The sequence below is a fragment of the Macaca nemestrina genome, chromosome X (assembly GCF_043159975.1).
Source record: "Macaca nemestrina isolate mMacNem1 chromosome X, mMacNem.hap1, whole genome shotgun sequence".
Taxonomy (NCBI): domain Eukaryota; kingdom Metazoa; phylum Chordata; class Mammalia; order Primates; family Cercopithecidae; genus Macaca; species Macaca nemestrina.
The window spans coordinates 36,216,827-36,361,005 of NC_092145.1; the positions used below are offsets into that span (position 1 = coordinate 36,216,827).

Sequence of the window (144,179 nt, forward strand, 5' to 3'; positions counted from 1 at the left end):
TCTACTGCATTCTATTCCAGAGCTCATTGTTTTGTCAGTTTTTTTCTCTCCACAAAAAAAGGTGATCAAATAATTACATAGAATTTTTCCCTTCTCAGTCTTTGGGTAACTAAGTGTGGTTTTATTGACGATGAAATACAAGATGGGTCATTTAAAAGCAACTTCATGCCATCACTTGGTATTTTGCTAAATCCACAGTGAGCTGGAGCTCCCCTAGTCGCCTATCACCGTGTATATTTTAAGGAGTCAGATATTCTCGAAACTGTTAAGGCCATGAAAGACAAAGAGAGTAAGGAACTGTCATAGATTAAAGGAGACTAAAGAGACTTGACAACTGAATGTAATATATGACACTCAACTGGCTCCTGGACCAGAAAAAGGACATTGGTTATATTGGTGAGGTTCGAATATCTGTAGATTACCAATACTATTCTTGGTTATGGTGGTTATGTAAGATTTAGAGAAGTTGAATAAATGATATAAGGACATTTTTGTACTGTTTTTGCAGCATTTTAAAAAGTCTGAAAGTTTAAAAACTTTTTAAAGAAAAAAGAAGGAAAAAGAAACAAGGAGCAAGCATCCAGGAAAATAGAGAATAGAGTCTCATTCTGTCACCCAGGCTGGAGTGCAGCGGCACGGTCATAGCTTACTGCAGCCTCGAACTCCTCGGCTCAAGTGATCCTCCTGCCTTGGCCTTCCAAATTGCTGGGATTACAGGTATGAGCCACTGCACCCAGCCGAGAAGAATATTCATGATGATGATAATGATGATGTTGATAATGATATATGGCTGGTCAGTTAATCAAAACTAATTCCTCCATTGAGACATAGTGCTGTGTTAGAATTATTGTGTTTCTGGGAGGTATGTAAAATATAAGTCTAATAAAGAGGAACTAAAGCTAAGGCAATGCCTAGTAATTCTCAAGGAAAAACAAGGAAGAGAGTCAGAGATGACACTTTTAAGACCTCAGATATCTATGTACCAACACCCAGAATATGGGTAATAAAGGTAATGGAAAATTTTTTTTTTTTTTTGAGACAGAATTTTTCTCTTGTCGCCCAGGCTGGAGTGCAATGGTGCGATCTCCGCTCGCTGCAACCTCTACCTCCTGGGTTCAAGCGATTCTCCAGCCTCAGCCTCCCAAGTAGCTGGGATTACAGGCATGCCAACCACCACACCTGGCTAATTTTTGTATTTTTAGTAGATACGGGGTTTCACCATGTTGGCCAGGCTACTCTCAAACTCCTGACCTCAGGTGATCTGCCTGCCTCAGCCTCCCAAAGTGCTGGGATTACAGGCGTGAGCCACAGTGCCCGGCCGGGAATGTAAAATTTTAATACACTCAGGCCGGGCGCGGTGGCTCAAGCCTGTAATCCCAGCACTTTGGGAGGCTGAGACGGGCGGATCACAAGGTCAGGAGATCGAGACCATCCTGGCTAACATGGTGAAACCCCGTCTCTACTAAAAATACAAAAAACTAGCCGGGCGAGGTGGCGGGCGCCTGTAGTCCCAGCTACTCGGGAGGCTGAGGCAGGAGAATGGCGTGAACCCGGGAGGCGGAGCTTGCAGTGAGCTGAGACCCGGCCACTGCACTCCAGCCTGGGCGACAGAGCGAGACTCCGTCTCAAAAAAAAAAAAAAAAAAAAAAAAAAAAAAAAAAAAAAAAAAATTTTAATACACTCAGGAAAATGCAGTTTTATAGGTATTGTTTAGATTTGATAGGGTGGAACTTCTGGCTAGCATCTGGAAAACTTGGTTCAGAGATACCATACAGAAGAAGAGGAGAGCAGTAATAAATCAAGAAGGTATAACTAGTAATTCTGGAGGGTGAAAAGCATTCAATGAGAATGAAACAGATAAATGAAAGTGATTATAGTTGTAGAAGTATACAAGAGACTGCTCAGATTAAAAGTATGAATGGGGCCGGGCGCAGTGACTCACGCCTGTAATCCCAGCACTTTGGGAGGCTGAGGCAGGTGGATCACCTGAGGTCAGGAGTTTGAGATCAGCCTGGTCAACATGGTAAAACCCCGTCTCTACTAAAAATACGAAAATCAGCCACGTGTGGTGACTCACACCTGTAATCCTAGCTACTCAGGAGGCTGAGGCAGGAGAATCGTTTGAACCCGGGAGGCGGAGGTTGCAGTGAGCCCAGATCACACCACTGCACTCCAGCCTGGGTGACAGAGTGAGACTCTGTCTCAAAATAAAAATAAAAAATAAAATAAATAAAAGTATGAATGGCACTTCATAAAACTGTCACACAGACGAACAAGAAAGGGTGATGAGAGACATAGAACATCTGAATATCTGCTGGAAGTTATTCTGATAGCAACATATCTGATACATTCTTTTTTCTTATTTTTAAGACCATCTTAAAGTTAAGAAAACATCTGACAGATTCTTGGCTCTCTTGCTGATACAGTGTCATTACAGTTCTCAAAAGAATGAAGAAGCAATGAGGTAAATTGCTAAGCTGGGCTTAATCCTGATAATAAATAAGGAAGATTTGGTTAGCGAAGTGAAAGTGACAAGAATCTTGGGGAAAGTGATCCTGTCATCTGGATATCTGTTAAGCAAAAAAAACTAAAAAAAAAAAAAAAAAAAATTGCTGGGCATGGTCACATAGGTTAATTAACGTGTGTGTGTGTGTGTGTGTGTGTGTGTGTGTGTGTGCGTGTGCGCGTGTGGTGTATGTATGTGTATGGGTAAGGTAGACTTCAAAAGGATCAGAGAAAAGATAAGTATGATCTCCTGGCCTAACACCAAAAAAGAAAGATAGCTCAAGAGGGAGAGGGATCCAGTTGAAAATTCAGAACTGTAGAATTTGGAAAAGTTCCAATGATAAATTAAAAAGGAAGAGATTTCTAATAAACTACAGTGTCCTTATAGATTATTCTCTGATGAGCTCAGATCTTAAAAGTACATGTATATATGACAGAAGGAGGACTATGCTTCCAAGGACAAAGCCCAAAGAATGTCACAAACCTCTAGGAACTGAGTCATAAGGGCTAAAGTCCAGAATAAACCCAGGCTTATAAAATGGGACGCACCGCAATAAAGGGTTTTAATGCCCTATTTAATGCAAGACATTTAAGGATGAGGAGATAGAGCTTAATGGTAGCATGTGTGAAGAAGAGAAGTAGGTCCTAGTTCACTGTGGGTTGGCAATGCCAAAAAATACCAATGAGTCTTGAGTTGCACTAAGAGAATGGTAGTGACCAGATCAGAGGGACTTTCCGTTCCATTTGGGTTTCTGTTGGTCAGCCCATAGAGTTTTACATTTAATTCTGGATGCTACATTTAAGAGGACATTAACAAACTGGAGCATATTCAAACAAGGCAATCAGGAAAGTGAAGTGTCTATAAGTCATGTATTATGAGAAATGGCTGAATGAATGAGAGATATTTAACTGGGAAAGAGATTTGGGTGAAAGAAGGACATCATAACTGTCTTCATAAATTAAACATTCTATGTGGAATTAACACCCACTGGTAGAAGTTTCATGAAGGTAGACTTCAGCTCAAAAAGACATTACTTTGTAAAATGTGAGCTACTTAAAGGTAGAATGGGTTGCCGTATGATGGGGTGAACTTTTTGTTACTGGGAAGGCTAAAGGTTGAGGCAGAATAGCCGCTTGTTAGGGATGCTATGGAGGAGATCACTGGGTTGGTCTGGAAAACAGTTCTACACCCTTTCCAATTCTAAGATTCTATGGCTCTATCCTTTTGTGTCTATAAGATTGAGTGGATTTGAGCATCTGGGTCTGGGAATCTGGGGCAAATAAGAAGAGAAAGGTAATTTAGCCCAGTGGTTAAGAGGGTGGGCCCTGCAACCAGGTTGCTTAAGTTTAAATTCTGGCTCTGCCACTTGCTAGCTGTCAGGTCTTGGGTAAATTGCTTTACCTCTCCAAACTGCAATTTCTTCAGGTGTAAAATGAGAATGATAGTAGTACCTATACCTCAGAGGACTGTAGGCACATGCAAATGAGATAATATATGCATAGAACATCACTTAATATGTGTTAGATTTTATTAATTTTAAGAAAAATACAGCTGGGCATAGTGGCTCACATCTGTAATCCCAGCACTTTGGGAGGCTAAAGCGAGAGGATCGCTTGAGCCCAGGAGTTTGAGACCAGCCAGGGCAACACGGTGAAACCCCATCTCTATGAAAAAATTAAACAGTTAACTGGGCGTGGTGGCACATGCCTATAGTCGCAGCTACTCGGGAGTCTGAGGCAGGAGGGTCACCTGAGCCAGGGAGGTGGAGGTTGCAATGGGCCATGATTGCACCGCTGCACTACAGCGTGGGTGGCAGAGTGAGACTCTGTCTCAAACAAAACAAAACAAAACAAAACAAAACAACAGTCGGTGGATTCCAGCCCATGGGTGACTGCTTAAAACAACAGTCTTATTGAGATGTAATCGTCAGACAATAAGACTGTACATATTTATAGAGCACAATTTGCCAAGTTTTTTCACATGTATACACGTGTTAAGCCATCACCACAAGATCACGAACATATCCATTACCACATAAAATTTTATTGTGCCCCTTTGTAATCTCTCCATCCCCAAGCAACCTTTGATATGCTTTCTGTCACTATAGATTAGTTTCCTAGAATTTTGCATTTCCTAGAATTTTGTATAAATGAGATCATATATTATGTACTCTTCTTTCTGGGGTCTAGCTTCTCTCACTTTGCATGTTACTTTTTGAGATTCATTCATGTTGTGTGTATCAATAGTTATTTACTTTCTGTTGCTAAGTAGTATTCCATTGTGCAGATATGCCACTTTTTTTTTTTTTTTTTTTTGAGATGGAGTTTCACTCTTGTTGCCCAGGCTGGAGTGCAATGGCATGATCTTGGCTCACTGCAAACTCCGCCTCCTGAGCTCAAGCGATTCTCCTGCTTCAGCTGCCCAAGTAGCTGGGATTACAGGCATGCGCCACCACGCCTGGCTAATTTTTGTATTTTTAGTAGAGACAGGTTTTCACAATGTTGGTCAGGCTGGTCTTGAACTCCTGGACCTCAGGTGATCCACCCGCCTTGGCCTCCCAAAGTGCTGGGATTACAGGCATGAGCCACTATGCCTGGCCCACGTTTTGTTTATTCATCATTTGATGGACATTGGCTAATTTCCACTTTTTGCCTATTATGAATGACACTGCTATAAACTTTCCTATACAAGTTTCTGTGTGGACATATGGTTTTATTTCTGGAGTTGTCACCTAGAAGTGGAATGGCTGGGTCACGTGGTAACTCTATGTTGAACGATTTGAGGACCTGCCCAAGTTTTTTCCAGAGTGATTGTACCATTTTACATTCTCAACAGCAGGGTACGAGAGTTCCAGTTCCTCCACATCAGTCACTGCAACCTTGACCTCCTGGGCTCAAGTGACCCTCCCACCTCAGCCTCTCAATTAGCTGGGACCACAGGCGCCTACCACCACCCCTGGCTAATTTTTAAATTTTTTGTAGAGACAGGGTCTCCCTATATTGCCCAATGGGGGTGGTTAGTTACCATTTAAATGCAATTGTATATAAATAATTTTTTTTTAGACAGTCTTGCTCTGTTGCCCAAGCTGGAGTGCAGTGGCGTGATCTTGGCTCACTGCAACCTCTGCTTCCCGGGTTCAAGCAATTCTCCTGCCTCAGCCTCCCAAGTAGCTGGGATTATAGGCGTGCACCACCACACCTGGCTAATTTTTGTATTTTTAGTAGAGATGGGGTTTCACCATCTTGGCCGTGCTGGTCTTGAACTCCTGACCTCAAGTGATCCACCAGCCTCGGCCTCCCAAAGTGCTGGGATTACAGGCGTGAGCCACTGCACGTGGCCCAATTGCATAGAAATAATTTAACTCAGAAAAATTTAACTTAGAAATATTTATATATTTTAATAAATTTTATAAGCTGTGACTATCTTCTAAACCTGTGCAGGGTAAAATGTACATTATTCAGGTGATGGTTACACGAAGACGAGACCTCTCCACTAAGCATTATATTCATATAACAAAATTGTACGCATACCCCTAAATTTACACAAAACACCCCCTGCACATATACATTTTGCTTTATGGATCTCCAACTTTAGTCTGAATAAGACTAAATAACTTTATGGGGAAAATTACATATTGCATCTATATAATTAAATGTAATTTGCTATATATAAAATCAGGCACCTTGGCATAACAATCAGGATCCCCAGGTGAGCTTATTGAAAATGGAGCACAGATTCATCTTTGATAAAGATGTATAATTTCTTCTAATTCCAAAGTAAACATAATGAGCACACAAAATTTTATTTCAAGTTTCCTTTTAGAAATGTGAGCAAAAATATTTGTTTCAGGATCTAATATGTGATATTTATCTTCTGATGACTACTCTAGCTGTATGTGCTTTGCTGTATGTCAAACACACCCCCCTCGTTTCCATCATCCTATTGTAATATTTTATTTATTTATTTATATTTATTTTTGAGATAGGGTTTCACTCTGTTGCCCAGGCTGGAGTGCAGTGGCATGATCATGGCTCACTGTCACTGCAACCTTGACCTCCTGGGCTCAAGTGACCCTCCCACCTCAGCCTCTTGATTAGCTGGGACCACAGGCGCCTGCCACCACCCCTGGATAATTTTTAAATTTTTTTGTAGAGACAGGGTCTCCCTGTGTTGCCCAAGCTTGTCTTGAACTCCTTGGGCTCAAGCAGTCCTCCCACCTTGGCCTCCCAAAGTGCTGAGATTACAGGCCTGAGCCACTGTGCCTGGCCCCATTGGAATATTTTAGACAGTTCCTAAGTAACAGCTGTCAAATGGACCTGAATATTATATCAATTAGTTTGGATATTACTTTCATATTTGGCTAGCAGTGACAACAAAAGGGAGAGATGCAAATGACTGAATAATTTATTTTTGCTTTCTGCTAGTACACGACTTTCCCTGTGTCTATCCCTTCTCCAGTCTTCTATTGTTGTTATACTTGTTTTTTTCCTCCTCATTGTCTTTGTGATTAGATTAGGGGCACCTGCATCACAATAGAATGTATTAGGGCTTCAAGTCAGCATGCCCGGTTCAAGTCGCATCTTTTTTTTTTTTTTTTTGAGATAGAGTCTTGCTCTGTTGCCCAGGCTGGGGTGCAGTGGTGTGAGCTCAACTCACGGCAACCTCCGCCTCCCAGGCTGAAGCAATTCTCCTGCCTCAGCCTCCCGAGTATCTGGGATTACACATGCCCGCCACCACACCCAGGTAATTTTTGTATTTTTGTAGAGATGGGGTTTCACCATGTTGGCCAGGCTGGTCTCGAACTCCTGACCTCAAGAGATTCACGCACCTCGGCCTCCCAAAGTGCGGGGATTATAGGCGTGAGCCACCGTGCCTGGCCTCAAGTCACATCTTGAGGCCTTTCTTTAGCCACCATCCTCAGTGTCAGTTTTTGTTGCTTCCCACTCCCCCAGAAGTTTCTTCCCATCCACTCCTTTGCTGCTCTTACTCAGTCCCTTGCCATCTATTTGCTGATGACACCCAAATTCCTATCTCCAGTCATCACTCTTCCCCACACTCTAGACTTGTCCCTATTATCCTGAAATAATTATCAATAATGTTCTGATATACTAGTTTCCTATGGCTGCTATAACAAATTACCACAAATACATTGGCTTGAACAACACAAATTTATTAGCTTGTAGTTCTGTAGTCACAAGTCTGATGTGAGTCTCACTGGGCCAAAATTGAAGTGTCGACAGGCCTGCGTGCCTCTCTGGAGGCTCCAGAGGCAAATCTGTTAGTTTGCGCATTCAGGTTCTTGGCTGAGTTCAGTTCATTGTGACTGTAGGGTTGAAGTCCTTTATTTCCTTGCTGGCTGTCAGCTGAGGGTCATGCTCAGCTTCTAGAGGCCATACCCATTTCTTGGCACCCCGAAACCTTTGTCTTCAAAGCCAGCAATGGCGAGTCCAGTTCTTCTCAGGCCTCATTTCTCCTGCCTCTTCTTCCATCCTTGCATCTCCCTGACCCATTCTTCTGTCTTCCTCTTCCACTTGTGATTTTTTTTTTTTTTTTTTTTTGAGACAAAGTCTCGCTCTGTTGCCCAGGCTGGATTGCAGTGGTGTGATCTTGGCTCACTGCAACCTCCACCTCCCAGGTTCAAGTGATGCTCCTGCCTCAGCCTCCTGAGTAGCTGGGATTACAGGTGTGTGCCACCACATCTGGCTAATTTTTGTATTTTTAGTAGAGGCGGGGTTTCACCATGTTGGCCAGGCTGGTCTCAAACCCCTGACCTCAAATGATCCGCCTGCCTTAGCCGCCCAAAGTGCTGGGATTACAGCCGTGAGCCACCGTGCCTGGCCCCACTTGTGATTTTAAGGATTGTGATTAGATGGGGCCCACCCAACGAATCCAGGAGAATCCCTCCATCGCAATGTCTGTAACAGTAATCACATCTGCAAAGTCTCTTTTGTCATGAAAGGTAACATATTCACAAGTTCTGGGGGTTAAGGTGTGGACATCTTTGGTAGGGGCCATTATTCTGCTTACCATGACTGGTTTGGACAATTACACAGACAGCATGTGGTCCAGCCCACTGTCTACTTGACTTCTCTACTTGCATGTCTCATGGGCATTTTGAATTTAACATGTCCAAAACAGAACTTTTAATTCCTCCCCACCAAAACTCTGTCCCTCCTCAGTCTTCCTCACATCAGCAAATGGCAAGATCATCTACCTGTTCTTAAGTCAAAGGGCAAAAACCAGCCAGGCTCAGTGGCTCACATCTGTAATCCCAGCACTTTGGGAGGCCGAGGCAGGCCTTGATCACTTGAGCTCAGAAGTTCGAGACCAGCCTGGGCAACATGGTGAAATCCCATGTCTACAAAAAATACAAAAATTAGCCAGGCATGGTGGTGCATGCCTATAATCCCAGCTACTCAAGAGGCTGAGGTGGGAGGATTGCTTGAACCTGGGAGGCGGAGGTTGCAGTGAGCCGAGATTGCGCCACTGCACCACTGCACTCCATCCTGGGGGAGCAGAGTGATATCCTGTCTCATGAAAACAAACAAAAACCAAAAACCTAGGTGCCACCCTTGATTCCTTTCTTTAACTCCCTCCATTCAATCCTTCAGCAAATCATGCTGAGTCCACCTCCAAAAGACATCTTGAACTCATTCATTCCTCTCCATCTTTATTGCCACCATTCTAGTCCATGCCATCCTTTCTTGCTTGGACTTCCGAAATTGCTTCTTAACTGGTCTCTCTCACTTACAGCCTTGCTTCCCTCCAATCCATGCTCCACTCCAATCCATGCTCCACACAGCAACTGAGTAATCTTTTAAAAAATCAATTAGATTATGTCGCTTTTCTGCTTAAAAACCTTCAATGCCTCCCCACAGCATTTAGAATAAAATTTGACTTCTTGTTCTGGCCCACGTGGCCACATAAGATCTGGCGCTCTCTCTCCAATCTCATGTCATCCCACTCTCTCACCACACTCTGGCTACCCTTGCCTCCTTTCTGTTCACAAAGGCTTTCCCACTGCCACACTTCTGCACTTGTTCTTCCCTCTGCCAGGAATGCTCTTCTCCCTCGTTCTTTTTTCTTTCTTTCTTTTTTCTTTTCTTTTCTTTCTTTCTTTTTTCTTTTCTTTTCTTTCTTTTTTTTTTTTTTTTTTGAGACAGAGTCTCGCTCTGTCACCCAGGCTGGAGTGCAGTGGTGCGATCTTGGCTCACTGCAACCTCCACCTCCTGGGTTCAAGGGATTCTCCTGCCTCAGCCTCCTGAGTAGCTGGGATTACAAGCGTGTGCTACCACGCCTGGCTAAGTTTTGTGTTTTTAGTAGAGATGGGGTTACACCATGTTGGCCAGGCTGGTGTCAAATTTCTGACCTCAAGGGATCCGCCTGCCTTGGCCTCCCAAAGTGCTGGGATTACAGGCGTGAGTCACCGCGCCGGCCCTTTTTTTTTTTTTTTTTCTTTTTTGTAGGGCAAGTCAAGTGAAGCAGTGGGAGTGGGAAGAACAAAGAAATCTGTAGCTGGTTGTGGTCAATTACTTGTAAACACCACTGCACTTTGACCAGCCCTCCCTAGTTCTTTGCATAGTTGGCTCATTCTCATCCTTCAGGTCTCATCTCAAATGTCACCTGTCAGAGTGGCCTTCTCTGGCTCTGTGATTTAAAATATTCCCCTGTGGCTTCAGCCGGGGAGGCAGAGGTTGCAGTGAGCTGAAATCGTGCCACTCCACTCCAGCCTAGGTGACAGAGCGAGACCCTGTCTCAAACAAAACAAAACAAAAACCAAAAATAAAATATTCCCCTTACCTCCACATAATTCTCTAATAAAGCACCCTGTATATAAGCACCCTCGTAACATTACAGTCCATGATTACCTAAATTATTGATTAGTTTACTTGTTTATTGACTGCCACTCTCACTAGAATATAAGCTCCTTGAGGGCAAGGACCTTATCTGCCTTTTGTGCCACTGTGTCTGTAGTATCTAACAGTTATTGAATAAATGCACAAAGCTACTCTTCTTGCTCTGACCCACTTTTGCTTGCTTCCATCTCTGTGACACTGCATATGCCCTGCCTTTAACCTGCAATGTCTTCCTACTCGTGACCAATACATATCCCTTAACTTCCTTCAAAACTTAGCTCAAGACTCATGGTTGAGTGCGGTAGGCCATGCCTGTAATCCCAGCACTTTGGGAGGCTGAGGCAGGTAGATCACCTGAGGTCGCGAGTTCAAGACCAGCCTGGCCAACATGGTGAAACCCCGTCTCTACCAAGAAAATACAAACATTAGCCGGGCATGGTGGCAGGTGCCTGTAGTCCCAGCCACTCAGGAGGCTGAGGCATTAGAATCACTTGAACTGCGAGGTGGAGGTTGCAGTAAGCCAAGATTGCATCTCTGCACTCCAGGCTGGGTGACAGAACGAGACTCTGTTTAAAAAAAAAAAAAAAAAAAAGACTCACAACCTCCCCAAATCCCTGTTGATCACTAGTCTCTCTCCCATGTGATGATCCCTTTAGTTTTTTATTCACTAAGTTTGTATAGAGCTCCTTGGCAATCTTATGAACAGTTGATACTACATTATCATGCCTTTGCTTGTATTTGCTTTGTAATCAGTCATTTCATATATGTAGGTATGTTTTGTTCTTTAAGACCATAAATTCCTCCTGAGTCAATATTACATCACACATCTTTATAATCCTTCTCAAGTACTTAGTTCAGTGTGGTGCTGTCAGCCACACAGCAGAAAGGCAGAACTCTCTTTTCGTACTCCCAAGAAAATGAAATTAGCTGGTAGTTTATTTTAGAAACAGAACAAAAGTTTTAGAGTTCTTCTGATATTAGAAAAATCAGGAATATTATTTTCTCCACTTAATTTAATGAAGAAAAAATCAAAACTGCAGCTCAGAAAACATTTCTGTGCATGACAACTGCAAGAGCTTAGCTATCTATTTAATAATACTTGTGGAAGGGCGGGGTGCCGTGGCTCACACCTGTAATCCCAGCACTTTGGGAGGCCAACGTGGGCAGATCACCTAAGGTAAGGAGTTCGCGACCAGCCTGGCCAACATGGTGAAACCCCGTTTCTACTAAAAATACAAAAATTAGCCAGGCATGGTGGCGGGTGCCTGTAATCCCAGCTACTCGGGAGGCTGAAGCTGGAGAATTTCTCGAACCCGGGAGGAGGTTGCAGTGAGCTGAGATTATGCCATTGGACTCCAGCCTGGGTGACAATTAAAAAAAAAAAAATTACTTGTGGAAGAATACACAAGATATTATCATGAAATAATGTGAGGTTAGGATTTTATAGTTAAAAAAAAGGAAAAAATATTTTTGCAGCTTTCATAACTGTTTGAAAAGTTGTCTGTTTCAAGGAAAATAAAGAGTAATAAACATGAACTGTTCACTCTGGGTAAAGAATCTGCCACCCTCCAAACTCTAACAGATTGAGCTACAGATGAGATTTCCATGTGTGTGTGTTAACTGCCATTCTCCATAAAACAGAATGCCGCAGCAGTTGGAAAAGTGAATTATTTTGGTATACTTAAATAGGATAAGGCTCTGAGAGTTTACAGATTTGGCCAGTATGTATTTGACCATAGTTTTATAACTCAGACTAGCAATAAATGACCAACACATCGTTTTTTCTTTGGAAAATACATTTAATCAGAAAAAATACTTGCAACATACTGAAAATCTCTGTGTAGGAGTGTATGTCTGTGTATAAATTAACAATTTAATGTTGGATATTAATGCATTTTTAAGTGCATAGATAGGTGCTATTTGAAAAATATTGTTATTTAAACTTTACATAGAATCTCTAAGGTGGAACAATCCTGAAATTTGATTTTTAGGAAGTTTGATACAGATGATTAGGTTAAAGTGTTTATAGTCAGTTACATTTTTTTGGGTATGTGTGTCAAATGTTCCATTTGATCCTTTCTAGGCAACTGGGACATCTTTGAGAATAACTTGACTAAATAATTTATTTTCAGGGTAGGCTTGCAAAGCAAGTTAAAAAGGCAGAGAATTTAGGCCACTGAACTGTACATGACTTCAATCAGAAGTTCTTCGGGGGGATAATTAAGCAGTCATGGTATAAACTGTCTTTGTGAAACACAAGATTTATAAGCCTGGGATGCTTCAAATTTCAAAAAATAAGGATGACTCTACTACAATGGTGATCGCTTTTAAATGTTTGCTATTTCCATTTAGTTTCTGATAAGGCATAATTTACACTGTGGTGTGTGTACTCAGAAGTCAGCAAAAATTTGAGTTCATGGCCGGGCGCGGTGGCTCAAGCCTGTAATCCCAGCACTTTGGGAGGCCGAGGCGGGTGGATCACAAGGTCAGGAGATCGAGACCATCCTGGCTAACATGGTGAAACCCCGTCTCTACTAAAAAATACAAAAAACTAGCCGGGCGAGGTGGCGGGCGCCTGTAGTCCCAGCTACTCGGGAGGCTGAGGCAGGAGAATGGTGTGAACCCGGGAGGCGGAGGCTGCAGTGAGCTGAGATCCGGCCACTGCACTCCAGCCTGGGTGACAGAGCGAGACTCCGTCTCAAAAAAAAAAAAAAAAAAAAAAAAAAAAAAATTTGAGTTCAAGAAAGATTGTACTGGGGCAGGGTGCAGTGGCTCACGCCTGTAATCCTAGGGCTTTGGGAGGCCAAGGCAGGAGGACTGCATGAGCCCAGGAGTTCAAGACCAGTCTGGGCAACATAGCAAGACCCCGCCCACCCCCCCCCACAGAAAAATAAAATTAGCTAGGTGTGGTGGTGTGCACCTATGGTCCCAACTCTCAGGAGGCTGAAGCAGGAGGATGTCTTGAGCCCAGGAGTTCGAGGCTGCAGTGAGCTATGATTGTGTCATTGTACTCCAGCCTGGGTGACAGAGCAAGACCCTATCTCTAAAAACAAAACAACAACAGACTGTATTGGGAAGTCTCTGGTCAAACTGAGTGAAACTAGGCTGACGTTGGTTTGTGCAAGCTTTGCATGGACTACAAGTGACCCAGTGGCTGACCTCACAACGTGGTATCCACTCAGCCACTTCAATTACCTGTTGCTTTGAGATGTCATGGCAATGCCCTTTCTTTGGTGTCACGTTTCTATTCAGAGCATAAATTGTACATTTTATCACTGCTAGACTCTGGTTATAAAATCTCGTGGAATGCTATCATGATACACTCTTGTTGGGAAACCTTCTCATGGTGCAGGTGTTCACAGGGACATCAGTTTGGAGATTTGAGGTGGTGCATGGCCAAACCGTCTCCTTTCCCAGAGCAGCAGATAACAGTAGCTTCTCATCCCTCCTCAGGTGTACAGTTATGAGGCTACATTTATCTGTGATTGCAACACGCTGTCAGTCGGTGCACTTCTAGTTCCATTCCATTTTATAGAGTTGGTTTTTTAGACTTCAGTTTTCTCGTTTTGAAGAACTTCTTTAATTCTCGTAATTCCTGTGGCTGCAAACTCTGATCGACTCCTGGGGTCAATTTATAGCTCAGTGGAGACAGAATGTAACCATTTTGATAAAGACAGATTCTCTTGCAGAACTCAAAGGTGCTAAACATAATTCCAAAATACGGAGCTATCTGTTAAAACCGAAAATGAAGATCAAGTTAAATTCTTAAAAAGAAAACATCCATGTGTCTGCAGTCAACTTGGATCAGAGTAAATTATCTTGTAAAGTGAGATAATGGTGGTGGCAACACAAATGGTAACTCTTTTTGGAATCAGGGAAGATGGCAAAAGGGAAGCTGGTTCAGTGTGGGTTGGGAGAGGAATGACAGTGATTGAAGGACATGACCCGCCTGGGAGGCGCTGGATCTGGGTCATGTGCACGCAGACTATCTGATACTGCCTGTCACTATATGCTGACCTTGACTGGAATCATTTACATGCCAGCTAGTGCAAGGTTAGTCCAGAGTGCTTCACGTTTGTTTCTGGTCATGGAGTTCTTTGGGAATATGATGCACATATGCATATACACATATATTTTTGCATAGAATTTTAGGATGAGGGGTTAGGTTCCCCTTAGGGGCCCATGAACCTCCATATTAGGTATCTCTGCACTAAATGCTCAGCTCCTCTGGAATGGGGTATAAGATACTCCACCACTGCACAGGTTCCCTTCTCAACAGGGCTGACAGACAGTGTGCATTCATGGGCCTTGTGCTACCCATTAGTGCTAGAGGGGGTTTTCCAAGCAAACTGTGGTGGGGGTTGGGGGTGACAAAAGAAGAGGGTAGAATTGGAAGAGGCAGAGGAGCAGCGGAGACTGGTGGCTCTTCTCACCTTCAGTAAATTGGCTGTCAATCCATTCCAGAGCCCCAGGATCCCCTGGGCCTTCACTATCTGCCGGAAGCAGTCCACTGCTCCTGAGAAATGGACATCTACTCCTCCGCTGTGTGGGAGGTAGGGGCTCTGAGCCTGGCAGGGAACAGAAGCTGGGATGAGGTGATTGAAACACTAGGAAATAAATGTCCTAGCAGAAGGAGCCAGGGTCTCAAGTCTACACTCTGGACGCTGGGCTCCTGGCCAAGATGATGGCAAAGAATGGCTGCTCTGGGGTTCTTCTTGTTCTATGGGCTTAGAATGGATATTAACATGCAATACAATCATGATACCCTGTCCATATATTTGTGGTTTATTTTGCCTGGATGGAAGCAGACATTAGGGACAGATTCAATTTCATACTTACATTCCCTCCCAACCTATGCCTTCTGGACATGATAAACATAATCCCATGCCCTTAGCCTTTTTAAAGTCTTCTTCTGTTTCCTTGTCTTTACTGGTCCTTCCCCTGTGGAGCTCCCAAGTGGAGGCTGTTCATTTCTCCACCTCATAGATGTGACAGGGTGGGGAGCAGAGCGATGGTGGCATTCTTCTCGCTCTCTGTTGCTGTTCCCAAACCCTTCCTCCTTCACTCTCATGACAGAAGCACTTAGCTGGGGCTGATATCACTGAACCGTACTCCTTGGCCTGCTATTATCTACTAATCTGGCCACTCTCCCACATTCATTAAAGACTGTGACACCTGGTGGCTCACCCTCTCCTAGCCTCGCCATCATCTTAGGTAACTTTGGCATCTATAAAGATGACCCAGCCCATGACCAGTTTCTGGCCTTTGGCTTCAGTGATCCTCACCTTTATACCATTTTGGCCACCCCTTGGATATCATCACCACCTTCAGAGCCATCCTGACCGAACCCTATTATTACCAAAATGCTCCATCTCTGAAAGGAACATTTTATCCTTTAATAATATTATTTTTTTGAGACAGAATCTCACTCTGTTGCCCAGGCTGATGTGCAGTGGCATGATCTCGGCTCACTGCAGCCTCCACCTCCCAGGTTCAAGTGATTCTCCTGTGGCAGCCTCCACCTCCCAGGTTCAAGTGATTCTCCTGTCACAGCCTCCCGAGTATCTGGGACTACAGGTGCACAACACCACACCTGGCTAATTTTTATATTTTTAGTACAGACAGTGTTTCACGATGTTGACCAGGCTGGTCTGAAACTCCCGGCCTCAAGTGATCCGCCTGCCTAGGCCTCCCAAAGTGCTAGGATTACAGGCATGAGCTACTGCATCCAGCCATCCTCTTAGAAAAATAATTTTACGGCCGGGCGCGGTGGCTCAAGCCTGTAATCCCAGCACTTTGGGAGGCCGAGATGGGCGGATCACGAGGTCAGGAGATCGAGACCATCCTGGCTAACCCGGTGAAACCCCGTCTCTAGTAAAAAATACAAAAAAATAGCCGGGCGAGGTGGCGGGTGCCTGTAGTCCCAGCTACTCGGGAGGCTGAGGCAGGAGAATGGCGTAAACCCGGGAGGCGGAGCTTGCAGTGAGCCGAGATCCGGCCACTGCACTCCAGTCTCGGCGACAGAGCAAGACTCCCTCTCAAAAAAAAAAAAAAAAAAAAAAAAAGAAAAATAATTTTACGATCAGATGAAATGACTTTTCAATATACCATCTACATATAAAACTGGTACTACCTGTCCACTATGAAGGGGATGTCCCCTCATACCTGGCTTTCAGAAATGGTGTTGAGTTTAGATTAAGCTATGCATGTACTTTGGTTTGTTTCTGAAACATTTAGTTGGGGCGGTATGGCATTCTGTGGCAATGGAAAGAAGACTATCAATGTGGGAGAGGAGGTGTGGTACAACACTAAGAAGAGCACAACTCTGGAGTTGAGCAGGTTCATTTCGAGTCCTAGTTTCTTCACTTACTTGGCCCTGTGACCCAAGGCAGCTTATCTAACCTTCAGAGCATTCACTGCCTTTTAATACTTGGAATAATTTACTTATTTATTTCCTTTATTTACCTGCTCCTTCCCTGCAACTAGAATTTCAGCTACATGTAAGGAGGGATTTTTTGGTCTGTTTTATTGACTTCTGTATCCTTAGTATCCTTAACACACAGAAGATATTTAATAAACATTTGAATAAATGAAATGCATTCCATTGTCGACCTCCAGGTTGCCAAATCCAGTGGCTCTTTTTGGCTATATTATTACTGGATTTTTTTTTTTTTTTTTTTTTGAGACGGAGTCTCGCTCTGTTGCCCAGGCTGGAGTGCAGTGGCCGGATCTCAGCTCACTGCAAGCTCCGCCTCCTGGGTTTACACCGTTCTCCTGCCTCAGCCTCCCAAGTAGCTGGGACTACAGGCGCCCGCCACCTCGCCCGGGTAGTTTTTTGTTTTTTTTTTTTTAGTAGAGACGGGGTTTCACCGTGTTAGCCAGGATGGTCTCGATCTCCTGACCTCGTGATCCGCCCGTCTCGGCCTCCCAAAGTGCTGGGATTACAGGCTTGAGCCACCGCACCTGGCCTATTACTGGATTTTTTAGGGGGCAATATTTGGCACTGATATCCAGCAACTCTTTTGGTCCTCCTCAATTTATATACCTTTTCTGGGAAATTCTACCATAGCTTTTGCTTTAAACACCTCCCACAGGCAGATGGCTCCCAAATCTTTATCTTTGGCTCTGACCTCCCACTGACCTCCAAAACCAAGCACCCAACTGCCTACTGGGCAGCTCTACCTGGATAGTACACAAGTACTCAAAACTGGACACACCTAGAACCCATTGTTGCCTTTCTCCTTGACAGTGTCAGATTTATTCTTTCTTCTGTATTTCTTACCTCAGTGATGAACGGCCCAACTGTTTAACAAGCTACCTCAAACCAGAAACCTGAGATTCCTTCATTTTGCCCACCCTTACTGCCCTATCCAAGCAATCATCAAGTCCTATCAATCTCGTCTTCTAAATAGAGCATTTCTCAAATGCAGCTCCTCCTCTCCATCCCCACTGGCACTCCCATAATTCAGGCTACCAAAATCTCATGTGGGCATTACTGCAGCAGTCTGTTACTGGCCTCTTGGACCCACTCTTGTCCTTTTCAATTATTTTCTTTTTTCTTTTCTTTTCTTTCCTTTTCTTTTTCTTTTCTTTTCTTTTTTTTTGAGACAGAGTCTCGCTCTGTTTCCCAGGTTGGAGTGCAATGGTGCAATCACGGCTTACTGCAGCCTCAACCTCCTGGGCTCAGGTGATCCTCCCACCTTAGCCTCCCTGGTAGCTGGGACTACTGGCATGTGCCACCATGCCCTGCTACTTTTTGTATTTTTTGTAGAGACAGGGTTTCCCTATGTTGCCCAGGCTGGTCTCGAATTCCTGGGCTCACATGATCCTCCCACCTTGGCCTCCCAAAGTGCTAGGATTACAGGTGTAAGCCACCACACCCAGCCTCCAATTCATTCTTCTTCCTTTTTTTTTTTTTTTTTTTGAGACGGAGTCTCACTCTGTTGTTCAGGCTGGAGTGCAGTCACATGATCTCAGCTCACTGCAACCTCTGCCTCCTGGGTTCAAGCGATTCTCCTACCTCAGCCTCCTGAGTAGCTGGGATTACAGGTGCATGCCATCACACCTGCCTAATTTTTGTATTTTTAGTAGAGACAGGGTTTCCCTGTGTTGGGCAGGCTGGTCTTGAACTCCTGACCTCAGGCGATCCACCTGCCTCAGCCTCCCAAAGTGCTGGGATTACAGGTGTGAGCCACCATGCCCGGCCTCATTCTTTATACTACAGCCAGAACGCATTTCTAAGATTCCAGTTCAGACCACTGACTCCTTTGCTGACTTTTTACTGCTATAGGATAAAATCTAAGCTCCTTAGAATGACATGCAAGGCCCTTCATGACAACTTTTCCAGCATGAAAAGCATCACTCACCCCAATCATACTGACTGCACTCCTTAGCTCTTTTTTATACTCCCATTATCCCCTCTAAAGACTATTTATTTATTTGCATATTTCTTGATACTTACTATATGCCAGACACTCAGGATACATTAGTGAACCAAACAGACAAAAGTCCCTGTTCCTATAAAGCTGAAATTCTAATTGCAGGGGAAGAGTAGACAAAGAAAGAAAATAAATAAGCAAATTATGCCAAATACTAAGAGGAGGTGAGTGCTCTGGATAAAATAAAAGCAGGGGGAACACTCTGGCCTGAGTGACGGGATAGATGGAAGTGCCATGAACTGAGATGGAGGACGCTATGGGAGAAGCAGGTTGGCTTTTTGTTTTTGTTTGTTTTTTGAGGGTGGGTGAAAACATCAAGAGTTCAACTGTGCAATGCCTGTTAGCCATTCAAATGGAGACGGGGAGTTGGCCATTCAAATGGAGATGGGGAGTCTGGAGTTCAGGGGAGAGGTCAGGGCTGGAGACATAATTAGGGAGTCATCAGTACACAGATGGTATTTAAAGCAAGGAGACCAGATGAGATCAGTTAGGGTTTGAGCCTGGGGATACTTCCACATTTAGAGGTCAAGGGAATAGTAGGCCCAGAAAAGAAGACTGAGAAGGAGCAGTCAGTGAAGAAGGAAAAAGGAAAGTGTGGTGTCCAGGAAGCTGAGTGAAGGTGGTATGTCAAGGAGGAGGGAGTGGTGAGCTGCTGAGGGCCCAGTAAGATGAAGACTGAGAAGTGACCATTGGATCTAAACACATGGAGGTCACCGGTTATCATAGAGAAGTTCTGGCTGGGTGCGGTGGCCCACATGTGCAATCCCAGCACTTTGGGAGGCCGTGGTGGGAGGATTGCTTGAACCCAGGAGTTCAAGACCAGCCTGGGCAACATAGTGGGACCCCTATCTCTGCACAAAATATAAAAATTAGCTGGGTGTGGTGGTGCACACCTGTAGTCCCAGTTACTTGGGGGGCTGAGGTGGGAGGGTTGCTTGAGCCTGTGAGGTTGAGGGTGCAGTGAGCCACGATTGTGCCACTGTACTCCAGCCTGGGTGACAGAGTGAGTCCCTGTCTCAAAAAATAAAAGAGAAGTTTATTGGGTGGTGGAGCAAAAGTCTGACTGGAATGGATTCAAGAGAGAATGGGGCTGGGCACGGTGGCTCACGCCTGTAATTCTAGCACTTTGGGAGGCCAAGGCAAGTGGATCACCTGAGGTCAGGAGTTCGAGACCTGCCTGGCCAATATGGCGAAACCCTGTCTCTGCTAAAAATACAAAAACTAGCGGGGCATGGTGGTGGGCACCTGTAATCCCAGCTACTCAGGAGGCTGAGTCATGAGAATTGCTTGAATCTGGGAGGTGGAGGTTGCAGTGAGCCAAGATCACGCCACTGCACTCCAGCCTAGGCAACCGAATGAGACTCTGTCTCAAAAAAAAAAAAAAAAAAAAAAAAAAAGAATGGGAAGAGAAAGATTGGAGACGATGATTATAGACAACTCTTTCAAAGAGGCCTCTTTCACAATTGTACTGTAATCATGTCCAATTTCCATGTCTGTTTGTCATAGTGTTCTGTGAACTCTATGAGGTCTGGGTCTTTTTAATTTCCGTGTCTCTAGTGCCTTAACCAGCAGTTGATATTTGCAGAAAACAAATATCAAAATTCATTTCATTTCTGTCTTCACAAGACAGATGGTTCTATTTTACTAAGATGTAATGAAATAGTACAGAATATCACACATGTTGTCCATATTACTATTGCCACTACTGATACATAGCTGCTGACATTTATTGACTGCTTATGTGTCTGTTGCAGTTGAGGAAACTGAGGCTCAGGGACAGGTTAAGTGATTTGACCAAGGTCATACAGCAGGTAATGAACACATTTCATTGTTAGTTGTTTCCTGTCTCTTTCCCTCAGGACACTATGAGACCTGTGATGGCTAGGACCACATTTTACTTAGCTTTTCTCTCTTTCACCCTCCTTAAAAATCTGTAGAAGAATGAATTACAATCAGAGAAGCAGTGTGAAAACTCGATTTTACTGATTCAAACCAGGCTTTCTGGACTTCTTTTTTTTTTTTTGAGATGGAGTCCCACTCTGTCACTCAGGCTAGAGAGTAGTGATGTGATCTCAGCTCACTGCAACCTCTGCCTCCCAGATGCAAGCAATTCTCCTGCCTCGGCCTCTCGAGTAGTTGGGACTGCAGGTGCATGCCACCACACCCAGCTAATTTTTGTACTTTTAGTAGAGGTGGGGTTTCGCCATGTTGGCCAGGCTGGCCTCAAACCCCTGACCTCAGGTGATCCTCCTGCCTCGGCCTCCCAAAGTGCTGGGATTACGGGCATGAGCCACCTCTTTGTTGCCCCTGACCATGAAAGCTGGCTTTTTCTTGCTCTCCTTCTGATTACTAGATCTCCAAGGCCTTGATTACTTTAGGCTCTGATAATGCAGATCCCTAAACCAGAGATCCAAATCTGAAAGGGACCCTAAGATCTTCCCTTCCAATTATTCGTTTCACAAACGAAAACCTACAACCTGGAGAAGCAGAGCAACTTAACCAAAGCCCCCAGCTGGTGCGTAGCAGAGGCAGGCCTAGAGGTCAGATGCTCTGCCTACTGGGCCACTGCAATCTGCACTCCAGGATCCTGCCTCCTGGTGACTCTGTGACCTTGGCCTCTAGGCTCCAAGGCTTTGTACTACAACTTATGCCACACCTGATAGTCACCTAACTCATGCCCTTGCAGGACACCCCACCCCACTACTGTTGCTGCACAACCCTGGCAATGCCAGTCATCATCTTGTCCAAGTTAGACTTCAGCTTCTCTCATGATCCCCAACTATACGGACATTCAATACAGCATATAGTAAAAGGCCAATTCCAACTAGTGGGTATGTATAGATGGGGAGTCGGCCTAAATGAGTGAAATCTAAATTATGAAATTTTGGAAAGACACTCCATTTTATTATATATGACTGGAACTAGATTAATGAAGGGCAACCTAGTAGAGACACTTTTCAGGCCTTACTTTCATGCATGGTTGAGTGATCTGTGGAAGCCTAGGTAGAGCACGAATGTTCTGCATGTGGGTTTTAGCATCACACACACCTGGATTGGAACCCTTGTCTCTCTACTCACTAGCTATTTGATCTTAAGCAAGTTCCTTAACTTTTCTTTTTCTTTTTTTTTTTTTTTTTTGGAGACAGGGTCTTACTCTGTCACTCAGGCTGGAGTGCAGTGGCATGATCTTGGCTCACTGCAACCTCTGCCTCCTGGGTTCAAGCGAATCTCCTGCCTCAGCCTCCTGAGTAGCTGGGATTACAGGCACGCACCACCACACCTGGCTAATTTTTGTATTTTTAGTAGAGACAGGGTTTTGCCATGTTGGCCAAGCTGGTCTCGAACTCCTGACCTCAAGTGATCCACCCACTCGGCCTCCCAAGGTGCTGGGATTACAGGCGTGAGCCACTGCACCCAGTGAGTTCCTTAACTTCTCTGAGCTTCAATTTCCTTATTTCAAAAATGGGAGTGATAATACCTAGCTCTTAGAGTTGCTGTAAAAATTAAATAAGACAATGAAGAGTGCCAGCAACATTATAAGTGTCAATAATGTTAGCCATTATTAGTAATAAATAGGTACTTCAGCAGGCTTTAAAAGCAGCTTCTTTCGGTTAACAGTTTAAATATCCCTATAATTATGCTATTTATATGACTAATTTGCTTACTAAGCCCTGGGTTATTAGAATTTTAGGTTGGTGGCATGCAAATCAATGCGATTTCACAATTCTTTATTTTATTTTAATGATTGTTATATCTTTCCTCATTAATCCAGCTCAAAGGATCAATATTCTATGCTTTAAAAATATAGAATGCCTGGGCGTGGTGGCTCATGCCTATAATTCCAGCACTTTGGGAGGCTGAGGCTGGCAGATCGCTTGATCTCAAGAGTTCAAGACCAGCTTGGGCAACATGATGAAACCTCATCTCTACAAAAGAAAAAAAAATTAGCCGGGCATGGTGGCATGTACCTGTAGTCCCAGCTACTCAGGAGGGAGTAGCTCCTGAGGTAGGAGGATAGACTGAGCCCAGGAGGTTGAGGCTGCAGTGAGCCAAGATTGTACCACAGCACTCCAGCCTGGGCAACAGAGCAAGACCCTGTCTGAAAAAAAAAAAAAAAAAAGAATTCTCTATCAAGGTGAGGGGTGAAACTTGAGTTATGCCTTCTCTTTAAGGTGCAGTGACAAGCAAACACAGATGATTGTGAGAAACAGAATATGAAATGGACAAGCTGAATCTCCCAGCCTGGTCATAGTCCCAGCTACTTGGGAGGCTGAGGCAGGAGAATTGCTTGAACCCGGGAGGCAGAGGTTGCAGTAAGCTGAGATTGTGCCACTGCATTCCAGCCTGGGTGACAGAGTGAGACTCTGTCTCAAAAAAAAAAAAAAAAAAAAAAGAGAGAGAGAATGGGAAGAGAAAGAGTAGAGATGGTACATAAATACAGACAACTCTTTCAAAGAGTTCTCTTTCAAAATTGTACTGTAATCATGTCCAATTTACATGTCTGTTTTTCCTAGTGTTCTGTGAACTCTGTGAGGACTGGGTCTTTTTAATTTCCATATCTCTAGTGCCTTAACCAGCAGCTGACACATGACCGGTGCTCAATGAATGGTTTGCTGAATGAGTACATAAAATGCTCAGTATAAGAGTGGGCTGGAATTTTTAAAGCATTTTCACATAATTTTATGCATGAGTTATAAAAATGGTGGATCAAGACTTACACAGTGTAATGTAGAATCTTTGTAGAAGACAAATATCAAAATTCATTTCATTTCTCTCTTCACAAGACACTGTAGATGGTTCTATTTTACAGTAGGCAAAATGGCTAGGGGTCTTCAAAATGGCTGGATGTCTTACTTTAAAGTGTTTCCTTTAGCATTGTTCAGACTCAACCTCCTTTCTTTATTACCCTCTCAGTAAAGAACTGTTACCAAAGGGATACTAAGCCTCCTTTTCCCTTACAAAGAATCTGCCTAATCACAAGCCTTCAAGTTCCTCCTGCTAATGTAAGACTGAAATATTGAAAAGAGGAAATTATGTTCATGCAGGAAAGTAACCTCCTTATTTTGCTACCAAATAAGATGATTGATTTATCATCTGCCAGTTTCTGGTAAGAACTGTAAAAAGCCCCGAGTCATGAGTCAAGGGAATCATTCTATAATCTAGTGCTCCCCACAGCTAAAACAAAAAGACACTAAGTAACACGAATTACATAACAGGTGAATTATAATCAACTTGTGATAAATCAAGGCCCATCTATATCCAGTCTTAGGACCTTAACAATCTTTCAAATTTCTTGACTGAACTCTACCTGCACTGCCAAGGCACCAGTGTGTATGTGGATTGTTGCAGCAGTTTTCCTAGCAATCTTGCCTTCTCCCGCTGAGAGTCCATTCTTGTACAGTGATTAATTAATTTTTTTTTTTTTTTTTGAGATGGAGTCTTGCTCTGTCACCCAGGCTGGAGTGCAGTGGCGCAATCTCAGCTCATTGCAACCTCTGTCTCCCGGGTTCAAGCGATTCTCCTGCCTCAGCCTCCTGAGTTGCTGGGATTACAGGTGTGCACCACCACGCCCGGCTAATTTTTTTGTATTTTAGTAGAGACGGGGTTTTACCATGTTGCCCAGCTGGTCTTGAACTCCTGACTTCATGTGATCCACCTGCCTCGGCCTCCCAAAGTGCTGGGATTACAGGCGTGAGGCACTGCGCCTGGCCACGTACAGTGATTTTTAAAAATCAGATCCTTTTACTCACCTGCTTAAAACGTTTTAATGACTTTACATCACTCTTAGAATAAAATCTAAATTTCTTACTGGAGCCTACAAGCCATAGTACTAATATGGTAGTAAAGTTTAACAACTGGTTCTCTGGGGGAAAATAAAGAAAAAGGGCTGAATTGTAGCATTTACCAATTTCAACAGCGTCAGTACCCCTACTGTGGCTGATTTCAGGCTGCCAAATGTGAAGTCAACCAGCTCCCAAATTTCCTGAAATTTAACAGTCAGTTTTCCTGAGCCAGTAGGAAGTGGTTCCAGCATGCTTGTAGGCTACAAGGTCCTATATGATCTGCTCTGCCCACCTTTTTTTTTTCTTTTTAAATATTTTTTAGGTTGGGTGCGGTGGCTCACACCTGTAATCTCAGCACTTTGGGAAGCCAAGGTGGGCGGATCACTTGAGGTTGGGAGTTTGAGACCAGCCTGGCCAATATAGTGAAACACCATCTCTACTAAAAACACAAAAATTAGCCAGGTGTGGTGGTGCATGCCTGTAGTCCCAGCTACTTGGGAGGCTGAGGCACGAGAATGGCTTGAACCCAGGAAGCAGAGGTTGTAGTGAGCCAAGATCGCACCATTGCACTCCAGCCTGGACGTCACAGCAGACTCTGTCTCAAAAAAAAAAAAAAAAAAAAAAAAAAAAAATTTTTTTTTAGCAGAGATGTGGTGTCACTATGTTGCCCAGGCTGGAGTGGGCAACACAGGCTATTCACAGGTGCAATCCCACCTACTGATCAGCACAGGAGTTTTGATCTGCTGTTTCCAACCTGGGCTGGCTCACCCCTCCTTTGGCAACCCCACTCCCAAGAGGTCACCATAGTGATGCTGAACTTAATGTGGACATCTCATTAGCTTAGTGCTCTACAGTCCAGAACTCTTGGGCTCAAGTGATCCTCTTGCCTCAGCCTTCCTAGTAGCTGGGACCACAGGCATGCACCACCATGCCCGACCCTCCCACCTTTTCAACTTTATCTTGGGTCACTCTTTTGTTACCCAAGGGTCACAAAACCCTTCAACTGCGCTGGCCTTCTTTCTGTTCTCCTCTGCTTGATGATTTCCAAATTTCTATCTGTATCTCTCCTCTGAGTGACTGGATCATGTTGTCAACTACCTACTTGACATTGCCACTCAGAAGTCTACTGAACATCTGAAACTTTTTATGTCCTAATCAGAACTCTTGATTTTCCTCCACTCCAATCTTGACTGTCCTCTAGTTTTCCTCATGTCAGCAAATGGCACTGTCATCAACCTACTTGCTCAGGCCCAAAACCTGAGTTACCTTTAAGTTTTCTCTGTCTCTCACCTTTCTCTGATCTAATCCATCACTAGCCAAGTTCCAGTGACTCTAAATTTGTTTACTTTTCTTCCGTTCCACTCTCACCCTAGTCCGAGCCACCATCATCTTTTGCCCATACTACTACAACTGTTACTAGCTGGTCTACCTGCCCTTATCCCCCATCTAGCAGTCAGAGTGATTTAATCAGTTTACTCCCTTGACTTCAACTCTTCAGTGGGTCCCCCATTATCGTCAGGATAAACTCCAGGCTGTTTAATCTGGCTTACCAGGTGCTCCATGACCTGGCCTCTGCCTACTGCTCAGTCTGATCTCTTGCTGCTACCTGCATTATAATCTGTGCGTTGGATACTTTTCAAGTCTACTCCCAGTACCTCACATCGTCTCTCTTGAGGGTCAGTTTCCTTACCCATCATTTGATCTTCAGTCTCTGCCCTCTCCAACTCATCCTCCACATTGCAGGCAAGTACCCTTCCAAACTCATCAGATGCCACCATTGCTTTGCTCAGAAGCCTTCAATAATTCCCAATTTTCTAAAGAAAACATTTTGAGAAGACAAATTCTCCAAAGAAGTTTACTAAAGACAATTTTAACAGAATTCAAAACCCTTTACAATTTGGCCCCTACCGGTTTTCCTAGTATCATTTCCCACTGCCATCCTGTGATGATTAATTTCATATGTCAACTTGGTTAGGCCACAGTACCCAGCTATTTGGGAAAACACTAGTCTAGATGTTGCTGTAAAGGCATTTTTAAGATGAGTCTGACATTTAAATCAGTAGACTTTAAGTAAAACAAATTCCTGTCCATAATGTGAGTGGCCCTCATCCAATCAGTGAGGGCCTTAAAAGAAAAAAGACTGAAGCCCCTCAAGGAAGAGGAGATTCTGCCAGCAGACTCCCTTCAGATTTAAACTGCAACATCAACTCACCCTAGTCACCCATGCTCAAGTCTGATGCTACCTCATCCTGAAATTTTTCCTGATTCCACAATTGTGTACTGCTTGTTTTCTTCCTCTTCTTCAACTTTACCTCTCTCTCTATTTATTTTTTATTTTTTGAGACGGGGTCTCACTGTGTTGCCCAGGCTGGAGTGCAATGGCACGATCTCAGCTCACTGCAACCTCTGCCTCCCAGGTTCAAGCAATTCTCTGCCTCAGCCTCCCGAGTAGCTGGGATTACAGACACCCGGCTAATTTTTTTTGTATTTTTAGTAGAGATGGGCATTCACCATCTTGGCCAGGCTGGTCTCGAAATCCTGACCTCGTGATCCACCTGCCTCGGCCTCCCAAAGTGCTGGGATTACAGGCATGAGCCACTGCACCCGGCCCTCTTTTTAAAACTTTTTATTATGAAAAATCTCAACCATATATAAAAGTAGAGAGGCCAGTAAAATGAACACAAAGTTCTATCACCCAACTTCAACAATTAGCTATACGTGGCCAATCTTCTTTCATCTCTACCCCCATGAGACATCATTTCAATTCATCTGACTTACATATTAATTAGAATTATGTTTATCTAAACTATAATTGCTCCTTAAAAATATATGTATAATAATACTGCTATCACACCTAAAAATTTATAATTCCTTAATATAATCATATATTGAGTTCAGTTAGTATTCATATTTCCTTGGTTATTTTATAATTGTTTTCCAGCTTCTGTTTGAATTGGGGCTCTCTCCATATCCTGTGCTCCCTTAGCTTTTTTTTTTTTTTTTTTTTGAGATGGAGTCTCACTCTTGTCACTCAGGCTGGAGTGCAATGGAGCGATCTCGGCTCACTACAACCTCCCCATTTCCCAGGTTCAAGTGATTCTCCTGCCTCAGCCTCCCAAGTAGCTGGGACTATAGGTGCCCGCCACCATGTCCAGCTGTTTTGTATTTTTAGTAGAGACGGGATTTCACCATGCTGGTCAGGCTGGTCTCGAATTCCTAACCTCAAGTGATCCACCTGCCTCAGCCTCCCAAAGCGCTGGGATTACAAGCATGAGCCACCACACCTGGCCTCCCTTAGCTTCTCATTTAGACCTCTGCTGTGGCACACTCTACCTTATATGAGTTATCTGGGTGTAAGTCTTTATGCTCCCTCCCAGCCAGCAAGCCAATCAGCAGGCACGGGGCCTTCCTAGTCATCCTAGCTCTTCAGGATCTTTCACTCTCCATCGTACATACCAGGCACTCATTAAATGTCAAGTCAAATTCCTGTCAATATCAGTGTCACTAGTAGCTTTTCCCAAACACAGTTGTTTACTCACATAAGCTACATGGATAGTCATGAAATAAAAAAATGGCCTAGCACTGAGTGCTTTCTTTTTTTTTTTTTTCTTTTCTCTTTCTTTCTTTCTTTTTTTTTTTTTGTTGGAGACAGAGTCTCACTGTCTTCCGGGCTGAAGTGCAGTGGCGCAATCTTGGCTCACTGCAACCTCCGCCTCCCAGGTTCAAGCGATTCTCTTGCCTCAGCCTCTTGAGTAGCTGGGATTAAAAGTGACTGCCATCAAGCCTGGCTAATTTTTCTATTTTTTAGTAGAGACAGGGTTTCACCATGTTGGCCAGGCTGGTCTCGGACTCCTGACCACAGGTGATCCGCCTACCTCGGCCTCCCAAAGTGCTGGGATTACAGGCATGAGCCACTGCGCCTGGCCCACTGATTGCTTTCTATATACTATCTCATTTAATCCTCACAAAAGCCTCATGAAAGAGGTAGTATTATCGTATTAGCTTGATTATATAGATGACAAAATGGAGTTGGTGAGAGGATAAACACCAGTCTCTAAAATCACAGACCATGACACAAAGCATCAACTTGAATCTGGGTCTGTTTGACTCAGAGCCAAGCTCCACTCCACTAAGCTCCACTGTCTTCTGATGCTCAGGACTGAAAATACTCTCTCAGCCCTTTACAGACTTGTTGCCACACATCATTGGTGGATGTGGCTGCCACAGCATGTACACTGAATGAGTTCTTTATGCCGAGACAGGAGCCTGTGCTGTGGTATGAATAAGTGCCTCTACAAGTGTCCTACTAATTGGGTGTCCAAAATACAAAGGCAAGTATGGGCTGCTGGTTGCTCCCAAAGGGCAAAGGAATGGCAAGGCTAGATCCCAGTACATCTAAACCCTTAGCCGCATTAGGCTGACCACGGAAGCTTTTAAAAACCCTCAGTGACTGGGATCCATCCCTAGAGATCGCAATTTAACTGAACAGGGATGAGGGCCTGGACACTAGCACTTTTTACGAGTTCCCCAGCTGATTCTGATGTGCAGCCAGCGTTGAGAGCCACTGATGTGGACCTTCCATGGCACAAGGCAGCTCTGGGCTCAAACTCGAGTTCATCAACCTGCTGCTGACACTGAGGGTGCCTGGGAGACAAAGCACATGAGTCCTGAAGCCAGACTGTTTGGACTGAGTCCCCCCGCTTTGCCACTCACTAGCTCTGTGATGGTCGGCAAGTGCCTTTACCTTCTGGAGCTTCAATTTCCTCATCTGTAAAATGGGGTAAAAATAATAACACCTACCTTACAGAACTGCTGTCAAATGATTTAATACATGTAAATTGCTTAGAACTGTATTTGACATAGAGCAAGCGCTAAAGAATTAACCATCATTGTTGTTATTATTATTCAAACTTGTAAGAAAGACAAGTATGCTGAAGACCAAACCAACCCGTTAGATTGGAATGGCCATTCATCCAAACTGTATCTTACTAGTAAAGAGAAATGAAACATGTCAGGCAGCTTGTCACAAGAACCTGAACTTAAGTCCTCCTACACAAATCCAGGCAACTATCCCATAGCTGTCTAGTTCAGACCCACAGCTCCCAGGATGAGCACACTGGATTCTGCAACCTGGCATCATCTGAAACTATCAGAGCAGCCCGGCCTGACTTTGTTACTATCTGTGTAACCCTGGTCAAGTCATTTAGCTCCCTAAACTTTAGTCTTCTCACATGTCAAATGAGGAGACTGAAACACAATGACCTTGAAGACCCTTTCCAGATCCTGTAATCCATGCTGCTAGCCAGAATCCGTGCTCCTTCCTTCCTCTAGGACTTCAAACCTGCCATTTCTTCAGCCTTGCTAAGTCTGTCTTATTGATCAGAATAAACATCATTTCCCCAGGGAAGTCTTCTGAGACCTCCACACGAAGTCAGGAGCCTATTGAACACTTGTAGTCACCCTGTGCTTCTCCTTCATGACACTTAACACAGTTTGTAATGACTCAGTGTATGATTATTTCGTTCATGTGTACTCCTGCCCCCAACTGCTCCATCTCATAGACTGTAAATACCGTGGGGGCAGCAACCACATTTGTTGTGTTTATGGTTTTGGCTTCAAAGCTTACCTGGTGCACAGTAGAGGTGTTTAATACATATTGAAGGAAAGAAAGAACAAACTTGCAGTAGATACAAATAAAGAACAAAGACTTAAAAGCAAAGCCCTTGATTATTCCTGTGATAAATTCCTCAGAGGTCTTCCAACAGAGGCAGCATTTTTGTTGTTCAACCTTTCCATGAGTACTGAAATAACTGAACAATATTCATAAAGATGTAAAACACAGCTGGGCGCGGCGGCTCATGCCTGTAATCCCAACACTTTGGGAGGCCGAGGCGGGCAGATCATGAGGTCAGGAGATGGAGACCATCCTGGCCATCATGGTGAAACCCCATCTCTACTGAAAATACAAAAATTAGCTGTGCATGGTGGCATGTGCCTGTAGTCCCAGCTACTTGGGAGGCTGAGGCAGGAGAATTGCTTGAACTCAGGAGGTGGAGGTTGCAGTGAGCTGAGATTCTGTCACTGCACTCCAGCCTGGCGACTCTGTCTCAAAAAAATAAAAATAAGAAAAAGATGCAAGACACATATGCCCTTTGACCAAAGCAAAAATTCTAGGAATTTAGCCCAACAGTCCCTAACCTTTTTGGCACCAGGGACTGGTTTCACGGAGGACTATTTTTCCACGGACAAGGGGTTGGGGGGAATGGTTTTGGGATGAAGCTGTTCCATCTCAGATCATCAGGCATTAGATTCTCATAAAGAGTATGCAACCCAGGTCCCTTGCACACACAGCTCACAATAGGGTTTGCACTCCTATGAGAATCTAATGTCACCACTGATCTGACAGGAGGCAGGGCTCAGGCCGTAATGCTCACTTGCTGGCTGCTTACTTCACGCTGTGTGGGCCAGCCTGGTTCCTAACAGGCCATGGACCAGGGGTTGGGGACCCCTGTTTATCCTACAGATCTATTTGCATGTGCGTGAAAAATGTATGTAACAAGGAGATTTGTTACAGCATTGTCAGTAATAGCAGAAGACTGGAAATAATCCATATGTCCATCAATCCAGGACTAGTTAAATAAACAGTGTATCATACTGTGGAATACTATGTCATAAATGAAAAATATGTGGCAGCTCTATCTGGATCGATGTGATATCATTTCCAAGATTTTTTTTTTTTTTTTTTTTTTGAGACGGAGTCTCGCTCTGTCGCCCAGCCTGGAGTGCAGTGGCCGGATCTCGGCTCACTGCAAGCTCCGCCTCCCGGGTTTACGCCATTCTCCTGCCTCAGCCTCCCGAGTAGCGGGGACTACAAGACGCTCGCCACCTCGCCCGGCTTTTTTTTTTTTTTTTTTTTTTTTTGAGGCGGAGTCTTCACTCTGTCGCCCAGGCTGGAGTGCAGTGGCACCATCTCGGCTCACTGCAAGCTCCGCCTCCCGGGTTCGCGCCATTCTCCTGCCTCAGCCTCCCGAGTAGCTGGGACTACAGGCGCCCGCCACCGCGCCCGGCTAATTTTTTGTATTTTAGTAGAGACGGGGTTTCACCCTGTTAGCCAGGATGGTCTCGATCTACTGACCTCGTGATCCGCCTGCCTCGGCCTCCCAAAGTGCAGGGATTACAGGCGTGAGCCACCGCGCCCGGCCAGTATTCCGGCTATTTTTTTTGTATTTTTTTTACTAGAGACGGGGTTTCACCGTGTTAGCCAGGATGGTCTCGATCTCCTGACCTCGTGATCCGCCCGTCTCGGCCTCCCAAAGTGCTGGGATTACAGGCTTGAGCCACCGCGCCCGGCCTAATTTTTTTTTTTGAGACAGAGTTTCAATCTTATCACCCAGGCTGGAGTGCAATGGTGTGATCTCGGCTCGCTGCAACCTCTGCCTCCCAGGTTCAAGTGATTTCCCTGCCTCAGCCTCCCGAGTAGCTAGAATTACAGGTGCCTGCCACCACGCTCAGCTAATTTTTGTATTTTTAGTAGAGACGGGGTTTCACCATGTTGGCCAGGCTGGTCTTGAACTCCTGACCTCAAGTGATCCACCTGCCTCAACCTCCCAAAGTGCTGGGATTGCAGGTGTGAGCTACTGTGCCCAGCCAAGATACATTTTTAGGTGGACAAAAACAGGGCACAGAAGAGTGTATGTAGTGTGCTGCTGCTGATCTAAAAACAGAACATAAATATACAAGTTTATGTGGATCTTTGTATAGATCATCTTTGGGAAGATACAGGTAAGAAACTGCTAACAACAATATTGACTCACAGGAGAGCTGGGTGGCTAAGGACAAAGGTTAGAGAGGTTGACTTTTCAGCATATACTCGTTGCACCTTTTGGATTTTGTATCATGTGTATGTGTTACCCACTCAAAAGACAGAATACTTAATTTTAAAAGGGCATGAAGAAGGAAAAAGACCAGAGAAAGAAAAGGAAAAAAATTCATAGGGAAAGGAAAAGAGTCTTCGAGTTGGAGCGCACAGGAAGGAGCTCAGAACCTTCTGCATGTTATCTGGAAACAACTTGTATCTTCTGTGGATGTGGAGGACACGACCTGATGACTAAGCTGCCCAATTCACAAACCATCTGAGGACATATATGTGGGGGAGGCGGTTGTGGCAGAAGGCTCCAGTCTTTTGGCAAATCTCCAATAATCAAACAAAAAAAAACCATGCCAATCATATTGGAGTAAACGAACCTTTCTGTCCTGTGAACCACATGACCCATGTTTCTCTTGGCATAGCCGGGACCCAAATAGTTGTCCTTGTACATCTGGGAAGCACCCGGGCTCTGCAGCGGGGACACTGGTATGAGTGGGTGTAGGCGGCTGCCCACCAGCAAGGCAAGCCTACAAGCTCCCCTTGATCCCCTATAGCGTGAATGCCTCCCGATTCAGTGGCAGGCTAGAGGGCTGACTAGCTGCTCAGAAAGCCTGCGATCACGATGGGGGAAGCAAGCAAACCACAGTAGGTTAGTATTCAGCTTGGACGGAGAGAAGAGAAACAGCCAGTTCCTGTGTGGTGATTGGGGGTGGGGGTGGGGAAACCCAAAGAGCAGCTGGGCCCGACTGCAGAAAGCAATTGCCATGCAAGTGAGCAGAGCTGCTGAGGCCCGGGTCACAGACCTGGCATGTGCTGCCTGCTGTGCCAACTTTGAGAGTGTCACCTTGCCTGGGGTTGAGATAGGGTGGGGAGGGTGAAGGAAGAGATTTGCCAGTGACAGTTCTCAGAAGGCTGGGAACATACAGATGTGTGCAGTGCTTGCGCATGGAGCCTCTCTGTAAAGCCTGTTGTTACACTAACCAAACCAAAAAATTCTGTACGAACTCTCGATTCCTGTTGCTGCTCATCATTAGCTATACATATTGAGGGTCTATTGAGGTTCTGTGACCGCAGCTCATTTGTGTGTTTACAGTAATCATAGGAAGCATGGAAACGCATCTGGACTGGGTTGTTTTTTGAGATGGAGTTTCACTCTGTCGCCCAGGCTGGAGTACAGTGGCGTGATCTTGGCTCACTGTAACCTCTACCTCCGTGGTTCAAGTGGTTATCATGCCTCAGCCTACTGAATAGCTGGGACTCCAGGCACATGCCACCATGCCCAGCTAATTTTTAAATTTTTATTAGAGACGGGGTTTCGCCATGTTGGCCAGGCTGGTCTGAAACTCCTGGCCTCAAGTGATCCGCCCACCTCGGCCTCCCAAAGTGCTGGGATTACAGGCGTGAGGGGCAAGGATGGGATCCAAAGCCCACACTGCTACCCACTGAGCTAGTCTGCCCATTACAGCCTCAAGAGGAACACAGCCATCATAGGCAAATAAGCGACAGTTCTGTAGAAAAAAGGTGAAAATTGGTGCTTCACCAATTTTGAATTGAATTGAATGCTCCCAGCCAGCTGCGGGTCCTCCCTGTTGACAGCAGACCTTTCCTGGGACCTTTCTCTCCCTTTCCCTTACCTCCCTCTTCACCTCCACTTTGAAGTGGGGAGTGAGGGTGGGAAGATCCTATCTTAGGTGCTGTTACTGTTTAGCTGGAGTTCAAAGAAGCCCGCTCAGCACAGGGTGGTCATTTTGACTCCCAGATCTTTATCTGTTCCAAGGAATAAGCCAGCTCCGGTCAGGTGAAGAGGACAGAGTGATTTTACACTCAGTGCAGTTAGGAAGGCTCTTCCCCATGCCTTCCTTGCCTTCCCTCCAGGGACTAGTCTTGTTTCCATGCTCTACAGCTGCCATCCCTAAAGTATTTCGGGCACTCTTTATCTTCTGAAAAAAAAAAAAAAAAAAAAGGGTGGGGGGGGGAGACTTTTCCTTTCCTTTCCCTTTAATAGTGATGCTCATACAGAGCCACCTTGCCTAGATATCTACCTATATTTGAAAAGCATCCTTTTTTTTTTTTTTTTTTTTCCTGACTGCTAACGCAATGCTACTCAGTTAGAAGAATTTGGTTCACAAAGGGGCCAGACCTAAAAGTAAGATGACAGCAGGGACAGTTGAAAATACAACAAACTAAAGGTAAGGCTGCCCTCCTCTCCCACTACCCTGAAGGCTCAGAACCTAGCAGTGTTTGTACCTCTGGACAGGTAATTTGACTCTGTTAGGAAAACAGAACTCTGTTCCTACTGAGAGTAGATGCTATGCCAACCGGGAAATACTGAAGTAGGCAGAAAACCTGGAACTTTGTTAGCACCTCCTCGCAGGGATAGTTACAACAATTTACTCTCCCATTCTGGGGCTTTGCTTCTGCTCCCTGCCCTGCCCGCTGTGGTAGGCGGGCTTTCTTCCCAGTCCCTCTGAGCAGTTGTCGTTCAAGGCTGGCCAAAGGCCTGTGGCTACTGAATGGTCTATGCCTGTGGCTCACTGCTCATTATGGCTTCTCAAGTCAAAACCACAAGTAGGGCTTTCCATTGCCAGACTGCCAGGGACTAAAGCAGGCCCCAGGACAGCCCAGTTTTCCAAAGATTTTTTTTCTCTCTCTAACTCAAGTTAACCATTCCCTGGCCAAAGCCAGGCTCATTATGCTCTGAGTGTTTGTGTCCTCCCAAAATTCATCTGCTGAAATCCTCACTCCCAGGGTGATGAATTTTAGGAGGCAGGGCCTTTGGGAGGTGATTAGGCCATGGAAGCAAAGCCCTCATTGAATGGGATTAGGGTCCTTTTAAAAGAGATGCAAGAAAGCTAGCTCCCCCTTCCACCATGTGAGGGCAAAGCAAGAAGGCTCCAGGAAGCTGGCCTTCGCCAGGTATCAAATCTGCCTTGACCTTGGACTTCTCAGTCTCCAGAACGGTGAGAAATACATTTTGGTTGTTTATAAGCCATCTAGTTTATGATATTTTGTTATTGCAGCCTGAACGGAATAAGACAAGACTCTGGCCTGTCAGTTTCTGAGCTTGCAAAGTATTGATTTTCTCAACTCCTCTTGCACTGAGGCTGTGGACTCCCAATATCAAGGTTTGCTTTCCTGCTCCCTCATCCTCTAGTCCGGCACCTGGGGCAAGGGAACTGAAGTCGAAATGATCCGATTACCTCGCCTACAGGATTAGGCTCCTGTACTCTTGGTGAATAAGGAAGGGCCTGAGGAAGGAGAGACATAGGTTCAAGTCCCAGCTCCGCCACTTACTTACTAGCTATGTGATGGTTGGGTAAGTGACTTACACCTTGTGCCTTGTTTCCTCATCTATAAAACAGGAGTACTAAGAGTACTTATTTCATAGGGTCAATAAAGACAGTTAAATGGAATAAACGGCCTTGTACACATTAAATGACCAATAAGTGGTAGTTATTATTATATTATTTTCTTTCTGTTTTTTTCCCTCAGAGGAAAGCATGAATGCAGTCCCCCACTACCACAAATTATGCAGTCGAGTTTCCCACATTTGGGGAAATCGCAGGGGTCAGCACATCTGGAGTGCAATGGATAAGCCTCGCCCTGGGAAAATCACCCTCATGATCATGGTATCTCGCCTGCCAGGTAAGTATATATTATTATAATTTCTTAATCGCAGGGAAGGCTTTCTTGTCATCACTTCCCTTAACATAGTTTGCCCCCATCCTTATCCCTGACAAAAACCTCCCCAACAAAGTACAGCATAGATTTACATGCATTCATTCAGATCTGGTCACATTTACAGAAAGCAATCAACTAACAAAATACAGTTGACCTTTGTTTTTCTTTTCTTTTCTTTTCTTTTTTTTTTTTTTTTGAGATGGAGTCTTGCTCTGTTGCCCAGGCTGGAGTTCAGTGGTGCAATCTCAGCTCACTGCAACCTCCACCTTCCGGGTTCAAGTTATTCTCCTGTCTCAGCCTCCTGAGTAGCTGGGATTACAGGCAAGGGCCACCATGCTGGGATAATTTTGTATTTTTCGTAGAGATGGGGGTTTCACCATGTTGGCCAGGCTGGTCTCGAACTCCTGACCTCTGGTGATTGGCCTGCCTCGGCCTCCCAAAGTGTTGGAATTACAGACAGGAGCCACCATGCCTGGCCTACAGTTGACCTTTGAACAACATGGATTTCAGTTGTCCTGGTTCACTTATATGTGGATTTTTTTCAATAAATACAGTCGGCCCTCTGTTTCTGTGGGTTCTGCATCCACAACCAAATTTGGGATGTGGGACTTTTGTATAAGGAGGGCCAACTTTTTGTGTCCACAGGTTTCACAGGGCCGACTTCAGGGCTGAGAAATGAGTGGATTTTGGTATCAGAGAGGGGTTCTGCAACCAATGGCCTGCAGATACCCAGGGATGACTGTATAAATTTGATGGTGCTATGATTTGTCAAGCACTTCCAGCCACCATACAAAGCGCCAGGAGGCTGGAATGAAGAGGAAGTGTAAATCAAGATGGTGTCAAGAATTTTTCCTTCTGTCCTTTTAGCATATTTGTCTATCCTGAAACGTTAACGGCTGTTTGCACTGAGATGCATAGAACCTGATTGCTAGGGCAGGAGATGGAAGACAGTGCAGTCTCAGAGTGAAGTGCATAGACAGTTTTAGACAGGGGACATGCAGAGGTTTTCTTAGGGCAGCAGGTTGAGCAGGAGGCAGGCTTGGGTGTTCTTACTTTCATCTTGGGTAGGTACAACCACACGGACTTGGGACTCACCCAGCAGACAGTGAGATCTCCTAAGCTGTCCCTAAACTTCATTCATTTTTAAACAAGTATTAGGTGTCTGCTACATGAGGCTGTATGTTGTGAGGATATACAAATGTGTAAGACATACTTCCCACAGGCAAAGAGTTTGCAATCTAGAGGAAATAAGGGACACAAAAGATTATAACAAAAGGAAGCATGTAGCATGGGTCATAAGACAGCTCTAGCAAGAGTGAGCTATTCAGGAGCGGGAGACTACTGCTTGGGGAGATGGGAGAAGACTTCAAGAGGCGGCTTTTATAGTGATGGGACACCAGGGCAATAGTGTTAAGATGGGAAGAGGTAGGGCATGGAGAGAAATGCCACGGAAAAGAAACTGGCTGGATCAGAGGGCACATATAGGCTAAAAGCATCATTTAAAAGGGGGTATTGGGCCGGGCACGGTGGCTCATGCCTGTAATCCCGGTATATTGGGAGGCTGAGGTGGATGGCTCACCTGAGGTCAGGAGTTCAAGACCAGCCTGGCCAACATGGTGAAACCCCGTTTCTACTGAAAATACAAAATTAGCTGGGCGTGGTGGCATGTGCCTGTAGTCCCAGCTACTCGGGAGGCTGAGGCAGGAGAATCACTTGAACCCAGGAGGCGGAGGTTGCAGTGAGCCAAGATTGCACCACTGCACTCCAGCCTGGGCAACAAAGTGAGACTCTGTTTAAAAAAAAAAAAGGGGTGGGGGGTGGTATTCACCCACAAAGCTCTTAGAACAAAATAACCATGCCCTTGGGGGTTGGGTGGGGGACAGTGAAAATACAGCATCTGTAGTTATTAACTGAGTAGATTGTTAGTTAACTCAGCTTCTCTTGCCCCAGAATCCCCTCCGAAGTGGGCTGAAGCACCTCCATTGTGGTTCTACAAAGGCAAAACATCTACCTTGATCCATCAAGATAGGACAGCTGTTTTAGGGGTTGGAAAAGCCAACTCATTTCTTAAACAACAGGTATGTGCTATAGTAGGTCAGAAAAGACAGCCATCACTGAGACAAACCTCAGCTGAGCCTTTAAGAAAATTGGGACAGATGTTCCAAGACAGAGGTAACCTCATGAACAAAGGCCTGGTGACTGGAATGTGAAATGCACTTAGTCTTCAGGGCTTGGGAGAAGGGGCTAAGAAGATTAGTTTGATGAACTTGGAGGCTTGAATAGAGCAGAGGTCAAACAAATGTGTGTTTTGTTTAGCCCAGCCAGTACCTAACAATTTTCATTTGCCGGCCGTGAAAAACTGGGAGATTTTACATAAAAATCTGGATTTTAGACTCCTTTGAAAACTGGGCCTACATTTCTAAATGGCATCCGTCCTTTGGAGGAGAGGAACTGGCCACAGCCTCTACTGGCTCTCTTTATTCCTTTCTGCTATCCATATTTAGATGCAAATCACATTTTGTGAGCACAGTGAAGTTTAGCTCTTCAGAATGCTTTTGAAAGCCATGATGGCTCAGAATGCATTTGAAGGCTTTTTTTTTTTTTTTTTTTTTTTGAGATGAAGTCTCGCTCTGTCACTGAGGCTGGAGTGCAGTGGCACAATCTCAACTCACTGCAACCTCCACCTCCTAGGTTCAACTTATCCTCCTGCCTCAGCCTCCTGAGTATCTGGGACTACAGGCACCTGCCACGATGCCCAGCTAATTTTGTGTGTGTGTTTTAGTAGAGACGGGGTTTCATTATGTTGGCTAGGCTGGTCTTGAACTCCTGACCTCAAGTGATCCACCCACTTCGGCTTCCCAAAGTGGTGGGATTACAGACGTGGACCACCAGGCCCAGCCTGAAGGCTTTATTCTTTACAGGGTAAGTATATGTTATCTGGGATTCCCTACATTCTCTTTTTCATGTTACTTCCAAGTTTCTGCAGGCATTTGTTTTTGTAACTTCTTATATAAAGGGCCTCTGTGCAACGAGGATCGCAGAGTTGGTAAGGGAAACATGCCAAGCCAAGGGGCTCAGCCTTTTTTCTCTGGGGACAATCAAGAAGGACACAATAGGCTGAGTACAGTGGCTCATGCCTGCAATCCCACCACTCTGGGAGATCAAAGCGGGAGGATGGCTTGAGCCCAGGAGTTTGAGACCAGCCTGGTCAACATAAGGAGACCAGGAGACCCGATCTCTACAAAACATTTAAAAAATTAGTCAGGCATAGGTGGCGCATGCCTGTGGTCCCAGCCACTTGGGAGGCTGAGGTGGAAGGATTGCTTAGGCCCAGGAGGTTGGGGCTGCAATGAGCTGTGATTGTGGCACTGCACTCCAGCCTGGGAGAGACAGCAAGACCCTGTCTCATAAAGAAAAAAAAAAAGGATATAATACAGACAGATCTGAGAAAGACTCATCTGCCAGAATCCCATATGGGCTGGGCTGGAGAGGACTGAAATGAGCACTGACTCTGGAGACAAGTTTCCTGGGCTTATATCCCAGCTCAATGAGTGCATGGGTGAACTTGCAGGCTATAGAACCTTTCGGTGCCTCAGTTTTCTCATTTGTAAAATGGACTTAATAACAGTGCCCACCTTATAGGGCTGTTGTAAGGATTAAATGAGATAATGAACATGAAGCACTTAGCACAGTACCTGGTACATATTAATATTCAATGCTTAAGGTCATTTTTAGAATTAATCCTGGAGACCAATGAGGAGATTACTGTCATAGCCTAGATAGGAGCTGGTAAGGTCCAAGATTAGGGCAAGAGGCAGTGACAGAAAGAAAGACCAGCATGGGAACATTAGGAATGAAGAAGCAACTGGGCTCAAGGTTGACTGCGTGAGGGGAAGGGGAAGAGTCAAACACAAGTTGTGGATTTCCAGCCTGAGTCATTAGGGCAATGATGGAATTGAAATGGAAAACTCTGGGATGACAGTGTTAGGAAAAGAAGAAGTCAGCTTGTTGCATATTAAGTTAGAGGTAACAGTGGGGATACAATAGCCCAATAGTGATGTCGAGCAGGCTGTGGGAAATGTGGGACCATGGCTCAGAAGGGAGGTCAGGGTTGAAGATGTAGATATGAAAACGAAAAACTGCAAGAGGGGATGAGCGCCCTGAGAGGGAATGAATGAAGTGACTGTGTCCAATTCAGCAAAGGTAACCCGAGGTGTCGAGCATCTCTATTTGAGTAGGCTGGGGCCTCTGTTTATTCACTGACCATGTGTATTCTGCTCAGTCAGCTGTACCACTCAGATACCACCTTTGTCCTTCATCTTATGTGCTTTCAGTTCAAATGCTGACCTGGCCCAATCCTGCTTACCTTGTGAGCTGTGATGGGGTCAAAGTCCACTGGGGTATAAAGCAACAGGCTCATACTTGGTTTTATATTTGATGAAATGGAGACACCTAATATGGGCAATAGGGGAGGGTGTCAGGCAGAGTTGTGGGGGAACCAAGCATGTGTCTGTTGCCTCCCTCCTGATCCTTTCGGAAGGCCTGCCAGATTCCAAGGCTCCTACATTCTCAGCTGCTCCCTGGATTTTCAGGGCAGTATTCCCCAGCCTATCTCCCTCTCTTTTCCATATGCACCTGTGCAGAGAGCCATTTTCTCAGGACTCCCTGCTTCTTATTCGGGGTATACAGATTGATCAGATGAATTCATCTCTGTCAATATTTTACCCCTCCTACCTTTCTCTGAATACACTAAGTTCTGCCATCTCTTCTGGCCCAGGCCCTGGGCTAGGTGTGGGAAATAGACGAAAAGGCCAGGCTATACCTGGAAGGGCTTGAGCTAAGATGCACTGAAGCGTGAAGAAAGGGATTTCAGGCAGGGTGGTTGGGGTTCATGAAAGCACACCAAGTTGGGGGCACCTCATTCCATGTCTGCACAGGCCTGCCCCACCCCCCTTCCCACCAGAAGTCATTCTATCAAGACATGCACATGCATATTTATTTACCTCTCCATTCTCTAGCATGCCAGCCAGGAGCCAAGGCAAGAAAAGGAAAAAGGGATAAAATGAGTGTAAGCATGATGAAGGAAGGGCTCAGCTGGTTAAACAAGACTTCTGATTACTGTCATTATGTTCAAAGGAGTTCCAACCTGATGTGCCATTAAATGGGCTGTGTGTGTCTAGAGAAAAGCATATTAAGAGAAAGAGACATCCAGACAAAGGGGCCAGTCAGTGCAGGGATTGAGAAAAATTCCCTGTGTAGCGCATTATCCAACAGACACCTGCCATTGATTTGCTTCATGACAGGCAGTGCAATGGGGAAAGCCAATGGAATGCAAATGTTGCCATTAAGTGCGCTCAGGTCAGAGCAGCCCAGTGGCCCTGCAAAGGTCCCTTGTTACTTATTCTGCTGGCAAACCCTGCCTGCTCCAGCGGGGACAGACTGTTTTTAAAGCCCTCTCTTCTCGGTAAATTTGGAGTGTGTGCTTTGTAGGACAAATAACAATAACAACAAAACCAACAAGTTTAGCATTAGCCTGTGGTTTCTAGGCCTCTTAGTCTGCAAACCGAAGATGGATTTCAAGCGGGGATTATGAAGTTTTTAACTCGACAGAGATCACTGAACTTCAGGCTCCAATCGGGTGGTGCTCAGCTACTCTCTATTTACTGCAGTGACATCTAATGGCCAGAAAAGCCCAATGCCATGTTTGCATTTAAAAGCAGTGTGCAGTTCTGTCTTGGGGGTGATATATTTTTTTTAATATAGGGTGGACAAAGTATTAGTATGTTACTAACACACTAAAAAAGTGCAAAATAACACTTTCACTGAAACCCTAAAAGTTCACTTCCTATATCTTTGGATGACATTTATATTGTTATTCATAATTACATGCTGATCCTATTTTGTGAAAACGGTGCAATTACCTCTTCAGATTTTTTTTTTTAATACAATCATCATGACTTTGCATCTATTTAAAAACTTCTTCTTATGCTCTATATATGCATTATCTGGAAGGCTCCCATACAAGGAAAAAGATGATCAGGATTACCCCCAAATACCCACTTCTAGTGTATCTTACCCCAGTTTATAGTGGGTTGTTGTGGTAGGGGTATAGCATGCAGATGGTGTAGAAAGCAGTGTTGGCTGGATTCTCCCAGATGAGGTCACTGTTCTAGCTCCCAGGAAGAGAAAGCAAAACTAAGGTTTATGGGGAAGACTGGGACCCTTCCCCCCTCCCATTTAGATGTCATTGGACTTCATCTGAAACCGTTTTTCTTTCTTTCTTTTTTTTTTGAGACAGAGTTTCACTCTGTCGCCCAGGCTGGAGTGCGGTGGCGTGATCTCAGCTCACTGCAACCTCCACCTCTGAGGTTTAAGTGATTCTTCTGTCTCAGCCTCCCAAGTAGCTGGGACTACAGGCACATGCCAACACACCTGGGTAATTTTTTTTTTTTTTTGTATTTTTAGTAGAGATGGGGTTTCGTTATGTTGGTCAGGCTGGTTTTGAACTCCTGACCTCAGGTGATCCACCTGCCTCGGCCTCCCAAAGTGCTGGGATTACAGATGTGAGCCACTGCATTGGCCTGAAACCCTTTTTCACTGACTAGCCCTACCCCTTGAGGCTCAAGGCCCTGGTTTTGGACTGGCCCACTATGGGGAGGAAGCTAAGCTCGAGAAGCCTTGAACTATGCATGAAGTGGCAGAAAGTGCTGGAGAGATGCCACTGGCAGTGAGAAATTCTTAGGACCAGGATTAAAAAAAAAATGAATAAAACACTTAAAGTATATCATACTTCTTTCCCACCCTACTTCTCCCTAGATTTTTAAAGAGAAACTATTTTTTTGTTTGTTTGTTTGGAGAGAGCATAATTACGCTGTGAAGAAAACAACTTTTCTAAGGTTTGAACTAGATGAAATTGCTGTTTGAATGATGTCAACAAAGTTGAATATTGGCAATTTCATCTGGTTCAAGCTAAAGAAAGAAGACTGAAAGTAAAGGAGAGACATACTGTGTCTCTGAATAAAAGATGAAATATTTTACATAAATTACTCCAAGTGTATGGGTTTTACATAATTGCAATCATAATCACAAGGTAATTCTAAAGTTATCAGGAAGAACAAACGCCTGAAAATAATCAAGGAAATGTTGAAAAGAAAAACAATGCGGAGGGCTATATTCCACTAGACATTAAAAGGTGTTTTTCGGCCAGGGGTGGGGGCTCATGCCTGTAATCCCAGCACTTTGGGAGGCCAAGGTGGGCAGATCATGAGGTCAGGAGTTCGAGACCAGCCTGGGTAACATGGTGAAACCTCATCTCTACTAAAAATACAAAAAATTAGCCAGGCATAGTGGTGGCACACGCCTGCAGTCCTAGCTACTCGGGAGGCTGAGGCAGGAGAATCGTTTTAACCCAGGTGGCGGAGGTTATAGTGAGCTGAGATCGCGCCACTGTACTCCAGTATGGGCGGCAGAGCAACACTCCATCTCAAAAACAACAACAACAAAAAAAGGCATTTTTCTAAAGTTATGGTCATTAAGATAGACAGAGACCCTAGTATGTGGCGAAAGTTGCAGCACAAAGTAGTGGAGAAAAGAATAATTATTTTAAAAATGGTGCTTAAACAATTTTATTTATTTATTTATTTATTTATTTATTTATTTATTTATTTTGTATTTTTAGCAGAGACGGGGTTTCACCATGTTGGCCAGGATGGTCTCGACCTTTTGACCTCGTGATCCACCCACCTCAGTCTCCCAAAGTGCTGGGATTACAGGCATGAGCCGCCATGCCTGGCCATCATACTCAGCTAATTTTTCTACTTTTTGTAGAGACAGAGTCTTGCCATGTTGCCCAGACTGGTATCAAACTCCTGGACTCAAGCAATCCTACTCATCTCAAACTCCCAAAGTGCTGGGATTACAGGCATAATCAAGTGATTCTACCTATCTCAAACTCCCAAAGTGTTGTGATTACAGGCAGGAGCCACAGCACCTGTGCACCAGTAAATTTTTTTGTTGTTGTTGTTGAGACTGAGTCTTGCTCCGTCGCCCAGGCTGGAGTGCAGTGGGACGATCTCAGCTCACTGCAACCTCTGCCTCCTGAGTTCATATGATTCTCCTGCCTCAGCCTCCTGAGTAGCTGGGACTATAGGCATGCATCACCACGCCCGGCTACTTTTTGTATTTTTAGTAGAGACAGGGTTTCACCATGTTGGCCAGGCTGGTCTCGAACTCCTGACCTCAGGTGATTTGCCCACCTCGGCCTCCCAAAGTGCTGGGATAACAGGCACAAGCCACTGCACCCTGACACACCAGGTAAATTCTTAATGTATTAAAATGTTAAGTATAAGGCCGGGCACAGTGGCTCACGCCTGTAATCCCAGCACTTTGGGAGTTTGAGATGAGTAGGATTGCTTGAGTCCAGGAGTTTGATACCAGTCTGGGCAACATGGCAAGACTCTGTCTCTACAAAAAGTAGAAAAATTAGCTGAGTATGATGGCCAGGCATGGCGGCTCATGCCTGTAATCCCAGCACTTTGGGAGACTGAGGTGGGTGGATCACGAGGTCAAAAGGTCGAGACCATCCTGGCCAACATGGTGAAACCCCGTCTCTGCTAAAAATACAAAATAAATAAATAAACAAATAAATAAAATAAAATAAATTAGCTGGGCATGGTGGCACGTGCCTGTAGTCCCAGCTACTCAGGAGGCTCAGGCAAGAGAATTGCTTGAACCAGGGAGGCGGAGGTTGCAGTGAGCCGAGATGGCACAACTGCACCTCAGCCTGGCAACAGAGCCTGACTCTGTCTCAAAAAAAAAAAAATTGACTGGGTATGGTGGCGCATGCCTGTAGTCCCAGCTACTCGGGAGGCTGAGGTGGGAGAATCACCTGAGCCTAGGAAGTCGAGGCTGCAGTGAGCCGAGATCACACCACTGCACTCCAGCCTGGGCAGTAGTGAGACCCTGTCTCAAAAAAATAAAAAATAAAAAATAAAAAAGAAGCCAAGTGTAAAAATCACAACTAAAAAAGTATTTAAAGAACATATAAGTGAACAGTCATAGGATTATGGGATAGAATAGGCCTTTTAAGCAAAAAAGCAAAATCAGAAACAAAAAATAATACTAATAGATATAATTAGATAAATTTCTAAAAATATGTACAACATAACATCACCACTCCAGCCTGGCCAACATAGTGAAACCGTCTCTATAAAAAAATACAAAAATTAGCCAGGCATGGTGGCAGGTGCCCGTAATCCCAGCTACTTGGGAGGTTGAGGCAGGAGAATCGCTTGAACTGCTACTGCACTCCAGCCTGGGCGACATAGCGAGACCCTGTCTAAACAAAACAAAACAAAACAACAAAACCCACCACCACCACCACCACATAAACAGCATTAGAAGCCAAATGTCAAACTGAGAAAAATACATGAAATGTATGACAAAGGGTTAATATCTTTAATATATAAAGACTTCTTACCAATGAAGAGAAAAAGTTGAATATTCTAGAAAAATAGGGCAAGGACTATATAAATACAAAATTTACAAAGAAATACAAAGGGCCAATGCAACCCTGCTTATAATCAATCAAATTAAAATTAAAATGATGAGATACTACTTTTCAGCTATTAGGTTCACAATGCTTTAAAAAGTGACAATATTGATAATTAATATCAATTAATATTTAGAGTTTAGAAGTTGAACCACTCCTTTAGTGCTGGTGAAATTATAAATTTACAACCTTTCTGGAGTGCATATTTCATGAACAGTCTTAGAATTGTTCATATTTTGTGACCTGTAAGTCAATTTCTAGGAATATAGCCTAAGGATATCATCACAGATATGAAAAGAATATAAAGGTTTTCATTACAATGTTATCATAACTCAAGAATTAGAAAAAGCCTAAATATTAAAAAAATGAGAAATTGTTACATATTTTTGGCACATCCATATGGTGGAATATTATTTGATAATTAAATACTTAATGGCCCAGGGAAATACCCATTATATAATAAGTGAAAAAAGGATACTAATTTTTTTTTTTGAGATGGAGTCTCACTCTGTTGCCCAGGCTGGAGTGCAGCAGTGCAATCTCGGCTCACTGCAACCTCCATCTCCCAGGTTCAGGGAATTATCTTACCTCAGCCTCCCAAGTAGCTGGGATTACAGGGACGTGCCACCATGCCCAGCTAATTTTTGTATTTTTTAGTAGAGACGGGGTTTCGCCATGTTGGCCAGGCTGGTCTGGAACTCCTGACCTCAGGTGATCCACCTGCCTCGGCCTCCCAAAGTGCTGGGATTACAGCTGTGAGCCACCGTGCCTGGCCTAAGGATACTACTTTTTATATACAGTGTGAACACAATTTTGTAAAAGAAATAACCTTACATATATTTATATGTGTGTGTGTGTATATGTATATGTATGAAGATCCATAGAAGGAAAACTATTAATCATTATAATCCATGGGTGTTGGACTATGGGTAATTTATTTTCCTTTTTGCATTTTTCTGTATCTCCCAAATTTTCTACGACTTATGTGTATTACTTTTTTTTTTACTGTAGTCAAATATACATAAAATGAACCATTTTTAACCATTTTAAAGTATATGTGCATTCCTTTTTTTTTTTTTTTCTTTGAGACAGGGTCTCTCTCTGTCACCCAGGCTGGAATGCGGTGGCAGGATTATAGCTCACTGTGACCTCGACCTCTTGGGCCCAAGTAATCTTCCTGCCTCAGTCTCCCAAGTAGCTGGGGCCACAGGTACACACCACCATGCCCAGGTAATTTTTTATTTTTAGTAGAGACAAGGTCTCGCTATGTTGCTAAGGCTGGTCTCAAACTACTGGGCTCAAGTGATCCTCCCATCTTGGCCTTCCAAATGTGCATTATTTTTAAAATTAGAAATACTAAAAAAAAAAAAAAAGATAAGCATGCACTAAGCAGACTTTACATTTATGCAGAAAAGCAAAGTCAAACAAAAAAAAAGTAATAGATATAATTAGATAAAATTCTACAAATATATACAACAAAACACCACCACCACCAACACATAAACAGCACTAGAAGCCAAATGTCAGCCGGGCACGGTGGTTCATGCCTGTAATCCCAGCACTTTGGGAGGCTGAGGCAGGTGGATCTCTTGAGCTCAGGAGTTCGAGACCAGCCTGGTCAACATATAGTGAAATCCCGTCTCTACCAAAAATACAAAAATTAGTTGGGTGTAGTGGCACATGCCTGTAGTGCTAGCTCTTGGGAAGCTGAGGCAGGAGAATCGCTTGAACCCAGGAGGAGGAGGTTGCAGTGAGCTGAGATTGTGCCACTGCACTCCAGCCTGGGTGTCAGAGTAAGACTCTGTCTCTCAAAAAAAAAAAAAAAAAAGTGAAGCCAAATGTCAAACTGGGAAAAATGTGTGAGATGTATGACAAAGGATTAATATCTTTAATATATAAAGACTTCTTACCAACAAATAGAAAAACTTTGCACCTATACTACCATTACAATGATGTGACAATTATCTGTTTGGACAAGGACAGGAAAGGAATGCAACCCAGACAGATAAAGTTTCAGGGAGTGGAGTGGCATTATTGAGTGTAATCATAGTGTGTATTTGTCTGAAGGCAGTTTTGATAAGCACCTTCAGGCTGTTTAGTGCTGAGGTAAGCGATGGCCCCGGGCAGCCGGGAATACTACAGAGGGAAAGCGGAGCGGGGAGGGGCATTGAGCAAGCGAGGACAAGTTAGAGTCCCGGGGGAAAACCAAACTTGGTTGGGACTGATCATTTAAACTTGGATTCAGCTGACCCCAAATTAATTTCTATAGAGTTCTTCAGGAATATATTACTTGTATAAATCAGGGTTTGCCCAGAAGAGGCCATGGAGACAGGCTAGCCCATGGAAGTGGAATATTTTTTTTAATTTTAATTTTAATTTTTAGTTCTGTGATACATGTGCAGGATGTGCAGGTTTGTTACATAGGTGAACACGTGCCATGGTGGTTTGCTACACCTATCAACCCATCACCTAGGTATTAAGTCCAGCATGCATTAGCTATTTTTGAATTTTAAGGGCCTGAGCAGGGCTAAGAGAAGATACAGCACCTCAGGCCTGCAGGATTCTGGGCCTGCTGCCACTGTACAGATATAACTGTTACCCATCCAACCTTATTTGAACTAGTCTGATTTTTCTTTGATCAAAATTGGCTTATTCTAGGCTAAGTCAATTACTCACTTTGGAACCTCTGATTCTAGGATTTTGCCTCAGTGGTCTCACTAAGGTGCCACCCTTTTTTTCTTTTTTCTTTTTTTTGAGACGGAGTTTCACTCTTGTTGTCCAGGCTGGAGTGCTATGGCGCAATTGCTCACTGCAATCTCTGCCTCCCGGGTTCAAGCGATTCTCCTGCCTCAACCTCCCGAGTAGCTGGGTTTACAGGCAAGTGCCACCACACCCAGATAATTTTGTATTTTTAGTAGAGACAGGGTTTCTCCATGTTGGTCAGGCTGGTCTCAAACTCCTGACCTCAGGTGATCCACCCTCCTGGGCCTCCCAAAGTGCTGGGATTACAGGTATAAGCCACTGCGCCCGGCCCAATGCTGCCCCATTTTAAATGCAGTTCCTTCCTCAGCGAGGGAGTCAGGGATGCTGGACCCTTGTTAGCTATAGTTCCTAGCTTATGTTGGTCCTATCCAGTCTGCTTCACTGAGGTAAGGCACAGTGTGGAAAGCAAGAGTGGCATCCTTGCTGTGGAGGCAGGAAGGACAGGGAGCATTATTAGCAGGCTGCATTTAATATTCTACTCTCTGCTGGTCTTGGAGGAAGAGAGCCACAAGTGATATAATCAGGAAGTCAGGAAAGAAAAGGGAAGCCTCATCTGGAGGCTTTTTTCTTTTTTACTTTTTTTTTTTTTGACAGAGTCTTTCTGTGTCACCCAGGCTGGAGTGCAGTGGCGTGATCTCAGCTCACTAAAACCTCTGCCTCCCAAGTTCAAGTGATCCTCCTGCCTCAGCCTTCCGAGTAGCTGGGATTACAGGCACCTGCCACCACTCCCAGCTAGTTTTTGTATTTTTAGTAGAGGCGGGGTTTCACCATTGACCAAGCTGGTCTTGGACTCCTGACCTCAAGTGATCCACCCACCTCAGCCCTCCCAAAGTGCTGGGATTACAGGTGTGAATCACTGCACCTGGCCTGGAGGCTTCTTAAAAGACCAAAAAACAGGATGGGAATGAGGAGGCAGCCTGGGCTCAAGCCAACAGCTCTGAGGTTAGCAGCAGAAATGCCACAGCGTGGGGGTTTGTGCACAGTATTTGTGTGAGCAGTCGGAAGCTCCTTGGAAACCTGGCATCACTTGGGGTCGGTGTTTTTTGCTGTTGTTACCCACCCACAAACACTGCAAAGCATTCCACCCCCCATCCCGCTCGGATAACTCCTCACCTGCATCTTTCTCTTCACGGTCTCAAAGGGAAAGGAGAGGGTCTGGGTCACTGCAGCAGCCAGACAGACATTAGCAAAGTTCTGTGGGAGAGAAAACTGATCTCGGGGTCCATTCCAGATTTTCTCCAGGTTCATGTGAACAAGAAGGGAGCCAGCAGAGAACGGGAGAGCACCTGTGAAACAAGGCCAGGGAGAGGTTGCTGCTGTGTTGGGAAAACACTGGCTTGAGAACATAAATTCCTGGGAGGATTCCGGGGAAAGAAAACAGGAGGGGCTCTGGGGTTGCTAAAATCCCTCCAACTCAAGGAGCATGGGGGAACTTTCTTGAGTGACGATAATGTGCTATATTTTGGTAGGGGTTGTGTCATTTGTCAAAATGCATCAAATGGTTCACTAAAAGTTTGTCCACTTTACTGGATGTAAATTGTACTTTAAAAAAGAACCATACGGCTGGGTGTGGTGGCTCATGCCTGTAATCCCAGCACTTTGGGAGGCCGAGGTGGGTGGATCACGAGGTCAGGAGATTGAGACTACCCTGGCCAACATGGTGAAACCCCATCTCTACTAAAAATACAAAAAGTAACTGGGTGTGGTGGTGGGTGCCTGTAATCCCAACTACTTGGGAGACTGAGATAGGAGAATCACTTGAACCCGGGAGGTGGAGGTTGCAGTGAGCCGAGATCGCTCCACTGCACTCTAGCATGGGTGACAAGAGAGAAACTCCATCTCAAAAAAAAAAACAACCATACACAAATATTGAACTCTAGTTAATAACATACATGTTGAAGGGTTTAGGGGTGAAGTATACTGATATTTGCAAGTTACACTGAAATCATTAAAAAAAAAAAAAAAGTGGACTGGCTGAGCACAGTAGCGCATGCCTATAATCCCAGCACTTTGGGAGGCCGAGGTGGGCAGATCACTTGAAGTCTGGAGTTCGAGACCAGCCTGACCTCGTCTCTACTAAACTCCATCTCTACTAAAACGGAAACTCTGTCTCTACTAAAAATACAGAAAGTAACTGGGTGTGGTGGTGCATGCCTGTAATCTCAGCTACTTGGGAGGCTGAGGCATGAGAATCGCTTAAAGCTGGGAGGCAGAGGTTGCGGTGAGCCGAGATTGCACCACTGCACTCCAGCCCGGGTGACAGGGATGAGTAGCAAAATGTTAATTGTAGCATCTAGATGGTCCATGGATGTGTACTCTATATTTCTTTTAATTTTTCTAAATATTTGAAGCTTTTTTTTAATGTTTGGGGAAAAATCACTCAGGTAAAAAAAGTCAGTGGGCAGCCCCTCATTATGTTTTGGAGGACAGGAGGGACTGCTCTCTAGCTGAGAAGGAAACATTCTGTGAAAACTGGAAAGTGAGAGACTCTCGGTGGTGAGGGAGGTCACCTGACCTCACCTTTGGGAATTACGTGGTCATATCATGGCCCAGTGGGCACCCTACACTGTGTGGCTTCCTCACCTTTCTAAGAACTGAGATGGTAAGTAATATAGTAGGTGGCACTTTCACAAACTTCCAGAAACTTTAGGAACCATCTTTAGTTTACAGAGGGACTACATTTCTCCCTCAAAATGAAATTTAAAATAGGGGATAATACAAGTGAGATTGCTTATCTTTAGAAAAATGTAATGTTTATTTAATTGGCTCACCAACCTTCCATTTACCTTCATTCAGAAAACATCTGGAAAGCTTAGGTTATGTGCCGGGCCCTGTGCCAGGCGCTGGGAATCCAAAGAGCAACAGGCTAATTTCTGGAGATGCTCATCATCGAGGAGAAGAGACAGTCAGGGAAAAGTAAGTATAACGCCCCTGATGTGTGCCACAACAGGGGGGCTATATGAAATGCATTAGGTACACAAGGATCAAAGGGATTAATTTTGCCTGGGGGTTCAGGAGGGACTTGATGGAAGAGAGAACTTTTGAACTGGATCTTTAGGAATGAGTAGGAGTTCATCAGACTTTGACAGAGTGGAAAGGCAAAGGGAACAGCATGTTTAAAGGGAGTCATATTTCCAGGAAATCCAGGTTTTTCTGAATGGCTGGAGGATGAATGCAGGTGGAGGTGTGGCAGGAGATGAGGTAGGACAGACTGGCAGGGGCCAGGTCTGAAGGATCTGGAATGTCCTAAGGAATTTGGGCTTTCTCCTGTAGCTCAGGAGTCGCTGAACACTTTTAAGGACAGCAGTGAAATGAGGGCCATGAAACGATGAAATTGCATGTGGAGAGATCACCTCAGCCGGGCAGCAGTGCACGGGGAAGACTGGGGCAGGAGAGACCAAGAGTGGAAGCAGGTAGGAGCCGGAGTCTGCGGGAGACCCTGAGAGTGTGAGTCGTAAGGATCTGTGGGAAAGAGGATGAGTCAAATCGACAGAGCTTGGTGATTCAAGTGGGGGTGGAGTGAGAGAAGAAGTTGAAGTGATCCCTAGGTTTTTTTTCTGGCTTGGGCCATGGGGTGAAAGGAAGGTAGTCTCATTCATTAGGGAACACAGGAGGAAGAGCTAGTTTGAGACCAATGAGGACATCAGGGTTAATCTTGAATTTGATGTGCCTAGGGAGCATGGGGTGAAGGTGTCCAACAGCAGGGACTCATACTACCATTGGGAATTGGTATCAGTCAGGGGCTAACAGAGGGCTCTGGAGTTCTATGGCTAGTTTCTCCCACTTTCTTTTTTTTTTTTTTTTTTTTTTTTGAGACGGAGTCTCACGCTGTTGCCCAGGCTGGAGTGCAGTGGCGCGATCTCGGCTCACTGCAAGCTCCGCCTCCCGGGTTCCCGCCATTCTCCTGCCTCAGCCTCCTGAGTAGCTGGGACTACAGGCGCCCGCCACCGCGCCCGGCTAATTTTTTGTATTTTTAGTAGAGACGGGGTTTCACTGTGGTCTCGATCTCCTGACCTTGTGATCCGCCCGCCTCGGCCTCCCAAAGTGCTGGGATTACAGGCTTGAGCCACCGCGCCCGGCCGTTTCTCCCACTTTCTATCTATGTGGACTTGGGCAGGTCACTTAGCTTCCTGAAGCATCTATCTCCTCATCTGTAAAGTAAGGCCTCAAGAGAAAGTGCATGCAATGCTTTTGGCACAGTACCCAGCATGTGGTAAGTACTTCCCCCCAAAAGTTGGTCATTGTTACTAAAGAGGTAGAGAATGAGGGTCACAGAGTACACTGACGCTTGTTTAAGCCACTAGCACAGATGAGGCCACCTAGGGAGGGTTTGGAGGATGAGAAGCAAGCTAAAGGGGAGGCTAAAATGAAAGCTAAGGAAGGAGCCCAGGGGAAGAGCAACATGTCGGGGCTGGCAGTATCAGATGAGCCAGATGGGCCGGATAAGTCAGATAAGAAAGAGCTGCCAGAGAGATGGGAAGACACCCAGGACTTGGACGGGTCCTCGAAGCCAAGTTTCCAGAAGAAGGGGTGGTCAACCTTATCAAATTCAGACAAAGGGCAAAAGTCTGCTGGATTTTGCAATTGGGCCATAAATGTGTAGCTCTGGCAAAGGTTACAAAGACCCCAGAAGACACAGTTGTTACCCTAGTTGCCCTCATGGCATATCAATGCGTATGTACACTGAAGACTCCTTCTGCAGTCAGATGGAGAGTGGGCAGAATTGCATTCTTACCGGTTTGCTGAGTCACCTCCACTTTCCGTTCTACTCCCCTCCCGGGGATGTAACTGGCCACAGTTTAGGAGTGAAGCGTATGGCTATGGAATAGAATGAAGCTAATTGGCTCTATGTAGGTTGAACCCATATAACCTTGACCTCAGTAAAACTGATTTAGTGGCTCACAAAGGTATACAATACATTTGTAATTTCAGAGGACATAGCCTTTTCTTGGACAAGGTGAAAATGTCCATCTTACCTACAACAGTGAGGGAAACCCCTCGATAAAGGGCAAGGAACCCTTCCTGTTGGTAAATAGTAGAAAAAGCATGGAGGAGCCCCCTGTACGATGGTTCCAGCATGTTCTGCACGATCAACCGGGTTTTGATGAGGTCTGTAGGATATGTTACAATGGTGGAAACCATGCCTGCGAGACTCCCAGCCATGATGGAGCTCCACTGGGAAATGTGGCCCAGGTCATCTGTGAACATCACAACAAACCTGGGAGAAAATAGGGGGAAAGGCCAGAGGAATCAGCTATGGATTGTGCTAGAGTCCTCTCCACTAGTTCTTGAAATATTTTCCAGCATTTCAAAGAACTTCACAAAGTGAGAAGTTACTATAGTACTATATAAGCATTCATGAATAACACATTTACATTTTTCTATATTTATATGACGCTAGTTGGCTATAAGAGATGCCTAAGTTTCTTATTTACATCTATCCCAAGTCCTTCCCACTTAAAGCATTTTCTTTTTTTTTTTTTTCTTTTTTTTGAGACGGAGTCTCGCTCTGTTGCCCAGGCTGGAGTGCAGTGGCGGGATCTCAGCTCACTGCAAGCTCCGCCTCCCGGGTTCATGCCATTCTCCTGCCTCAGCCTCCCAAGTAGCTGGGACTACAGGCGCCCGCCACCGCGCCCAGCTAGTTTTTTGTATTTTTTAGTAGAGACGGGGTTTCACCATGTTAGCCAGGATGGTCTTGATCTCCTGACCTCGTGATCTGCCTGTCTCGGCCTCCCAAAGTGCTGGGATTACAGGCTTGAGCCACCGCGCCTGGCCAGCATTTTCTACTTTTAGCTACGTAATTGTCGATCCTGGCTTGCCTATAGGGTGTAAATGCACAGAAGTACCTGGTAAATACCAACTGGAATGCAGTCTTTTAGTTCAGCTGAAACTTAAAAGGAACAAAATTTCTTGAAATGATAACTTTGAGCATCTCAGTAATTCCGTTGTTTTTTCTTTCTTTCTTTCTTTTTTTTTGAGGCAGAGTCTCACTTTGTCGCCCAGGCTAGAGTGCAGTGGCACAATCTCAGCTCACTGCAACTTCTGCTCCCCGGGTTCAACCAATTCTCATGCCTCAGCCTCACAAGTAGCTGGGACAACAGGCACACATCACCATGCCCAGCTAATTTTTGTAGTTTTAGTAGAGATGGAGTTTCACCATGTTGGCCAGACTGGTCTCGAACTCCTGACCTCAGGTGATCCACCCCCGCTCGGCCTCCCAAAGTGCTGGGATTACAGGCATGAGCCACTGTACCTGGCCCAGAACTGGGCACTTTGGGAGGCCGAGGCAGGTGGATCACCTGAGGTCAGGAGTTCGAGACCAGTCTGGCCGACATGGTGAAACCCCATCTCTACTAAAAAATACAAAAAAATTAGCCAGGCATGATGGCATGTGCCTGTAATCCCAGCTACTCGGGAGGCTGAGGCAGGGGAATTGCTTGAACCAGGGAGGTGCAGGTTGCAGTGAGCCGAGATTGCGCCACTGCACTCCAGCCTGGGCAACAGAGCAAGACTTGTCTGAAAAAAAAAAAAAAAAACAGATAAAATACTTTTATTTTAGCCCAGCTCTGTTCACTTACCTTTGATTCCAAACTCTCTATATCCTTCTCCCTCTCTCCCTAGCCCCACTCTCTGGTAGAAAAAAAAATTTTTTTTTTTGAGACAGGGTCTCACTCTGTTGCCCAGGCAGGAGTACAGTGGCACGATCTGGGCTCACTGCAATGTCCACCTCCCAGGCTCAAGAGATTCTCCCACCTCAGCCTCCTGAGTAGCTGGAACTACAGATGTGTGCCACTATGCCTGGCTAATATTTTTTTTTGTAGAGATAGGGTTTTGCCATATTGGCTAGCCTGGTCTCAAACTCCTGGGCTCAAGTGATCTGCCCGCCTCAGCCTCTCAAAGCGCCGGGATTACAGGTGTGAGCCACTGTGCCTGGCCTATCTTTTTAAAATGAGAGCATCCCCAGTTACTTAGCCTTCAAACCTCCAGTGAAGAGGTACATTTCCTGTTCTTTCAGTTGCCCGTAGGCCAGGGGCATCTCCTTCAAGCTGTACAAGTCTTGACTTCATTTTGTCAACCTATCTTAGCCACATTAACTGAAATAGTCATTTGAGTTAATCAGTTGCTTTTAAACATACAGGTAAGTAAAGGTGATGTGGTGCTATGATACATACATTGGTTTTCACCCATGGTTCCTGGCTCCTAACTTCCGTAGTCCTTGTTATAATGTTGGGGCACTTTACGTCTCAGGAAACAGAATCTTTCTCTCTTTGACCTTCTCCTGCCCTCCTTTTACCTGCCCAAGGTAGGACTCTAATCTGATTGTGGGTTAAAAGATCCTCATTCCAGAGAGGGTCCTGCCCCATACCCTAGAGCAAACTTTTCCAACCCACAGCCCACAGGCCGCACGTGGCCCAGGATGGCTTTGAATGTGGCCCAATACCAATTTGTAAACTTTCTTAAAACATTATGAGATTTTTTTGCGACTTTTTTTGTTTTTGTTTTAGCTCATCAGCTATCGTTAGTGTATTTCATGTGTGGCCCAAGACAATTCTTCTTCTTCCAGTGTGACCCAGGGAAAGCAAAAGATTGGAGACCTCTGCCCCAGAGAAAGGAATGCTGCACAGAGGCCAAGAAAAGTCTGAACAGACAGGCCTTGCTGGGTTTAGATCATGTGCTTTTCATCCAATCACATTTCTACATGGTTGTCAATCATGTCTCTAACAAAGCTACCATAAAACCCAGGAGGGCAGGGTTTAGGAAGCTTCTGGGTGGCTGAATACGTGGAGGTTCCTGAAGGGTGGTGTGCCCAGGGAGGGCATGGAAGCTCCATGCCTCTTGCCCCTTACCTCACCCTGCACATCTCTTCTCTGTGTCCTTTGTGGTATCCTCTATAGTTAACTGATAAACATTAACTATTTCCCTGAGTTCTGTGAGCCACACTAGCAAATTAATCGAATCCAAAGAGGGGGTCGTGGGAACCCCAACTTGAAGCTGGTTGGTCAGAAGTTCTGGAGGCCTGGCTTGGCATGGCAGCTCACGCCAGTAATCCCAGCACTTTGGGAGGCCGAGGCGGGCAGATCACTTGAGGTCAGGGGTTCGAGACAAGCCTGGCCAACATGGCGAAACCCCATCTCTACTAAAAAAATTATAAAAATTAGCCAGGGATGGTGGCGGGCACCTGTAATCCCAGCTACTCAGGAGGCTGAGGTAGGAAAATAGTTTGAATCCGGGAGGCAGAGGTTGCAGTGAGCCGAGATCATGCACTGCACTCCAGTCCAGGTCACGGAGTGAGACTCAGTCTTAAAAAAAAAAAAAAAGTTCTGGAGGTTGGACTGTGACTAGTGCCTGGTTGGGGGCCATTCTGGGGGACCAGGCCCTTAACCTGTGGTGTCCGACATTGTCTGGGTAGACAGTGTCAGAACTGAATCAGAGGACACCTAGTTGGTGTCCATTTATCAGAGTGTGGGGAAAACCCCACACACATTTGGTCACAGAAGTCTTCTTCTGTGTTGAGGGTTGTTGTGGTATGAGAGCAGAGGAAAAACCCAGTTTGACAGAGGGTTTTCTCAAACAGGTGGCATTCACCAATAGACTATCTGCCTCAGTTGTACTGCCTGCCTGCCCACTTCCTCGTTCCTCCCTCTTCTATACCCTGGTCAAGTTGGAGGGGGACCTCAGGAAGGACAGGGGAAACAGAGGAAGTAGAAATTTTTGACTGGGGCTGGGCGCGGTGGCTCACGCCTGTAATCCCAGCACTTTCGGAGGCCAAGGCAGGTGGATCACGAGGTCAGGAGTTCGAGAGCAGCCTGGCCAAAATAGTGAAATCCCGTCTCTACTAAAAATACAAAAATTAGCCAGGCATGGTGGTGCGCACCTGTAATCCCAGCTACTCGGGAGGCTGAGGCGAGAGAATCGCTTGAACCTGGGAGGCAGAGGTTGCAGTGAGCCGAGATTGCGCCACTGCACTCCAACTTGGGCAACAGAGCGATACTTCTTCCAAAAAAAAAAAAGAAATTTTTGACTGGAGGGGCGGTCTGCAGCAAGCTGGAACCACCTAGAAGGTGGAGTTTGAAATGCCCAAAGAAACACCATTCATTCTCCTTGTCCCACTCTTATTCCCCATCCCACTTGGTCACTTCTAGGGCATAGTTAATTCACTACCCATTTATTGAAGATCTACAATGTATCAGACCCTGTGTTAGTCCTCAGCATAGAGCCTAAGGGAGTTCAACACTTCTGATAAGGAAATGACTGGTAGGGGCAAGCAGAGAGGAAACAGGCCCTTAATTCACTGAACGACTTGATGAACAAGGGAGAGGAGCCGTATTTTATATCAGTTTCTTTTATAGAGTCTCAATATCAAATATACACAATTAAAAAGAAGAACCATAGGAAGTCCTTTTTTTCTCAGACTTCTCCCATTTGATACAGAGATAAGGCCTACCAATTGTTTCCCCTAGAATCTCAGAGTCAGGGCAGGCAACCCTGATAATCCGCCAGTGACGTCATCCTGGTCCATGCATCTTAAACTCTTGATTGGCTAGGTAGGGCGGCACTGTTCCCTTTTCTGTTCTTCCTCCCACCCCCACACATACATGTACAGAAGCTTTTTCTAGTGAGACTAGTGAACTGCAGCAACCCCTTTCAGCCAGCACAGATAAAACACACAGCCTGGATATGTGTAATGAGAACTGCCAATACTTCAACCTAACAGGTTAGCAGCCAATGCAGCCAAACATAAGCTCATGAAGTGCTTATTCAATAAAGAAATAGTGTTGGTTACGAACAATTTCAGAGTTGCAGGGACCCAAACTCATATTTATTAGACAAGATAGACAAGTGGTTGTGAAGTTACAGGGGAGGAGGGGGGGTCTTCTATTTGATACATCTGAAAGCCACCCATTACAATAACCTAGCTCCCAATAGACTACTGAGTGGACTCTTGATCGTAAATCCAACTAAGCAGATATTTCTGCTGTGCGATGGTAGACAGAGACCTGAACTAAGGAGCCAGAAGACTTGGCTTCAAGTTCCAGCTCTTCCATTAATCATGTTTGTGGACAAGTCACTTAACCACCCCATTTCCTGAACATTCTGGATGTTTATGTTTTGTTCAAACCCATGATCACAGGCCCCCAGCCAACTGTTTTGCAAATTCATGGTCAGAAAAGAGTAGAAATGAATCAGTATAATGATGAATCAAGAGTATCATGTTGATGCAGGAAGGACGGCATCGTGATTAATCAACCACTTTGCTTTCCAACTATGCCTTGCCATTCAACAACATACTTCCTTTTAGTTTTCAGAAAGAAAATAATCCTGTAGGGAAAAAAAAAATTCCTAGCAAACCTAGCCCATGTAAGTCTCTGTTCTCGTTCTCCCACACATCTCCTCCTCTCTGCTCCCATGGTCACCTATTGCCGGTGCCCTCAGCTGCTATGTGGACTAGTGCGACAGGTTCCTAACTGGCCCTGCTGTCTCCACTCTTCCTCCTCTCTAGTCATCTTTGCCACGATGTGACAATCATTTCCATTGAATTGCTTTAATCACAACACGCCTCCCCCCACCCCCCACAAAAACCTCCCATGGCTACCCTTGGATACCAAGTCAAGTCCAAATTCCTTAATCCAACCCTCTAATATCTCATTCCAACCTGCTTTTCTGGTTGGGTTTCCTGTTGTGCTGCTTGCCTTCCCACCTCTGTGCCTTTGCTGACATCAACTGCAGTATCTTTCTCCCCATCTCTGCCCAGCAGACTCCTACTCATTCTCCCAGTGCCAAACTGAATTTTTTTTCTCCTCTATGAAGTCTTCACATTTTCTCCTCCTCATCGCTTATCAGAAGGGTACATTTCTAGAGCACATTACTCATGACAATCACATGCTACCTTGTATGTTATGGTCATGGACATATTAGTCTTACTCTTTTATTACTCTGTAAGCTCCTGGGGCACAGGGACCATGCCCCTTCCATCCTGGTATTGTTCTCAGCATCGTGCACACAGTGGGGACTTAATGTAGCCTAACTAAATTAGTGTCAAATGGTTGCAGGGAGGCAGCAAGATATAACAGAAAGACTATGAGATTTGGAGTCAGAAGGCCAGGTAGTGGAGCTCAGCTCTGTCACTGATAAGAGGTGTGATCACTCTGAGCCCAAATTCTGCATCTGTAAAACAGGCACAATGCTTCCTGTCCTATGGACCTTACAGGGCAAGAGGCATGAGCTGTAAAAATCTAATGATGTGCATATACTAGGTGGTTAGCAGAAGAGCCACAATACTTAAACCAGCCTTTGAAGTTCCGCCCCCCACTGCTCTGGACATATTTTATCCCATCCAAAGGAAGATTTCCACACTACTTTGTAGAGAAGAGGGTGAAATGGGGGAGAAACTGAGTCATTAAGACTCAGAGGAGAACTGTTTACAGACTGCAGGCCAGATGTTGATGAGGGCAAGCAGGGGTGGGGAGGAAAAAGGGCCTTAACTAAATGTCATGATCCTACCCACGAGTCCCTCTGCAGAGGAAGAGAAGAGAACTCTACTTCCAGGCAGAGGCAAAATGAGTGCTGGCCTAGAGGCCTAGGTGATAAGGATCATTCCATTTGGCTTGTCAGCTGCCAGGTGAGCCTTCCAGCTCTGGCCTCCCAAGTGAGTGACACTGTCAACGCAAAATCCTTTGACTATTAGCCGCCAAGGCTAAACTATGTGGTCAAGACCGACTCTCCCAATTGTGGGCTGTTTGTCTAATTCAGAGCCAAGGCGATGTCAAAGATGCCACTGTGCCCACTGAATGAGGAACACAGGGACCATGCCCCCAATACAGAAACATCTCTGCTTCCTGAAATGCCATCGCTACCAATTCATTCTTTTAGGCTTGGTTTCCAGTTCAAATGCAGGTACCTCTGAGCTCGGTGGAAGCTTTAAGGCTGCATTTACACCTTAAGATCTTTTCCTAAGGAGGAGCTGTTGATGTGGCAAAAGGCGGAAAAGGCCGAAAAAATGAGGCCAGTGGGGTGAAGCAGTAGGCTGAAGGGGCCGTTCTCAGCTTGGGGCGGGGAAGCTGCAGCCTCTGTTGGAGCCTGAAGTCAAGCTTCATTTAAGTTGGGGAGATGTGTGGGCAGAAATCTGCGGTCTTTTCGTATCAATGGATTAGGTCCTTTCCTCACACCAAGCACTTTCTTCTCGGGGCTTGGACCACACAGACAAAAACACCTTTAAAAGGGTCTCTCTCCTCCTACGCCAGCCAAAGCAGAAGTTTCCAAATTGGAGGACGGTGGAAATGGTTAGGACTCATCTCTCTAGAGAGCTTTTTATTCCTTTCCTTCAAACCCTTTGCTGCATTCCACCTCCTCGCCTGGTCCAATCCGGAAAGCCTCTTGGACCAGGGCTGCGGACCACAAAACTGCATCTTGCAGGGCGGTAACCCCAAGAGAACGTGAAAAACATTGGGACTGCACGCTGGGGACCACAGACGTGGCCCACTGCCCCGAGGGGCCCACATGGGATCGACAAGGGGGCCGTCCCTATTCCAGGGCCCCGAGTCCAGGCAGCAGGGCGGCGTCGGGCCGCGGCTCCCCGCCCCCCCACCCCCGTCAGGCCTCCGGGTTCCCAGGCCCCGCCCGGCTCTTACTTGCGGTAGGCGGCGAGCTGCACGACGCTGCAGGGGAAGAGGCGCAGGCACGCCACCGCGTTCCCCTTCCACAAGGCCCGGGGCCCCTCTGCCCGCCACACGCGGTGCCCCGTGGCCCACGGCCCCCGGGCGTGGCCTCGCACGACGCCAACCTGGGCCAGCACGGTGGCGAGCTCCAGGGGCGCGGTGAGGCTGAGGCTGAGCGCCCCCGCCAGCCCAGCACACAGCAGCCTTTGGCCGCCTGTCAGTCGGCCGTCCCGCCTCCACGTCGCCATCGAGCCCCGGCCCGGGCCCGGGAGACCGCGTGGCTCGGGCCTGGGGCTCTCCGGCCACGGGCGGAGGGGGCGGAGGGGGCGGGCCCCAGGCCCCGCCCGGCATGGGGCGGACCCGCGTGAGGGACGGGAAGCCCCGTCCACGCCCTAGCCCGGCCCGAAGCTGGTGGGGGTTGGGGCGCGAGGGCCCGGAGGGTCTGGGCTCCGAGGCCGCGGATATTATGGGCATAGTCTCCCCAGTTGGCAAGGCTCGAGTAGCGACTTTCAGTTGCGAAACAGTCACTGTTCTTTCAAGGCCCGGCCTGCTAGACATCTTGCTTCCTAAATGTTCAGTGCGTCCCCGCCGCCCCTCCCTGCCTCTCCTCTGGTTTGCCCCTTTTCTCCCTTTCACATCCCACTTCTCTGTCTTCCTCACCTGGCTCTTCCCTCCTCCTCCTCCTCTTCCTTCCAACCTCTTTTTTTTTTTTTTTTTTTTCCTGCCTGACCAAAAAGCCTTGATGGTTTCCCAGTGCAGAAGGTAAAAAATTCTAACAACCACAGCTATCTCTCAAGCACTTGTCAAGTACTGGGCTTTACAGATGTTCTCATGTAATCCTCAAAACGGCCCTACGTACCTATGTCCTCATTGACAGAGGCTATGTGGGTGTGGGGATTTGAATCTGGACTCTTGAAACTGCTAAGATTCTTGGCTCTGCAGCTTACCAGCTGTGGAACCTTGGGGAAGTCACTCAACCTCTCTGTGCGTCAGTTGCTTTATAAAATAGAGATTATAATTTTTTTCTCCTAGGGGTTGTTGGAAGGGTTAATGAACAATGACTGGTACGAGTAAGCAGTTTATATGTGTTAGTTCTAATTAGATATTCTTTTACAGGAGAGGAAACCAAGACAGAGAGGACTTGCCCAGGCTCACACAGCTACCTACAAAGCAGAGACTGGTTTGAAATCTAGGTCGGTTTATGTCAATTTCCATTAACGGCTACACTATGCGTCTACTAGGACTGCACAGTTAACTCCAGTAGGGACATTTTCAGTGGTTCTGTAAGCTAAGAGAATAGAGGCAAAGAATGGCTAAGAGAGGCTCGGCCAGAATCCAAGCATTCTTTAATCAGTTCAAAAATTTCAGAATTTCAGAATTTCTGTCTCTTTTTTTCTAAAAAAGCCACGTCACTAATAATTACAAGGAAAGGAACAGTCAGCAGTCTGTTGGTGTGAGCAAGATGTTCCGCATACATAGTTGCTTTTAGGCTTGTATAGTTGTTTATGTTTACTAACACACAATGCTGTAGGAACGTTTTCTAAAAGGCATTGCAGGGTTTCTCCTGTTTTATTTTTCACTGTTAGTCTCACTTGAGATTACAAGGTTTTGACTGTGAGAACTTGTTCTAGTTGCAGAAGCCTTGCTCTGCTCTCAACAATTGGGGAATGCTTATTTTCATGTTTTGTGAATTCTCCTGTCTTGCTGTAAGCTAATTTCATGGCTGGGGGAAGCTTGAGAAAGATGTATGACTCTGAAGACCCGAGGACCCTGACTTTAAAAGGGCTTGAATTGGAATTTGGGGATTACAATAAGGAAACCTTCGGGTACTGGTACTTCCTAAAGCACTTTGTTGGACAACAGGACAAGATTCTAAAGCTCCTTCAGGAAGTTCCTGGGTCTGGAACATTTCATGTGATAACCCCATTGTATGGAGATTGGGTCAGCCAAGTTATGTTTTTTTTGAGACAGAGTCTTGCTCTGTCGCCCAGGGTGGAGTGCAGTGGCGTGGTCTCGGCTCACTGTAACCTCTGCCTCCCAGGTTCAAGTGATTCTCCTGCCTCACCCTCCTAAGTAGCGTAGCTGGGACTACAGGTGCGTGCCACCTTGCCCGGCTAATTTTTTTTGTATTTTTAGTAGAGACAGGGTTCGCCATGTTGGCCAGGCTGGTCTCGAACTCCTGACCTCAGATGATCCACCTGCCTTGGCCTCTCAAAGTGCTGGAATTACAGGCATGAGCCACCGTGCCTGGCCTATTTTAACCTTGAAAGTAAAATGTGTATTTTTCACTACAGGTACACTGAACCGTAAAATGAATAACACCAAACTGTATATTGGATGCCTTCTGTCTTTTCATGATCATGTGCTAACCAGGTGTTCATATTTTATTCAGCCAGAGTCTCATTCATCTGCTTAGCATTGGGCACCTTATGTATATTGATCCTAAACATAAATAAATCTCTGAGGATATCCTATTTTGGATTGTGACTTGTAGACTCAGGCCAACCTTGCTGCCTCTTTTTCACACTTGTTGAAAAGTCTGTGGAGAGCAAAGTAGGTTAACAATCTCCAACTTTGGAAAATGTACATGATGTGAAATTGGGGTGCTATGCTAAAAATCAATGTGTGGTAACTGAAAAAAAGGGAAGAGGCAGTGAGTAAAAAAAAAAAAAAAAAAATCTTAGAAGTTATATTGTAATGTAAGGAGAAAGGTGGCCAGCTGAGAGTTAAGCCATAGGCAGCTTCCTGTTGCCCCAGTCAGGGCTTGGGAGATGCTAGCAGGTTTTTAAATTCTCCAGCTTTCATTTTTCAGTTTGTCTTCTCACCAACTGAAATCTCTCGGTACATTACTTTAGTTTAACTTGCTAGTATTTCTTAAAATATAATTTATCTTGTTATATTTATACTAATGTTGATTGATTCCCACTCTCCTAATTTTCTTTTATTTTTTACTTTTTTGGAAATTTGTAAATTATAAAGTAGTATATACCTGTTGTAACAAGACAAATAGTCCAGAAGTGTATTAAAGAAAGTTAAGTTCCCCTGCCCATGCCCTGAGGTAACCACAGTTAAGAGCTTGGTGTGTGTGTGTGAATGTTCTTCCTCATATTTGTTTTCATGCTCAGACTAATAAATATTATATGGGGTTGCTTTCCGCTCTTCCTTCCTTCTTACCTTCCTTCTTTCCTTCCTTTGAAACAGAAATGAAATAATTCCTCTGGAAGGATACCCAAAAAACTGATAATCAGGTTATCTTTGGGCAAGGAAACTGGGAGACTTGGGAACAGAGGTGGAAGGGAGATTGAGTTTTGACTGTGTGCCTTTTTATTTTCTTTTATTGTTTATTTATTTATTTATTTAGTTAGTTTTGAGACAGAGTCTCGCTCTGTCACCCAGGCTGGAGTACAGTGGCACTATCTCAGCTCACTGCAACCTCTGTCTCCCAGGTTCAAGCGACTCTCGTGCCTCCCCAGTAGCTGGGACTACAGGCACCCACCACCTCACCCATTTAATTTTTGTATTTTTAGTAGAGACAGAATTTCACCATGTTGGCCAGGCTGGTCTCAAACTCCTGACCTCAAGTGATCTGCCCCCTTTAGCCTCCCAAGGTACCGGGATTACAGGCGCGAGCCACCGCACCCAAGTCTGTGTGCCTTTTTATACTGTTTGCCTTTTTCTCCTGTTTTTTTTTTTTTTTTTTTTTTTTTTTTGCCATGGCCATGTATCATTAATTTCTCTTCTCTATCAATTTTCTCTGAGGGTGCAGTGTTTTCTGTGACATTGCCTTGCCATTGGTGGATTTTTTTTTTTTCCTTTTAATGACACATCTTTATTTCCTTGGCAATTTTTTTTTTTTTTTTTTGAGATGGAGTCTCACTCTGTTGTGTGGGCTGGAGTGCAGTGGCACGATCTTGGTTTACTGCAACCTCCGCCTCTTGGGTTCCAGCGATTCTCCTACCTCAGTCTCCTAAGTAGCTGGGGTTACAGGCACCTGCCACCACACCCGGCAAATGACTAATTTTTGTATTTTTAGTAGAGATGGGTTTTCATCATGTAGGACAGGCTGGTCTTGAACTCCTGATTTCAGGTGATCCGCCTGCCTCGGCCTTCCAAAGTGCTGGGATTACAGGCGTGAGCCGGCAACTTTTTTTTTTTTTAAATGTTAAAAAACTCTTGATGAAGTTCCGAAAGAAGCAAACAAGATACAACCTTCCTTCTATTTACATGGTACTTGCGATCCTGGAAAATGCCATGTACAAAAATACTGTGCAAAAAATGTTTTATCTTTAGGAGTAAAGCAAAGTTAAGTTCTCAACACAGATAATTGTAAACAGGTTTTCCACCTGCATGAATGTCTGATGGGATCTTTGAGAGCCATGAAGGATGCAGGACTGTCTTGTGCCTTGCAGATGTGCAGCTTCCCTGGCCTTTCTCCAGTAAATGCCAGCAGAATACCCCAATCACTGTGGTACTCTTCCCCGCAAATTTCCAAAATGCTTCCTAGGAGGTGGTGCTATTCTTGCTGAGAACCACTGCTCTAGCTGCTTCCTCTGATTAGAATGTTCTTTTCCCAGTTTGCAGAGTTGATTTCTTTTTGTCATTCAGAGCTCAACTTAAATGTTACCTCCTCTCAGAGGGCTTTGCCTGACTGCCCAATCTATAGGGCCCTCAGTCTACCACATTGTCCCATTTCAATTGTCTGTATAGCATTTATCCCTGTCTGCTGTTTTCCTTTCCTGTCATTTTATTGTCTGTTTCCACCTACCAGAATGTAAGATCCATGAGGGAAGGGATCTTGTCTCTTGTTCACAGCAATGTCCTTGTTACCTGGAATGGTGGCTGGCACATTAGTGCCCAGCAATCATTAGTTAGATGAAAGGAAGGAAGGAAGGGAGGGAGGAAGGGAGGGAGGGAGGGAGGGAGAGAGGGAGGGAGGGAGGGAGGGAGGGAGGGAAGGAAATCTCTTCTTCAGTTGTACAAGTTGCAGAAGATTGGCAGAACATGTCTTCATGAAATGGTTTAAGTTAAATATGATAAATACCAAAATATTAGCTTAATTCACAAGATCAGTAGACTCATCAATTTGCAGCAAATAATATCAACCTCCTCAGAAGTTGGGTATTTGCTATTTTAAGTTCCCAGCCACATCTGTAATTTTAAAAAGAACTGTGATATTTGACAAAGACACTTGCTTTGTTCCCAGTCATCATTTTCACTCTGTCTTTGGCAGCAGTTTTGGTAAGTGTGTGAACAATGAATTCAGCAGATCTAACCTTTGCAATTCAGTACAACCTTATAAAATGTGGTTTCCACAGCTTTTGTCTTTGGCCTGTTGTGTTTAGCTTTAGGTGATGATGAAATGTCCTTCTATTCTGCTTCAAAATTTTTGATGATATTTGAAGCAGGAAGATTTTGTATCAAAATATATGAGCCTTTTCATTTATTCACTCACTCATTCACTCATTTATTCATTTACTCATTCCGCAAATGTTTATTGAATACTTACTCTATATCAGGAACTGTGCAAGTGATACATATGTCACATAATGGAGTTTAATTTTCTCTCATTACCAGGCGATATGGTTTGGCTGTGTTCCCACCCAAATCTCATCTTGAATCGTAACTCCAACAATTCCCTCATGTTGTGGGAGGAACCCACTAGAAGGTAATTGAATCATGGGGGTGGCTCTTTCCTGTGCTGTTCTCGTGATAGTGGATAAGTTTCACAAGTTCTGATGGTTTTAAAAATGGGAGTTTCCCTGCACAAGCTCTCTCTTTGCCTGCTGCCATCCATGTAAGATGTGACTTGCTCCTCCTTGCCTTCCAACACGATCATGAGGCCTCCCCAGCCATGTGGAATTGTAAGTCCATTAAACCTCTTTCTTTTGTAAGTTGCACAGTCTCAGGTATGTCTTTATCAGCGGTGTGAAAATGAACTAATACACCAGGCCATGGTAATCCAAATTTCAGTTATTTTTCATGGGAGTTGCATGATACTTTTGGTTTCTTTGCTGCTGTTTTGTTTGTTTTTGTTTTCAGAGACAGGGTCTCGCTCTGTCACCCAGGTGGGACTGCAATGGCATGATCATAACTCACTGCTGCCTCCAACTCCTGGGTTTGAGTGATACTCTCACCTCAGCCTCTGCAGTAGCTAGGACTACAGGCATATGCCACCACGCCCAGCTAATTTTCAAAATTTTTTTGTAGAGATGAGGTCTCACTGTGTTGCTCAGGCTGGTCTTGAACTCTTGGGCTCAAGCAATCCTCCTCCTGCCTTGGCCTCCCAAAATGTTGGGATTGCAGGCATGAGCCACTGTGCCTGGCACTGCTGGTTTTTTTTTTTTTTTTTGAGACGGAGTATCGCTCTTGTTGCCCAGGCTGGAGTGCAGTGGTGCGATCTTGACTCACTGCAACCTCTGCCTCCCGGGTTCAAGCGATTCTCCTGCCTTAGCCTCCTGAGTAGCTGGGATTACAGGCATGCACCACCACACCTGGATAATTTTTTTTTTTTTTTTTAGTAGAGATGAGATTTCTCCATGTTGGTCAGGCTAGTCTCGAACTCCTGACCTCAGATGATCTGCCCACCTCAGCCTCCCAAAGTGCTGGGATTATAGGCATGAGCCACCATGCCTGGCCAGTATTTTTTTTTTTACACCAGTAGATGGTCCAAGTGTTGGAGTGCTACATCTCTAATAACTATCTGAAGACCTACAATTAAAGTCGTAACATTTTTATCACACAGATTCCACCACTATACTTTGTGTAATTGATATACAGCATAATCACCATGTTTTGTTGTAGAGTCCTAGGAATTTGGGCACATGTATAGACTGGTGTGACCACTACCACAATAAGGATCCAGAACTGTTCCCAACTTCTCATGTGCTGTCCTTTTGTAGTCAAGCCCTCCCCAACCCCCACCTGGGCAACCACAGATTTGTTCTCTATCCCTATCGTGTTGCCTTCTGAGAATGTCATATAAATGGAAGCATATAGCATGTAACCTTTTGAAACTGGCTTTTTCTTTTTCTTTTTTATTTTTTATTATTATTATACTTTAAGTTCTAGGGTACATGTGCATAACGTGCAGGTTTGTTACATATGTATACTTGTGCCATGTTGCTGTGCTGCACCCATCAACTCGTCAGCACCCATTAACTCGTCACAATACCTTTAAGATTTATCCATGTTGTGTTCATCAATAGTTTCTTCCTTTTGATTGCTGGATAGTATTCCATAGTATGGATGTACCACAATTTGTTTATCCATTGTTTTAGTTTGTGCTGCTACCACAAAATACCTGCGACTCGGTAACTTACAAAGAACAAAAATTTATTGCTTACAAATCTGGAAGCTGGAAAGTCCGTAACAAAGGTGCTGGCATCTGGTATGGTGAGTCCTTCTTGCTGCACCACCTCATGGCAAAAGGTGGAATAGCAAACTAACCAAATGCAACTTGAAGCCTCTTTTATAAGGGCCTTAGTCCCTTCTATGAAGGAGAAGCCCTAATGGCTTAATCACCTGTTAAAGGCACCACGTCTGGATGCCATCACATTGGCAACACCTTTATTTTGGAGGGGACACATTCAAATGATAGCATCCCTTCATCTGTTGATGGACATTTGGTCTGATTCTGGTTTTTGGCTATTATGAATAATGCTGCTGTGAACATTCATGTACAGGTGTTTGTATTAAAATGCTTCCTTTTATTTACTACCTAAAAGGTAGCATTCTATAGACATATCTTTGGCACTTTGCTTTTTCACTGTAACTTTATTTTAGAAGTCACTCCACTTCAGTTTGTAGAGACTTTTCTCACTTTTTTTTTTTTTTTTACAGCCACATAGTATTCTATTGTATGGAGGTACCATAGCTTATTCAGCTATAAACCTATGTATGGACATTTATATTATTTCCAATATTTTGCAATTATAAGCAATGTTGTGATGAATGACCTTGTGCATATGTCTCTTTGGATTGTTAGGGGTTTATCTTCATCTACTGTGACACTTAAAAATCCTATTTATAGGCTGGGCATGGTGACTCAGCCTATGATCCCAGCACTTTGGGAGGCCAAGGCAGGAGGATCACTTGAGGCCAGGAGTTTGAGACCAGCCTGGGCAACATAGTGAGATGTCGTCTTTACAAAAAATTTTAAAAATTAGCTGAGTGTGGTGGTGTGCACCTGTAGCCCTAGCTATTGTGCAGGCTGAGGTGGGAGACTCCCTTGATCCCAGGAGTTTGAGGCCCTAGTGAGCTATGCTCTCCAGCCTGAGTGACAGAGCAAGACCTCATCTCTAAAAAATAAAAATAAAATAAAATCCCATTTGTAATCACTGACCCACGGTGAGTTTAACAGAAAACAAAACAGAAAAAATGAAGCACAGGCCCAACTTCTAGTAAAAACAATACACACTTTTACCTATTTCCTGTACTAAGGAGTTGTCAACTTTTATAAACCATGTGCTGGTGCACCAGTGAAAAAAATGCATTGAAGTAGTATATGAACCTTCAAGATACAAGGCCCCATCTTGCTGCTCTGGGTTGTGAAGTATGTCCCAAAATGGCAGTGGTCATTTGCAATGGGCAGATCAAGGAAACATGAGGTGTGCATGCTGGGTTATTGGCCATATGAATATTGAAATCACTGAGAATGGCAAGGGAAGTTGGAACAAAGAGGACAGAGAGACTGTGAGTGCAGAACTAAATTCTTCACAAATGAGGGTAGTGACTGGGAAGGTGATAGAAGACTGCCACCAGGAATGGGAGAGGATGATACAAGTGGATAGCATGAGCCAAGGAAGAGCTAGAGATTTCTCAGGAGGGAGGAGGAACGAAGATCAGAAAGTGGTCTTGGGGAGCGAGGAGAGCTGGAGCTCCACCTCCTGGCACTCCCTGAGGCATTTAGCTGTTGCGGGGATGAGAAAATAAACAACTTGCGCTTGAAAGGGGTCAGCAGACAGCCAAGGTTTCGATTACAGCAGGGATGGGGGAAGAATATCTTGAGAGATTTGAGGCTTTGGAATTTAACCCATCCTAGACTTGGAGTGCTAACCTTAACTAAAATCTCTCTCAACCTAACCTGCTGATAAGGTCCAGCTGTTGGAGTGTGAAGTGTTCTTTTACTTCTAGGTCAGTTGGTATTTGTGGCAGCAATGAAAGGGGGTGCAGTGAGTCACTAGCCTTTTGCTACCGGGGCACTGGTGTTATCAGTAGAGGGTCTTGACTGCAAGCTGTCCAGATTCTTGAAGTTTTGAACAAGTAATTGGACAAAATGCACAGCAAAGCAAGGAAAGAATGAAGCAATGAAAGAATGAAAGCAGGGATTTATTTAAAATGAAAGTGTACTCCACTCTGTGGGAGCGGCAGAGCAGCGCTCAAGACCCCCGATACAGAAACTTCTTGGGTCCAAATAACCCCTAGAGGGTTCCCATTGGCCACTTGGTGTTCACCCCATGTAAATGAAGTGGTGGCCCACAATCAGAGGCTGAAGTGAAGTTACAAAGGTCATTCTCCTATGCAAACTTCTGATTGGTGCAACCAATCAGAGGCTAAAGTGAAGTTACAAAGTTACACTCCTTTGCCTTTTGCAACCAGTGAGAGGTACTTTCAATTTCCCATCTGCCATCCAGAAAAGGTGGGGATTTGGAAAGGGAGTAGCCTCTGGTCCTTTTGTTACTTAGGCATGGAAAGTTAGGGTTTTCCTTTCAATTTAGTTCTAGGAAGTCAGCGTGAAATGGCCTTAGAGTCCATAACTCCAGTCCCTATTCTCCTGCCTCACTGGGAGTGGTTTTCAGTGTCTCTGCTGGGTGTTCTCCAAGGTTGACCTGAGGGCCTGGTTGGAGTGTCACAGGGTGGAGCTCCTCCTACCAGTGTGGCATGCATGGTTCTGGGGTTTCATGTCTGTCCCTAAACCACAGACTAGCCATATCTACCACAATATTGCCATCCTGTTGCTTTGCATATAATTTGCATGAGATTGTGTTACATTTAAAAGATATCAAAGGAAAACGCTGACTGACTACTTAGCTAGACTTCACCAGACAGCAGTCCCTGCTGTTGACTTCTTAGCTCTGCAGATCCAGAAATTCAGCTTTATCAGGGTACCCTGCAGCAAGCAGGCTCAGAAGGCTGACTCTTAATAACTACCAGTCACTCCTTGTTCTCCTTTGTTGGTTTTTCCTCATCTCCATGACCTCTAAAATATTCAAGTGCTCCAGGCTCACTCCTTGAGCTTTTTCTCCATTTAAACCGATTTCCATGCTGATCTCATCTAGTCTCATGGGTTTAAATGTCATCTATGTCCTGATGACTCCCAAATATATACTGTAGTGTTCCCTCATCTGAAGTTTCATGTTCCTCAGTTTCAGTTACCTGTGGTGAACTACAGTTTGCGAATATTAAATGGAAAATTCCAGAAATAAACAATTCGTAAGTTTTAAATTATGCACCATTCTGAGTAGTGTGATGAAATCTTGCTTTGTCCCACCTGGGATGTGAATCATCCCTCTGTCCAGTGTACCCAAGTTGTCCATGATACCTGCCTGTTGGTCTCTTAGTAGCTCTCTCGGTTATCAGGTGGAAAAAACAGTATATATGTTGGGTTCAATACTATCCATGTTTTCAGGCGTCCACTGGGGATCTTGGAACAGTTCTGCAGATAAGAGAGGACTACTGTATCTCCAGTTTGGACTTCTCCCCGAACTCTGGATTCCCATGTCCAGATACCCCCTTAATAGCTCCACTTTTATATTTCATACACATCTCAATCATAAAGTGTCTCAAATGAGACCCCTGATCTACCCCATCAAATCTGTCACTCCCTAACCTTCCCCATCTTGGCAAATGGAAACCTCATTTTTTTTTTTTTTTTTTGAGACACAGTCTTACTCTGTCATCCAGGTTGGAGTGCAGTTGTGCGATCTTGGCTCACTGCACACTCTGCCTCCTGGGCACAAGCAATTCTTGTGCCTCAGCCTCCTGAGTAGCTGGGACTACACGTGCGCGCCACCATGCCTGACAAATTTTTGTATTATTAGTAGAGACAGGGTTTCACCATGTTGACCAGGCTGGTCTTGAACTCCTGACCTCAGGTGATCCACCCACCTCGGCCTCCCAAATTGCTGGGATTACAGGCATGAGCCACCGCACCTGGCAGAAACTTCATTCTTTTGGTAACTCAGGCCAAAAATCTTGTAGTCATGCTTGACACCCCTTTTTCTCTTTAAAAACTATCATCCGTCACCTGCACTATTGGGATTATCTCTTAATGGGTCTTTCTGCTTCACCATTGCCCTCTTACACTGTATTCTCAAATCTGCAATTAGAATGATTGATCCTTTTAATTTTTTTTTTTTAATCAAGACAGAGTCTTACTCTGTGGCCCAGGCTGAAGTGCAGTGGCATGATCTTGGCTCACTGCCACCTCCACCTCCTGAAAGCAATTCTCCTGCCTCAGCCTCCCGAGTATCTGGATTACAGGCACCTACCACCACGCCCAGCTAATTTTTGTATTTTTAGTAGAAACGGAGTTACACCATGTTGGCCAGGCTGGTCTCGCACTCCTGACCTCGTGATCCTCCCACTTCGGCCCAAAGTGCTGGGATTACAGGCGTGAGCCACCGCATACGGCCAACTGATCCTTTCAGCATGAAAGTCAGATGGTGTCACTTCACTGTTCGGAACCCTCCGATGACTCTACGTCTCAAAGTAAAATCCAAAATCCTAACATTGCTCTGAAAGGCCCTACACAATCTTTCCCTCGTTCCCCCCACTGTCCCCACATTATCTCTCTGACTCCTCACCACTACTCTCCCCTGCATTCACTCCACTTCAGTCACACTGGCCTTTCTGCTGATCCGCAAACAAGCCAGGCACTCCCTACCTCAGGCCTCTGCAGTTGGTGTCTCTTCTGCCTGGAATGTTTTTCCATAGCCATCTGAATGGCTACTTTCTTCACCTCCTTCAGAGATTTTCTCAAATGTCTTCTTCTCAGTGAGGCCTGAATACTCTGTTTAAAATTGTAACCCCCACCTTGGTACATCCTATCCCCCTTCCCTGCTTTCTTGTTCTCTATAGAATTTACCACTATCCATCTGACACACTGTATATTTTTCTTCAAAAACCTCTCTCTCTCTTTTTTTTTTTTTTTTGAGATGGAGTCTTGCTCTGTTGCCCAGGCTGGAGTGCAGTGGCACGATCTTGGCTCACTGCAACCTCTGCCTCCCGGGGTCAAGTGATTCTCTTGCCTCAGCCTCCTGAGTAGTTGGGATTACAGGCATGCGCCACCACATCTGGCTAATTTTTTGTATTTTTAGTAGAAATGGGGTTTCGCCATGTTGTCCAGGCTGGTCTCAAACTCCTGACCTCAAGTCATCTGCCCACCTCACCCTCCCAAAGTTCTGGGATTACAGGCATGATCCACCACTCTGGGCCAAAATCTGTCTCTCTTTAGTCTACTAAGATGTAAGCTCTATGAGGGCAGAGGTTTCATCTGGTATACTTCCATATTTTTGGCATTTAAAACTGTAGCCTACTAGGCACTCAATAAATATTTATTAAATATATGAATGAATGAATGATTCTACTCATAAGATACAGATATATATGAACCAAAATGTCTGTTTATTAATTGACAGTGAGAACTATAACTGTTAAGCAGACCTGAATACTCACATAGGATATTCAGGGAACCCTCTTCGCTTTAGGGAAGTCTTAAGGGGCTATCACACTGCAATAAGAAGTTAGTATAAAACACAACCTTAGAGCAAAGGGAAATATTAAAATACTCTTCATAGGTCTTCTATTTTATTTTCTTTTTTTAAATGGACCTGACATTGTGAGCATATCTTCACAGGTAATTCTACCAATCCATCTTCACTTTAGGAATATTCCTTCCAATTAGAATTGTAATATCCATAGAAGCTGCTCTGGGATCACTCCTGCACAGGGCTTTTTGGCTTTCTTTTATCCAGTTTCTTTTCTTTTTTTTTTTTTTTTGAGATGGGGTTTTGCTCTTGTTGCCCAGGCTGGAGTGCACTGGTGGGATCTTGGCTCACTGCAACCTCTGCCTCCTGGGTTCAAGTGATTCTCCTGTCTCAGTCACCCGAGTAGCTGGGATTACAGGCGCCCACCACCATGCCCAGCTAATTTTTGTATTTTTCATAGAGACAGGGTTTTACCATGTTGGTCAGACTAGTTTCGAACTCCTGACCTCAGATGATCTGCCCACCTCGGCCTCCCAAAGTAATGGGATTACAGGCGTGAGCCACCGTGCCCGGCTCTTTTATCCAGTTTCTATGTAGCAGAAACACGGATAACTTTTAAGTTTTGCACTTGAGCAAATGGGTGGATGGTGATGTAATTAATTGAGATAGAGAAGGAATTTAAGCTTATTGATGACTTTATGTGAATAACTTAGACTGAAGGTGATGTGTCAGGATAAACTATAAAGAGTAAAAGCTTAGGTAAATCCAACTTTAGAGCTTGTTTCATGTTTTCAAACTGTTATATCAAAAGAAAAGTCTATTATGCCAGAGACTATCCACCAATATCCACATGCTCCCTTACATTTCCAGGCTTTCTTTTTGCCTAAGTGGAACCATGTGGTTTTGTTTTGGCGAGGGAACATGTGTAGGATTGATAACTGCCACTTCTAGGCCTGACCCATGTAATACCCTTAATGATTTTTCATGCTATTAATAAATCTCTTTGCTGTTGTACAGCAGGAAGCAAAGGACTCTGAAATGGTGAAAAACAATGCAAGGAACCTGTATCCTTGGGTTTCCCCTCAGAGGAAAACCACCCTGGACAGTTGCTCATACAGGAACCATCTCATGGGACTTTGTGTGAGTGAAAAATCAACCTTTGGGTAAGCCAATGAAATTTCAGCGTTTCTTTGTTACCACAGCAGATTCTAGTCTACCTGACTGTCTCTGTTTGTGTTGGTATACAGAAATCTCTGGCTGGGCGCAGTGGCTCATGCCTGTAATCCCAGAACTTTGGGAGGCCAAGGCGGGCAGATCACTTGAGGCCAAGAGTTGGAGACCAGCCTGGCCAACATAGTAAAACCCTGTCTTTACTAAAAATACAAAAAATTAGCGAGGTATGGTGGTGCGTGCCTGTAGTCCCAGCTACTTGGGAGTCTGAGGCACAAGAATCACCTGAGCCCAGGAGGCAGAGGTTGCAGTGAGCCAAGATCATGCCACTGCACTCCAGCCTGGGTGACAGAGTCAGACTCTGTCTCAAAAACAAAAACAAAAACAAACGAAAAGACCAGCCTGGCCAACGTGGCGAAACCCCGTCTCTACTAAAAATACAAAAAATTGGCTTGATATGGTAGTGCACACCTGTAGTCTCAGCTACTCGGGAGACTGAGGCACAAGAATCGCTTGAGTCTGGGAGGCAGTGGTTGATTGCAGTGAGTTGAGATTGTGCCACTGCACTCCAGCCTGGGTGACAGAGTGAGACTCTGTCAAACAAACAAAAAAAAAAAAAAAAAAAGAGAGAGAAAGAAAGGAAAGAAAGAAAAAGAAATATCTGAGCTAATAAAGAAAAGAGGTTTGTTTGGCTCATGGTTCCACGGGCTGGAATGTTGGGCCTCTTGGTAAAAGCCTCAGGCTGCTTCCACTCATGGCAGAAGGCAAAGGGGAGCCAGTGTGTGCAGAGATCACATGGAGAGAGAGGAAGCAAGGGAGAGAAGGGGGAGGTATCAGTCTCTTTATAACAACCAGCTCTCATGAGAAGTAATAGAGTGAGAACTCACTCACCACTTCCCTCCCTAGGGCATTAATCTATTCATGAGGGATTTGCCCCATTACCCAAAGATCTCCTAATAGGCCCCATCTCCAACACTGGGGATCAAATTTCCACATGAGTTTTGGGGGAACAAACATCCAAATGGCAGCACTAACTAATACATCTACACACTGTTGACCACAAGAAAGCCCCCTCTACCTGAGCTACACATGAAGATTATGAGAAGCACTTAATGCTTGACAGTTATGTTAAAGGTTTTTTTTTCCAGCTTTGTTACGAGCTTAGGGTAATGACCATATATAACTACTTTTGCTCAAGGAAGTCACTGACTTCCCTAAGGAAAATTCATCACTTGACTGAGTTTCAAGAAAAATCTTGTGTCTTTCTGGAACAAAAACCCTTAATCTGAATGATCATAAGCATGATTAGGATTAACTTTACGCAGCCCAAATGTATGCTTATATGATAAGCTTCATCAGTGTTCTATCCTGCCAGATAAACTGAATGCAATGATTACAAAAACTGTAGCTGCAGCACACATACCTTTTTTTTTTTTTTGAGACGGAGTCTTGCCCTGTCGCCCAGGCTGGAGTGCAGTGGCACGATCTCCGCTCACTGCAACCTCCGCCTCCCGGGTTCACGCCATTCTCCTGCCTCAGCTTCCGGAGTAGCTGGGACTACAGGCACGTGCCACCATGCCTGGCTAATTTTTTGTATTTTTAGTAGAGACGGGGTTTCACCATTGTTAGCCAGGATGGTCTCGATCTCCTGACCTTGTGATCTGCCCGCCTCGTCCTCCCAAAGTGCTGGGATTACAGGCGTGAGCCACCGTGTCCGGCAGCACACATGCCTTGATGAAGATTGTGAGGCTGTGGTATTAAATGGTTTTCATTATCTGATTTTCCTAGTTGTGAATTAAACTGAAGAACTTGCTGAAAACGTTTTGATCATAATGAAGAGACTCTTGAAATGCTTGATTAAGTGCATTCTAAAGAATTGCCCTAACGTGGATGGCAGTGGTGAGTGACTAATTGTGTCTATTTGGGTCTTCTAGGAAGCAGATGCTAATAAGGAGTTAGGAATGCAGGATGTTGATTGTGGCTAATACGTGTGAAAGATAAAAGGGCAGAGAGCAAGATTGGGTAGGAAAGGCATTCAAACTACGATGCATTATCTGACACATGTGAAAGGATAAGGGGTGGAAACAGAATTGGGCAGAGTTGCCTTAGATTTTAAGGCAGATATGACAAAGTCTTGGTCTCAACCCAGTGGGGAGTTCTGGAGGAAAGACTGCCTCTTAAAAGAGTCTCACATTGGGCAGAAGTGGCCAGGCCCTAGAACTGCCACCTTGCTTAGTTATTGACTGGAGGCTGCCCAGGGAAAGCATGGTTTTGTCAAGAATACTGCAGCCAGTCTTGGAAGGTCCTGCAACCTGAGGCTGTAAGCTAACTTCACTCCTCATAGTTCCACGGCAAAGTCTTTCTTGATGGGAGCTCTGAGCTATGCAGCTCCATGCTTGCCACAGTCCACCCTTGGTGTTGCCTGGATTGACTTCAGAGTTTCTGTTCAGAATTCCTGTGAACCTCAGAAGGTCTTCCTGAGGGAAGACTTGGAAGAGGAGGTTAGTGGGAAGAACTACAGCTCATCTTGCTGCAGTTGGTCTCAGGGCTGCCACTAGGTTTCATTTTCTTCCTTCTCTACAATCCATTCTATATTTGTACTGATTTTCTGCCTGCTTAATCTATCCATTGTTGACAGAGGGGTGTTGAAATCTCCAATGATAATAGTAGATGTATCTAGTTCTTCTTGCAGTTCTATCAGTTTTTGTCTCATTTATTTTGATGCTTTGTTGTTAGGTGCATACACGTTTTAAGATTGTAGTTTTCTTGAGACTTGACCCCCATAATGCCCCATTTTATTTTATTTTTTTTCAGAATTGTAAAATTTTATTTTCCACACGTCAACATCCTTATTAATACAGCTTGATTGAAAAAAACTCTGACCATAAGCATGTTGATGATTTCCCTTTGGAACTGGTGAAGTCAGAAAAATAAAATATTTATTTTGAATATATAGCATCCAAAATATTCACTTAATGTGGCCTTATCTGTTTATATTCAAAGGCTTTCTTCCCTCAAAATAAAGGTTCTAAGATAAATTCAAGATTCCTTTGAATGAAGAAAAGAAAACCGTCTGGGCACAGTGGCTGAGGCCTGTAATCCCAGCACTTTGGGAGGCCAGTGTGAGCGTTTCACTCCCAGGAGTTCAAGACCAGCCTGGGCAACTTAGGGAGACCCTGTCTCCACAAAATTGACAAAAAATTAGCCAGGTGTAATGGCACGCTCCTGTGCTCCCAGCTACTCAGAAGGCTGGGGTGGAAAGATTGCTGGAGCCAGGGAGGTTGAGGCTGCAGTAAGCCAAGATTGATTGCACCACTGCACTCCAGCCTGGGTGACAAAGTGAGACCCTGTCTCGAAAAACAAAAACAAAACCTTCTAAAACAGTGAGCTTACAAAATACAACAGACTGCTAGACACACTTAGTGGTAACGTGAAAGTATGTTCACTGAAAAGAAAATTTGAAGCATGACCATAAACCTTTGTGAAAAACCATAATATGCCCTTTACTTCATTTAACTATTTTATAAATACCAAGAGAAATTGGACACAGTTTGTGATGAAACTTAGAAAAATTTCTTTTTCCATAAAATAAGCATGTAAGTCTTTCCCTTTGGCTTCTTCTTCCATTCCTCCTTCCCTGTGCTGAAGAGATATTGAGTTCTTCCAGATTTTTGCTTAGCTGGGTGGTTTCCGAACTCAATGGACTCTCCAGGTAGGTAGTTCCTGCACAGGGTTTTCCTGTCACTGGATCTATGACTTTTCCAACGTTGAAAACTATCTCAGCCTGTTCATGTTTCACATGCTTTGTTCGTGGAACAGGTAAAGCCTTGAGAAGCACAATATCCCCAGTTGTGCACTGCTGAAGGGCATTGTGAGCAAAGTAGGTTTTTCTCTTATTATAATGCTTTAATAAATAGGGATCCAGAACAAGCCTGGTCACTCTCACTTTAGCAGTCATTTGCATTTTTGTCCAAGTCACCTTCCCCACAATCCATTTGGCATGGACGGATGAACGAACCATGGACATTCTGTGGCTATGGTCACCTCCGCTACTACTGTGCAGCCACCTGACCTGTGGAGTGCCAGTCACAGCATGATCCCCATTTTGTTCTTGATGACATTCCTTGTTCTGAAACCTACTTTATCTGATAGAAATATAACTACCCTAACTTTCTTTTGGTTAGTGTTTTTTTTTTTCTTTTTGTATATCTGTGGCTATCTTTTTACTTCGTTTTTAATTTTTTTGTAGAGATGGAGTCTCACTGTGTTGCCCAGGCTGGTCTCAAACTCCTCGGCTCAAGCAATCCTCCCGCCTCAGGCTCTCAAAGAGCTGGGATTACAGGTATGAGCCACCATACCTTTGACTTTTAATATGTCTCTGTCTTTATATTAAATCTGGGTTTCTTATAAACAGTATGTAATTGGGTCTTTTTTTCTTATCCACTATGACAATCTCTGTCTTTTAATTGGTGCATTTAAACCATTCACATTTAAGGTGACTTTGATATAGTCAGACTAATATCTACCATTTTTATAACTATTTTCTTTTGTATATTTATTTAAATTGATACATATTAGATGTACATATTTTTGGGATACATGTGATAATTTGATGCATTTACATAATCGGATCAGGGTAATTGGAATATCCATCACCTTAAACATAAATCTTTTTGTTGAATTATTCTCCTCTAGCTATTTTCTTTTTTTTTATTATTATTTTTTATTATACTTTAAGTTCTAGGGTACATGTACACAACGTGCAGGTTTGTTACATATGTATACATGTGCCATGTTGGTGTGCTGCACCCATTCACTCGTCATTTACATTAGGTATATCTCCTAATGCTATCCCTCCCCCCTACCCCCATCCCATGACCGGCCCCAGTGTGTGATGTTCCCCTTCCTGTGAGCAAGTGTTCTCATTGTTCAGTTCCCACCTATGAGTGAGAACATGCGGTGTTTGGTTTTCTGTTCTTGCGATAGTTTGCTGAGAATGATGGTTTCCAGCTACATCCATGTCCCTACAAAGGATATGAACTCATCCTTTTTTATGGCTGCATAGTATTCCATGGTATATATGTGCCACATTTTCTTAATCCAGTCTGTCATTGATGGACATTTGGGTTGTTTCCAAGTCTTTGCTATTGTGAATAGTGCTGCAATAAACGTACATGTGCATGTGTCTTTATAGCAGCATGATTTATAATCCTTTGGGTATATACCCAGTAAGGGGATGGCTGGGTCAAATGGCATTTCTAGTTCCAGATCCTTTTTTTTTTTTTTTTTTAATACTTTAATTTCTAGGGTACATGTGCACAACGTGCAGGTTTGTTACATATATATACATGTGCCATGTTGGTGTGCTGCACTCCTTAACTCATCATTTACATTAGGTATATCTCCTAATGCTATCCTTACCCCCTCCCCTCTACCCACAATAGGACCCAGTGTGTGATGCTCCCCTTCCTGTGTCCAAGTGATCTCATTGTTCAATTCCCACCTATGAATGAGAACATGTGGTATTTGGTTTTCTGTTCTTGCGATAGTTTGCTGAGAATGATGGTTTCCAGCTGCATCCATGTCCCTACAAAGGACACGAACTCATCCTTTTTTATGGCTGCATAGTATTCCATGGTATATATGTGCCACATTTTCTTAATCCAGTCATGACTCATTGATGGACATTTGGGTTGGTTCCAAGTCTTTGCTATTGTGAATAGTGCCACAGTAAACATACATGTGCATGTGTCTTTATAACAGCATGATTTATAATCCTTTGGGTATATAACCAGTAAGGGGATGGCTGGGTCAAATGGCATTTCTAGTTCTAGATCCTTGAGGAATCGCCATACTGTTTTCCACAATGGTTGAACTAGTTTACAGTCCCGCCAACAGTGTAAAAATGTTCCTATTTCTCCATATCCTCTCCAGCACCTGTTGTATCCTGACTTTTTAATGATCGCCATTCTAACTGGTGTGAGATGGTATCTCATTGTGTTTTTGATTTGCATTTCTCTGATGGCGAGTGATGATGAGCATTTTTTCATGTGTCTGTTGGCCGCATAAATGTCTTCTTTTGAGAAGTGTCTGTTCATATCCTTTGCCCACTTTTTAATGGGGTTGTTTGCTTTTTCTTGTAAATTTGTTTGAGTTCTTTGTAGGTTCTGGATATTAGCCCTTTGTCAGATGAGTAGATTGCAAAAATTTTCTCCCATTCTGTAGGTTGCCTGTTCACTCTGATGGTAGTTTCTTTTGCTGTGCAGAAGCTCTTTAGTTTAATTAGATCCCATTTGTCAATTTTGGCTTTTTTTTTTTTTTTTTTTTTTTGAGACGGAGTCTCGCTCTGTCGCCCAGGCTGGAGTGCAGTGGCCAGATCTCAGCTCACTGCAAGCTCCGCCTCCCGGGTTCCCGCCATTCTCCGGCCTCAGCCTCCCGAGTAGCTGGGACCACAGGCGCCGCCACCTCGCCCGGCTAATTTTTTGTGTTTTTAGTAGAGACGGGGTTTCGCCGTGTTAGCCAGGATGGTCTCGATCTCCTGACCTTGTGATCCGCCCGTCTCGGCCTCCCAAAGTGCTGGGATTACAGGCTTGAGCCACCGCGCCCGGCCAATTTTGGCTTTTGTTGCCATTGCTTTTGGTGTTTTAGACATGAAGTCCTTGCCCATGCCTATGTCCTGAATGACGTTGTCTAGGTTTTCTTCATCTCTTTTTGAGATGGAGTCTTGCTCTGTCATCCAAGCTGGAGTGCAGTGGTGCAATCTCAGCCTACTGCAACCTCTGCCTCCCGGGTTCAAGCAATTCTCCTGTCTCAGCCTCCCGAGTAGCTGGGACTACAGGTGCATGCTACCACACCTGGCTAATTTTTGTATTTTTAGTAGAGATGGAGTTTCACCACATTGGTTGGGCTGGTCTTGAACTCCTGACCTCAGGTGATCCACCTGCCTCGGCCTCCCAAAGTGCTGGGATTACTGGCGTGAGCCACCGCACCTGGCCTCTTCTAGGTATTTTGGAATGTACAGTTGATTCACATTAACTTTAGTCACTGTACTGATTATTGAAAACCAGGTCTTATTTCTTCTAAGTGTGTATTTGTGCCCATTTTTATAACTGTTTTCTATTTATTGCTCTTGTTCTTTGTTTTTTCCCCATCGTCTTTTTCTGCCTTTCCTGGTTTAAATTGAGCTTTTTAAATGATTCCATTTTATCTCCTCTCCTAATGTATCAGTTGCAATGGTTGCTCTATAGCTTATAATATACATTTTAATGAATTTATTTATTTTTGAGACCGGGTCTCACTTTGCCACCCAGGCTGGAGTGCAGTGGCTCGATCTTGGCTCACTGCAGCCTCGACCTCCTGGACTCAAGTGATCCTCCTACCTCAGCCCCCCAAGTAGCTGGGACTACAGATGCGTGCCATGGTGCCCGGCTAATTTTTGTATTTTTTTGTAGAGACAAGTTTTCGCTATGTTGGCCAGGCTGGTCTCAAACCCCTGAGCTCAAGCGATCCTCCTGCCTCAGCTTCCCAGTGTCAGGATTACAGACATGAGCTACCATGCTCAGCCTATAACGTACATTTTTAACTAATGTAAGTCAACCTTCAACTAACACTATAAGGCTTCATGAGTAGTTCAGGCACCTTATAACAGAGTATTTCTAATTCTTACTTACCATGTCTCTAACCTCCAAAATGCTTTGGTGACAGCTGTAGCGTATAGTTCAATGGGACTCCTGCTATGACCCTGGCAAGAGTGTGCCCACCTCTTACACTGTAGAGCCCCAGATTGTGGAGACTGAAAACACAATGTCTTGCTACTAGTAGGTTATTGAGAATGATGGTACTCTTGCTTTCACCCCTTGGTTCCTGCACCCATGTATTTTTCCTCTTGGTGAGATGGTGCCATATAGAGGTCTCTAATTTAGTGCTTACACTGCATCCTGGAGGATGCTACCACATCTTTGCAGCATGTTGCTTCTGAGCTGGTGCTTCAGCTGCTCCTTGCCATTCCATTGCTCTGTCAGGCCAGCTACTTATGAATGGTGTGGAATGTGACATGCCTAGGGGATCCTATGGTCACAGGCACACTCCCAAACTTCCTTTGCTATGAAATAAATTCCCTGTTTGGATGCTGTGCTGTGTTGGATTCCATGGTGTGGATCAGGTACTCCTTAAGCCCCTGTATGGTGGTGCTGGATGAGGTTCTGTGGGCAGGAAAGGCAAAACCATATTCAGAATGAATGTCCATCCTGTGAGAATGAATTGCTGGCCCTTCCAGGATGGAAGAGGCCCCATCATCCCCGTTGCTAGTTATGAGCCCAACTCTGTGATTGCCCCACTTACCATCCATTCTGGCCTGCAGAGGAGAGCCACATTGAATTTACTGGTGATGCTGGCATCCCTCTCTCCAGCACATTCCTTATGGCCTGGGTGAACTGGATGTTCCCTGAGTCCTTCTGTACAAGAGAATTCTCCAGTGGGTCTTCTGGCCCGACATAACATACGCACTCCAGCATGTCCACCTCCCCAAGCCTTCTCATTCGTTTCTTTACTATCTGCCAGGGCAATATAGGCATTTCTACTGCACTTAGTGTCAGACAACATGTTTTTCATGCTACTAGGATCTATCCTAGAATTGTGTTTGTGCTGTCTTCCAGGGTCCTTCCCTGGGTGTATACCAGGAGAGTACTCCTATATTGGTAAACTAACTTGTATCCAAATTTGTGTTCTACCTCATTGCTTATTACCTGGAATCCCTTGTTAGAGAGACTTTTTGGGTCTCTAGACATCAATTTCCAGTAGTCTCTAAATGTCTGTCCTTCGTGTAGAGTCATTTAAGTCTTAGGTCCTTTTAGGAGAAGGACTCAAACTATGGTTTATAATTGCCATGGTGATGTAGGGTTCTTCTTCCAGGGGACCTAGCCACCTCTTCAGTCAGTGAGTCCTAGGTCTGATAACTGACTCAGATCCAGGAACTAAGCAGGAGATCATGGCTTTTTATAGGGGTGCTGATCCTCAACCTTCTGTTCATCTATTGCCACTTAAAAAATTATGTAATTAAATGATATTCTTGTTGGCAGTCCACCTATTTTGCCTCTAGGGACAATATGCACTATTAATCCTCTTGACTCCTCGAGGGTCAAGCGTCCTTGGCTGCTCCTCGGATTGCTAATCATTATGGTAAGTGTAGCCTTCTGACTTCAGCCACTTGGCCCTTATAACTTTGGCTTCCATTAACAAGCCCAGCTCTGTGATTGCCTCTCCTGTAGTCCACCTTGGCTTGCAGAGGAACAATACCGTGGAACATCTTGGTGATGCTGGCACCCCTTTCACCAGGACATTCCACATGGCATTGGTAAATGGTGCATCTCCTGAGCCCTCCTGTGCAACATAATTCTCTGGCTGGTCTTCTGGACTCAGTTTATATAACCACTCCAGCATGCTCACCTTCCTGCGCTACTTAGTTCCTTTCATAACCATCTGCCCTGGCAATTTAGGCATTTCATCCTCACTCAATGTGGGTTATCACTTTCCCCAGGGTTCTATGGGCCACCCTAACTGCCAGTTCCCACCAACTCCTAGGGTCCTTGTCACAGTGTTAAATCCTGTATTCCTAGACAGTGCTGCCAAATCAATAAACTATTCCTTACCTAGTCTTATGTTCTGGCCCCATTGCTCAAATACTCTAAATCCAGTCCATGGGACCTCTCTTGACTCCTAGTATCTGTTGGCTAGGTCTTACAGCTCCTTTGGGGTATAGATCTTTTCCTTTCTTACCAGGCCCAGCACATCCCTGGCTGGCTTACACCCTGATTTAACCCTAGTTACTGGTCTTATAGCCAGGAGAAAAGGTGGAGGCAGAACTTGGTGCCTTACAAGGGAAAGGCCTTTGTGCTGTCTTTCCACAAAGGATGGGGTGAATGCCAGCCCTTAATAGGGAGAGATGAGTTACTGCTGCAGGCTCTAAAGGTTTAGAGCAGTCTGAAGAGTCAAAATCTTTGGGAGCACCCACTTAGACGTTCCCATGCTGTTTGCCACGATCCTGGGTTTGCCTAACTGGAGTGCTGACTTGGGTATCGTGGACCTGCCTTGGATGAGTTTTCAGTCATCTTTGGAGCTTGGTCATCCTGAGTTTGATCTCTAGGTTTTTCTGCTCTCTCACTGAAGGAGATAAGAACATCTTTATGAGCTACCAAAGAGGTCCTCTGGCTTTCATGCTTAGTTTTCAATTGTTAACTGCCCTCAGCCACTTAATTTTCCCTTCTTATGGTATCCATGAACCTTAATGACAGCCAGCCAAGTCCACTGTCCTTCATTGCACCTGCCAGAGCATTTTCTTTTTACCAGAACATTCTCCCAAGTTACTACCAGTAACAGTTTTAGCAGTTGGGCCACCATCTTGTACCAGGGACTATCCGTGGTCCACATACTACTTGGGAAGAAGTCCTCATTTCATTTCATTAAGTGATCCAATGCCAAAACCCCAATCATCTCCTGCTTTCTCAGACCAATCCTGGTACCAATTGTGTCAGTTCAGGTCCTCTGGGAAGCAGACACTGAGACAGAATTAACATCGTAAGAAGTTTATTGGTGTCTTGCTTGTGAATTACAAAAGGGGAGGAAGCAAGATTGGTCAGGAAATGCCTCAGACCATGACATAGACTTGACACTTGTGAATAGAAAGGGGAAAGGTAGTATAGTTGAGAAGGGAGAGTCTCAGATGACAATGCAGATCTGACAAAGCCAAATCTCTGAGTCAGGATTCCCCAGGACTCAGTCCTTGGCCCTTCTCCCTTCTCTAGCCCCACTTACTCCCTTGCTGATAATACTTTCCAGTTCCAGGGCTATAAATACCACCTATACTGATGAATCCCAAATTTCTATCTCCAGCCCATGCCTTCCTCCTGAGCTCTAAGCTTATATATTCAGTTTCCCACTTGAAGATTTACTGATTCCCAACCTAACATGTCTAAAACTGAGCTTTTGCTTCCTACCCTGACCCATTTCATTCTTCCTAGATTCTTCCACACCTCAGTCAATAGCTCCCACTATTCACTCAGTTTCCTAGTCATCTTTGACTTTTTTCCTCTCTCTTATATCCCATGCATATCAAGTTCTAAGAGCCCTTCTGTTCTTCACCCATGCCAACATATTTCTATGTCAAGACCCTTTCAAGTGTAGTTTCCTCTGCCTGAAATGAGCTTCCCTGTCTTCACATAGAGATCCTTCTCTTCCTTCAACTTTGCAGTATAAATATTGTCTCTCCAGAGAGGATGTCTGTGAATACTCTCTCCTAGCCACCCTGTATTTTCTTTTCTTTTCTTTCTTTCTTTTTTTGAGACAGAGTTTCACTCTTGTCACCTAGGCTGGAGTGCAATGGCGCTTTCTCAGCATACTGCAACCTCCGCCTCCCAAGTTCAAGTGATTCTTCTGCCTCAGCCTCCAGAGTAGCTGGGACCACAGGCATGCACCACCGCGCCTGGCTAATTTTTGTATTTTTAGTAGAGACAAGGTTTTACCATGTTGGCCAGCCTGGTCTTGAACTCCTGACCTCAGGTGATCCACCCGCTTCGGCCTCCCAAAGTGCTGGGATTACAGGTGTAAGCCACCATGCCCAGCCAAACCTTGTATTTTCTTAATATTACTTAACAAGTTTGTGGCTATGTATTTATCTTTTTTTATGTCTGTCTCCTTCATTAGCATGTAAGTGTGCCATGTAGTGTTTTCAAAGAATATTTATTTATTTATTTATTTTATTTTTAAGACGGAGTCTTGCTCTGTCGCCCAGGCTGGAGTGCAGTGGTGCAATCTCGGCTCACTGCAAGCTCTGCCTCCTGGGTTCACGCCATTCTCCTGCCTCAGCCTCCCAGGTAGCTGGGACTGCAGGTGCCCACTGCCATGCCTGGCTAATTTTTTTTTTTTTTTGTATTTTTAGTAGAGATGGGGTTTCACCATGTTAGCCAGGATGGTCTTGATCTCCTGACCTCGTGATCTACCCACCTCAGCCTCCCAAAGTGCTGGGATTATGGGCGTGAGCCACTGCACCTGGCCTCAAAGAATATTTATTGAATGAATAAATGAATTAAGCATATTTCCAACAGTTTATTGTCTTCTGTCATTGAATTGAACCATTTAAAAAATTGTGTATTAGAGAAGTAAAGAAGTGCCCTTAAGGACATCTAGTCCAGTATTATGCTGGACAATGTCAGTGCTTCATTAACTAATGCTGCATTCGTTACCTAAGGCTGTTAAAACATGGTGGCACAAACAATGTAGAAATGTATTGTCTCACAGATCTAGGTAATAGAAGTCTGAAAACAAGGTGTCAGCAAGGTTGGTTTCTTATGAAGACTGTGAAAGAGAATCTTTTCCATGCCTCTTTCATTGCTTCTGGGGGTTTGCAGCCAATCTTTGGCATTTCTTGGCTTGTAGATGCATTTCTTCAATCTCTGCCTTCATCTTTTTTCATATGGCTTTCTCCCCGTGTCTCGGTCTCTGTCCCAGCATTCCATTAAAAAAGAAAATTTATGGTCAGGCACGGTGGCTCACACCTGTAACCCCAGCACTTTAGGAGGCTGAGGTGGGTGGATCACCTGAGATCGGGAGTTTGAGACCAGCCTGACCAATATGGTGAAACCCTATCTCTACTAAAAATACAAAAATTAGGTGGCACGCGTCTGTAGTCCCAGCTACTTGGGAGGCTGAGGCAGAAGAATCGCTTGAACCTGGGAGGCGGAGGTTGCAGTGAGCTGAGATCGTACCACTGCACTCCAGCCTGGGTGACAGAGCAAGACTCCGTCTCAAAAAAAAAAAAAAATTAAAAAATATTTTAAGTTCTGGGATACATGTGCAGGACGTACAGGTTTGTTACATAGATAAATGTGTGCCATAGTGGTTTGCTGCACAGATCAACCTATTAGCTAGATGTTAAGCCCCACATGCATTAGCTGTTTATCCTGATGCTCTCCCTCCCCCAAGAAGATTCTGTATCCAGGGCCCTTGAGCCACTGCTCCGCCCACTCCCACACTGTGGAGTGTACTTTCATTTTCAGTAAATCTCTGCTTTCCTTGCTTCATTCCTTTCTTGCTTTATTTGCGCGTTTTGTCCAATTCTTTGTTCAAAATGCCAAGAACCTGGACACCCTCCACCTGTAACAGAACAGAATAGAGAACCCAGAAGTAAAACTGCATACCTCCAGCCATCTGATCTTTGACAAACCTGACAAAAACAAGCAATGAGGAAAGGACTCCCTATTCAATAAATAGTACTGGAATAACTGGCTAGCAATATGCAGAAGACTGAAACTAAACCGCTTCCTTATACCATATCATACAAAAATTAACTCAAGATGAATCAAAGACTTAAATGTAAAACCCAAAACTATAAAATCCCTGGAAGACAACCTAGGCAATACCACTCAGGACATAGGCACAGGGAAAGATTTCATGACAAAGACACCAAAAGCGATTGCAACACAAGCAAACATTGACAAAGGGGATCTAATTAAATGAAAGCATTTCTGCACAGCAAAAGAAACTATCAACAGAGTAAACAGACAACCTACAGAATGTGAGAACATTTTTGCAAACTATGCATCTGATGAAGGTCTAATATCCAGAATCTATAAGAAACTTAAACAAATTTACAAGAAAAAACTAAACGACCCCATTGAAAAGTGGGTAAAGGACATGAACAGACATTTTTCAGAAGAAGACGTACTATGGCCAACAAGCATATGAGGAAAAGCTCAATATCACTGATCATTAGAGAAATGCAAACCAAAACCACAATGAGATACCATCTCACACCAGTCTGTATGGCTATGATAAAAAGGGAAAAAAAAAAAAAAGCAGATGCTGGCAAGGTTGCAGAGAAAAGGGAACACTTGTACACTATTGGTGGGAGTGTAAATTAGTTCACCCATTGTGGAAAGCAGTATGGTGATTCCTGAAAGAGCTAAAAGTAGAACTACCATTCAACCCAGCAATCCCATTACTGGGAATATACCCAAAGGAATATAAATCATTCTGTTATAAAGACACGTGCACATGTATGTTCATTGCAGCACTATTCACAATAGCAAAGACATGGAGTCAACCTAAATACCCATCAGTGATAGACTGAGTAAAGAAAATGTGGTACATATACACTATGGAATACTATGCAGCTATAAAAAGTAACAAGAGCATGTCCTTTGCAGGGACATGGTTGGAGCTGGAGGCCAGTATCCTTAGCAAACTAACGCAGGAACAGAAAACCAAATACTTCATGTCCTCACTTATAAGTGGGAACTAAAATGAGAACATATGGACACATAGAGGGGCCTTTCACACACTGGGGCCTTTCAGAGGGTGGAGGGTGGGAGGAGGGAGGGGATCAAGAAAAGTAACTAATGGGTACTAGGCTTAACACCTGGTGATGAAATAATCTGTACGGCAAACCCTCATGACACACATTTACCTATGTAACAAGCCTACACATGTACACTTGAACTTAAAATAAAAGTTTTTAAAATAGAATAAATAGGGTTACTATACACAAAAATAAAGTCTTTTTTTAAAAAGGCCATTTTCAAGAGCAACAAAAAATAAAGTATTTATGAATAAACTTGTAAAGCTTCATTGAAAGACATTAAAGATCTGAATAAATCATGAGATAAGCGATAAAAAAAATCACCTACTTATCAATAAATTCAGGGCCATCAATGAGTAAAAAAAGAAAATGGGGCCGGGCGCGGTGGCTCACACCTATAATCCCAGCACTTTGGGAGGCCAAGGCGAGTGAATCACCTGAGGTCATAAGTTCGAGACCAGCCTGGTCAACATAGCGAACCCTATCTCTACTAAAAATACAAAAATTAGCTGGGCATGGTGGCGCATGCCTGTAGTCCCAGCTGCTCAGTAGCCTGAGGCAGGAGAATCGCTTGAACTGGGAGGTGGATGTTGCAGTGAGCTGAGATCGTGCCACTGCCCTGCAGCTTGGGTAACATCTTAAAAAAAAAAAAAAACCATCTAAAAAAAAAAAACCAAACCAAAATGGATGTAAAGTAAATAACAGTAGACAGGATATTGAAACAAAAGTAAGATAACTTTGTGAACATCTTTATGCCATTAAATTTGAAAACTTAAATGAAATGGATAATTTTATATAAGGCTAAAATTTACCAAAATTGACTCAAGATAAAATGGAGAAAACTGAACAGACTTACATTTGTGAACTAAATTGAAGCAGTGGTTAAAATCTATCAACCAACAAACAACCACCACCTACCCGCTAGGTAGTTGGTTGTATAGGTGAGTTCTATCAGATATGCAAGGTACAGATAATCTCAATACTATATAAACTGTTGCATTAAATCTCCCCCAACTCATTTTATAAGGCTAGCATAACCTCTATGCTAAACCAGGCAAAGATATTATGAGAAAGGAAAATTATATGCTAACTTCACTTATGAACATACATGTCAAAATCTAAAACAAAATACTAGCAATCAGAATGAATAATGCATTGAAAATACCTATGACCAAGGTGGGTTTATCTCAGCAATAAAAGAGTGATCTAACTTAAGAAAACTATTAATTTACTTCACCATAATAATACAAAGGAGCAAAACTAGCACTTCTATTCAACCTTGTACTGTAGGTCCCAATTGGTGTAGTAAGAAAAGGAAAAATAAAAAGTAAGGATCAAAAAAGGAGAAACAAAGCTTATTATTTGTAGATGACATGACTGTCCATATAGAAAATACAAAAGTACATGTAAAATATTGAAGCAAGGTTTTATAAAAGCTATATATATATATATATATATATATATATATATATATATATATATAAAATAGTATACCAATTAGAGCTTACAGTAGAAACAAAAACTAAAAGACTCCCAGGAATAAATCTAACAAAATATGTACAAGACTTATATGCAAAGAAGTATAAATCTTTATTGAGTAACAGTAAAGAAAATCTAAGTTAATAGATAAAATACGTTTATGTATAGGAAGACTTAATAATGTAATGATGCAAAGTCTCCCTAAATTCATTTAGAGATTGAATGCAATTCCAATTAAAATTCTAAATAGAACCAAGAATAACCAAGACAATATTAAAGCAGTACAATATACCCTACCTGACGGCAGCACTTCTTATAAGCTATAGTAATTAAGACAGTACAGAGAAAAACAGACCAGTGGGACAGAATACAGAGAGCCCAGAAACCACATGTAAAGAAAATCTTAATACAGGATCAGTGTGGAAATGAATTATTTAATAAATGTTGCTGGAACCATTGGTTATTATTTTGAAAAAAATAAAATTTCACCCAGACATTGTATACAGAAAGAAACTCAAAGTGGTTTTATTTTATTTTATTATTTTTTTGAGATGGAGTCTCACTCTGTCACCCAGGCTGGAGTGCAGTGGCGTGATCCTGGCTCACTGCAACCTCTGCCTCCCGGGTTCAAGGGATTCTCCTGCCTCAGCTTCCCAAGTTGCTGGGAGTACAGGCACGGCATGTACCACCACACTCAGCTAATTTTTTTTATTTTTAGTAGAGACGAGGTTTCACTGTGTTAGTCAGGATGGTCTCGATCTCTTGACCTTGTGATCTGCCCGCCTCAGCCTCCCAAAGTGCTGGGATTACAGGCGTGAGCCACCGCGCCCTGCCCAAAGTGATTTTATGACCTAAATGTGACAAGTAGTTACAAACTTTTAGAAGACAGCATGGGCAAATATCTTCTTTTTTGAGACGGAGTTTGGCTCTTTCGCCTAGGCTGGAGTGAAGTGGCACGATTTCAGCTCACTGCAACCTCTGCCCCCCGGGTTCAAGCGATTCTCCTGCCTTAGCCTCCCAGGTAGCTGGGATTCTAGGCACCCACCACCACGCCTGGCTAATTTTTGTATTTTTAGTAGAGACGGGGTTTCGCCATGTTGGCAAGGCTGGTCTCGAACTCCTGACCTCAGATGATCCACCCGCCTAGGCCTCCCAAAGTGTTAGGATTACAAGCGTGAGCCACCGTGCCTGGCCAGGGCAAATATGTTTATGACTGTGTAGTAAGGAAGGCTTTCATAAACAAAATACAGCTAGATAAGCCATAAATAAAGTAAAATCTGGATAAATTATACTACATTAAAAATTTAAAACTTGCATACAAGAAGACAAGTCATAAACAAAATGAAAAAACAAGCTTCAGTCTAGGAAAAGATAATTGCAACGTGCTTGCTTTTATCTCAGACCCTTGGCCATTGATTTTTCTCTGCCTGGAAGAATACTCTTCATTCAAATATACGTCTGGCTCTCTTCTTCAATTAATTAATGTGTCTGTCCAAATGTCACCTCCTCAAAGGGGCCTTCTTTGACCACCGTATTGAAAATAAAACCATTGTCACTTCATCTTCTCCGTTTACTTTATCTTCATAGCACTTATTACTACCTGATATTCTATATCTATTTGCTCTTTGTTGCCTGTCTCCCCACTAGAATTCAAACTCCTTGAGACCAAGGACTTTGCCTTGCTGACTGCCACATCCTTCCGTCCTCAAATAATGTGTGGCATATAGTATATACTTAATAAATACTTGTTGAATGAATGAATAAATGAATATAAGTGATAAAGGGTTAGTATTAGAATATGTAGAGACTACAGATTAGTTAAAAACCAACAAATGGCCCGATAGGAAAATTGTCAAGGGCTATGAACAGGCAGGTCACAGAAGAAGAAATCTGAAGATACAGTAAAAATACGGAAAGCTATTTTATATAATTTGTAATCAGGAAAATACAAAATTAAACAATAATGAAACCACCACATCATACCCAGAGACTGGCAAAAATTAAAAGTTTGATGATATTAATTATTGGTAAGGGCTTGGGGAAAGGAACTGTTTACTGTTAGTTGGAGTATAAATTGGCACAGACATTTTGGAGAATAATTTTTTTTTTTTTTTTTTTTTGAGACAGAGTCTCACTCTGTCACTCTGTCGCCCAGGCTGGAGTGCAGTGGCGCAATCTTGGCTCACTGCAGCCTCCGCCTCCTGGGTTCAAGCAATTCTCCTGCCTCAGCCTCCTGAGTAGCTGGGACTCGAGGCGCGTGCCACACCACGCCCGGCTATTTTTTTTTTTTTTTTGTATTTTTAGTAGAGATGGGGTTTCACCATGTTGGCCAGGATGGTCTCGATCTCCTGACCTTGTGATCTGCCTGCCTCAGCCTCCCAAAGTACTGGGTTTACAGGCATGAACAACTGCTCCCGGCCAAGAATTTGATAATATCTAATAAAGATAAACATATGCATACCCTAATTTCCCAGAAATTCTACTCTCAGGTAATATGCTAGAGATACTTTTTCTTTTTTTTTCTCTTTCTTTTTTTTTTTTTTTTTTCTGAGACGGAGTCTCTGTCTGTCGCCCACACTGAAGTGCAGTGGCACGATCTCGGCTCACTGCAACCTCCACCTCCTGGATTCAAGCGATTCTCCTGCCTCAGCCTCCCGAGTAGCTGGGATTACAGGCATGCACCATCATGCCTGGCTAATTTTTTGTATTTTTAGTAGAGATAGGTTTCATTCACCATGTTGGCGAGGCTGGTCTGGAACTCCTGATCTCACGTGATCTGCCCGCCTCGGCCTCCCAAAGTGTTGGGATTACAAGCGTGAGCCGCCGCACCCAGCCAGAGATATTTTTTCATATCTGAGTCAGGAGACTACACAAGAATGTTCATAGCAGCGTTGTTTGTAATAGTAAATGACTGCATGTAACCCAAATATACACCACCAGTTGAATAGAAAAATAAACCACGGTATACTTATACAATGGGATACTATTGTCAGTAAAAATGAACAAATTTTAGCTATACACATTGATGGGAATAAATTTCATAAACACACTAAGCAAGAGAAGGAAATTGCAGAATACATGCTATATAGTTTGATTTCTGTAAAGTTCAAAAGATGACAAATTGGAATATGTTTTCTGTGGATAGATGAATAGGTGGAAGGCACAGTGTTTACCTCTGAAGGTGGAGGGAGTGGCATGAGATCAGAGGAGGCTACAGTGTTACGGCTTTTTTTTTTTTTTGAGACGGAGTCTCGCTCTGTCGCCCAGGCTGGAGTGCAGTGGCCGGATCTCAGCTCACTGCAAGCTCCGCCTCCCGGGTTTTCGCCATTCTCCTGCCTCAGCCTCCCAAGTAGCTGGGACTACAGGCGCCCGCCACCTCGCCTGGCTAGTTTTTTGTCTTTTTAGTAGAGACGGGGTTTCACCGTGTTAGCCAGGATGGTCTCGATCTCCTGACCTCGTGATCCACCCGTCTCGGCCTCCCAAAGTGCTGGGATTACAGGCTTGAGCCACCGCGCCCGGCCTGTGTTATAGCTTTTATTACTTTATTTATTTATTTGAGACAAAGTCTCACTCTGTCACCCAGGCTGGAGTGCAGTGGCGCCATCTCCGCTCACTGCAGCCATGACCTCCTAGGCGTAAGTGATTCTCCCACCTCAGCCTCCTGAGTAGCTGGAATTACAGGCATGCACCACCACACCCAGTTAATTTTTTTGTATTTTTAGTAGACAGGATTTCACCATGTTGGCCAGGCTGGTCTCAAACTCCTGGACTCATGTAATCCACCCACCTTGGCCTCCCAGAGTGCTAGGATTACAGGCATGAGCCACCGAGCCTGGCCAGTTTTTAAAAAGAAGCAAACACGTTAAGATTTGACAAAGATGGGCAGTGATAATATTATGACGTGAGTTATCATTTTGTTAGTCCCCTAGTGTGTGCTTGAAAAGACTCATTTGAAAGAGTATCGGCCAGGCGCAGTGGCTCACGCCTGTAATCCGAGCACTTTGGGAGGCCGAGGCAGGTGGGTTGCCTGAGGTCAGGAGTTCGAGACCAGCCTGGCTAACATGGTGAAACCCCGTCTCTACTAAAAATACAAAAATTAGCCGGGCGTGGTGGTGCACACCTGCAGTCCCAGCTACTCGGGAGGCTGAGGTAGGAGAATCTCTTGAACCCAGTGGGTGGAGGTTGTGGTGAGCTGAGATTGCACCACTGCACTCCAGCCTGGGTTGACAGAGCAAGATTCCATCTCCAAAAAAAAAAAGAAAAAAAGGAAAGAGAAAAGAAAAAGTACCACCAGTTCGGTACCATCGGTATTTGTATTTGTGTATATATGTGAGTTGAAAAGGTGAAACAGTTTGGTAATGCTACTATTGTCTCACTCTCATGGCCTCTTCCTTCTGTTTACATTGTCCCAGATTTAGGGTTATTTGCTGGACAGAGATCATGCAGTTTTCAAGTTTGAAACTCAGCTTAATTTGGGGCAGGGATCAGCAAACTTTTTCTGTTTGGGCCAATTAGTAAGTAATATGGGGCCGTATGGTCTCTGGGCCAAATATTAAGCTTTGCTGGCCATGTGGTCTCTGTTGCAACTACTGAAGTTTCCCATCATAGCATGGCAACAGTGTGGTAGGCAGAATTCTAAGATGGCTCCTGAGATTCCTGGCCCCTGATGCATAAAAACTTTATCTCAGTTATTTAATCAAACACTAACCTAGGTGCTGCTGTGAAGGGATTTTGGAGACGTACTTAATGTCCCAAATCAGTTGACCTTAAAATAGGGAGATTATGCATGGTAGGTTTCACCTAATCAGGTGGGCCTTTAAAAGGGATAGGGCTCTTCCTAGTAAGAGAGATTCAAAATGTTAAAGAGGTTTAATGTGAGGGAGACTCTCTATTGCTTACTTTGAAGATGGAGGGGGCCATGTGGCAAGGTATCTAACCAGCCTCTAGGAGCTGAAGGTAGCCCTTGGCTGGTGGCCAGCATAAGAATGGGAGTCTCAGTTCTACAACTGCAAAGAATTAAATTCTGCCAGCTAGGTGAGCTTGAAAGAGGACCTTGAGCCTCAAATGAGACTACCATCCCAGCCAGCGCCTTGATTTCAGCCTGGTGAGACCCTGAACAAACAGCCCAGTCCTGCCGGGACTGCTGACCAGTGGAAACTGTAAGATAATAAATTTGTGTTTTAAGCCACTAACATTGTGGTAATTTGTTATACAGCAATAGGAAAGTGATGCAAACAGCCATAGACAATATGTAAGTGAATGAGTGAGGCAGGATGTGTTCCCAGAAAACTTTATTTATTAACACTGAAATTTGAATTTCATGGAAATTTCGTGAGTCACAAAATATTTTTCTTCTTTCAATTTTTTAACTGTTATATATATATATAAAACTATCTATCTATCTATCTATCTATCTATCTATCTATCTATCTATCTATCTATAGTTAGCTCATAGGCTGTACAAAAAACCAGTGATGGGATGGATTTGGCCTGTGGGTTACAATTTGGCAAACCCCATATTTAGAAAATTGGTGCATTTTTTGGTCAAACCCTCTGAACTTTGGAGAAGTTTTCAGGTCTCATAGGAATACGGACATCAGTCTCTAAAACACCCTTTTATTCATGATTTTAAATGAGTTGTAGCTCATTTTCTTCACATAGCATCGTAAGCGTCATAGCATTTTTCAAACACGCAATACATTTTAAAATAATTTGCACTAATGGTGTAAATCTCTTCTAGATATCAAATCTAAACTATAAAACCATTTAATTTATACATCAATTTCTAGCACTCAAATAGGTTCAAAGGAACATTGCCAACTTTAATGAAAATATTGTAGTTATTTATTTATTTTATATCCCCCAAGGAAGTACTCTTTATTCTTTTGATTGTATGATTCTAATTAGATGATAAACATGCATGGCCTTTCTTAAGACATGTTAATTAGTATGGATGTTGCTATAACAATCTTCTGGCAATTTATGTTTTCCGAATATCTGGTATATCATGCATTAATTTTTATCATTTAATGAAATTGCTAAATCAGGAATTTAGAATGCTGTGTTTAAACTTTCTTTAATTAGAAATGGAGATATGAAAGCAGGTAGGACTCTTGGAAACAACAGTTTGATAGCACAAGATAGACATGTTTTGGGGACACTTTCTGGATTAGTTTCCTGGGGCTACTGTAACAAAGTAGTACAAACTGAATGGTTTAAAATAACAGAAATGTATTTTCTCACAGTTCTGGACACTAGAAGTCTGAAATCAAGGTGTCTTCAGGGCCTGCCCCTCTGACACCTGGAGGGGAGAATCCTTCCTTGCCTCCTTCTAGCTTCTGTTGTTTTCTGGTAATCATGGGTGTTCCTTGGCTTGTAGATGGATCACTCCAGTTGTTGCCTGTGTCATCACATGGCCGTCTTCTCGCCCGTGTCTCTGTGCATCTTCTACTCTTAGAAAGACACCAGCCATATTGGATTAGGGCCCACCCTAATAAACGAACTTAACTTGATTACATCTTTGATTATTTCCAAATAAGGTCTCATTTTCAGGTGAGGTAGGAGAATAGGGTCTGGAGGTAGGGAACCTGAGGCTGATTCACACTGACTTCCTAGAATGAAGTGGAAAGGAAAACCTAACTTTCCTTTTTTTTTTTTTTTTCTCCCAGAAGCAATCATGAAAGCCGCGGGAGTTTATTTATTTAATTTTTTTCCCCCTAGACGGGGTTTCTCTCTGTCACCCAGACTGGAGTGCAATGGCGTGATCTTGGCTCGCTGCAACCTCTACCTCCTGAGTTCAAGTGATCCTCCTGCCACAGCCTCCTGAGTAGCTGGGATTACAGGTGCCCGCCACCACACCCAGCTGGAAAACCTAACTTTCCACACCTAAGTAACAAAAGGACCAGAGGCTTTTTGTTTCCCTTTGCAAACCCCCACCTTTTCTGTGGGGCAGATGGGAAATTGAAAATACCTCTTTTTTTGCATAGAATTGTAACTTTGTAACTTCCCTTCAGCCTCTGACTGCGGGCCAAGTCTTTGTTTGCACAGAAGTGCAACTTTGTAACTTCCCTTTAGCCTCTGATTGTGGGCCACCACTTCATTTACATAAGTTGAACACCAAGTGGCCAATGGGAAACCTCTAGGGAGTATTTGTATGCAAGAAGATTCTGTGTCGGGGCCCATGAGCAGCTGCTTCAGCCCACTCCTACCCTGTGGTGTGTAATTTCGTTTTCAATAAATCTCTGCTTTCCTTGCTTCATTCTTTCCTTGCTTTGTCCAATTCTTTGTTCAAAATGCCAAGAACCTGGACACCCTCCACTGGTAACAGAGCAGAATAGAGAACCCAGAAATAAAACTGCACACCTACAGCCATCTGACCTTTGAAAAACCTGTGGGTTTTATCCAATTCTTTGTTCAAAATGCCAAGAACCTGGACACCCTCCACCGGTAACAACAGGTACTGGGGCTTAAGACTTCAATATATCCTTCTGAGGACATAATTCAACACATAACCCTTTCACAAAGAAAATGACAAGAATTTAAGATAGAATAAGAATGTTAGAATAGAAATGGTCTTAACAGTTTTCTACAATAACCACCTACTTGTATTTTTGAAGAAACAGGCATGGAGTGATTAGGAGATTTACCCATGGTCACACACAGATAAAAAAGGACAGAGCTGGAATTGGAAATTGGTAGTGACAGGGAAATTTACAAATCATGCAAATACATTTCTGGTTAAACACCTAAAACAGTCAAGGCTGGCCCTCGGAAAAAAGTGGGAATTAGGCAGCTCATCTGAGTCTTTCTCATCTCCCTTCATTTATTTCTGCTTTCTTCCCTGTTGGAACCTCCTTGGCCTCACTCTCTCCTCTAGGAGCAGGTGGCATATACTGAGCGCTTCCTATGTGCTGGACATTGTGCTAAGTCTTCCTCATTTAATTCTCATAACATAGTGGTAAACACTATTATGATCCCATTTTACAAATGAGGAAACTGGACTTCAGATATTATGATTCTGTTTTATAAATGAGGAAACCGGACTGAGATGCAAACACAGGCAGAGCTCACATTTGTCTTAAAAATTATTGTATACATCTAAAAGGTACAAATGTAATTTTGTTCTATGGATGTATTGCACAGTCTGAAATCTAGGCTTTTAGTGTATCCATGACTCAAATAATGTGCATTGTATCTATTAAGTAATTCTCAGCACCCACCCTCTCCCATCCACATTCTTTTTTTTTTTTAACTGCTCTCTTATTCTATTCCTCCTTCTTGCCATTGCCCCCCACTGCCATACACCTACACACAGTTTATGCTTTGCTCACAGTCCCTTCCTGGAGGCCCTCTTTAAGCCTGCCTTCCTAGACAGGGTTCTATATTTCAGAATCGTCTCTTGTACTCTGCCTGTTTCAGTGACGAGGTGGTACAGAAAGAAACCAGTTGGCTGTATGAGCAGGTCCTTCCAGGGGCGGAGGGTCTGTTTTGCAAATTTGAGGATTCAGAAACTTTGTCAGCTCTCCCAGAAGTGTTCGGGTCTAGGGATGGGATTGCCCTACCTAAATTTACAATTGGTTGATTGCAAATCCAGAATACCAATTTGTGGATTTACACTGAGAAAGATGCCTGCGAAGTGCTGCAACCAGAAAGCAATATTGAAAAGGGAGAGCTGCCCAGACAGGGCCTTGCCAGGGGTCTGATAGCGAGATTCTAATGCCCATGAGTAGGGTGCTGGTCTCTCTGCCACTGAAGCGAACAGGACAGATGGGCTGGGAGTGCAGGCCATGGGCTTGACTCCTGGGTAGCACGGTCCCAGGGGCTAGGTTGTCTCAGGGCTTTTCCTCAGGCAACCTGAGGCAGAAAGTCAGATACTTATGTGGAGAAGGGCCAAGGCTCTAGCAGGAAAGCCAGTGCCAGGACTTGAATTCAGAGGACAGAAAGGGGAACACGAGGAGGGAATTCAGTAGCTCAGGAAGATGTGGGCAGGCAAACAGTGCTGGATTCTTTGCTCAGTCTGAGCCTTGTCTTGGACTCTTTGGATTTAGGCCTGCACAAGGTCATCCTGGTGATCAAACCCCAGCTTTCTCCTGAGGGCTTTGACTTGACCTGACCTTCAGGGCCTTGGCAGACTGTGCTGCCTCTGGCAGAAGCTTCATACTCTGGCTCTGACCACATAAATCCCAGTCCTCCCCAGGATGGGAGGATTCAGGTATTTAGCCACAAATCTACGGTTCCTGAGGTCCCCATTAGCTGCCCTGGCAATGCCCGCCACCCTCCACTCCCTGAGTCTGTCATGGTCCAAGAAGGAAAAGCAAAGTTCCATGGGTAGGTTTCTACTTTGGCAGACCAGAAAGTACAGGTGAGGGCAGAGTTGATTCCATGGCTGGTTCAGAGAGCAAGAAAGCTTTAGGTAAAAGTCTTACAACAGACATGTTGGATTTTTCCACTGTTGCTTGCCTTTCTCTTTTTGCATCATTGGATCCAGAAATCGTTAGGTTTTTTGCCTCTGTCATGTTATCTCTCACTTGCGGACATTATTGCAACAGGCATTAACTTCTTATTTTATTAGTAGCCATTAACCATACACAATTGATCTACGTGGCTTCTAAAGAGCCACATCAATTGCACCTGTGTTCCAGTCACCTCCACTGACAGCTGGCTTCAGCAGTCACCCAGCTGGATGAGCTGCCCTGGATCAGAGCATTGTCTGTTAATCACTAGTGAGTACCAAGTACCTAGCACTCAGCAGTAAATATTTGTTGAATAAATGAAGAAATATGTGATTGAATGTAAACTTTTGAATGTGGTCCAGTTTCTCCCAACATTCACAGAGAAGCAGACTGTGGTAACTGCTCTTACTTTTTGTTATTTATTTATTTATTGAGACAGAGTTTCACTCTGTCACCCAGGCTGGAGTGCAATGGTGCGATCTCGGCTCACTTCCACCTCCTAGGTTCAAGTGATTCTTGTGCCTCAGCCTCCTGAATAGCTGGGATTACAGGCATGCACCACCATGCATTTTTGTGTTTTTAGTAGAGAAAGGATTTCACCACGTTGGTCAGGACGGTCTTGAACTCCAGACCTTAAGTGATCCACCTGCCTCGGCCTCCCAAAGTGCTAGGATTACAGACATTTTTTGTCTTTTAAAAAGTACACAGGTGAGCAGGCTGGGCACAGTGGCTCATGCCTGTAATCCCACCACTTTGGGAGGCCGAGGCGGGCAGATCACGAGGTCAGGAGATGGAGACCATCCTGGTGAACACGGTGAAATCCCGTCTCCACTAAAAAGACAAAAAATTAGCCGGGCCTGGTGGTGGGCGCCTGTAGTCCCAGCTACTTGGGAGGCTGAGGCAGGAGAATGGTGTGAACCCGGGAGGCGGAGCTTGCAGTGAGCCAAGATTGCGCCACTGCATTCCAGCCTGGGCAACAGAGCGAGACTCCATCTCAAAAAAAAAAAAAAAAGTACACAGGTGATACAGGAATCATTCTCATAAAAGATTCAAACATTATAGAAGCATACAGAACAAAATCCTTACTACTCTCCCTCCCACCACCCATACCCTGAATCCCAGTCTTCTCCTTGAAGGTAACCACTGTTACCAGTTCAGTGGGCATAATTTCTGTCTACTTTCCATGTATTTACATACATGTAATGTACATGTGTTCATATATATATGTGCCTTTCTTTCATAAATAGGATTACATTATATTTATTGTTTTGCAACTTGCTTTATTGTATTTAGCAATATATCATGGGCATCTTTCCACACCAGTACATCTACATCATTGTCAATAATTGCATAGTATTGCACAACATGGACATATCATATTTTATTTAACTAGTCCTATATTGGTAGGTATTTTAGTGGTCTACGGTTGGTCTCTAATATAAACACTGCTGTAATAAATATCCTTGCTATCCATATTTATTATATACACTTTAATAAGACAAGTTCCTCCTGCCCCATTATTCTTCCTTTTCAGCATTTTTCTGGTTATTCTTTCTTATTTTCCATATGAACATCAAACAAGCTTCTCTAGTCCCTAGAATAGGCAGTTTTACTGGGATCATGTTAGATTTATAATTTAAATTAAAGAGAATTGACCTATTTTGATGTTAAGTCTTATTATTTATTTATTTATTTTAAATTAAATTTTATTATTTTGTTGTTGTTGATGTTGAGACGGATTCTTGCTTTTGTTACCGAGGCTGGAGTGCAATGGTGCGATCTCGGCTCACTGCAACCTCCACCTGCCTCCCGGGTTCAAGCAATTCTCCTACCTCAGCCTCCTGAGTAGCTGGGATTACAGGTGCGTGCCACCATGCCCGGCTAATTTCTGTATTTTTAGTAGACATGGGGTTTCACCACATTGGCCAGGCTGGTCTCAAACTCCTGACTTCAGGCGATCCGCCTCCCTCGGCCTCCCAAAGTGTTGGGATTACAGGCATGAGCCACCGCACCCAGCCATCTTTTCGTTTTTGTCTGAAGTTTCTAAAAACATTTTATTTTAAAATCATTACAAAATTAATAAATGTCTGTTGTAGAAGCTTTAGAACACTTAGAACTGTACGCATTAAAAATTACCAGCTTTCTGCACGCCCCCCCCCCCCAATTCCTATTGCCCACAGGTAACCACTGTTATCAGGTCATGGTCTCCCTCACTTCTTCAAAAATAAAATCATGCTATTCCTGTGATCTGCAACTTGCTTTTTTCTTAAAGTATTTTCCAAGTAGCTTTCCATGTCAGTACATACAATGCTGCCTCAATATTTTTAGACTGCTGCAGTTTATTACCCTCTGTGGATATGCTAGATTTTAAAAAATGCAATGCCTTGTGATAGACATTTGTGTATGTCCAAATTTTATTATTATAAACCATTTTATAATAAACAACCTTATTATATAGTATCATGCACATTATGTGATTTTCTGTAGGATAAATTCCTAGCAGTGGAATTACCCGTGTCAAAAGTTATTGTGCATTTAAAATTTTAGTTGATATTGCCAAATCACATTCCCAAAAGTTTTTAACAATAGTTAAAAGAGAGTATATGTTTTTCTAAAACCTTGTCCTCACTAGGGCTATTAACCTTTTTAATATCTGCCAATCTGTAGTTTTCGTTTCTATTTCTTAAATAAGTGTCAGGTTGAACATCTTTTCATATACTATGTTTGCTGGTAATTTGTAATTTGCCTTCTATGATTTCTCAATTTTCATCCTTTGTCGATTTGCCTGCCTTTTTAATCTTATTAATTTTTTTTTTGAGACGAAGTCTCGTTCTTGTCCCCCAGACTAGAGTGCAATGGTGCGATCTCGGCTCACTGCAACCTCCACCTCCCGGCTTCAAGCAATTCTCCTGCCTCAGCCTCCCGAGTAGCTGGGATTACAAGCGCCTGCCACCACGGGACGGGATTTCACCATGTTGGCCAGGCTGGTCTCGAACTCCTGACCTCAGGCGATCCACCCGCCTCAGCCTCCCAAGTGCTGGGATTACAGGCGTGAGCCACTGTGCCCGGCCAATCTTATTAATTTATAACAGTCCTTTGTGTATTACCAATACTAGTCTTTTACTTTGCATATTTGTTACAAATACTTTCCCTATTTTTATGCCTCTTGGCTTTGTTTATGATGTGTTTTGGCTGTTTATAAGTATTCAAATGTCATACAGGCAAATGTTTAAATCTTTTTTATTTTTGATTCTAGATTCCACGATTATAAAAGATATTCTCCTGGCTGGGGCATGGTGGCTCACAACTGTAACCCCAACACTTTGGGAGGCTGAGGTGATTGGCTCGCTTGAGGCCAGGAGTTCGAGACCAGTCTAGGCAACATGGCGAAACCCCATTGCTACTAAAAATACAAAAATTAGCCAGTCTTATAACCTGGTCTCAAATAAATAAATAAAAATATTCTCCTATATTTGATTTTACTCACTATATTGTTTTATTTTGAAATTGAAATCTTAATCCCATCTGGAATATATTTTTGGGCAGGCGGTGAGGTAGTGATCTAGCTCTATATGTTTCTACATGGCTAGTGAGTTAAGGATATTTAGGTGCTAGTAAAGGTGCTAACTCAAGCTAGCTTGATGGGGGAAAAAAGGGAATTTATTATAAGAATATGGAATATTTCTCTGGAACCCAGATCTTGGATGGAGCTTAATTTCCCAAACGGCTGGAATCAGAGAAGGAAATGGTGTCAGGAATGCAAAGAGTAGCTTGTTGCCATTTCTCAGCTCTGCTGCCCTCTGAGCCTTGGCTTCATTCATCTTTGTGGGTGGGCTTTCTCGGCTACTTGGTCTTGTTGGTGGAAGCTGTGTATACCAAAGCTCAACCCCTGAGCTTTTAGGTCTCCTCCCTTAAAGATGCCAACCCTTCAGACTGGAAGAGACTCTTCTCAGTCTAGCTTGGGTCAGGAGTTCACCTCTGATCCGACCAGCTTTGACTAGGGAACTTGGGTCACTTAATGTGTACGTGGCTGTTGTGGACCCACTCCTGAAACCTTATGAATTGGAAAGGAGAAGATAGAAGATAGAAGTTCTCTGAGAAGAATCACTGTGACCTGGGCAGACACATCTACTACACTATTTGTCCCAGCACCATATTTTTTCAGCACCATTTTTGAACAATGTGTATCCCCACTAATAATCTCTTCCACTCTCCTGGATGACTTTTCCACGCTGCATTAGCTATGGCAAGTGAACAGGGTTCCATTGCTAAAGGAGACTTAGAGGACTCAAATGGCATTACTCACAAATACATAGTTTATTACAGGAAAAGGATACAGCCAGAGGTCTGGAGTGGTCAGGGACAGGATCCTATTGTCGTCCTCTCTAAGAGCCATGATAGCAGGACCCACTTTATCACTTGGACCACTGACATGTGCACAGAACACACTGACATGTGCACAGAACACCTCAGAACCAGGGAGTCCAAAATGGACTCCCAGATGGGCCAGTCACACAGGCATATTTTAACCTCAACAGTAGAGCCCTTTGAGGGAGGGACAGATGTCACACACAGACCAGGTACAAATAATCAGTCTCACTGTTACCAATACATAATGTCGACAAGCTCGGACAAACCACTGTGAATCTCAAGACTCATGGCTACAAAACAACACCATTAACCAGTATGTTTTGTGTCTTGATAGGGGGTCAGTGTCACACTAGAACTTCAGTAAAACAACTAGGGCTAATTCTGGACATGCTGGAATTAACCTCACAACCCACACTTCTTCCTTTCTCCTCTGTTTTTGGGTTCTGGTGTTTTAACAATTTCTTGTGATCTGAAAAATTTTTGTAAGTCTTTTTTGCAGTGATTGAAGTCTGAATGTTCGATTTGATTTTTCTTACTTTGGACATTTACTTCAAATTTACTTCAAAATTTACCTCTAAAACATCTGGACTACTTTGGAAAACAACAAGGATTGATAACTCTGTATTTTATAGGTAGTGGCTAGCATTTGTTTTTTTGACTCGACTTCCTAATCATTAAGAAAATTACTTTAATAATTCAGTTTACATCAAAATTCTCTTCTGCCTGCTTTTAGATTGAAAGTAAGTTCAACTTGCAGTATTCAAATACTGTGGAAACCCACTTAATTTAATGGTTTCTAAATCATGCAAGGCAAAAACATCTTACCTAAAGAGCTTTCAAAAACTCATGATTAAAACATATTTTGGAATAGAATTACTTTATTTCAATTTTGCTTTATAAACGGAATGAGCAGAAATGCATTAAACCCCAGAAACCTGCGTTACCACCATTTGGTGTAATTCACATGCTGAAAATGTAATATTTTTAAAAGGCCCCAGAAAGCCCATAATAGGCTGTCTTACTCATGTTTGTGCTCTCATCTTTGTTAAAGAGAGCACACGGTCCCATTAGCCTCTGGGCATTGTCAGGCCAAATGCACAGAAGCATTAACTGAATACACAGAAGTCTCAATTAGGCAGTGGTTTTTTTGCCAGTAACATAAGGAGAAAAACATTTTGATTAAAATTGGGAATGGAGAGGGGCAATTTTGTTTCCATTGCAGATACCTGATTAGCTATGAAAAGGGAACGTGCTTTCTTTAAGCTTTGGGTTAATAATCTGAAAACCTATTTCTCTGGCTTTTGTTAAAAAAAAAAAAAAACCCAATCAGATGTGATGCTGGAGGCAGAAACCATTAAAAGAAAAGAATGAAAACATAGACCACATTTTAAAACTCTATTAAAATACCATAAATAATGTTGAAATTCAAACAATATATCTAGAAAAAAAATATTTGCAACCTATATGAGATGATTCTAACTAATTGATTAACGTAAAAAGATACATGCTTAAATAGAAAAAAATGACAAAGGACCCAGCTGTGACACAAAGCAAGAAATACAAATGGAAATAAAGATTAAAATGTGTTCTGCTTCACTGGTGATCAAAGTCATGCAAATTAAAATCACATTGCTATTTTTACAAACCTACCAGGGTGGCAAAGATTAGAAGATTATTAGTATCCGGTGCTTAAAATGGTGTGTGGAAAGGGCATTCTGAAATATTACTGATGAGAAAAGTCAATTGAGTGCAATTTGGTAATGTGTCAAAACTCAAAATGTGCATACTTGTTATTTAACAATTCCAGAAATCAAAAATCTGTATTTTGCACATGCATAAAATATGTTCAAAGATATTAATTGCAGCATTATTTATGATTGCCAAGGAGATAACAACCAAAATGTCCATCAAAGGGAATTGGGTAAATAAATATGGTACCACTTAACTAAGCAACTTCAAAAATTAATGAAGTAGATCTATATGCACCGATAGGAAAAAAATCCCAAGAACTATTACTGAGAAAAGCAAGTTCCAAACCACAAAGTATCATCACTGTCTCTGGTACTTTTTGATGTTTATTTTTAAAAAGCCTTTACCTGGGGTATATTTTATATAAAATAATCATCACATATTTCAACTGTACAATTCCAAGCTTTTTAGTATATTTATAGAGCTATGCAACCATAATTACAACCTAACTTTAGATTATTTCTATCTTTCTTTTATTTCAATAGCTTTAGGGGTTGATATGGTTTGGATATTTGTCCCTTCCTAATCTCACTTTGAAATACAGTCCCCAGTGTTGGAGATAGTTCCTGGTCGGAGGTATTGGATCATGGGGGTGAATGCCTCATGAATGGCTTTGGTGCCATCCTCTAGGTGATAAGTGAGTTCTTGCTCTGAGTTTATGCAAGATCTGGTTGTTTAAATGTCTCCAACGTTAGCACCTCTCCACCTTCTCTCTCTTGCTCCTATTCTCACCATGTGATATGCTCGCTCCTCTTCACCTTCTCCTATGATTGGAAGCTCCCTGAAGCCCTCACCAGGAGCTGAGCAGATGTTGGTGCCATGCCTGTACAGCCTGCAGAACCATGAGACAAATTAAACCTCCTTTCTTTATAAATTAGCCAGTCTCAGGTATTTCTTTATAGCAATGCAAGGATGACCTAACACAGGGCGTATAAGTGGTTTTTGGCTACATGGATGAATTGTATAGTGGTGAAGTCTGGTTTTTCAGTGTACCTGTCACCCAAATAGTGTACATTGTACCCAATAGGTAATTTTTTTCCTTCTTTACCCTCTCCCACCCTCCTCCCTTTCTGAGTCTCCAGTGTCCATTATACTACTCTGTATGCCTTTGCACACCCATAGCTTAGCTCCCGCTTATAAGGGCGAACATGCGGTTTTTGGTTTTCCATTGCTAAGTTACTTCACTTAGGATAATGGCCTCCAGTTTCGTCCAAGTTACTGCAAAATACATTATTTTGTTATTTTTTGATAGCTGAGTGGTTTGTACTCCATGGTGTATATATACCACATTTTCTTTTTTAAAAAAATTATTTTAAGTTCAGGGGTACATGTGCAAATTTGTTACACAGATAAACTTGTGTTTTGGGAGTTTATTGTGCAAATTATTTCGTCACCCAGGTATTGAGCCTAGTACCCATTAGTTAATTTTCCTGATCTTCTCCTACCTCCTACCCTTCATCCTCCAATAAGCCCCTGTGTATACCATTCCCCTCTATGTGACCATGTGTTCTCCTCATTTAGCTCCCACTTATAAGTGAGAACATGTGGTATTTGGTTTTCTTTTCCTGTGTTAGGATAATGGCCTCCAGTTCCATCCATATCCCTGCAGAGGACATGATCTTACTCCTTTTTTATGGCTGCATAGTATTCCATGGTGTATATGTACCACATTTTCTTTATCCAGTCTATCATTGATGGGCATTTAGGTGGATTCCATGTCTTTGCTATTGTGACTAGACAACATTTTCTTTATTCACTCATCAGTTGATGGGCGCTTAGGTTGATTCCACATCTTTACAATTGTGAATAATGCTGTGATAAACACATGTGTGCTAGTGTCTTTTTAATATAATGACTTCTTTTCTGTTGAGTAGATACCCAATAGTGGGATTGCTGGATCGAATGGTAGAGCTACTTTTAGTTCTCTGAGAAATCTCCATACTATTTTCCATAGAGGTTGTACTAATTCACATTCCCACCAGCAGTGTAAAAGTGTTCCCTTTTACTGCATCCATACCAACATCTATTGTTTTTTGACTTTTTAATAATGGCCATTCTGGCTGGGTTTTTCTCACTGTGTTTTTATCTCACTGTGGTTTTAATTTGCATCTCCCTGATGATTAGTATTGTTGAACATTTTTTTATATACCTGTTGGACATTTGTGTATCTTCTTTTGAGAAGTGTCTGTTTATGTCATTTGTCCACTTTTTAATGGGATTATTTGCTTTTTCTTGATTTGAGTTCCTTGTGGATTCTGGATATTAGTCCTTTGTTGGATATATAGTTTGCAAATATTTTCTCCCATTCTGTAGGTTGTTTATTCTGTCCACTCTCTTTGACTCACTCCAACCACCTCTTGTCAGTCCTAACATTACTTGAAATAGTTGATCACTCCGACTTTGAAGCACTTTTTCAGTTGGCTTCCAGGACCTCACGCTCTCCTGGTTTCTTTTGACCACATTGGTTCCTTTCTTTGTCTCTTTTATTCATCCCTCTTCTTTTCCCCAACTTCTCCAACATTAGAATTTCCCAAGGGCTTGGTCTTGGTCCACCTATTTTCTCTCACTCTCCTTGCTCCATATCTAATCTCATGGCTTCAAATATAATCCACGTGTTGCTGTCTGCCTAATTCACTTCTTCAGCCAATCCTTTTTCCTGAACTCCAGATTCATACATCCAACTGCCTACTTGACATGGCTTAGCTGTGTTATAGACATCTTAAACTACTTTTCCTGTTCCAGACTGAACCTTCAGATGTTCATCCCCATAACTTATCTTCTTTTAGTCTTCTACATCTCAGTAAATGACAATTTCACTCATCCAGTTGCTCAGACCAAAAACCTTGGCATCATCGTTGACCCCTCTCTCATACACTCCACATCTAGTACCAAATTTCCTGTGAAGCTAATGAAGCTTAAGCATCAGAGCCGCTCACTTGCAGGAGCGCCTTACAAGACACAAGGCTCCTTATGGTGGGATAACATAGTCATATGCTTTTGTAAAATTTACAAAAGTAAAATATTTTAATTACAATCAGTTAAGACAGCTGTCTCTTTTCACTCTCACTTCCCCCTGTATCACTCTTCCTTCATGGCGGGATTGGCATTGGGTGGCTGTGAACGTTGTTGGGATCATGCAGAGGAGAAATTTAATTGGGTTTACATTTGTTTTTGATTTGATCAGATATATTTACATGGCTGGCAGTTATCTCTATATCACTGTTAACCATCTCAGCGTAAGGAGTGGCTTCCAGAAATACTCTCACCTCAATTACCTTACTATGCTGGCTAGTGGTGCAGGGCCAAAGAGCATATCTCAAATACTAACACCTTCTATAGCACCCAGCATTGGGAGTATGTGTAGTTGAGGAGAAATAGATTTGGAATGTACAGAGCCAGAAACTAGTCTGTGGAAAATTATTCACTGGACATGTAAAACTATATATGGAGGACTCGGTTCCGCCTAGTCAGAATGGGAGTTTTCTTCTGTCACTAATATACTCAATAATGCAGCATGTGTAACTATAAACACAGCATATGTTTTTTTATTGTGGTAATAACAATTAACATAAGATCTACCCTCTTAATATATTTTAAACTAAACAATACAGTATTGCTAGCTGGAGGGACAATGTTTTGCAGCAGAGCTCTAGAAAATCTTCATCTTGAAGAACTGAAACTTCATACCTGTTGAACAACAACTCCCCACTTCCCTTTCCCATAAGCCCCGGGCAACCACCATTCAACTCTGCTTCTATGAGTTTAACTCTTTTATTTTATTAGAGATAGGGTCTCACTCTGTCACTCAGGCTAGAGTGCAATGGTGCAATCCTAGCTTACTGTAGCCTCGAACTCCCGGGCTTAAGGGATCCTCCTGCCTCAGGTTCCTGAGTAGCTAGGACTACAGGTGTATGCCACCATGCTCAGATTTTTTTTTCTTTTTTTTGTAGACATGGGGTCTCACTATGTCCCCCACGATGGTCTTGAACTCCTAGGCTGAATCAATCCTCCTGCCTCAGCCTCCCAAAGTGCCACAGGTATGAGCCACCATGCCCAGCCAAGTTTGATAATTTTAGATACCACATATAAGTGGAATCACGCAGTATTTGTGCTTCTATGCCTGGTTTATTTCCTTTAGCATAATGCCCTACAGGTTCATCCATGTTGTCACATATGGCAGGATTTCCTTCTTTTTCAGGCTGGTTAATATTCCATTGTATTTATATCTCATTTTCTTCATCCATTCATCTACTGATGGACATTTAGGTTGTTTCCACATCTTGACTATTGTGAATAATGCTGCAGTCAAAATGGGAGAGGTAATATCTCTTTGAGACCCCAATTTTAATTCTTTTGGATAAATATCCAGAAGTAGGATTGTTGGATCACATGGTAATTCTGTTTTCTGAGGAACTGCCATACTGTTTTCCATAGTGGCCACATCATTTTATATGGAAATCTTGTGACACAGAATTTATCAGAAATGCTTTGTTTTCAGAGCATAAGCCTGTAGCAGTATTACAAATCATGATTTTTGTCTATGTATGAATTTGCATGTTTTATGCATTTTAACATATTGGATCATGTTTTAGTGTATCTGACTCATCTTATTCTGATGAAGACTGGCAGTTTCAGATGAAATGGCATATGCAATTGTCACGAACATGGGAAAATAACCTGAAGAAACAAGTGTTCCAATCACAAAAAGCCTAAACATATTAATCAGTAACTCAATGTATGCAGTATTAAAAGTGATTTGATTATATAATTACATAACTCAATACAATGCAGTGTCCATTTTTCAATACACTGCAATTGTTCTTATAAATGCTTTATTTTCAGATGAATTTTGTGGTGTTCTTCAGATTTTTGATGAACCTGAATTTAAATATGATAAGAAGGAAGAAAGCCAAATATGTAAACTGAAAGAAAGAAGACTAGCCTGTCAAAACTTGTCTTATTATTATTACAATGGCAATTAAAAACTTTATTAAAGCAAAATAAAAGTCCAATACAATACAAATTTTGGTTAATAATGTTAAAGGAAAGACAAAGTTATCTTTCTCTTCTTTTTATAGAAAATGTTATAAAATCATCATGTGGCAGGGAAACAAATGGTATGCAACCTACAATATGAGAAAGTTACAGGGAGTGTGTCAGGAGGTTAATATTAAATTATTTTTCTAGATTTTCTGATGTTTGTAGTATTTGTAAGCTTTTATAAATTCATAATATATTGTGATTTCTCAGTTTAAAGAAATATTCACTTTTGTACCAAATTTTTTATTGTTCTTCTTAACAGAGAACCCCCCAAATTGTATGTTAGGCCACACAAGCCTAGGTCTATCCTCCTTATATCCAGTCTTTTAGCAAATACTATTGACTCTACCTTCAATATCTGTACAGAATCTGAGTACTTCTCGCCATCTCCACTCCCACCACTCTGGTCTCAGCCACCCTCATTTTCTGCCTGGATTATTGCAATAGCCTCCTAATTTTTCTTCTTGCTTCTTCCCTTGTCCTCTTGTAGTCTAATGTGAACAGAATAGCTAGAGCGATTATTTTAAAGCCAAGTCCTATCTGGTCTCTCCTCTACTCAGAACTCTCCAGTGGTTTCCATCGTCACTCAGAGTAAAATCCAAAGTCCTTTTTTTGTGCCCTTCAGAGACCTATGTGACCTGTGCTCCCACAAATCTCTCTGACTTCCTTTCCTACTCCTCTCTCCTAACCTGCTCCATTCTAGCCTCTTTGGAATGGAGTAAACATACTTCTATCTTGGAGCATTGGCATTGGCTATTCCCCCTACCCGGAATGCTCTTCTTTCAGATATCTGCATGACTTACCCCCTCAGTTCTTTCAGGTCTCTGCTCACATGTCACCTTATCAGTGAGACCTTCCTTATATAAAATTACAGGCTCCCCATCACTCATTATCTCCCTTCTCTGCCTTATTTTTCTCTATATCACTTATCACATCTGATATAATACATACTTCCCTGTATATTTATATATTTTCTTTCTCTCCCATAAGAAGTAAGTTCCACAAGGGAGAGGACCTTAATTTGTTCACTAATGTATCCACAGCATCTAGACACGTGCTTGGCACATAGCAGACATCCAATAAATATCTATTGAATGAATGAAGGACAAATCCTATATGCCCATTTAGGCAGTGGAATTAGAGGATCTTCTTCTCTTTCTCCTTCTTCTTCTTCTTTTTGACGGAGTTTAGCCCTTGTCACCCAGGTTGGAGTGCAATGGCACCGTCTTGGCTCACTGCAACCTCCGCTTCCTAGGTTCAAATAATTCTCATGCCTCACGAGTAGCTGAGATTACAGGCGCACGCCACCATGCCCAGCTAATTTTGTATTTTTAGTAGAGATGGGGTTTCACTATGTTGCCCAGGCTGATCTCGAGCTCCTGACCTCAAGTGATCCACCCGCCTTGGCCTCCCAAAGTGCTGGGATTACACGCGTGAGCCTCCACGCCCGGCCCCTTCTCTTCTTTTTTAAAAAAGGTACTTTAAAAAAAAAAAAGTGTGGTAAAATATACACAGCATAAAATTTTTCATTTTAACAATTTGTAAATGTACAGTTTGCTGGCATCAACTATATTCACACTGTAGTATAGCCACCACCTCCATGCATCCCACAGAACAGTTCTTTTCTTGCAACATTGCAACTCTGTACCCTGTTTCTTCTTTATACACTAAGTTAATGCCTGAATTTCTTATAACAAACATTTATTACTATAATGTCAAAAGGCCATTTCCATTTTGGGAACAGACTAATCATAAATTTATATTCCTTTCATAAGACAATAATTGAGAAAAGACTGTGTTTCTATTCCTTGAACAGATTAAATGTGAAACTGTCCAGTTTTTTAAATGATTCATTAATGTGTTCCTCTGGGAGCTTGAATATTCAGTACCAGCTGTTTCCCTCAGTAATATCTGAATTTAATATTTTACCTTAAGAAATATGATGCCAAAGAAATAGTAAATATTTAACTACATATGGTATTATTTTAATATGTTAACATGTTTTCTTTACTTGGAGTTTGTTTAATTAGCAATACTGTCACAGTTCTGCAACATCATAATATAGAGAAGGGAGAGAGGTAAGTGGCACCTACTCAGAGCCTCCTAGGTGTCAGGTGCTTTGCAGATATTAGGAGTGGCCTCCATGTCCTCAGACCTCACTCACTTGGCATTACACTCCAGATTGACTTTCACCATCTCCATTTTGTGGCAAATGCTCTTGACAAGATCACCAATTATTTCCCTGTCACTAAATCCCAATAGACAATTTTCAGTCTTTATTCTCTTAACCTTATAGCTGCAGTTAGCACAGATTATCATCCCCTTCTTATCAAAACCCCTTCTTCCTTTGGTTCATATTCAGAGCTTTTTTATTTCACTTCCTCAATACTTTTATTATTTTTCAATTTCTCTCCATATCCACTGTCGCCACCCAAACTGGTCTGACACTGTATACTCTTGCCTGGACTACTCTTCTAGCCTCCTAACTGGTCTCTCTGCCTCCAGTCTGCCCACCCTCAATCTGTTTCCTACACAACTGCCAATGGCCTCTCCAAACTACGATCACACCACTCCCTTGTTTATGACTCCTTGATGGATTTTCTTTGCTCTAAAATTCAGTATCTTTATTCTGGTCTACAGAGCCCTTCATCCTCTTGTTCCTGCCTGTCTCGCCAGACTCAGCTTGAGCCACTCTCATTTTTGATCTTTCTACTTGAGGATTCTTTAAGTTTCTTGAATAAGCCAAACACTCTTTCATCTCTGGATCTTTGCACACGCTCCTCCCTCTGCCTGGACAACTCTTTATTCATTTATTTATCCACTCAACAAATACTTATTGAGTGCCTACCTGGTGCCGGGCACTGTTCTAAGTATTGGGGATATAGCACTGAACAAAATAGAGATTCCTATGCTTGTGGAGCTTGCATTCTAGCCAGAGGAGAGAGAGAAAAATTAATGAAGGCAATAAATAAGTAAACCGCATGGTATTTTAGACGGTAATAAGTACTATGGAAAAAAGAAAAGGTAGAGAGCAAGGTAAGCAGGATCTACAGTACAGAAGAGGGTGGGTTGGTGAAATTTTCAATGGCAAGCTCAAGGTAAGCCTCCTTGAGAGGGTGATATTTAAGCAAAGACTCGAAGAAGGTGAGAGAATAAGCCATGTGGATATCCGAGGGAAGAACATTCTAGGGAGAGGAAGTCGTCATTGCAAACTTATGAGGGGGACTCTTGCATGCTGTGTTAGAGGAATGGCAAAGAAGATGGTATGGCTGAAGTGGAGTAAGCAAGGCCAAGCACAGTAAGAGATGGTACTGAAGGGACAGCCGGAGCCTAGACTGTGAAGGGGCTGGGAGGCCACTTTATGGAGTATGGCTTTTTTTCTCCGAGTGGATTGTGAAGCTATTGGTGGGGTTTGAGCAGAATAGTTATATAATCTAATTAATTTTATTCAAACATCCCTCTATGCAATGTTGAGAGTAGACTCACAGGAAGATGTGGGTAGGGGAAGATGAAGCAGGAAGACTGTTCGGGAGGATAGTACAGTAATCCAAGTGAGAGGTGATGGTGGCTTGGGCCAGAGCAGTAGCATTCGAGGTGGTGAGAAGGGGCTGGATTATGGACATATTTTGACAGTATAACCATCTTGACTTGCTGGTTAGATATAAAATGTGAGCAGGGCCATATCCTATATGTAGGATCTGAAACTTATCTAGTTTGTGGGCCTTGTTTAAAAAACATACAAAATAAAGTACAAATGTGAGTATGTATATAAAATAAGAAAAATTATGCCAATCAGGTAGACTTTGTCAGGACAAGATGAGTCAGGTACTCTAACATGTGATTTGATATGCTGGGATTCATAAAACCCGTGACTTCACACACATACTCATTGGTTGTAGTACTGCCTCAGGTCTGTGTCCTATAAACATAGGAATTCAGATCAATTCTATTTAATGATATTCCCATAAAAAAAAGAGTATGCTGCACTTATAATTCTGTATGCTGCATTGTCTAGTATATTCTTAACCGTTAATAAATCCCTTTTTTGGAGACAGGGTCTTGCTCTGTTGCCCAGGCTGGAGTGCAGTGGCACAATCACAGCTCACTGCAGCCTCGACCTCCCAGGCTCAAGCAATCCTCCCACCTCAGCCTCTCGACTAGCTGGGACTACAATACAGGTTCACGCCACCAAGACTGGTTAATTTTTATATATTTTTTTGTAGAGACGGAGTTTTGCCATGTTGCCCAGGCTCATCTCGAACACCTGAGCTGAAGTGATCCGCCTGCCTCGGCATGAAAAATCCCATTTTAATCTAGGCATCAGTAAGAACCAAATCTTCTGCATACAAGTCTATGTTTTAGAAGGATTTTCCACAGTCTAGCTTCTGGCTGTGTATATTTCAAACCTTGTGTCACCTCCACTACCTCCATGCTTCCAGTGTCAAGTACCATAGGACAGATTCATATCACAATGTGACTTCTGGTTCTCTACTGTTCTGTCACTACACCAGGTGAGTCAGCACATTGGCTGTAAGCGGTGTTCCAGGAAGCCAACCTTTTACTGGGACAGCAGTATGCAGTATGCAAGGAAGTGACTGCAAACGACATAAATGTATCTTGCCAAAGCCCAGCTAAATGTATCCCTAACTCAACTTTACCTAAGCAGGATCCCAAAAATGTCCTTGGTCACTCCAACAGCACCTAATACAAGGGGAAACATGATGGAATGAAATTTGGAATGGAAAGAGACAGTGGTCTTAACTGACTGCAGTAAGAATATCTTACTGTCCCAAATTTTACAAAAGTATATGACAATGTGAACACATTCCTAGGGGCCTTTCTAGGGCCTTGGAATGTGAGGGTTCCTGAGGCTAAAACTTCATTAGCTTCAGGTGAAGCTGGCACTGCATATGGGGTGTGACAGGAAGGGAGACATTAAGGATGATTCTGAAGGTTTTAGCCTGAGGAATGAATAGGATGAAGTTGCCATTCCTGAGATGGTGAACACCTCAGGAGGAGAAGGTGGATGAAGTGGAGAGGGCGGGGAGGGGGAAGATCAAGAGTTCAGTGTGACCACGATAAGTTGAGATGTCTATTAGGCAGCCAAATGGAGATGCCAAGTAACTCTTACCATTCTGTTGGTGGACTAGTTCTACTTGTCTTTCACAGTTCAGCTAAGTGTCATCTCCTCATTTTGGACTCACTGGGTAAGGTTGAGTCCATTGTTATATACTCTGCAGCATGCTGTACCTCTCTTTTTGTAAGAATTAACACCCCCGTGACGATTTTTTTTTTTTTTTTTTTTTGAGACAGAGTTTCACTCTTGTTGCCCAGGCTGGAGTGCAGTGGTGCAATCTCAGCTCACTGCAACCTCTGCCTCCCGGGTTCAAACGATTCTCCTGCCTCAGCCTCCCGAGTAGCTGGGATTACAGGCATGTTCCACCATGCCTGGCTAATTTTGTATTTTTGGTAGAGACGGGGTTTCTCCATGTTGGTCAGGCTGGTCTCGAACTCCTGACCTCAGGTGATCCACCTGCCTTGGCCTCCCAAAGTGCTGGGATTATGGGCGTGAGCCACTGTGCCCGGCCGTGATATTTTTAATGGTTGTTGCTATGGTTTGGATATGTGTCCCCACCAAAGCTCATGTTGAAATTCGATCCGCAGTTTGATCATGTTGGGAGGTTCAGCCCAATGGGAGAAATTTAGGTCATGGGGGTGGGTCCCTCAGGGATAGATTAATGCCTTCCCTGGGGTGGGTGAGTGAGTTCTTGCTTAGTTACCTGAGAACTAGTTGTTAAAAAGAGCCTGACACCTCCCCTCACTCTCTCTGGCTTCCTCTCTTGCCATGGAATATCTGCACAGTCTAGCTTCCCTGCGCCTTCCACCATGAATGGAAGCAGCCTGAGGACCTCACCAGAAGCTAAGTAGATGCTATGGCCATGCTTCTTGTACAGTCTGCAGAACCGTGAGTCAAATTTTTAAAATAAATTACCCAGCCTCAGGTATTCCTTTATAGCAACACAAAGTGGGCTAAGATAATTGTCTGTCTTGCGCTGCACTAGATAAACCTGGGACTGTGCATTACATACTGCTGCTATCTGTAATGTATAACACAGTACACAGCACTGGATAGATCTTCAAGAAATGTTGAAATGTTTGTTGAATAAATGATACACAGTCAAGTAATTTTTCCAACTCATGGCTAGAAAATGGCAGAGCTAAGACTTGCAGGGGCATATTTTTTCAATGTTTAAAAAACAAAGCAAATGACGCATAACAGAAAAGTGCACTTAACACCAATGAATTTTCACAAATTGAGCATACTTTTTAAATTAGCACTCAGGCCAAGGAATAGAATATTGGCAGCATCTCAGAAATCCCGTCATGCTTCCTTTCTAAATTACTACCCCTCTTTCTTACCCCAATGTAACCAACATCCTGATTTCTAACATCATAAGTTAGTTTTTCCTGTTTTTGAACTTTATATAAGTGGGATATAATAGTATATACGCTTTTGTGTCTGGCTTCTTTTGCTCTATGTTTGTGAAATTTAGAAATGTTGTGAGTAGCAGTCATTGCTCATTTTTATTTATTTTTATTGAGAATTACACAGCAGTTTTCAAACTTTTTGGTCTCAGGATCCCTTTAAACGTATACCAATTATTGAGGAACCAAATAAATTTTGCTTATATGGGTTATAGCTATTGATATTTACTGTATTAGAAATTAGACTGGGCGGGGTGGCTCACGCCTATAATCCCAGCACTTTGGGAGGTTGAGGCGGGCGGATCACCTGAGGTCAGGAGTTCAAAACCAGCCTGGCCAACATGGCGAAACCCCGTCTCTACTAAAAGTACAAAAATTAGCCGGGTGTCGTGGCGAGCGCCTGCAATCCCAGCTACTCAGGAGGCTGAGGCAGGAGAATCACTTGAACCCAGGAGGTGGAGGCGGAGGTTGCAGTGAGCCGAGATCACGCCACTGCACTCCAGCCTGGGAAAAATTTTAAAATATTTATTAATTAAATAACTCATTACATGTTAACATAAATAAATAACATATTTTAGTGAATATAATTATATTCTCCAGAAGAAAAATATTAGTGAGAAATATGGCATTGAGTATAAACTAGGGTCCTGGCAAGTATGTTAGAATACTGACCCTGTATGCAGTGGCTGACTTCCAGAGGTCTTAGCCAAACCCCAGAAGAGCACAGGAATGATGGCAGTGGGAGGCACTAGGATGGAGACCATGCACAGTTCCATTGTCTCTGGGTTTCATGCTTCAACAAGCAGCGGGTACAAATGGGTGTTTCAAGGAGACATGACATTGGTACACGGGAGGGACCCAGTCAGTTTGGTAAATGTGTAAATGCATGATGTGGTGGAAAAAAAAAAAAAAGTTGATCACTTTGGGTAGGAAATGAAGATAATGGGAGGGCACAGACCAGGCAAGTAGGGAAGGGAGTGGTGGCAGAAAATAATATGTTTGTTTGGGAGGCAGAAGACTTACTTTTCAGGGTACGTGGCAGACCCTTTAGTGTGGTATTTATGGCTTCAATCTGCTTTCTAGACCCATCTGCTACTCTGTCCCATGGTCCAGCCATTTCATTCCCCAGATAGGCATGCACGTGCACACACACACACACACACACACAGATCTCTGCCACTATTCATGCTATTTCCTTTACCTGCAATGACCTCTCTTCTTTGTCTCTCCTTTACTGCCCAGTTAAATTTCTGATGATTCTTCAGGACCCAGTTGAAATGCCTGCTCCTGAGCACCCGCCCAGACGCTGACCTACTTCTTCGTCTTTGCATCTTAGCTCATCATTCTCTTTTATGTTCCCAGAGCACTTTGTACTTACTCCTATTTCAGAATTTGACCTGTGTCATTATTGTCTAAGAACTAGATAAAGCAAGCCACGGATCTTAGACACCTGTGAGTACCCAACCCTGAACATAATTCCAGGCATATAGTAGGTGCTCAATATATGCCCACTGAATTATTAAAATGACTTGGGTCTGTAGTGTTTGTCCTGCAGCTTCAAGTGGACAGCCCAGCTCTTCGTGACCTGGTAAGACACTTGCATATATATATATATATATATATATATATATATATATATATATATGTATATATATTTTTTTGTTTGTTAGTTTGTAACATGTTATGTCCTCTGAAGTGAATAGCAATGGTCCTGTTAAAAGTTATGAAGCAAGAATGGGTGGAAACAGACAGGAAAAAGATAAAGAAAGCAGGAATACTCTGTTCTTATATTTTTAAAAATCTACTTGGTAGTATATGTTTTTGCTAAGAAAGAGTAGAGGCAGCCCTGGTCATAGCACTGCAGTAGGAGACGGGGATGCCCCATGACGCATCTTCCTCACCACAAGACTTCCATCAAATCCCTTAGTCTGCCCTCTGGTTAGGGACAATATCACCTTCTTCTCTTATCTCAAGGCTTAGGCTTTTCACATAGCCAAAGACCCTCTGAAGTTATGAGTATATTTTTTTTTTTTTTTTTTTTTTTTTTTTTTTTTTTTTTTTGAGACGGAGTCTCACGCTGTTGCCCAGGCTGGAGTGCAGTGGCGCGATCTCGGCTCACTGCAAGCTCCGCCTCCCGGGTTCCCGCCATTCTCCTGCCTCAGCCTCCTGAGTAGCTGGGACTACAGGCGCCCGCCACCGCGCCCGGCTAATTTTTTTGTATTTTTAGTAGAGACGGGGTTTCACTGTGGTCTCGATCTCCTGACCTTGTGATCCGCCCGCCTCGGCCTCCCAAAGTGCTGGGATTACAGGCTTGAGCCACCGCGCCCAGCCATGAGTATATTTTTAACAAGAGCCATATGGCGATAATGTCCTGCCTTTACTGTCCTCCTCAGTAAGGGCATATCACCCATCTTCTGATTCCAAGTCCTCCCTCCTTTGGGAAGCCTTTCCTGAGAAAAGCCCACAAATTACGATGCCTCTTGACTCTTTTGGCTGGGGAGTTGAGTGACACAGTATATGAGAGTGTAAAGATGGAAATGTTTCGCATGCAAGCTTTTTCCCAACTAGACTTGAGACCTTGTCCGCAGAGATAGTGGCGCATCATTTTCTGTCCCCAGCAATGTCTCACATGAGGCATTCCACATCGGTGCACAATAAATATTTGCTGATTGATCAAGGATGGGTGGGCAGGCTGGTCTGTACCTTTCAGAGACTGTAGGTCATGCATATTTACTTTGTCTGTGGCTGATTAATTAACCTTCTGTTGTCAAGCCATCTCTGAAGCTGGAAAGATAAGAAACAGCCCTGTCTCAGCTTCAGATTTAGAGGTCAGGAGACCTCTAAATTTCTCTCTGTGGCTTCTTCATTAACTGGTACAAACTTGGGCAAGCCAATTTGTTGCTCTGGGTCTCAGTTTCCTGGACTGAAAAAAGAATGGGAGACTTAGGTTTCATGGCCAAGATAGAGTAACAGAACCCAGGCATACCCTCCTGTGTGAAACAATAAATAAAAACAGACAAAATACATGAAACAATGGGTTTTGAGACATTGAACATTAGGCAATGAAGGACAGTAATCCCAGAGAGATGGGAACAAACAAGGGGAGCCCTATGATAACCTTAGCCTGTTTCCTTCAGAAATTTTCAGAAAGTGACATAGGGAAGGGTACTGAAGTAGAGCCTGGTGGACCTCCTTGAATTAAGGAGACAGAACTGAGGGTCCAGGGAGACCAAGAAAAGAAAGCTCATAGGAAAGAACGCCAGAGAGGAAAGAGCTACTCTAAGAAAGACCTAGAGTACTCAGTAGAGTACTGATCAGCATGTATGTGTGAGAAAGCTACTCAAAGGTGGCAAATAACCATCTGACATGATTAGAGGGAACTGTGCCTTGTGCTCACATAGGGCCAGAAATAGTGCTTCTTCCTGCCAGGCAGACTGGAGAAACTCATAATTCATGGGACATTGAGTAGTCAGGAGGTCTTGCCTCAGTAATGGGAAATAACTAGCCAAGACTTAAGTGCTGTTGCAGACCCACCTAACCAACCACAAAAGCAAAGCCAAAAGAATCAAACTGTTTCCAAGTGATTTAACTGACCATACCAAGTGTTGATGAGGATGTGGAGCAAATGGAACTCTTATTCACTGCTGGTGAGACTGCAAAATGGCACAACGCATTTGGAAATCATTTTGGCAGTTTCTAAAAATGTTAAACATACACCTGCCATATGACCCAGCCATTCTATTTAGGTATTTACTGAAGAGAAATGAAAGCCTATGTACATTCAGAGACTTGTACGTGAATGTTCAAGGCATCTTTATTTATAATAGCCAACAACTAGAAACAAACCAAATACCCATCAGTAGGTGAATGGATAAATTGTGCTGTATCCATGCAGTGAAATACTACATGCAACAATATGGATAAATCTTAAAATGATTATGCTGAGTAAAAGAAGCTAGACAAAAAGCACATACTATATGATTCTTTTTTTTTTTTTTTGAGACGGAGTCTCACTGTGTTGCCCAGGCTGGAGTGCAGTGGCACAATCTTGGCTCACTGCAAGCTCTGCCTCGTGGGTTCAGGCCATTCTCCTGCCTCAGCCTCCGGAGCAGCTGGGACCACAGACACCTGCCACCATGCCTGGCTAATTTTTTGTATTTTTCAGTAGAGACAGGGTTTCCAATCTCCTGACCTCGTGATCTGCCCACCTCAGCCTCCCAAAGTGCTGGGATTACAGGCGTGAGCCACCACGCCTGGCCTATGTGATTCCATTTTTATAAAATTGTAGAAAATGCAAACTAATCTATAGGGACAGGAAACAGATCAGGGTTTGCCTGGGGATGGTTTGGAGAGGAGAAACAAGTGGGCAAGTGAGAGAATACAAAGGAGCATGAGCTAACTTTTGAGTTTTTAGATGTGCTCATTATCTTTGTTATGATGCTGGTTTCACAGGTATCCACATATATCAAAACTTATCAGATCATACACTTTAAATATGTGCAGTTTATTGTATGTTAATTATTCCTTAATATAGTTGTTTTAAAAATCCATTAATTTATCACATACTTTGAATTAATCTTTTACCCATCCATGCTTAATTTTGTAACAACACGCATTAGTCTTTTGGAAAATGTTGTTTTACTGAGGTATGCAGGCAGACCTTCCAAATATTCACAGATTTTGCCATATATTATTTAAAAAGTCACATTTGTTACTAGTACCACAGACCTCATCAGGACAGTCTTTAAGCATGGGGACACTGTCAAGCTCATACAGATTTTCCAAAATTCTATTTTTTACTTGAAAGCTCCCATATATTTTATTTATTTATGTATTTTTTAGAGATGGGATCTCACCGTATTACTGGGGCTGGTCTTGAACTCCTGGGCTCAAGCAATCTTCCCACATCAGCCTGCCGAAGTGCTGGGATTACAGGCGTGAGGCACTGTGCCTGGAGAAAGCTCCAATATTATCATTGGTAGCAAATACTGCTAGTTAAGTGACAGACTCACTTTGTTCATTTTCCAGGAAGTGTCTGCCAAAAGCCTAAATCTGAATAACTGTAGTTTGTCTGTTAGCCATTCTTTCAAGTAAAAATAGGGTTCCATGACAAAATTGTCTAGTTCAGCTCACAACTCTAACAAGTACTTTTCCTCGAGACAACCATTATACACTGGTGTGTAACAGATGTGCCTTATGCATGCTTTCTAGTTCATCATATGGAAAATGTACCCAATGATCAGATTTGATATAATTGATTTTTACTGCTTCATCAAGGACTTTGTTTACTGTGAGTGTGTAGGGTGAAGAATGCCATGAATACCAGTACAGTTGGTACTACTGCCTTGATTTGTGCTGAGGTGCTGGCAATATATATATACCTTTGCTTTTGCACCATCAGTACAAATGTCAATGTGTCAATGTAGTGAAGAAGGCAAATATCCTTTTAGTGTTATCAAAATGATTTTGACCTTGAGGACCCCTTGTAAAGGTTTTGGGGACTCCTCAGAGATCCACAGATCACATTTTTGAGAAAAGGTTCTATGCAGCATTATATTGTCAGAATATACTACAATCTATTGATTTTTACTATTGTCAGACGTTTGGAATATTCTGTTTTGAGCTATTACAAATAGAAGTGATAAGAATATCTTTGGACACTTCTCTGAGTTATACATGTGCATGTATTTGTGTTGAATATGCTTAGAAGTAAATTTGCTGGCTCACAGTGTATATGTATGCTCAAGTTTAGTAAATTATGCCAAATGGTTTTCCAAAGTGGATGCATTATTTCACACTCCCACCAGCAGTGTCTGAGTTTTAGAGGATTTGAATTCAGATGCATCTGATTGTAAAGCTCAAGCTCTATACAGTGATAGATTTTGCTTTTTAAAATAAAATTAATAGTTGTTCATGATAAAAATTCACAGTATAGACGAGTTTAAGTTGAAAAGTACTACAGAAATGAGAACACTACTATAAAAGGATATGTGTACAAGGATGTTAGTGATAGCTCAGTTTGCAGTGGCAAAAAAGGAAAACAGTTAATGCCCATCAACATTTAATAATACATCAATAGTATTGAATATTAACCATTAAAAAGGAAGAATTAGGGCTGGGTGTGGGCTCACGCCTGTAATCCCAATACTTTGGGAGGCCAAGGTGGAAGGATCTCTTAAGGCCGGGAGTTCAAGACCAGTCTGGGCAATATAGTAAGACCCCGTCTCTACAAATAAAAAGTAAAAAAAATTATCTAGGTGTGGTGGCATACACCTTTACTCCCAGCTACTCAGGAGGCTGAAATAGGATCGCTGGAACCCAGGACTTCAAAGCTGCAGTAGGCTATGATTGCACTACTGCACTCCAGCCTGTTCAACAGAGCAAGATCCTGTCTCTAAAAAACCAAAAACAAAAAAGGAGGAATTAAGTCTATGCCAGCAGACTTAGAGGAATTCCTCAAAGTTTCATTAAGTGGCAAAGAGACAATGCTGAGAATCATACATAGTATGATCCCGTTTTGTTATTTGTAAAGCAAATAACAAGAACAGCCTATGCATATATGAATAGGTTTGTGTATGAATAACTGGACATGACTAAAGGTGCTAAAGGTCACATAACAGGCTGTTAATTATGTTTAGGGATTGGGCAAAAAAAAAAAAAAAAAAAAAGCGTGGATAAACATGCCCGTGATAAAAACAGCATGTATGAGATCCCATCTTTGTAAAAGTGTGTGTGTGTGTGTGTGTGTGTGTGTTTGTGCGTGTGTGTATGAATAGGGAAAGGTAGGGAAGTATGGTCATTGTCTTAATCTGTTTCCTGTTGCTATAACTGAGTACCAGAGACTGGGTAATTTACAAAGAAAAGAAATTTATTTCTTACAGTTCTGGAGGCTGGTTGTCCAAGGTTGAGGGACCACTTCTGGTAAGGGACTTCTTACTGCATCATAATATGGCAGAGGGCGTCACATGGTGAGGGGACAAGAGCTTGCCAAACTGGCTTTTATAACAGACCCAGTCACATGATTACCCATGAATCCATGAATCCATGAATGGATTAATCCATTCATGAGGGCACAGCCCTCATGACCCAATCACCTCTTAGAAGACTCACCTCTTAATATTGTTACATTGGTGAGTACGTTTCAACATGAGTTTCAGAGGGGTCAAATATTTAAGCCAGAGCAGTCTACCAAAGCATAATTTGTGGTTATCTCTGAGTAGGATTTGTTTGTGATTTTTTTCCTTCCTTAAACTTCTATCTATCACCAGAATTTTTAAAGAATAAATATATGTTACTGGGACAAAGATTTGTAAAAGATGCTGGGTATACTGACTATATTTTTATCTGGAAAAATATAAAATGAGATCCAATCTGTACACCATACACAGGAATCAACTCTAAATGGATCAAGGATCCAAGTGTAATACATGAAACTATACAGATATTAAAAGAGGCTGGGCGCAGTGGCTCACTCCTGTAATCCCAACACTTTGGGGGACTGAGACAGGTGGATTGTTTGAGCCAGGAGTTCGAGACCAACCTGGGCAACATGGCAAAACCCTGCCTCTACTAAAAATACACACACACAAAAATAGCCGGGAGTGGCGGTGCACATCTGTGGTCCCAGCTACTTGGGAGGCTGAGGTGGGAAGATCATTTGAGCCTGGTGGGTGGAGGTTGCGGTGAACTGAGATCCTGCCACTGCACTCCAGCCTGGGTGACAGAGTGAGACCCTGTCTCAAAAAAAGAAAAGAAGAAGAATATATGAACAAATTCCCTTTTACCCTTGGTGTAGGGAAAGACTCTTTAATCATGACTCAAAATCTTGAAGCAATAAAAGAAAAAAATGGATAAACTTGACTACATTTAAAAATTCCATGGCAAAAAAGCCTCATCATAATCAACATCAAAAAACAACTCAGAAACTGGAAGCAAATATGTGCAATATGTATCACAGATAAAGGGGCTGGAATTGTGACTATACAAATAATGCTTCAAAATTGATGGGCATAGGTCCCCAAAACTCAATAGAAAAATGGAGAAATACATAAACAGACAATTATCTGTCTATTATCTGTAAATAGCCCCTTAACCTTGTAACCTCACATATAATTAGGTAAATGCAAATTAAACCAACACCAGGATATCATTTGCCCCCATCAGATCAGCAAAAATTAAAAAGTATGACAGTATGTTCTGTTGGCAAGTCCATAGTTACATAAAGAAATAATGGAATTCATACCTAGGGAGAAGGGAAAGCACTTTCTCACAGAAGAATGCCAGTTAATAAATGTAGAAGGAATGACGGAAATAGAAAATCACCATCTGACAAATATCACAGTAATAATTGTGTTAGGCAAGAATCATCAAAGGATTAGTGGGCAAAGCATGATGAGAAACAGGATGTTCATATAGTCTCAAACTACCTCTCCACAAACTATAAACTAATTTGGAAAAGAAAAGGAGTAAATTTACAGTGGAGCAACCCAACAGATACCCCTTAACCAGGTGGTCAAAGTTAACACAACCAGTAATTAGACATATGCATTGTGTGTCTCCGAATAGGATGCAGCAAAAAGGGCCTTGCATTAATTTTGTGGTTTTCTTTTCCCAAATGCATAACCTGTACTTAGTCATAAGAAAACATGAGACAAACCTAAATTGAGAGACATTCTGCAGAATAACTAGCCGTTACTTTTCGAAAGTGTCCAGGTCATGAGAAACAAAGACAGACCGAGAAGCTGTACCAGACTGCAGGAGACCGAGGAAATATAACAACTAAATACAGTGTGGGATCCTGTATTGGATCTTAGACCAGAAAAAGAGCAGTAGTGAGCCAATGGACGACTTCTGCATAAAGCCTCTAGATTAGTCAATAGTATCATATCGATGTTAATTTCCTAGGTTTGACAACTGCATGTAGTTATATAAGATGTTAACTTTTGGGAAGCTAGTAGGGGGCAGATATTTGAATTATTTGTACTGTGTTTGCAAGTTTTTTTATAAGTCTGAAATTATTTCCAAATCAAAAGTTAAAATATGAAAAAAGAATAAACATATATTGCTTATATAATCAGAAAAAACACACACAAAAAAACCTAATTTTATTGTGTAAGCCAAATAAAACTAGTTTTATTGTGTAAGCCAAAATAAAAATAAACCCCCAAAATTCAAGTGAAATCTCCTTTCCCTTTACCCTCATCTGCAGCTCCATTCCACAGGGGTAACCACTGTTACCATTTTCTTGTTTATCTACCCAGGAGTTTTTGCTGTTTATATAAGCATATGGGGGGGGTGTGTGTGTGTGTGCGTGTGTGTGTCTAAAAGGGATATACACACACACACACACACCCACACACACCCCACAGAGATTGAGGCAGGAGAATAACGTCTGGAGGCAGGGAACCTAAGGCTGTTTCACGCTGACTTCCTAGAACTAAATTGAAAGGAAAACCCTAACTTTCCACGCCTAAGTAACAAAAGGACCAGTGGCTACTGCCTTTGCAAACCCCCACCTTTTCTGCACCACAGATGGGAAATTGAAAGTACCTCTGATTGGTTGCTTTTTGCATAGGAGGGCAACTCTGTAACTTCACTTCAGCCCCTGATTGGTTGCTGCAACCAATACTGATTGGGTGTAATTTTGTAACTTCACTTCAGCCTCTCATTGGAATCAGACTGATGGTGGGCCACCACTTTATTTACATGAGGTGAGCACGAAGTGGCCAATGGGAAACTCTAGGGGGTATTTGGACCGAGAGGATTCTGTATCCAGAGCTCTTGAGCCTCTACTCAGCCTGCTCCCACACTGTGGAATATACCTTCGTTTTAAATAAATCTCTGCTTTTGTTACTTCATTCTTTCCTTGCTTTGTTTATGTGTTTTGTCCAATTCTTTGTTCAAAATGCCAAGAATCTGGACACCCTCCACTGGTAACAAGATGATATTTATTCATACTATTCTGCTTCTATTTTCTTCATGAAATGGTATATTTTGGCTACTTATCAGTGCACATCCACATACATGCACCTCTTTCTTTCTTTTTTTTTGGTTTAATCTTTATCAGTTGGCCAGTCCCTGTTAGTTGTCATTTTGATTGGCTCCTGTTTTTCACTATTGCAAGAAATGCTGCAGTGAACACCCTTGTTGATGTATGTTTGTGCATATGTGCAAGAGTATTTCAAAAAGGAAATTCTTTTTCACTTGGGGTTGGAATCACCGTCCTGCTTTGTATTCTGGCTGGACGGGAAACAAATCTGCATTAGACCACAGTGGAGTCTGGTCCTCTGTGGGAAAATAAGCTTAACATGGAAAGCAGTGGAGCCCTGGCCCCCTGCTGCATATTGGAGTACACATTCTCGTGGCCAGAATACTTGTGTCTTTCTCCTGAAGAGGAAAAAGCAATTTTTACTGCCCAGCTCTGCATTTTCAATATATCATTTATCAGTCACTCCACACTTCTGTCAGTTGAACTTTAATTTTATTTAACAAACACTTCTAATATGGTTAATGTGTGCTGGTCACTGAAATATTTTGCAAATGTTAACTAATTTCATTCTCATAACAGTCTTATGTGCTAGGTACTGCTATCATTATCCTCATTTTTCAGATGAGGAAACTGAGGCACCAGGATGTTAAGTAACACACCCAAAGATACACAATAGCTCCAATGTCATCCCGCTGTTCCTCCTTTACCATTTTCTTCTAGTATACATATCACAAAGTAGAGGGTTAGGCCCATGTCCTTCCCTGAGCCATTCGTCTGGTAGCTACTCTTCTCTGCTGTTCCATGGACCAACACTCAATTTTCTGCTGATCTCCTCCAGAAATCCAGCACTCAAGTCCCCTTCTAAGAAGGATAAACAGACACTGGTGAGTGAATGAAGGGACACCACACATTCCTATACTGTCCTCTCATTTATACTTCCCAAAATCACCACCAGGGTTGTACAGATTTTGCAGAAGGCCTGTGAATATCTGAAAGGAGTTTCAAGTATGGGGACTTTAAAAAAATGATCTACTGTCCATGTCCATGTCTGTAGACCAAGAGAAAATCACCAGAGAGGCCCATTACAGAGAGAACCCTCATGCCCTTCTTCTTTGAATTCAGCTTTACCTTTTTCCTCTTCTTTCAACCCATCAAATGAAACTCCACCCACCCCCTACTCCCAGGATTTGGTCTTGCCCCAGGTCCCACCTCTATCTCCCCTAGAAGCCCATTGGCCCACATCTTAGTTATTCAGCCTGGCATATGGCTCTGAGCCTTCCAAATGGACAGGTTAGGGTAGGCTCTGGCATTCCAGGTGTCATCCCTTTCCAAAGGTCTCCATCAGTAGGGGTCACAGAGAGATAAATGCTTTTTTGTTTTTCCTGGTATCCAGTGGGTAACTGTTGGATGAAACACAGACACGCACGTCTATCTCTTCAGGCAAAACAACAGATTCTCGGAGAGAATGCTGTCTAACTCCAAATGGAAGAAAAGAAACCTTCTCCCAACTTTCCCAGATCGCAAGGGCAATGGTGCCTTACGTGATTATGCAGAGCAGTGCCCCTTTCCTTCTCATTTTCAAGGAATGAGAAATAGACTCAGAATGGAATAATAATCACTAAGATTTAGTAAACGTTTACTGTAGGTGACGTTGTGGATGGTCTCATTTAAGCCTCATAACAATCCTGTGATGTTACAGGAAGTATAACTATCATCTTAAAGATGAGGAGACTGAGGCACAGTATATCATAAAGGCCACACAGCTGGTAAGTGGGACAGCAGGAATTTACACTTGGCAGCAAAGTGTCCAGAGCCTGTGTACTTTCTGTAACACCATACAGCTTCCTTATAGTTCAGATTGTAAGTGGTAGAGGTGAGATTTGAACCTAGATCATTTGACTCAGGAGCCTGAGCTCCCAGCACCTTAAGGCTCCGGCAAAGGCAGCTACTTACATACACAAAGAACTGGCTTTGGGATGACTGCATGGTATTGCTTTAAATTGCCAGATGAGGCCCTTCCCTCTCACTGATCTGTCAGCAGAAAAAAGGCAATGTAAATGTTTATGCTCCTCTAGTACAAGCAAACCCCTAGGGATCCTTTCATGATGGACACACTTATGAAATCATCCAGATTTAGAGCAGATGAAAGACTGCTGGGGTTTCTGTTGTTTTGCTTGGTTTGGTTTTAGCATTTCTTCCTGCGGCTCTGAGCAGAGAATCTGGAATTTGCCTTGGGTCAAACCTGCCCTTTCTCTGGGAGAGACCACTTCATTGAGGCCTCTTAGTAAGTTACCTATCTGCCAGTGTTCCTCGATGGTGGTGGAAAAGGGGAAGGCAGATGCCGTAGACTGGGGTTTTATGTATTCTGCTAAAATTAACGGTAAAGGTGGTCTTCACTGGGTTTTGCTTCAGCTGGCACAATCTGGGAATGAGGTACGAAGAACACAGTGTTTGGCCAAGGCAGAGGGATGTGAAGGCCCCTCTCAATAGAGGTTGGCCATCTGTTTGAGGGTGACTTGATCAGCCTAAGAAAAAGCAGGATTGGACATGTCCCCTCCTGCCTTTCACTTCCTCCCTGCTAAATGGGGTGAGGTAAGATCAGTACTGGAGGTAGTGTCTTGCTCCAAATTTTCCCGTATCATGTCTTTTGGGTTTCTTTTTGTGCAACATTGGATCCTATGGGTATAAAGTACACAGTGAGGTGCTGGGTGGAGTTGAGGCCAGCTGAGTCTAGTGAGGAATGGTGAATGGTGAGGTGGGTATACATGAAAAAGGGGAAGCTGGAGGCAAAGGTGACAGGGTTCATAATCTCCAGATATATAACTGGGCCCTGGGAGTGGTCCTTGGGTATGTAATAGCAGCAGGTGGAGCAGACACTGTAGTAGGAGAGCTTGATAAAATATTTGGAAAATGCAGATGTCCCTTTGGCCTTCCTGGGGGAATCTAGAATGCTTCCAGTTAGTGACAAGACTTTTATTGTCAAATCACCATAGGCCTGCTGGGTACAATTGTTCACTGTACAAGGGAATCTGGTTGAGAGGGTCAGTAAGGATTGAAATCCAGTCTTCACTGTACTCACCAATTCATGCAACCTGGTGCAGAGGTGTACATCTGGAGAGCCTTTTCCAAATTTGCATGCAGGCACCTCATGGCCTATGGGCAGCCATGACCCTCACATCCAGTACAGTGTCTGGTGCATAATAGGTAATTGACATCTGTTGACCGATACAAAAGATGGTGATGCAGCTGGTTGGTATGAGAAAGAAAGCTGCAATGACTGTGAAAAGAGGTGCTCTAATAGATGAGTGCAGAGTGTGGAAGGCAAATTTAGCATTTGGGAGGTGTGTGGCCCAGTTATCTTATTGGTTGAAGGTGAGTGACAACCAGAATCTCCCCCAAAATCTGTTTTACTTGTTCTATCTGGCTGTTGTTCAGTTTGGTTGTTGTGGGCAATGGACAAGTGGATTTGGACATGGTGGATCAGAAGTGTGCTCTATAGAAACTTTACACAAATTGGGCTCCCCAGTCAGATGTTACAGGGTAGGCTGTGTTAGAAGTGGAACAATTATGTCTCTGAAGAATAAGGTAGAGATAACTGGGGAGGAAAGTGGTCCAGCTGAAGGAAGAAAGTGGACTGTTCTCATGAAGGTGTTGATTTCAATGATTATTATGCTATGACCACAGTTGGCAGAGAATTGGTGAGGAAGGTAAAGAATGTCTCCTGGGAACACTTGGTGATTGAGGGAGGGTGGGGTAGCTCTGTTGAGCTTCTTTAGCCTTTTTTGTTTTCCTGTGGCCAAAAACATGCCTCAGTGTAGTACAGGATGTTGAGTAAGTCAAGGTGCTTCATGCTGTGTGTTTCAAAAGAGCATTGGTAACGAGCTACAATAGCATCATAGCACAGACTTAGGACCTACATATGGGGCTTTGCTGTCAGGGATGAACAGGCAGTTCTGCTAATGTAGTAGGTCTCCCTTCAGTATGCTTCTCTGGAGAACCCGCCTTGAGATGATCCTGGATCTCTTCATGGTGCTGCTGGACACAGGTTAGGGAATCATTAGGGAAAGAAAGTGCTACTTGAACATTTTCCAACAAGTCACTTTGCAGCATGTCTTCCTTGTTCTGGGAACAATCACTTGGAAAGGCTCTCTGGGTAAATCTGAGGCAGGTAGGTAATCATTGCTCTGGGCTAAGGGTGTAACAAGATTTTTTGTGGTTTGACAAATGCTGCCTTTCCGCAAATTCCTTGGTTTGTTGAGCTGGTTGCTGGGGAGGAAGTATGTAAATTTGCACAGGGGCCACGGAGCCTCCTTGGAAGAAAGGGATTATGATCCTATACCTTTCTCATATAAAAAAGTATTTTAGCTCAAATTTTACTTCTTCAGAGAGGCCTTCCCTGATCCCTCAAGTTATTATCACTTTATTTTGTTTTATAATTTTCATTGCACTTAATATTTGTACCTATCTTTTTGGGAAAAAGATTTACTTGTTTATTGTATACCTTTGCCCACTAGAATATGAGTTCCTTGAGGGCAGGAATATTCTCTGCCTTGTCTATCCTGTATCACTGTGCTTTGAATCATGCCTGGTACAATAGTAATGTTCTATAAGTATTTGCTGAAGGAATGAATGAATGAATGAATGGAATAGCTATGTGGGAGGTTACAAAATTAAAAGTACAAAGATTCTTCCTGCTTTTACCCTCAGTCTTACTAATCAGAGTATCATTTGATACCTTTGAGCCTCTTTTGACCATTTCTGGGATTGTTTTCTTCTGTTGGTTATTTCCATAATTCTTAATAAGATGCTTTTACTTTGAAATCTTGATTTATTTCCTTTAAGCAGTATTGACTTTCCTCTTTCCTTTTCTCTTTTTTGTTAGCTCCTCAATTGTTTACCGTTAACACTTTGCATAACATACTTAAGCTTCCATTTATACTTACTTCTTGAGGCTTACTCTGTCAAATGAAGAAATTACTCCCCATTCCTCCTGGTTATTTGAGTACTTTTACATTGTTAAAGTTTAAACCATTTTCATATTTACATTCCATTCTATAACTATATTTGTCTTTCATGCTTTGTCTATAGGTTGATTCTGAAAGCCAATAAACATCACTTGCAAAATTATAATTTTGTAAATGTTATTAGTTGCAGAAAAGAGAATGTGTGATTTGATCACTGGAGGAGATGTAATCCTATATCTCTATACCTAGGCCACTTGAAGGGAAATAGTACAAATTTCCAGTTCAAATGGTTTCTCTTTTCTTACACTCCAATTGCTGAGTTATGCCACATTTTAGATTGTTTGATATATGGATCATGACTTTTTGAGGAAGTTTTCCTTTCTTAGAATTTCTAATTATTTTTTGGCAGAAGATATAGGTGCCTTTGTCACCCATATTACTGATACCTTCACATAGTCGTTCACATAGATGACTTGTTAAATGCTCTAACATATACCCACTTTTTCTATGCCTCCCTCCTTCACAGCTACCATTTTAGGATTTTTTTTTTTTTCATTGCATTCCTGGGTTATCATCTCTGTTTCTTAGATCCCAGGTCTTTCTCTTTCTTGGATCTCTTTTTTTGATTGTTAGAGTACATCCTCAAGTAATTTTTTTCAGAGAAGAGAGCTGGGGGGTAAAATTTCTGAGTTCTTTCATGCCTAAACATGTCTTTTTATTTTTATTCTTATATTTGACTAATATAGAATTCTAGGTTCAAAGTCATTTTCCCTCAAAATTCACAGGTATTATTTTGTTTTGCTTTGTTTTGTTTGCATCTATTGCTGTTCATGAAGATTTCCATTTCTTTGTACATAATTTTTTCCCTCTTTCTGGAAGCCTTAAGTATCTTCCCTTTATTCGTGATATTTTAGAATTTCATAAGGCTGTCTTTAGGTGTGAGGCTTTTTCTTTCATCCTAATTCCCACTCAGTGATCTTTCAAACTGAAATTTTTCTTCAGTTATGAGACATTTTTTTCTGTTTTTAAAATTACCTCTTTCCCTCTCTTGTTTTTGCTTTCTTTCTGGAATTTCATGTAAACGGATGTTAGGCCTCTTACATGGATATTTTGTATATTTTTAAGCTTTTCTCTCAAATTTTGCTGTTGTTGAGGCTGGATCCAGACACACTAGCACGGAAGGCATGCTTTGGAAAGGAAGACTCAAGGCGTCTTTTAAACACTGGAAGCCAAAGCCTGAGTTATGTGAACCCCAAATATCTGAGACAGGTCTCAGTTAATTTAGAAAGTTTATTTTGCCAAGGCTGAGGACATGTGCCCATGACACAGCCTCAGGAGGTCCTGATGACATGTGCCCAAGGTGGTCAGAGCGCAGTTTGGTTTTATACATTTTAGGGAGACATGAGACATCAATCAACATATGTAGGATGAACATTGGTTTGGTCTAGAAAGGGGGAATGACAATTCGAAGCAAAAGTGGGACAACTTGAAGTGGGGAGGGGGCTTCCAGATCCTAGGTGGATAAGAGACAAATGGTTGCATTCTTTTGAGTTTCTGATGAGCCTCTCCAAAGGAGACAATCAGATATGCATTTATCTCAGTGAGCAGAGGGGTGACTTTGAATAGAATGGGAGGCAGGTTTGCCCTAAGCAGTTCCCAGCTTGACTTTTCCCTTTAGCTTAGTGATTTTGGGGTCCCAAGATTTATTTCCTTTCACATTCCCCCCCACCTTTTCTTTTTCAAAATCTTTTGGAGAAAGCATTTCAGAAGAAAATGAGTCTCTGGTCTCAGGTTTCGTCTGATCTCTCATGGCTAGGTTGGTTTATTTCTAGATGGTTAGATCCTGAATTATTAGGAAAGTTCATTTTTAGCAGGTTGTGAAGTTTCATGTCCTATGAAGTGAACATAGGGAGAAGAAGGGAGAAAAACAACAGGCTGGGCGTGGTCGCTCACGCCTGTAATCCCAGCACTTTGGGAGGCCAAGGCGGGCAGATCACCTGAAGTCAGGAGTTCAAGACCAGCCTGGACAACATGGTGAAACTCTGTCTCTATTAAAAACACAAAAAATTAGCTGGGCATGGTGGTGGGCACCTGTAGTCCCAGTTACTCAGGAGGCTGAGGCAGGCGAATTGCTTGAACGCAGGAGCAGAGGCTGCAGTGAGCCGAGATCGTGCCACTGCACTCCAGTCTGGGCGGCAGAGTAAAACTCCGTCTCAAAAAAACAAAAACAAAATTAACAACAACAACAACAAACAAAAGAACAATCCTGGAAAATTGGTATAAGCCATATTAGTCTGAAATCCATACATCAGTAGGCAGGTATGAAAGTGGTTTATGTATGTAAATAGGTTGCTGTTATTTTCTTCTAAAGTTTAAGTTGTCTGGCTTCAGTTCACAGGGCTTTATGAAAGCACAGCTTAGTTTTCAGTGACTCCTAATTAGGAAAAATGGGGGAAAAAAGAAGGAAAAAAATGGAAAACATTATTTTGAAGACTTGCAACCAAGAAAAAATAGAATTTGGTCCAGACTGTAGAAAATAATAAAAACTGAAAAACATTAGGCAAGACTAGAATCTAACAACAGGTGTACTATAGTTTTTGAAACATAATTTTTCTCTCTCCAGTTTTCCATCTTTACTAAAGATAAATCATGGTAGGACTGATTTGCTTTATTATACTTGGCCTGATTATTTGTATACAGTGCAGCAAGAGTTATTATTTTTTACACAGGTTTTTTAATTGGCGTTGATGGAACTTTGTTCCATAGAAGGAATCTCAGATAAGACTTTTTTAAAGCCAAGCCCAGCCATGAATTTGTACCATCAAATACCTATGAGTTGGGGCCAGACACAGTGACTGATGCCTGTAATCCCAGCAATCTCGGGGGCCAATGCAGGCGGATCACTTGAGGTTAGGAGTTCGAGACTAGCCAGGGCAACATGGTGAAATCCTGTCTCTACAAAAATACAAAAAATATTTAGCAGGGTGTTGTGGCACATGCCTGTAATTCCAGCTACTTGGGAAGCTAAGACAGGCGAATTGCTTGGACCTGGGAAGCGGAGGTTGCAGTGAGCTGAGATCACACCACTGTACTCCAGCCTGGGCAACAGATCGAGACTCTGCCAAACAAAACAAAACACCTATGAACTGGGTGAATTCCTCCCCTCTTGAGGTTCCAAGATAAACTTAGGGCTCCTGCACCTGTCAGAAAGTGGCATTCATTACTTAGCACAGGTCAGGAACCCTGTACAGGGACTGTGTAGACAATGTATAAGGCCAGTTTTCCCATGGGGCTTTTATTGGCGCCACAAGTCAAGTTTGATTCCTTATAGGAAAGCACACCATTCCAGTCAAAGCTTTGGTAAAATAACCAGTTTCTCCAATTGTGTCCTGTTATAAATGAAAACAGATTCTTTTTTTTTTTTTTTTTTAATTATACTTTAAGTTCTAGGGTACATGTGCACAACGTGCAGGTTTGTTACATATGTATACATGTGCCATGTTGGTGTGCTGCACCCATTAACTCGTCATTTACATTAGATATATCTCCTAATGCTATCCCTCCCCCCACCCCCTCCCCACAATAGGACCCGGTGTGTGATGTTCCCCTTCCTGTGTCCAAGTGATCTCATTGTTCAATTCCCACCTGTGAGTGAGAACATGCGGTGTTTGGTTTTCTGTTCTTGGGATGGTTTGCTGAGAATGATGGTTTCCAGCTTCATCCATGTCCCTACAAAGGACACGAACTCATCCTTTTTTATGGCTGCATAGTATTCCATGGTGTATATGTGCCACATTTTCTTAATCCAGTCTGTCACTGATGGACATTTGGGTTGATTCCAAGTCTTTGCTATTGTGAATAGTGCTGCAATAAACATACATGTGCATGTGTCTTTATAGCAGCATGACTTATAATCCTTTGGGTATATCCCCAGTAATGGGATGGCTGGGTCAAATGGTATTTCTAGTTTTAGATCCTTCAGGAATCGCCACACTGTTTTCCACAATGGTTGAACTAGTTTACAGTCCCACCAACAGTGTAAAAGTGTTCCTATTTCTCCACATCCTCTCCAGCACCTGTTGTTTCCTGATTTTTTAATGATTGCCATTCTAACTGGTGTGAGATGGTATCTCATTGTGGTTTTGATTTGCATTTCTCTGATGGCGAGTGATGATGAGCATTTTTTCATATGTCTGTTGGCTGTATGAATGTCTTCTTTTGAGAAGTGTCTGTTCATATCCTTTGCCCACTTTTTGATGGGGTTGTTTTTTTCTTGTAAATTTGTTTGAGTTCTTTGTAGGTTCTGGATATTAGCCCTTTGTCAGATGAGTAAATTGCAAAAATTTTCTCCCATTCTGTAGGTTGCCTGTTCACTCTGATGGTAGTTTCTTTTGCTGTGCAGAAGCTCTTTAGTTTAATTAGATCCCATTTGTCAATTTTGGCTTTTGTTGCCATTGCTTTTGGTGTTTTAGACATGAAGTCCTTGCCCATGCCTATGTTCTGAATGGTATTACCTAGGTTTTCTTCTAGGGTTTTTATGGTTGTAGTTCTAACATTTAAGTCTCTAATCCATCTTGAATTAATTTTCATATAAGGAGTAAGGAAAGGATCCAGTTTCAACTTTCTACTTATGGCTAGCCAATTTTCCCAGCACCATTTATTAAGTAGGGAGTCCTTTCCCCATTTCTTGTTTTTGTCAGGTTTGTCAAGGATCAGATGGCTGTAGATGTGTGGTATTATTTCTGAGGGCTCTGTTCTGTTCCATTGGTCTATATCTCTGTTTTCATACCAGTACCATGCTGTATCGGTTACTGTAGCCTTGTAGTATAGTTTGAAGTCAGGTAGTGTGATGCCTCCAGCTTTGTTCTTTTGGCTTAGGATTGTCTTGGCAATGCGGGGTCTTTTTTGGTTCCATATGAACTTTAAAGCAGTTTTTTTCCAATTCTGTGAAGAAACTCATTGGTAGCTTAATGGGGATGGCACTGAATCTATAAATTACCTGGGGCAGTATGATCATTTTCACAATATTGATTCTTCCTATCCATGAGCATGGTATGTTCTTCCATTTGTTTGTGTCCTCTTTTATTTCACTGAGCAGTGGTTTGTAGTTCTCCTTGAAGAGGTCCTTTACATCCCTTGTAAGTTGGATTCCTAGGTATTTTATTCTCTTTGAAGCTATTGTGAATGGAAGTTCATTCATGATTTGGCTCTGTGTTTGTCTGTTACTGGTGTATAAGAATGCTTGTGATTTCTGCTCATTGATTTTGTATCCTGAGAGTTTGCTGAAGTTGCTTATCAGCTTAAGGAGATTTTGGGCTGAGACCATGGGGTTTTCTAAATATACAATCATGTCATCTGCAAACAGGGACAATTTGACTTCTTCTTTTCCTAACTGAATACCCTTGATTTCTTTCTCTTGCCTGATTGCCCTAGCCAGAACTTCCAACACTATGTTGAATAGGAGTGGTGAGAGAGGTCATCCCTGTCTTGTGCCAATTTTCAAAGGGAATGCTTCCAGTTTTTGCCCATTCAGTATGATATTGGCTGTGGATTTGTCATAAATAGCTCTTATTATTTTGAGATACATTCCATAAATACCGAATTCATTGAGAGTTTTTAGCATGAAGGGCTGTTGAATTTTGTCAAAGGCCTTTTCTGCATCTATTGAGATAATCATGTGGTTTTTGTCTTTGGTTCTGTTTATATGCTGGATTACATTTATTGATTTGCGTATGTTGAACCAGCCTTGCATCCCAGGGATGAAGCCCACTTTCTCATGGTGGATAAGCTTTTTGATGTGCTGCTGGATTTGGTTTGCCAGTATTTTATTGAGGATTTTTGCATTGATGTTCATCAGGGATATTGGTCTAAAATTCTTTTTTGTTGTATCTCTGCCAGGCTTTGGTATCAGGATGATGTTGGCCTCATAAAAGGAGTTAGGGAGGATTCCCTCTTTTTCTATTGATTGGAATAGTTTCAGAAGAAATGGTACCCCTCCTCCTTGTACCTCTGGTAGAATTCAGCTGTGAATTCGTCTGGTCCTGGACTTTTTTTGGTTGGTAGGCTATTAATTATTGCCTCAATTTCAGAGCCTGCTATTGGTCTCTTCAGGGATTCGACTTCTTCCTGGTTTAGTCTTGGGAGAGTGTAAGTGTCCAGGAAATTATCTATTTCTTCTAGGTTTTCTAGTTTATTTGCGTAGAGGTGTTTATAGTATTCTCTGATGGTAGTTTGTATTTCTGTGGGGTCGGTGGTGATATCCCCTTTATCATTTTTCATTGCGTCTATTTGATTCTTCTCTCTTTTCTTCTTTATTAGTCTTGCTAGCGGTCTATTAATTTTGTTGATCTTTTCACAAAACCAACTCCTGGATTCATTGATTTTTTGGAGGGTTTTTTGTGTCTCTATCTCCTTCAGTTCTGCTCTGATCTTAGTTATTTCTTGCCTTCTGCTAGCTTTTGAATGTGTTTGCTCTTGCTTCTCTACTTCTTTTAATTGTGATGTTAGGGTGTCAATTTTAGATCTTTCCAGCTTTCTCTTGTGGGCATTTAGTGCTATAAATTTCCCTCTACACACTGCTTTAAATGTGTCCCAGAGATTCTGGTATGTTGTATCTTTGTTCTCATTGGTTTCAGAGAACATCTTTGTTTCTGCCTTCATTTCCTAAGAAAACAGATTCTTATTGTACTTATGCATGTCAGTCCATGCAGTTAATTCCTGTTCTGCTTGATATTCACGAACATTTCAGTTCTCCATGAGTCCTGAAAGTTTTTCTTTTATTCTGATGTCACAATCTCCAAAATTTTCAGAAACTTGTATTCAAGAGCATCTGTTAGAATTTTATAGCTGATTGTAAAACTACCTTCTAAAGAGGACGAAAACAAGACAGAAATTGTCCATGGATGACAAAAAGTTTTAGGGCAGCCATAGTCAAAGACACAATAGACAAGGAAATTTGTTGTCTCTGTGGCACACAATAATTTAAGGAAACAATTATAATTATGACTGATTATGTACAGTAAGCCATACCAGAATTATAGGACTTTCCCATAATTTTGGAACACATACCAATAACATATTTATATAGATACAGCTCAGAGAAAACCAAACACCATTTCACACTTGACAGTGTTTCCTGTATGATGTTTATACCAAATAGGCCAAATTATGTCATTTTTGGACTTTAGGGAACCTAATATCTTAAAGGATTAATTAGATCAGGAAAAGACATAATTTATAATTTGATTTTGGAAGGTGTCAAATATCAAAGGTTTAAAACATTTGATATCACAGGTCATTGTAAAATATCATTGTAAAATAAGTCATTCATTTCACCAAACTGATAACTCAAGAATTTCAAAAAAAGGCAAAAACCTTCATTCTTTGAGAGAGGAGACTTTATTTTCCAAACAATAAGCCCTAATAAAAACAGCATGACGCCAATTAAATTTGTTTTTCAAAATTTTATAAACAATCTATAAAATTTTAATCGAACATAAGATATAACTTCAATAAGCCTTTTTTAACCTTTATAACCTTTATTAAGGAGTGGGTTAATGCTTCAAGAAAACCTTATTAATCTGACACAGGGGCCCATATGCTGGTCTTACAGCAGTGTGCCTTTGACATTAATGATTAATTTATAGATAAATTGAACTTATTTTATCTCTTAACATTGGCCCTTACAATCTCATGCCCACCTCTTCTGCAATAGTCCCTGGACCTTGAGGAGTTAGATAGCTTTAATTTCTGGCCTGTGTCTCAGGAATGCAGTTTATTTTGATTGGCATCTTCTACTGGGCCTGAAGATGAGGCTTTAATTGCTGTGAGTGTTTAAGATTATGGAGGAATTGGTGTCCTTTTTAGACCCAGGAGCCAAAGCCCTGTAACTCTTTGTCACAATGACTTTACAAGCCCATACAGAAAGATACATGAATGTAATAACCTTAATTTAAAAAAATTTTTTGATCTCAGTTTTTTTCCTAAGTAACCCAAAACTTAATAATAATAGCATAGGAATTGTTTCAATAAACCATAAAATCTGTTAGGCCAGTTACCAAAAGGCAAAAGAGAAGACCTTCGGCACTGCACAGAATATTATGTTGGAAGAAAGCATTTCCTTTAGACTTTTAAGAAAACGTTAGCATCAGGCCACAACAAACAAAACTCAAGAAGAAAAACTTATATGAGTTGAAAAATGAGTTGGAGAGCCTTACTATTTCTTGCCTTTTAAAAGGGGAGAGAAAACCAAAAACAGCAAGATGCAATAAAAATTGAACTTTGGGTTAAAAAGTTAAAATCTCTTATAATTTATTAAGAATAAATCAATCCCTTAAGAAAATTTCACTGTTCTAACCAATTATTTAGTGTGTGTTTTTTTTTTTTAACATCAAGCCCAATCTCTAGAAAGACCATTATAATTTCCCTTTAATTAATATACAACTTGATCATATGAAAGTTTTTTTTAAATAAATCCTCTTTTTTTTTTTTTTTTGAGGTAGGGTCTTGCTTTCTCATCCAGGCTGGAGTGCAGTGATGCAAACCTTGGCTTACTGCAAACTCTGCCTCCCAGGTTCGAGCGATTCTCCCACCTCAGCCTCCCGAGTAGCTGGGATTAGAGGCACATGCCACCACACCTGGCTAATTTTTGTATTTTTAGTATTTTAAACATCTATTATTTAATTTAATATAACTTTAGAGTCTAAATTATGATGAGTTTGTCTACAAGTATTCATCCCATTACATTTACCTAATTATTTCATTTTACTTGTTTACCTAGATTATTTATGAAAACTGCAATAGTCATGATTTAAAGTTATGGAACCGCCACTGCAAAATTATATCTGAGACAGATGAAAAGATCTGACCTAACTGACTCCATCTTGCTTCTAACCTCCAAGCAGTCCTTGTTCATTCCTGAGCACAGGCCAAACTAACTTTGGGAGGAACTCAGTTTACAGTTTGGCTTTGAAACAAAGATGGTAACAGTCCCTTCCCAAAACAAACCTTACTGCCTGTGGACTGGACTGCATAAAGCCAGAAGATTAGAAGTTATGGTAATCTTACTAAATTCAAGATGTCACTATTTTCATTAAACGAATATCAATGTCTCATTTATCAAAGATTACACAACAAAGATCATTCTGTTTTGGGCTAGGTTTATGGTTTCGTAACCCCTATGCCAAATTTTGACACCTTGTAGTATTTGGCAGGGATAAGTATGAAACTGCTTGATTAACAAATGCAAACAAAAATGTATGCTGGAAATTCTTAAGACATTTTTAATATTACTTTACCAATAATTTTAAAGCCAGCTTACTTATTAAAGATTTTACTTAACTTATGTAAACTAGAAAAAGAATTTGACAAGTCTTTTGTTTTTTCCTGATAAAGTATTTGATTCGAGTGCTTTTATTTTCTTAAGCCAATTAATTAGAGCTCTTGCATATATTTTCAGTAGTGAAACATTGGGTACATAAATACATAGACAAATTAGGCATGCTGATGCAATGTACATCTTATAGATTCATAAAATCCTTTTATTTTTCCCTATCTTAGGCTTTCAAATTCTTGATAACCTGTTTCACTACCCTAGGCAGTTGTCAGCTAAATAGACTTAAATTTGCATATTAAAGGAAACAACTCAGGTGAAAATCAAATAGCAAGATATACATCATAAGGTATGGAGAGAAATATTTTGGTGTGCTAGAGGGAAATTAAAATGGATTTAATTGCCAATTAAACATAAAATCATAGAAATTATAAAGGCCTTTAAAATACACACACACACACACACACACACACACGCACGCACGCACACAAAGATCCTATAGCTTTTACTTCAGAACCTTAGTCATGAGGTAAATACAAATTCACCAGCTTGCAAAAAAAACCGTGTTGGATCCAAACAGTGGTTTTTATCTTAATAGAAAAATAACAGCAGATTTGACTGGGGGCCACGTGGAAGTATCTGGGGGACTGACCCCTCGAAACATTCAGTGGCCCTACAGGGAAATCCCCAACAAAAATTAATTAAAAAAAAAAGGCTTATCCATAAAATGCACCCGGTGGTGCCTTTTGGCTGGGAGGAGCAAAATGCCCTTTCTCTTCAGAGCTGAGGAAACTCAGTCCTTCATTTATCTATGAAAACAACAGTTCAGTTCCTCAAGCAAATGCACATAGACAAGCTGAATCGAGATTAATTTTGGGAGAAAAAACAATAGAGAAGACCCTTTAGAATACATCTCTGAGCTAGAATTAAGATCCTTAAATAACAACTTCCTAGGAGGGAAACAATAACAACAGTCAAGACGACTTCCTGTAAACTGTGCTCAGCCACCCCTAATTTTGTAGCTCTCGTCCGCCATTACATATGGGGCAAGGTCAAATCCTCTCACAGTACAAGGTTATTTCTGGTACTCCCAAAGCCAAAAAGGTCAGGTCATGCAATACAGGAAAACAGAGCTTTAGACCTAAGAAAAATCTGTCCATGGCTCTTGAAACTCCTCAAGGAAAACAGAACACCCCAAAAGGGGTGAGTGGTGTCTTTGTTCTGAATTCTTGAAAGGGGCTCAAGTCACTGGAAGCCTTCTCTAGATTTTTTGGTACTGCAGATGGCAGAAGAAAAGTAAACGAAAGAACATTTGTTTTTTAAGACAGGAAGCAAACACAAAATCCAAGCACATGGCTTTTTGTTCTGTTTTTTCCTCTTTTGTAGCTGCAGAGGAATTTTAGCCAAATTAGAGAGGCTTTGTTACCCATAATTTGGAGTTCTCACTCAGATTTGACCAAGTCAGGTAGAGTTGGTCAAATCTGATGGGAGGAAGACCAGAACAAACAACAACAACAAAAACCCCAACAATATGATCACTGACCGCTCTAATGGTAAGGAGAAATTAAGACTAGCTGGTTGTTAACTTACCTAGGAGTGAGTCTCAGGTTGAAGACTGCTTGTAGAAGCAGGAAAAAAACTCAAACTCGTCTTTCTTATTGGGAGTGAGCTCAAATTCCATAAAGGAGTTACTTGCTTTCCATCATAATGGAAGCAGGGAATCTTGCCTTCTGTGTTAGAAGCAAGTAAAACTCCAAAAAACGGGAGTTGTACAGCAAAATAAACTTTACATCTCTACCACATTTAGGGATATCAGGGATTCTTTGGAGGGGGTGCTCCCAGACTTCAGCAAATTGTCCTATTGGTTTGAGCCATAAAGTTGCTCATGCTGCTACCAAGCACCACTATGAGATTTGTCAAAGGTCAGGGGTACCTCCACTCAGAATCCCTTCATGGTTACCGAAATTTGAACACTGAATATCTAAGATAGGT

The 144,179-nt window shown here is 42.8% G+C and overlaps 1 protein-coding gene, 1 long non-coding RNA gene, 1 other non-coding gene and 1 pseudogene across 3 annotated transcripts; 1 reads left to right on the forward strand and 3 right to left on the reverse strand.

The window, feature by feature from the left end:
* Nucleotides 1-13,070: 13,070 nt before the first annotated feature.
* LOC105468391 (solute carrier family 25 member 43) lies at nucleotides 13,071-61,376 on the reverse strand. Its single transcript, XM_071089043.1, has 5 exons — nucleotides 61,074-61,376; nucleotides 53,421-53,662; nucleotides 49,558-49,730; nucleotides 14,796-14,930; nucleotides 13,071-14,092 (listed from the first exon to the last, which is right to left on the reverse strand). The coding sequence occupies exons 1-5, from the start codon at nucleotides 61,346-61,348 to the stop codon at nucleotides 13,892-13,894; spliced, it is 1,026 nt and encodes a 341-aa protein (XP_070945144.1). The 5' UTR covers nucleotides 61,349-61,376; the 3' UTR covers nucleotides 13,071-13,891.
* On the reverse strand, nucleotides 35,940-36,103 carry LOC112424420 (U1 spliceosomal RNA). Its single transcript, XR_003015165.2, has one exon. It is a non-coding gene; the product is annotated as a U1 spliceosomal RNA (small nuclear RNA).
* Nucleotides 61,377-61,509: 133 nt separating the features above from the next.
* Nucleotides 61,510-119,315, forward strand: LOC105468390 (uncharacterized). Its single transcript, XR_979462.3, has 8 exons — nucleotides 61,510-62,293; nucleotides 66,675-66,765; nucleotides 74,825-74,970; nucleotides 76,766-76,876; nucleotides 79,227-79,319; nucleotides 110,329-110,415; nucleotides 115,642-115,929; nucleotides 117,281-119,315. It is a non-coding gene; the product is annotated as an uncharacterized lncRNA (long non-coding RNA).
* Nucleotides 78,486-79,035, reverse strand: LOC105468389 (small ribosomal subunit protein uS17m pseudogene; annotated as a pseudogene).
* Nucleotides 119,316-144,179: the final 24,864 nt, after the last annotated feature.

Bases quoted from the DNA above. Each gene is read 5' to 3' on its own strand.
- LOC105468391 (XM_071089043.1), bottom strand. From the start codon at position 61,348: ATGGCGACGTGGAGGCGGGACGGCCGACTGACAGGCGGCCAAAGGCTG. The intron at 49,731-53,420 runs GTAAGATGGACA...CTTGTTTCACAG, and splicing joins GGTTTCCCTCACTGTTGTAG to GTGCTCTCCCGTTCTCTGCT. The intron at 14,093-14,795 runs GTGAGAAGAGCC...CGGTTTTAACAG, and splicing joins TGACAGCCAATTTACTGAAG to ATAGCTCCGTATTTTGGAAT.